This window comes from Drosophila elegans, unplaced genomic scaffold (assembly GCF_018152505.1).
Source record: "Drosophila elegans isolate 14027-0461.03 unplaced genomic scaffold, ASM1815250v1 contig_349, whole genome shotgun sequence".
In the NCBI taxonomy this organism is placed as follows: Eukaryota; Metazoa; Arthropoda; class Insecta; order Diptera; family Drosophilidae; genus Drosophila; species Drosophila elegans.
In genome coordinates this window covers 121,579-256,818 of record NW_024545729.1, presented here as the reverse complement: position 1 = coordinate 256,818, position 135,240 = coordinate 121,579, and the positions used below count along the sequence as shown (strand labels likewise).

Sequence of the window (135,240 nt, the reverse complement as noted above, 5' to 3'; positions counted from 1 at the left end):
GGAGGAGATGAAGCAGGCGGAGAAGGAGGATGAGCAGGCGGAGAAGGAGGAGAAGGAGGAGGAACCGGCGGAGAAGCGGCAGCAGGAAGAATCACCGGGCTACGTCCGAGTGGACATCCCGGTGGCTCATGTCAGCCATGCTGACATCACTCCGCGCCGGTCGCGGAGGCAAGGCCGGCATTTATGCCCCAGGCTTGAATGCAAGACGAGAGATGCTGGAGGGAGGTCATCCAGGGGCGGATAGGACCCGTGGGGATAGGGTGTTCACCCAATAAACACAAAAAACACATTTGCACTGTTTTACGGGGACAAAAAGAACACACACACAGCCACATAAATAAATAAAAACACACAAAAAAAGGCGTGTGTATTTGGTCAGATTCATGTGAAAAGTCTGGAAGAACAAAAAAAAGGGAAAGTTAGCATGAGTTATAAAAAGTTCGGTGGCTCGGCACTGTTCGTGACAGTCGTCGGGTCAAGTTCGTCCCAAGGGCATTATGCTGTAAGGGAGATAAGATCCGAGAGAAAGGAGAAAATTTCCTCGCACGTCCGATTGACACTGGACGATAGTGTCGATCGGTGGGCAGAAAATACTGGAAATATCGGCACATGGAGAGTCACACTGGGGAATATCGATAACACCGGGTGCCAATGCTACACTTGGTCACGGAACCTATAGCAGCTGGAGACCGATCGGCACGGCGTAGAGTGACCATACAACGGAGAGTCACACTGGAGAATATCGATAACACCGGGGCAACGCTACACTATGTCACGGATCCGATAGCAGCTGGAGATCGTTCGGCACGGCGTAGAGTGACCATACAACGGAGAGGACAAAACACCTTAATCGAGAAAGTCAACGGTGGAAACGTCTGGGGCGGGAAATTCAAATTCGGGAAGGAGGATCGGCGCTGTGGAACTCAAGAAGGAACTGGGAGCGTCGTGGGAACTATCCGGAAGAACGAGTCGCCTAGAGGGCTACAAGTTAACGAGAACAAGTACGAGGAGAAGACACGTCGAGGGAAGGATGTCAAAATGTGGAGTATACCAAGGCAGAGAGAAGAACAAGTCTCTTTTTCGTTTCCGAAGTAAGAGGAGAATTTGAGGAGTTGAATAAATCCCCACAAGTTAAAAAGCAAGCAGAATTAAGGCATGCAAGCAGTAGCCTACCAGTTACCAGTTACGCGGTGAATTCGCCCGTAGAAACGGTGGTGCGGCGAGAGAGAGTGGTGCCCTGAGCACCAAACAAGGACAGGGAGAGTTAGAGAAGGACGACAATGTAAGGGAGCAGCAAAGGGCCGTGAGCAGAAGGAAGTAACGGGACGGCACCGGACTTCGGACCCTGATAGTGGTGCCGTGCGCAGAGGGCGAAAGGTCGAACGGTAAAACCGTGAAGTTGGACCTGTAGGCAAGGAGACACAGAAAATTAACAGTAAATAGAGGCCTATATAAGCAGGCCGGACGCTGGAAGCGGGATCAGTCTGTCATCAGTCAATCATCGAGCAGTTATCATCAGTGAAAGTTAATTCGAGTACCAACACGAGTAACCAACACATCGTCAGCCAGGAGCAGAGCCGTGCGGAGTCATCAAGGAGCAAGATCGCTACGTCGAGACGTTCGGGACTAATAGCTTAATTCTCCGAATTGCGACACAGGTATTTGAGGACCTTACGGCATCACACGGCTAAGTCCAGGAGCTTTGTCACAACTTGTGTCGCGGTTTGAGCTTGGCATCCCACTCGGCCTGTCCGACAGAGTTAAACAAATAGAGTCCTTCGACAAGGAACCGTGGGCTCAGAAGGAAAGTTGTCTAGAACTAGCTGCCTGCCTACAAGGACTGCATTGGCAAACTCCGGCGTATGCCTGGGCGTTCTGCAAGAATTGTATAAGGTCCAGGTGCGACTAGCCCAAAAGAACGCGAGTTTGTTCAGCTGGTGTCTCGAAAGGCGTATGCGTTGAGAGCACAGCTGTTCACCGCTAGAGCCCCAGAACGGCAGCTTACTAAATCGCGAGCGCTATGCCAACAAGGAGCGGAGTAGTCAACATATTCGGAGGCAGAGCAAGGACAAGGAGGACACCAAGGAAAACGAACTACATCGCCGTGCGAATAGCAGACACGTCGAATTGTAAAGTCTGTGGCAGAAAGGGTATGGTGGTATGGTCTACAAACTGGCGTTTGACCCAGGGACTTCGTTGGCGGCCTCCGGCGTACGCTTGATCCGTCAGGTAGAAACTGAGCCGACGTCCGGGGCGACCGGCCGACACAGGGGAAGGGATAGGAGGCTGCGGCTGCGAAAGACGTACGCCTTGAGAGCACAGTGCCTGTTTACCCTAATCTGACGCATCCCTAAGCCCTGTTATCCCGCCGAGCCAAAGGCAGCAGAAGGCATCACAAGAATAGCAGGCGACGGAGACATTACTCCGCAGCAGTCATAACCCAGCGAGCCGTTCAACGTGGGAAAGAGACGTCGGCGGAGCATATTTTTTACACTGTCAATAAAAAACCTAATCTGAGGGTCAAGTCGGCGAATAAAGATCCTGTGCGTTTTCACTGGTCACGTTTCAATAAATTTGGTGGGACGAACACATACATCTTTTGAGCTAGCCGCACGCTATTCGTAGCGAGTAGATATTCAAGAGAATCAGTTCGTTACAATGTCCCCCTTTAATAATCATGTTTTGGCCGAAAACTACTTGATATGGACTATTATTAATAGTAGAGTGCACGCTACCGCGAAGAGCGCAGGCTATATGACTAAGCTTCTCATCCCATTTGGCTTGGACTGTATCTATATACGAATTTATAGCGGCTAGAACGTATTTTTGACCCTCTCAGACGCATTGGCATGTGGTGAATACGAAGCCGTAAGTCAGCGATTGTTTGACTCGACATTTTTGTAGCAAGGATTTACAAAAATGTGACCTGAATTGTACGCCATTGTCCGACACGATCAGTTCTGGTACCCAAAAACAGGTTTTAGAAAAGGAAACACATAAAAATGATCTAAGACTATGCAAATACCAATGTTGCAGGTTTTACTCCGAGGATACGGGCCTAAGAAGTCCAAGTACAGTTTTTGGAAAAACCTACGTGTTACACTGACTTTACCGTTCGGAATGAATTCAAGTGCTCTGATTCTAGATCTATGAAGTCTGATGTTGTGGCAACTTTTCCTGGGATAAGTCTTGAAGTCACATCCTTGAAGTCTGAGAGCCCAACGTGCTACCCTAGAGCTTAAGTCCGATTGGGACATCAGCCACTTTGAGGATGCTTGATCAGTTATTCTAGAACATTATTTTCCTTCGATATATGCTCGAAATTTCATTACGCATATGACCGCAGCTAGGCATTCTTCTTCATTGACTGTGTACCGGCGCTGACATTGATTTAGCTTGCGAGGCACATATGTAATTGGTACGTCATTGCCCTCCAGATCTTGTTGCGCTTATACGCCACCAATACCTGTGTGACTGGCGTCGCAATGAAAAGCGAAAGTTATCGGGCTGTGCAATACTGTGCCTCAATCAATAACTGGGCTGTAGCACCCGCAAACGTATTGAAAGCGTATCCGAAACTACCAGCAGATCGTCCAGATAAATAAAAATTAAATTTTGAAGACCTAGTGTAATTTCCTTGTCCATGAGTTTGGTCTGCTGTGCATTTGATAAGCCAAAGGGCATGACAGTAAATTGATAGAGGGGCCTTCCGGGTACTGTAAATGCATTTTCGTTACGGGCGCTAGCTTTAAGAAAAATTTCCCAATAAGCATCTTTTAAGTCAATACTTGAAATGAATTCAACTTTAGGTTAGCGACTAGAAATTCCTTCTATTAAAGGCGGGGGTAAGCCTTTTTTACAGTAACCTCGTTGACTTTTCGGCTATCATTACAGAGTCGAATTTTTCCAGGTTTGCGCACAAGTTCGACTAGCACTCCCAGTGCTATCATTCTGCCTAACTCATTATACATCAGTTTTTCAACTGCAGGAGATACGGCGTAATGACGCTGTTTAATAGGCTAAGATTGTCCTACGTCAATATCGTGTGATAACCAATCCGTCTTCCCTAAGCCATTTTCAGCAAAGGAAAGAAAATGTTCTACTACCTTTTCCAGCTTCTGGATTTGATAGAATCAGATCTTTCAGAGCTTTCATCCCTTACAAGTGAAGATACACTTGGTCGATACAATTGATTAACAAAAAACACTGAATAAAGGTTATTGTTTTGACTCTCCTCGAAAACAAATATTGGTTGTGATTCGGCTTACAATAGCTTAACTTGTCCCATTAGCGGTACGGACTTTGGCTTGCGCCGATGTTACGTTTGCGTTACTAACCGCTTGATCTCGCGCAAAGCCCCCTTCGATGAAATTAATCGTTGACCCGGTGTCCATTAGTCCGTTTAATGTTTTTCTCAGCAAAGTCAATGATGCTTACTTTATTTTGGTGTTGCACTATCTAGTAGATTAGGAACGTCCGGTCGGGGCTTTTGTTTTCTTTTTGACATCACTGAACGAGTCTCGAGATCATTTCTGGCATCCTGAAACTGAGCCCGAAGCGCCGACTTTAAGCCTGACCAAGGCACTTCTTGAACAGAATTATGGTAACGCTAATACCACTCATTAGCGCTTCCCTCCAACACTTGTATAACGTGCGACTAATGTGAGATCTGCCAAAGATTGCATAGCAAAGACAACCAACACGCGACCGCGCCACACTCGGATGAGACGAAACTCTCTCTCGTTCTCAATCCTCGCTCTCAGCAATTATGCAAATAAAAGGAACCACAAATATCTCATCGCTTAGTTTCTTTTGTTCTATATTCTTTCTCTTTCTTAACGCTTTACAGTTTATTTTTCATTTTGCTTCTTATACATCTCTGACACGGCCTTCCTGACTTTCACACGTCCTCGTGTGCGTACTGTAACACTAGGTTTGTACCATTCTTGCTTCATTTCTCTTTTTATCTCTCAACATTATTCTTATCAAAACACATAGTCTTCACACACAACTTCATAAACCGCGATATCAAATGTCGGCTTCGCAGGCTATCTCGCTTCCTCACATCATACAGTTGTTCCACACTTGTGCTTTCGGCTTGACCTGGTATAACTCTCTCTCAGTAGCTCGTAATCACGCCCACTTGGCTATCCTCGTCATCAAGCCACAGTTACAGGCTCTTGCCGCCCCACACGACGCTTTGCACCTTTTTTGTATTTTTATTTGTATTTTATTATAACATTCCATCCTTACCTTTAGTGCCACGATCTACTCAGATTCAACCTGCACCACACAATATCATCCATACCATGCCTGACTATTGTTGATCAAGTCTAGCCCCTGTGTTTGATAACCCACGACGAGTGTCTTTTTCACCACCGTCACCTTCTGAACTTTCGTGTGAATACTTATACGTTCGCTTGCTGTTCAACGAGTTTAACAGGCATCGATCACCTTCCAACAACTCGGCAACCACAAAAGGTCCTTTGAACCTAGGATCCAGTTTGGTCTGATGCCGCTCTTCACTTCTCAGCAAGACATGATCCCCAACCGTGTGTTTTACAATCTTGGCCTTATCAACTCAATTTTTCTCATATTTCGCGTTAATTTTCTTTGGCCTGAGCCCTCGCTTGCTTACAATCTATTTTAGTTTCTTCATTTATTGGCAATAAACCCATTGGCCTGGCCTCTCTTCCAATCAATAATTCTAATGGGCTATACTTTGTCACCCTGTTCGTCGTATAATTCATGGCTAACTGCACCTCACTAAGTGCATCCTGCCAGGAACGTTCACCTATCTCTACCGCTGTCAACATACTTTTCATCGTGCTCATGGCCCTCTCCACTTGTCCATATCTGAGCAAGATAAGTATTTACCCCCACGCAGTCTGTTCACTTGATCTGATATTAGAGACAATGGATATTTGTCAGCCACTGTATTTAGCTCTCTACAGTCTATGCACAATCGATCACTGCCATATTCTTCTTTTCACCAACAAAATTTGACTCGCGAATGGAGAATTACTTGATCGAAATACATTTGCAGCTAACATTTCTTTGATTTTATCTCTAACTAGTTCTTTCTCATCTACGCCAAGTCGATATGGGCGTCTCTGCACAGTCTTGTTGGCATACAATAAACGAATTTCTAATTCTCCAGTTGTGACACGCCTGCTCGGTATTTCAATAATAAAATGTTCAGTGTATGGATCAATAATGTTCTTCAATTTCAACTTATCATTATCACTTAAATCATCATTTTTATCAAATAGCTCATCATAACTTATAATAGTTTCATCAGATTTTGAATCGACTTCTTTAGTTTTTTAAAATATTAATTTTATCAGCATCCATCGTTATAACAAAGCCTGGTGGTTCATACTGCTACTCGATGCTGCTGCAATGTGACCGACGATTCCACATTTAAAGCAAGTCACTCCAGTCCACTATGGGGCAAACGACTACCTTTTGTGACATTAATTAATAACTTAAAAACGAAGCCATTTTCTCGGGTTTTGTTTTTTAAATTAAGTCTATGATACGAAAAGCAAGGTTTTACAAAAAAAAAAGGGCGGGGTTACGCCCTTTTTTTAAGTTTTTTTTTTTATTTATTTTGCTAAATACTAATCAAAAAAATTTATTTTCTATTCAGAAGATTATGTTGAAAAAACACAAGTTTGGAAAAAAATGGGCGTGGTCTTACCCTTTTATTAGGATATCACATTTTTTTCTTTTGAAGTTATTTTTAAAGTAATCGCATTATTTGTATTGAAACAAGTTTTAAAAACCCTGTAATAAAGAAATTTATAATTTCGTTTTAATTAATATTGTTATGTTGCACACCTATTGTTCATTGTCCTCGTTTTCCTGCTGAACATTCCATGAACTTCCGAAAATATTGTCTTCCATCTCATCTTCCTCCAGATCGCCTATTTTATTAAGTTCGCAAGATAGTAACTTTACAACCTCATTTCGAATGCTCTGCTTCTTTTGAATACGTCTGTCTAGGTTTACACTGGATATTATTGGATCAGATGTATCCATCGCTCTTTGGAAAACGTCCGAAAAGTTTGCATTTCCTTGCATCGGTCTTATAGAATTTGTTTCTTGATTCGGCACCCTATTCTCCAAAGTAACCCACCGGAAGTACCATGTTCTCAATAATATCACCAGAATGCACAAGGATTTTATGGACTGTCGCAGTCATAGGCAGCCAAGGATACTCTTCGATTATAAGTTCAGCAGTTTTGAAGCAGAAGATTTGAAATTTGGTGACGTCTATTGGAAGCTGGCTTGAGAGATATATTAAAATAGTACTCAGATTTGTGATAAGCCTAAGGTCTATTCCAGTAATTTCTGAAAATTTGATTGGTTCACCAAAAGCCCAACGGATACCAATTGTTTTTGGTTTGCTCCCTGATTGCGCAATATTGTTGCTTGGTTAAGCCCTGGTCTAAAATGAGAGCTAAAGCCTCGTTAGCGGACACTTTAGTTGGCTTTGCAACTGGCAGGTTTAAACCTTTCGAAAGAATTTTGCTTTTTCGGGGCATAAAGCTAACATTTTCAATATATACGCAAGGTCGGGCTGAGCACGCTTTCGAGCAGCTGCACTTGCAGCTTGAATTAGTAACCTAACATTGCACGCCTGCATGGATGCTAGATCTGTCGCTTCTTTTCTTTGCGTTTTATATTTTTTTGATAGAAAGGACATTTTAGGCCGTCCAACCGCTCTTAATGTTTTATTAATTTTAACATTTGAATGTGAGCTTAACCAAGAAGAATGCCTTTTGCTGAAAAGATTTGAGTTTCTTTTGCACTTTGCCCACTTCTGTGTTACATTGTAACAAAGGCTTTGACTTTTTTAAACAAAATTGCCTCATCTTGCTTGGAGCAAGGTCCACGTATTAACGCTTTCAAAAATTCGAAGATGGCAATCTCCTCTGCACTTTTTGTCGCCTCTGCTTTCCATGTGTTAAACAACTCCGAGTTTGCAAATTTGAGGTTAGAACCTGAAAAATTTACTTTCAGTAAAAGTGCACTTTTGCGCAACTGCACTTTTATACTACAAGAATATAAATGTAATTGAATAATCTACAAAATGTAACAAGTTCAACTGTCAAACTGTCCCTTTTTTCCTTCTTCACTCTTTCCCTGGCACGCGCCATGCAGCATTGCCTCATCCAATTGATCATTCCTTTTTGATCTCTTTCTCTCAAAGACAACCAACATGCGACCGCGCCACACTCTGATGAGCCGACACTCTCTCTCGTTCTCAATCCTCGCTCTCAGCAATTATGGAAATATAAGGAACCACAAATATCTCATTGCTTAGTTTCTTTTGTTCTATATTCTTTATTTTTCTTAACGCCTTACAGTTTAATTTACATTTTGCTTCTTATACATCTCCGACAACTATAATATTTATTTGTTTTTTTTTATTATTATTAATTTGTATTTATTTATTATTTTTGTTTATTTATAAACACTTCTAATTTATTTAATTTCTCTTACACATTTTTTTTCTAGAGGAAACTATTTTTTATTAATTGCCAAAGATCAACTACTATCAATTAGCAAACAAACTGGAAGCCATTGCGTTTTTCATAACCCAAACGTTCCATAAGAAGATTAGAAGATGATATACAGGGTTAGAGATATATTAGAGACGTGACTTCTTAGAACATTGCATCATCAATACTTTAAGGCTCTTCTCTGAAATCAGTTCCTTTGCAACCTATGTTATTATTGCATCATACATTTTTTCATGTACACACCAATGCTAAAACACTCAAAGCATGTACAAAAAAATGTCCACTGCACAGAATAATATTCGTCCAACATTTAACCTTATGCCGATCGTGTTATTATTTCAATCGGAACACAACATTTTCTGGCGACGAGTGACAAAATAAATATCTAAATTTATGCCGCAAAATTTTTATTTTATGTATTCGAACGAAAAACTATAAAATAATGCCTGACAATCAAGTCAATTTTCAAGCGTTGTTGGCTCAGCAGCAAGAAGTTGCGCAGCAGTTAATGCAACAACAACCTTATACAATGCTTCAATTTTAGTGAAGTTTGAAGGAAACAAAACAGTGATTAAAATTGAGCTCTTTAATACTAGTGCTTGCTTCCAAATGGATTCTGGTGCAACAGTTTCAATGCTAAACGTAAATACTTACAAAGAATTTAACAGCCTAAAACTTGATAAAGTGTGATCGAATTATGCCAAAATTTGGCCAACAACAAATCCCTGACGGATCAGTGTATAAAGTACAAGGAAGTATTTGAGCAAGCTATCGGTACAATGAAAAACTTTCAGTCAAGCATTTACTTAAAATATCATAAACCAGGCAAATTCAAATTGGAAAAGTTCAAGGAGGAAGCGCAGCAAGAAGTTTAGCTACTGGGCATCGCCCAGTACTAGCACCCAATCCAGGTGGAGCACCACGAAATTTCGGGCAAGCTATCAATTCCCAATTGGACATCGAGCAATATCCACTGTCAACTCGTGAGTGATTGTTACATAAAATTCGTCAATGTGTGTCATTTTCCAAAATCGAACTTGACATAGGAAATAAGACATAGCAGCGAAAGAAATTATGGTTGTCAATACGCCGTTGGATCATCTTCAGTACTAACGATTGCCTTACGGAATAGCAAGAGCCCCAGCTATATTCCAGCGACATCATGAGCAACTTTAAAGGGGAATATAAGGTCGTAGAATTTATTTCGATTATTCGGATAAATGTCTTAAGACTAATTATCATGTTTGTTATCTGGACAAGTTTGAACCACTTTAAAGGCAAGATACCTTTTTTAATTTTTTTTTTTGTGGCAAGTCAGTCAGAACGACCATAACAACTAGTTTACAGAGAATTGAACAGATCGCCTAGATATTTTTGCCTTTGATTCGGGCCAGCCATAATATGTAGCATGTAACGTTGATAGGAAGTTGATGGTAAGTTAATAGAGAGAGCAGTGAGGCACGCGCTTGTTCCAGCTTAGCAGTTCGGTAGTGTGGGTGGGAAGAAATCATTTCATCTTTATTCTGATGCTCAACATTTTATAGTAATAATATCGCGTGCATTTATAAGGAATAGTAGAAATGAAAGTAAAAAAAAGGGCAACATTTTAGGCAAAGGAAGCTAAGCAAATAGACAATGGCACTAAAATTTTAGGACAATGGACGAACGGGGACACTGTGGTGGTATTCAGTGTCCGTGTCCCCACCCTACCATGATCATAGCCCACGGACGGCGATCCCTACAGTCCTTTTATCTTTTTGTTTCATGGGCTCCATTAAATTAAGATTTCATTTTCATATATTTATTTATATCACCCATTTCAAGACATAATCCTTAACAAAAAACCTTTTAAAAAGAATTTTGTCTTTATTTTATTTAATTAATATAAACTCTGTTTACTAGATTCAAGATTTTAATAAAAGCAACGGTCAACAAGGTAACAATTAACAATAATTTAATTACTTATTTATTTTAAGATTAAAAAAAAAAGACTAGCAAAACAATAAGAAAAGTCGTTACTAGGCAGGTTGATGCTTTTAATCTCTATAAGTTTGGTTTCTTGTTTTCTTCCGACCTGGTCTGCGTTGTATGTCATCATTATTAAAATTGTTTCTCCTTGAGGAAAAGAGAGATATGTTGTTTAATCATAGACATGGGCAGTTAAACATGATCAAAAACCAAAACCAAGCCTAGAGATTCAATGCCCCTTTATTTTTAAAAACAATGCAAAGAAAATTTCGCTCGAAGGAATTCAGTGCAGCAGAATCAAGTTTTTGGGAATTGGGTTTGGTTTCTTTTTTATATGTTATTTTGTACACACATATTCCTCGCTTCTCAACCATTTGACTTCAATAGGTTTTTGTACATATGTATTTATCTTTATACCCTTGCAGAAGGTATTATAATTTCAGTCAGAAGTTTGCAAGGCAGTGACCGACCCCATAAAGTGAATATATTCTTGATAAGCATGGCTAAGAGAGTCGATCTAGCCATGTCCGTCTGTCCGTCCGTCGGTTTCTACGCAAACTTGTCTCTCAGTTTTAAAGCTATCTGCATGAAAACTTCCCAAAAGTTGTCTTTCTATTGCAGGTAGTATATAAGTCGGAACGAGCCGAATTGAACGACTATAGCATATTGCTCCAATAGAAACAGTCGGAAAAATAAATGATCTGGCACCAAAATTCAACGAGCTTTTTCTGCGTATATTTTTTTCCAATACACAGCCCTAAAAATTCTTATTTTTGTTAAGCAGACGGATACGATGAACAGTTTAGGGGGAAATACAACTGGCAATGGCCTTCACCAGAACACGTCTGTATCGCTTGATGGTTGAATTGGAAAAAATGAGGACGGAATATGGCGGGTATAGTTAGCCTAGGTCCGGAAGTTTTAATCAAGTTTTCCTGACGTTTTAAAGCTTTGCAATATCGAGTGCGACTCTACACCTTCCCGATACATCGTGTACAACATGTGTCTTGACGTCCATTTGGACCTAAAAGAAAGAAACGAGATGTATTTTTGGTTGTTTCACCAAGTTTATATTGCATGAGTGCCTATGACCGAGGGATTTTAGGTGTTTCTTAGTCTCGTTGGCTGCTGCGGCGTTGCTCCTGACAGTCTGCTCAGTGGGGTCTGAGACTGCGATGGCTCCTTCGAGTTTTTGGATGCTATACGAGCCTCCCTACCGGGGCCGCCCAGCAACTATAACCAATTTCTGTCTTTTTGCCCAGCCACCAGGCTGGGTAACGGAACTCGGACTGCACATATGGCACTCAATTTCCTAGCTCTTGTATACTGTTTCATTTAAACGTTCAATGTAGTTGAGTCACTCCGACGGATTTTGCAAGATATTTTTGGGTTTAAATTGATGAAGAATAATCACAATAGGCAAGAAAGCAAAGAAGTAAGTAAGTAAACGCAAGTTGCGTTTTGTTGGTACACAATTGGACATATTCTGTGCTCAAAATCTCTGTCTTTTACACTTAAACGCAGAGACACATACTGAAATTGACAGACAAAATAAAAATACGAGGTGTTGTGACGTTCGATACAAATAATGCCATCCTGTGGAAATCCTTTCAAATTATTCTATAGTCCCAATAAAAAATAGGACATTCTTCCATCAGCTCTCATTTTCAAAATTTTCACTTTCTCCACTATTTCTTATAAACAAATTGATTTTTAATTGCTCCAAATTTAATCAATACCTTCATATTTAAATTAAATGAAATTTTTTACATTTATTGTTTAGTGTGCTGACAGTAAAAAATTTTCTAGTTAACTTTAAGCTCGGCAGGCAATTTCATTGTTTAATTTCCCATTTTATGAAAGCTGAAATCGGATGCGTACCATATTTCCCAATCCAGTACACCTGCTGTATTAAAAAATGTTTTTATACTTTCAACATTATTTCTTTTTAATATAGTGTATATGTACTTATTCTATATTTTTCTTATATTACTTATATATTAATTTAAGTAGTATTTACTTAAACAGTTATGCATGTGATTGCTATCAACTTATTGATAGTAATTTGTTTATATATCCACTTAGGTATAGTATAACATTCATTATAAATACACATTGCTAACCCTTGCCTCTATCTAGAGTTCAGCTAAGGCTAAGAACCTATCAGTCGACCGATAATATAATGAATATTGCGGACATTCATTCATTCATTATATTAGATTTATTAATTTTAACATAACCTTTATACAGCAAATAAAATCATTAATTAACCATTATAAAAGTAATTAAAATTCTTTTTTATTTATGTACATAAATATTATGTGTTTTAATATTCGTTTTGGGTCCACTTTAGTATGGATTTGGGATCAACGTATTTCGAAAGATGTTTAATGATAGTGCTCCTACCAGCTTTTGTTAGATATTAGTTCATAAATTTTTTTTTAATTTGTTATTTATGAATATAATTTTAAACTGCACTGAAATACACGTAAATACAAAAACATGCGAATTAAAACAAATAAACAGTATTCTTTAAATTTGCTCCTAGAAATTAAACAGTTGATATTGCAAAATCGTTTCAGGAAAAACAATAGTTTAAAACACAGAATATGGAAGCATGAAAGAAATACACATTGTATATTTCATTTATTAAAATTAAGTTTTAAACTAATTGCATATATAATACATGCATCATACGTTTTTTATTTAACATAAACATAAAACAGGGTTTATGAATTAAAGCTTAATATAGTTTTTTATTTATAGATAAATTATCAGTGTAAAACATATATAATATGTGTTCAACAGTCTTTTAAATTGGCAATGGCTTTATACATTGTTCTGATTATATTATTAATACATTGTTTCGTTTATACAATCAAGACCACCAAACTATTGTAACACAGAATCTTCATATTCTGAAAAAAGTTTGCGATTGAACTCTTATATATATATATATATATATATATATATATATAAATTTATATACATATACTTAACTAGAGCCTTATATAAAACGGCAATTTGTGTATCACAGCATTATATTTATTGAATTTCTGGGCTTGCTATATAAGTAAAATCCGTATACCTTTTCTTACAGTTTTTTTAATTTAACCATCTTACTGATGCACCGAAATAGTTTTCATTTTAAATTTGACTGCCATCCTTTTTCTCGATTAATGGAGATAGTGAGATATTCTATGGAGTTTGTAAATACATAAGGGACCAAATATAGATAAATAGTCAGGTAAGGATTGGGGGTTAGTTCTCCTAAACGCTTCTCGCAAATCGATCCTTCCTATGGCAGCTGTCTGGAATCTTTTTCCCATTTTAATAATAATTCTAAAATGTATATGCTAAAGTCGCCCGATTTTAAGGAAATTTAAATCGTAATTCTAAAGAATTAAACCTTGTATCTCGTGAACAAAATAAAAACAAATTCAATAATAGCAAAGTTATAATTTTTTTTATTTATTTTTCCGATTGTTCCTATGGTTGCTATATGTCATAGTCGTCTGATCCGACTTATATACTGTAGTAACAACAGGAAAGGCAACATTAATTTAGTTTATTGCAAATAGCTTTAAATCTGAGAGACAAGTTTGAGTAGAAACGGACGGATAGACGGACATGGATAGATGGACTCTTTAAGTGATGATGATCAAGAATTATAATACCTTCTGCAAGGGTATAAAAGGTCAGTAGTTGTTATAACGGCACAAATTTTAGATGTTTTTTAAATCGATTTTGAAATTACAATAGAAATATAGTTCTCTATTGGCATTGATTTTGTGCTTGTATTCTTTTAAAATCAAGATTGAAATCATTTAAATGGCCTTTTTAATTTCCCTTTTTTACAAAAATGTTAACAACTTAAAAATTCAGTATTTATGTTTTCTTGCAATAGGTATAATAATTTAGACTAGCGCAAATACAATTTTTCCTTTCCTGATATCATTTAAAAAAATTTCAGAATCGTTCATGTAATATTTGTATACACGTTAACCATAAAAGCCGGCGACTTGGGAATTAACGTGCAGATTCTAGAATTCTACTTATAAGTTAGTTATTTTAGATTTTGACGTCACTGCATATATGAAAAACAAAATACACATATTTCGAGAACGGATGAGAGCGAAAAAACTGATAGTGTTTGTTAAAGTTATTGCATGTTTAGAGAAAGAACTAAATTTTATGACATTGCATTTATTGCTTGCAAAAAAAAAATTATAAATTTTAATGAAACTTGGAGCAAGCTGTTACTCAGCTGTCTATCAGGAACGTTAAGGAATATGGTCATTGCTATTAAACTGGTCTCTTTGCAACCCTAAATAAGGTACACATTTTTTTAGTTCTGACCTGTTTTGAGTAGTGTATAGCATAAAAATCATTTTTTATTTTTCAATTTTCAAATTATTGTATGTAATGATTAAGGTATACAGAGTACAATGCCCGTGAAAATTAGACGTTTGAATTTACATTTATATATCAATATGTTTAATGTTTTTTCAAATATGTTTTGTATGCTATGGATTTATATAAGGCTCTAGCTCTAATTAATGTGTGTATTTATTTATTTCTACAAAAGCAATTTATTGGATTGTCTCGCAGACATTAAGTACAGATGTACAAATATAGGCTTACATGGGGGTGTTCAGCAAACTAAACATATGCATTTCTTTATTACTGACACACTTTTGTAGCCATTTTATGTATTATTATAAACGTTTACGACAAGCCCAATACTAACGTAAAACATGCATTTGCTCATACCTATATAATTGATTAAGAGTTTAATAACTGAATGAAGACTAGTATAAAAGTGCGTATAATTATGAGTTTTAAGACCAAAGTATCTATTTAAATGTTACCTCATATTTAATACCAGAAAATTAATATTTAAAAGTTGTATGTCAAGTTTTGCTTTACATGGAATAGTAGCTATCAGGTCTTAAAGTCAATAAATTCGTAAGCATTATCAGTAAATTCTATGTGAAAACCTATTACCTATTTACAAATCTTTCGTTTTATAAGTATGTTTATCTGTATTATTTCACTTTTTTTACAACACATGGATATAAACTTAAGTAACTTTATTTTTGTTTTACCAAAAAAACGGAAATATTACTTGAAAAATGTTGAGCCAATTTAATAGTTTATAAAATCAGATGATTTTTTTTTAATGGTACTACATTTATGAAGCCTAGGTTGCCAAGTTACGCTTTTTTTTTTGCTGTCGAAAAACGTTTTCAAGTTTGCCGAAATAGTCACACACCTATAAAATTATAACTACTTCAAGGACAAACCCCGATCCGATATTGGAACTGCAGTTAGTTTCGGTTTGATATAATTTTGAACCATATTCTCCAACATAAAGTTTGATGATTTTTTTGCTTACTCATGTGATATAAAGGGAATGGACAAATTTTTCAAGAAACGATTGTGCATAAATAAAAATGAATTGGGTCAATTTAAAAATTTGCACATTACGAGAAAAGTCTTATACAATGGGATGTTAGCCCTGCCATTAGCTAGATTTTTTATCCTTAAAACTGAACTGAAAATAGGGGTGAAAGCAGGTTGAATGTCGGGACGCTCTTAAAAGTGCTGCATATTTGGGGAAACTTTTTTTTATTGTACTTGCGCTAATTATGTATTTATTAGGGATTTTATTGTTTAAAGTTGACTTTAAAGCAGAATAAAATAAACTTTTATGGCGAAAAACAATGTCGACTGTTATAGATTTAAACTTGGCTTTAAACTTTTAAACTTTTTTTACTACACATATACAGTATTTTGAGGGAATACCATTTTAAATTTCAAATCTTGTAATGGCTCACATTCTTGGTTGACGTTCTTATGGTATAATTGTATAAGTTATTCCAAAGTTAAAGAAATAAGCCTTTTGTAAAAATAAATAGAAAAAAAATTATTTCGAAGAGTTTTGAAAAATGTTATGTGAATTTTCGTAGAGTTACGATGCAACACTTACAAACAAGTAAATACAAAATTAACGCACCATTACTTTAGGGCTTTTTAAATTTTTTTCTGGAAATAATAGTTTTTAAATATTGATTTTCTTGATCCAAACTAATAATAAAAGCAAACAATGAGTCATATAAAAACCGTATTTTTTGTATAGTAAAATGTTGTATATATAGGTTCGCTTTTGTTTAAATTTAATAAATGAAACATTAATCGACATGAAATTTAACCAAATTCGATATGTTGATAATCGATTGTTGGCTTCAGTGTATACTGTCTCTTTATTTTCTGATCTATTTGGCATTGTCTGTCTGTCTATTTCTGTTTTATCTTAAGAAATATTTATGGTTGGCCTCTATTGGAGTTGTTGTAAACGATTTGTGCACAAATTCTATGATCTATGTTATGATCGTTATGTTCATATTAATTATTTAAAAAGAAATATTGCAGGTTTTATCTTGGCACTAGTACATTAATGGCCTCTCGTTTGAGAAGATGGCGAAGGGACATCGAGAATAATAATTATTGCACGTTTAATTATTGGAATTATTTTCTCACACAACTATGAATATTTATATGTAAAGATCCAATGCGATCTGTTATGAAACGCTAATGACGCCAGTTTCTGAAGCGCCTGCGCCTGGGGTCTTGCTAGATGCTTTTGCTTGAGGATCAGATGCTTTATGACATTCACTGTTGTTTACAGCATGTGTACTTACTGACAGGATTGTCGGCTCACTTCTTTTGGCTGTTTCGATATGGTCAGTTAACTGCTGATGGAAATGTTGACTAAAATTGTTACTTAAAAGCGAATGGTTCGCGCGGTAGCCGTGGGCTGCCACATGATGAATAATGGACGTAGCGGCATGAGCAACAATTGTTTGTGAGTCAGTAGCTTTAACCGATTCAACATTTTGATATTCACGTCTTTTAGTTAACTGATTTATGCTTAGGGGATTATTAACATCCCGTGGGTTAGCACCTATGGGGTTTCGGGAAATGTTTGGCAATGGAGAATGGTTTAAACTACTATTACCAATCGACGGCAATGAAAATATTGCATTATTACAAACTGTTGAATGCGGCTGGAAAAATGGTTCAGGCTTACTGCTACCTGTGCTAACTACTGGAGGACTTAGCCCCATTCCCAAGTGACTAAATCGATTTCCAAGCATCATGGCTCGTTCATGAGCTGAGCTTGGAGGCGGAACCGTCGTAGCTGTGACTGGCGAAACTGTACTTGAGGTATTTGGAGTAGTGCTTATGCTACTAGTTGAACCACTACTCGATCCTGACGTAGATGTGGACCGTTGTTGTGTAGTAGGCTGATCTGCACTGACGATCAAAAGAGCATTAGAGGTGGCAGGGAACAAAACATTAGTTGCTGGGTTGGTATTCATATTAATTGGGCTTGCCAAGCTCATTGTCGTCGATGGACTCTGTAAACTGGACAATCCACTAAGACAGCCTGGGCTAGACATGGATTGGTTAAGGGATTCGGTGTCGTCATCTTCTATTTTATTAGTTTCGTCAGCGCTTCCACAACTTCCGCCCAGTTTATCATCATCGTAGTCATCATCGTCGTCATCACTGAGCTGGCTTCCGTGATCATCAATACCGCTCCCGTCTTCGGTGGGTCCATTTTCATTCATAGCTTCCATATAACGAATGCATTTCTTTTTGCGTCTATGTAAAATAAGAAACAAATAGATATAAGTTAAATAATAACAAATTTAAGTCCAAATAATTAAAAGTGCAAGTATTCAAACATTCCGAATAATATATACACAAAAAATTTGGGAATTCATGCAGTAAGGGTTTGTACCCTTACAAATCACAAACAGATAAACAACAAAAAAAATGATTATTATTTTTATTAATTGCATGCCTATACTGCTATTTTGATTTCAACATTAAATTTATTCTTAAAATTAATGTTCGCTCTTTAAAGTTACATATTTCAGATATTAATAATATACGCATGGTAAATATTTAAAATCTGCGAAACAAAAATGTTTAATGTAAAATAAAAAAAAATGTACTTAGTTCAACATTTAAAAATAATTTCCTTAAAAAACATTACAAATATTTACTACTAATACATTTTCTTTGCATTAATAACACATTTAAACGACAGAACATAATAATAACAATAACAACAACGAAGCTAATATTAAAATTCAAGCTTGCTTTGAATATAAATTTACCAATTTATATCAGATTTTAGACGTATTAAAACACTCCCGGGCTCTGGGGTTTTGAGCAACTGGCTTCAATGAGGCAAAAAAGCCGTACCTTAAGCCAACGCGCTTATTGATTTTTGTGACAAAGCGAAATTTATTAGATAATGAGTTAAAGTTATATATTTGAATTTTTTTATGAAAAAGAGGCATAACAATTGTGCAATAGGGTGCACGTTTATTTGGTTAAATTAAACAACCTAACTGTCATCATCTTTAAGGTTTTTTGTGTGCCAAATTTATTTAAAAATCAAAAATCATTTATAATCTTTTAAAGTTGTTAATCTCGTTTAAACAAATTATTCGAGTAAAAGCAACCTGGGAACAGTTGCAGTCACAGCAATAGCATTGAGGACACATAAAATGCTTAAAAAAAAAGTTTGAAAGCCCAAAAGGGTTTTCACAGCTTAAAATAAATATTTAATAAAATTTAGAAAATTTTGAGAAAGATACTATTAAATTTCGTTGATTTACTATAAAAATGTTTTAATGTTAACGTAAAATGGAGTAATATATATAAGTCTTAGCGAGTTTATAGTGTTACCTTTAAGAAAACAAAAAAAAATTCGCTTTCAAACAACTTTTTTGCTTTTGAAAAGAGGTATATAAAAAGTGTTATTATTTTGACCGCATCTGTCGACAAACGTGAAAGAATGCCATTAACGCATATATAACAATACAATTTTGTTATAAATTTAATCCAAATTACTATGTTTATTAAAACAGATAACAACATTATTTTTGTTTAACATCGTAAAAAGAATTTCTGTGAAAAAACCGAAAGTTGTTTTTGTTATTTTTTATACAGAATATGTACAACAACTTAACAGATTTTTGCAGCTGCCCGGTTGTTTTAATGATATTTTTATAACATTAAAAGTTAATTCTTCAAATTTTAAAAAAACCAGCAGAAATCGCAGTTTTCTATAATAATTTTGTATGATGAACAAATATAATTTTCGAAAAACAAGGCTGGGTTGAAAAATTCCATTTCTAGCATAAAAAAATTGGTTTAGCAAGTTTTCTTATGAGATTTATTTGATATAGTCGTCCGATCCGGACTGTTCCGACTTATATACCTATTACAGAGTGGCTCACAAAATGATATTAAAAAAGCGGCCCGCCAGTTCAATAGAAAGAAGACTTTTTAGAGAAAGTTTCAATCAGAGAGCTTTTAAATTGGGAGATTAGTTTACACAGAAACGGACGGACAGGCAGACGGTCGTATATCTGGTCTCCCAGCAATGCTGATCACGAGTACATATACATAGATTAAAATTATTTATACCCTGCAATAATAGGTTAAAATTTAAAATAGTAACTTGCAGCGAAAAACAAAATTAGACTTAATCCAGTAATGCGATTAACATGTTTGACAATTGGAATGTATGGAAAGTAAAAGTGATTATACAAAATTTTTCAACGTTTAAACTGCTTATTAAAAAACAAATAAATTATAATAATGCCTAGAAATGGAACTACATTATTTATTGCATTTATTAAATTATGTTGTAGATGTCGCATTTTTCAAGATCAACTCCACTATTTTTCGCGTTTGGAATGCCACAGCATTTCTACTAAAACTCAAAAGCGACAAGTGTGCAATATTTTTTTATAGGTAAATAGTGCTTAAAAAATGATTAATTATTGAAAATTAAAATTTTAGTCCTTATATTTTTCATTAAAGGACGAACGAATGTTGAGTTCTCGATCCTTATTTTAACTGATACATTCTGACTCTTCAAAGTATATACATATATTCCTGATCAGTATTTTCCCATTGAAAAATTAAAGTAAAAATTGTAACATCTCTATTTAAAAATTGTTTCATTTCTTTTGGATGTACTAATGGTTAAATAATTCAGAATAACACTTTTAATTTTATTCAAGTCGGACAACGATTTCATATAGCTGCCATAGGAACGATATGTTTTTAAGCATACACGCATACAATTCGAAGTTTAGATGTTTTAAAGAATATTTAATTTTCGCAAAGCTGCAAAGGTTCGGCTTGCCGAAGTTTGTCTCTTTTTTTGGTTAACCTTAGCGAAAAAGTGAAGATGCATGCATAGAGTATGCCCTCAAATCCATTAAGTTGTATAAAGTAAAACGTAGAAGACCCTCTTAAGGACAGAAGCCGTCAAAGTGTCAAAAAATATAATTTTCCTGTGATCGTTTTGTTATGAATATTATTCGATTATGTTTTCACCAACTCATATGACGAAGAGGTATAACAGATAAAGCCGTAATGCAACTTTAAAAAAATGTCCGGTTAATACCTATTTTATTAAAATTTCTAGTTTTAAAGTTTAGAGTTTTGTGCAGAGCTCGCAAATAAAATAAACTATCTTCTACGGACACTTTGAGAATGAATCGGGAGCAAAAACTTTCAAAAGTTTTTTCGCTCAATAGATGTTCCGCTCTGAGCAGACAGTTTTTTTTTGTGGTCTTTTTGGTTCAGTCGTTCAGGAACTACTTTGATCGGTCACTTTCGACAAAAGTGTTTCTGTTACGAGTTATTCTGTGTGTGTGCCAGCGAAATTTAGTTCCGATTCATATGCACTTAGCAGAACACCTATATTCTTTGCTAATGCTAGTTGCTTAAATGAGTTCTTAATAAAAAAAAATGTTTGTCTGTAAAATGTATTTTATTCCTTTCCTACATAAGGTCTTAATCAAGCCTCTTCCTTTTCCCTTTTCGCTCGCAATAAAAACAAACCTTTTTGGAGACGTTTATTTCGCAGTCGACTTTTGAAAACAATTTTGATATGAACGCTCAATGGAAAGTGTGTCTGGAGTTGTTGTTAGTTTATTCTGTTGAGTCGAGCACTTGGACAGAAAACCGCGAGAGTTTCGGTCAAGCAATGTCCGTGTAAAATGTTATTTTGTTTTGTCAGTATGCAGATTGCATTGGAAAAATCGGTTGACGGTTATATGCGAGCTCTGGTTTTGTGACAAATCCACATTTGCTTTTAAGTATCCTTAAGGGGGTATTCTGGTCTAGAAATTTAAAAAAAAAAACCTTTTTTTTTATTATTTTTTATATTGAATGCATAGAATTTTTAAAATATGTTCCTAAAAAGATTTTTCAAAATTTGAATTATATAAGGAGATACAGCCGATTTTGTGACGTGACTTTAACGCGTTTTTCTCGAAACTACTTTTTTTGAGGTGGTTTACATGACATTTCAAGTTCTACTGAACCCATTGAAATTTGGTATATATCTTGTTTATTTTTACCGCGTCTTCCTCGGACTTGAACAAAATTTGATTATTGGTACTTTAAAAATAGTTGAAAAGATCGAAGAATTGGTTAAAAAACATTTTTGGTTTTCAAATCGACGGCGTTTTGATATTTTTAATTTTTTGGAAAGTGGACAAACCGATAGCGACTTCTTTATCAATGAAGAATTAGTTTGGATTTTATTTTTTTCTGATCTTTACATGAAATCATGTCAACCAGGACGCAGCTTTTTTTTAAAGACCGCACTCCACAAGTATGTATGTCGGCAAATAGTGGGTTTTTTTTTAAATTAATATTTTTTTGTATTTATAAAATGTCAACAAAAACCATATAATACTCCCTTAAGGGGCTATACCAGTGTAACCCACGAATAATAGGGAGCGGTCACTCTTTAGAACGCTGCCATTCAAAATTTATTTTTGGTACGACCTTGTGAATTGTAAACTATATGAAAATATTGATTTTTGAAAGAGTTACACTGGTGTAGCCTTTTAAAAATTCAGGTATTCCTAGCAGGGAGCATAATGAATATAATCAAAAAAGGTAAATATAAGAACAAGTTATTAAATTTATACAATAAAAATTAATTAGTTTTTAAATCAAACTTTTTTAAATAAGTATAAAAATTAAAATTTTGTTCTAGAAAAAATAAAAGTTGTTTTTTTGTTATATATATATATTTTGGTTTCTTAAGACACTTAATGTGTATGCGATGTTTTGCATTACATTTTTATTTTCATTTTTATACCCTTGCAGAGGGTATTATAATTTCAGTCAGAAGTTTGCAACGCAGTGAAGGAGACGTTTCCGACCCTATAAAGTATATATATTCTTGATCAGCATCACTAGTAGAGTCGATCTAGCCATGTCCGTCTGTCCGTCCGTCTGTCCGTCCGTCTGTCCGTCCGTTTATATGCAAACTAGTCTCTCAGTTTTAAAGCTATCTGCATGAAACTTTCCCAAAAGTTGTCTTTCTATTGCAGGTAGTATATAAGTCGGAACGAGCCGGATCGGACGACTATAGCATATAGCTCCCATAGGAACAATCGGAAAAATAATTGAAAAAAAATTATAACTTTGCTGTTTTTTAATTTTTTGTTTAGTTCTTCGACATATAGCAATGGTTAAATAATTCAGAATTATGGTTTAAATTTCATCAAAATCGGACGACTATAGCATATAGCTCCCATAGGAACAATCGGAAAAATAATTGAAAAAAAATTATAACTTTGCTGTTTTTTAATTTTTTGTTTTGTTCTTCGACATAAAGCAATGGTTAAATATTTCAGAATTATGGTTAAAATTTTATCAAAATCGGACGACTATAGCATATAGCTCCCATAGGAACAATCGGAAAAATAATAGAAAAAAAATTATAACTTTGCTGTTTTTTAATTTTTTGTTTAGTTCTTCGACATATAGCAATGGTTAAATATTTCAGAATTATGGTTTAAATTTAATCAAAATCGGACGACTATATCATATAGCTCCCATACAAATAATAAAAATATATAAAAGAACAATCAAATAATTATGCTGCAAATCGTCATAGCTTCAATGTTTTTAAACATATACGCAAGTAAATCATAATTTTAATGTTTTCAAAAATATTTAATTCTTGCGATAGCTGCAAGGGTATATGAACTTCGGCTTGCCGAAGTTTGCTTTCTTTCTTGTTTATAATAAAAATGAAAAAACATTTTCTTTTATTTTATAATATGAAAATAAAGAAAAATAATTATTAAGCTTTAGATGAGCCCCATTTTTTTTTAAATTATAGTTTTTATTTACATTCCCTGCTTCTTGGCATACCCTTACAAATATTTTTAGCGATTGAAACTTTTAAAATCGTTTTTGTCTTCGCTTGTAGCCTTACAAAGAAGTGCTTTACAATAAATTATGAACTTTAACTTAGATATGGACGAAAACACCAGAAGACGAATTACTATCATTCTGAATATTTTCAAACTACAAATTTTTTTACTGCACTTACTGGCTCTAACAAAATAGTAACAAAACATTTATGTTCTCTTCTAAATATTATGATTATGAAATTTAAGTATGATAAATATGACATTAGGTTAGATAATACTGATTCGATTTAATAATACATGAACTAAAAATTCACAACTTCAAACAGATATCGTGCTTAAATTTGTTTTATGTTAAAAAGTAAATTGTGCTCAAGGCACAAAATTGCAGTTCTGCGTCACAAAAAAAATCAAATTTAACTTGAAGGTTAATTAAATTGTGTTCATAACATAAAGGTATCGCAGTTCATAGCACTAGGTAAGCACAATTATGCACATCACTAAAATTCAATAAAATAGCTTAGGATTAAAAAATAAATCGTATAAATGAAACGGTTTTTTATATAAATCACTTCGCACAACAAGAACAAACAACAATGAGATCTTGTTCAAAGCAGATATCAGGGTTTCACAAAGCTTAATTTTAAAAAATGTAGGAATTGATAAAAAAAAGTATTAAAATAATTTAAAACCTATATTATTTTATCACTTTTAAAGTATAATGTTTAATAAAAACGGTATACCTTGAATATAGGATTAATTTATCACCTAGAGCCTATTTCTTATTTCACATTAATTTGTCAACCTGGGTATCGTGGCCTTAACAACAAAATGGTACTCTTTATGTTTAAAACGGACCAAACAAAAAAGTACCTAAAAACAGCTTAGAACTATTGGATAAGAAAATACATCTTAACAAAAAATAAATATATATTATTGAAAACACATCTCATAGAGTTTAAAATAAATGAGGTCATCGGCGCTCTATTATTGTCAAATCAAGTGATAATTTGCCATAAGTGAACACGCTATTGCAGACTAAAACCTTAGTAAAAAATATAAACCAAGTCATTGCTTCATGCAAAATCGCGAGTACAACAATTTTATATATTGTAGTTGAAAAAATGTACCAGGTAGATTGAGGATTTTCCTACCCCATAAAGAATATATATTCTTGATCAGGAACATTATTCTTGATCAGGATCAATAGCCGAGTCACACTGTTCGTCCGTATGAACGTCGAGATCTCGAAGACTATTAAAGCTAGCGATTTCAGAGTTGACATGCAGACTTTAGTAATTCTTATGCAGTGCAAGTATATTTAAAAACGTGGCTACGTCCAATCTATAATCGCGAAAGGATTTAGCGATTAAAGTTTCCGAGATCTTGACAGACAGACAGAAGGACATTTTAGATCGACTCGGCTGTTGATCTCTATCAAGAAAATGTATCCTTAACAGGGTCGGAAACGCTTCATTCTCTCTGGAACATATTTTTCAACGAATACAGTTTTTCCTTTTAATTTACGAGTAACAGATAACTAGGGCGGGTAAAAGGTGAGTTAAAGTATTCGGCCCACCCCACAAAACCGATCATACAATTTTGTAAGAAAAAAAGAAGTGGTAAAAAGACAGGGTCATTTGACAAAAATATCTCAGCTTAAGATTTCCTTCTTCATTGTGTTTAAAATGTGCAAAAGGTGAGTCGATGTAACCCGATCGGAAAACGAATTAAAAAGAAGTCGAGTTCACGACTATTAAATACGCGTTTTATGTTGCGCCATATGCCAAAGTGCATTGACAACACTGAGCGAAACACACGCAATAACTAAGCACAACCATGTTTTAGAGTGACATGACAGTGGCCGTGGCCCTGTTTTAAAATAAACTTGTTCTGCATGGACAGACCCGATCAAGACTAAATATATTTTATACGATCGGAAGCCCCATCTTCTACCTGTTACACACTTTTCAACGAATACAATATACCCCTATACTCTATGAGTAATGGGTATTAAAAGGTCATACCATTTAGTTGCCATATTAGCAATTCCTCAGATTATATGAATATCGGAAAATGTTCTTTATCTTGCAGAAGGTATTATAAATTCAGTCAAAACGCAGTAGAGGAGACATTTCCAACCCTAAGAAGTACATTCTTGATCAGCATCACCAGGAATTCTCCTATTAGCCATGTCCGTCAGTCTGTGTGTTCTTCGGTCTGTCTGTCCTCCTATGCGTCTGTCTGTCCGTCGGTTTCTATGCAAAATACTCTCAGATTTAAAGCTTTCTAGATTAGCATAAAAGTCGGAACGAGCCTGATCGGCCGACTTTATTATATAGCTCCTTTTAAATTTATAGAGTAATGGATTATTATTCCAAAATTACGGTTTAAATTTTGTTAAAACGGACAACGATATCATTTAGCTGCCGGAGGAACGACCGAAGAACTTAGCGGAAAATCGACATATGTAGCTTTATTGTGTTTTGAAACATATACGCATATAGATAGATATATAGTCGTTAAATAGAATTTTATTTTATTTTTATAATAGCTGCAAGGGTATGTAAACTTCGACTTGCCAAAGTTCGCTTCTTTTTTGGTGTTTGAGTAGAAATGCTATTAATCAGGCATTATTGAACGTAATTATATTATAGTAATACGACTATAATATATATTAGCTGGATGACTATATCATATAGCTGTCATAAAACTTTCGTTAAATAAACAATAAAATTGTCAGTTCTTTATTCTTATACAGGCATATAGACATTTAATTTAAAATAAGCTTTAGATGGTTATTTTAATATGATGAAAAGCACAACAAACTCGTATCTAGTTCTAAGCTAGCATCCAAAAGAAAACACAAAGTACGTTTTATATTGCCGTGATACCCTGGCAGTACAAATTTGCAATACGTAAAAAATAATATAACTGGCTCTAAAATGTTTGCAACCAATAAATCAATAAATAATTTTTCATGCAATAAGTACATGTATATAGTGGCTGAAGTACTATATACATAAACAGGAGCTATTTTGTAAACCCTGATATGCTTTTGTTTTAATTCTTTGATTTGTTATTTACTCGTTTGGATGCTGAAGCAATTTTAAGATGTAAAAACTCGTCGTCAATTGTTCAGTATATTGATTCCTGGATCGTCCGATGTTTTTTTTTAGCCGCTGCATTCATTAATCTGGATCTACAAATTGACATATGTCGGTGGGGCCTGAGGCGACAGCTGTTGTGAACATGCGCTTGCTGCACCACCACCTCCTCCAGCTGTGACCGATATGCCATTTAAAGATGCTACTCCGTTTCCATTACTGGTAGACATCAATTGTACATGTGTATGAGAAGACGAGGTGGATGATGATGAGGAGGACGAAGATGACGAGTTGGGCAACATTACCGTACCCCCTATGCCACTTACAATAGGTGTCAGCATGCCAACACCAATGCTGTTGGCTGCTGTACTACTGGTGATGCCAACGCTGCTGCCATTGTTGCTTACAGATGAAATGACACCCAAGTTGGGACTTAATTATTGGCCAAAGAGAGTCAATAAAAAGTCAAAAATTAATGTGATTAACCATTAGTATTAAAAGTGTAAAAAAGATCAACAACATTTTTAGCTATTTTTTATACCATATATATGTGTGAATGTGTTTTGGTCACTTGAAAATAAATAAACGTAAGACCGTTATAGTCGAGTAGCCCGACAAAAAGATAACTGGTACTCAAGTCAAAAAATTAAAAACGTATGTAATTAACTGTTTTTAAAATGTAAATAACGAGGTTAATTTTTTATCAGCCCTTGGTACTGATCAACTCTAAGAACTTTTCGTTTTTTCTTAGGAGCACCCGCTCTTGCAAACTATGTCAAATATCGGTACTCGAATTATTGGGTTGGCACCTATTGTAGCTTTACAATTTCGTATAAAGTGTTTTTTTTCGTTTTGACGTTTAACTCTTGAGAAATACGTCTTTAAAATTTAAAATCAATCCGTTCAAATTTAACCGATATCTGAGCTCTGATAGAGATGCATCTGTTTCATATACAAACATATTTTTTGTATCGTTGAAAGGCAAGGACCAATTTTTGCTTTGCACGAAATAATTATTTGGGAAAGGTAAAACGGAAAACAATATATAAAAAAAATAAACTAAAAGTGGCTGCATAAACGGTAAGCAGTAAAAATAACTTACAAAATGATTTCATCTGGCGCCAGTTATAGAAAATCATATAAAACGGAAAGATTTAAAAAAAAATTATTTAATTATTAAAAAACGAATTAATTTTTTTAAATAATGTAAGAATTTATTGAAATGTTCAATTTTAGAATACTTTTTAACAAATTTTAAAAGGTTGTAAAGTTGCGTAACAATCAAAGCCCAATTTTGTCCAGACGCCTAAGCAGGACCCTTTTAAGGTCTTGTTTTAAACACTAACTCTAAAAAAAAGCGTATTGAGTTTTTTGACGATCTGAAAGGGCAGTCGGGATCTATCTAATGGTCGGATTCCATTACATTTTTCACTTTTCAGTCAGTTGAATTTTGGAACGCAGTCTGCAAATTTACAAAATAAAATATATTGCACACAATTTCTTCGTTTCGCTTGACCATGTGTTCAGCTCACAATTTCGTTCCTCAGTAACAACAAGGATGCGCTCACTGCAAAACTATTTTTAAAAAATTACTGCTTAAAATAGGTGTCCAAAATAGTTTTTTTGCATACATGCGAGAAATAGAAATAGATCGAAGATGTGAACCCAATTATTACGTAGTATAACCAGATAATAAAATCATTAAATTACACAATGTGTAATACACATACAATGATTTTTGTGTTCTGAATTAAATTTAAAGAAATTTTAAAAGGACACTATGTTAAGCAGAACTCTTATGAATGCGTTTGTTCCCAACTCAATTTTAAAGTGTCTGTAAATAGACGGATTTCTTTCGGACACTTCGCATTGGCTGATAAAAAATATTGTTATTTGCAAGCTCTTGTGATTTTAGGGCAAATGTGAATGGTAAACAAGCATTAAACCGAATAATCACACTCTTGAAAAAAATGCATTCCAAAGCACAAACTTTTAAACCAAACCATTTTCAATAAATATTTTCGAGGCGAATGAGTTTTTAAACCCTTTTTATACTTTTGCAGTAGAAACCTTTCAAAAGCTTGCGACTTACTATATCAGAAGACATCTATAATATATTGTTTATCAACATCAAAGTCGATCTAGCCATGTGCGTCTCTCCGTCCGTCCGTTTCTACGCAAACTTGTCTCTCAGTTTTTAAGCTATCGGAATAAAACTTTTTTAAAAGTCCTATTTCGTTTGCAGGTATTTAATTGGGCCACAACGTTCCGAATCAGAAAAACTCAGAATTATAGCATCTTTGTTTTAAAGTATATAGCGATTAACTTTTTTAAAATTTTAATTAATTTTGAATTTTGGTTAAATTTTAAAATTTTAATTTTATAAACAAACGATCGGAAAATGCATCGAAATATACACTTTTTTTTTTGAAAATTTGGCTTTTGTTAAAGCTGCAAGGGTATGTAAATTTCGACTTGCCGAAGTTTGCTTTGTTTTTTGTTCCGAAAACGTTTGACAGAATGTGAGAAATGTGCAAGTGGAATCCGCTATAAGTCCTAAGGGGATATTCTGATCTAGAAAATTAAAAAAATTTGCTTTTTATTTTTTAGCCTATTTTAAAAGTCTAAACTTTCAAAAAAATTTTTTTTAAATCGACAAACAGCTGATTTTATGACTAGGCGTCCGAGACATTATAAATATTTCCTAAGCTTAAAACGCGTTTTTCTCGAAACAATTTTTTTTTGAGATGGTTGACATGATATTTTAAGTTCTATTAAAACAATTTTTTTGTAACTTATTAAACTTATTAAATGAAAATTTTGCTTGATTTTTTTCCGATCTCTACAAGTGTTGAAATCATGTAAACGATGTCGCACTCCACCGGCCTGTATCTCGGAAAATTTTGTATTTCTTTTTATTTTTTTTTTGTATTCTTTAAATGACAATAAAAAACATAATTACTTTAAAAAATGCCCAAAACCCAAGCGTCTAGACCAGAATACCCCTTAGATAAGAATATATTTCTATGCGTCGTGCGAAAGCTTGTTTTACTAGTTTTTAGACTGCGTTTGTTTCCTGACAGCAAAATGAACATCTCCCAAGGCCTTACAGTGTTCATAAATATAATTGTTGCTTTTTGCAACTCATCCACTCGAATTCATATTTCTTCCCTGCGCTTTCATTTTGGCAAGTGGTTGGATATTGTCCTTGCTTCAAAAGTCACTTGAAGGCTAAACCCACCTTCGTTGTTATTTACATTTTATTTCTAAAGTGGTTTTCTTCTTATAGGTTGTGATATCATTATTTTTGTATCACTTATCGATATTAGTTTAAACTAAACAAAATATGTAAAAAATAAAAAAAGTTTTTATCTATTTACAGTCCTAGTTTTTGCGTCAAGTAAGGTCATATTACCCCAATTAAAAAACAGTTAAAAGGTATAAAGAAGAATGGCAAACAAAAAAGTCAAGTACGATGTGGCTCGAAAGGACATATGAGGTATTCTATATAGGGTTTCATTTCGTGCAATAAATAATATTTGTCGTCTTGCTTATACTGATACACTTTATAGTAAATATAACGGTGTAAACCTATGTTCTTGGGCTAAAATGTGGAGAATTTCGTAATTGTTCTAATAGGTGCATAACAATTTCTCAATAAGAATATCACTTAACATAAACAAAATTCACGCAAGACATCAAAACCTCGGAGTATATCTTTGTAAAAATGTATGTAACAGGCAAAAACAGATGTCATCCTTTTGCCTATGTTCAAGTTGTAAAATTTTATTTTTGCCAGAAACAAAAATATTTTCTTTTACTTACGAACTTTCTACATAATAATAAAAAATTTAGTTAAATCGAAGAGGTTAAGTGTCGTCTTATATTTCAAGTAAATTAAAGTCGCGACTTTAAGCCAACATAAACATGAACGGGACTTCAACGTACATACATGTACAAATTTTACTTTTGTAAATAGAGCAGTCTTTCACTCTTAATATTTCTCGTCATTAAATTGCAAACGCAAAATTCTCTTGCAGCTAGTTGCAATTCTGAGTCCACTGATAGAAAAAAAATAAATATCCGGCGCATTCAACAACGTAAGCACAGACGCGATAATGGACCGCTTAGAAGCGACCAACACGCACCCCGCCAACAACCTCTGGATAAGATACCTTCTAAGTTGCGGACGCGTACAATTAGAATGGGGCACCACCTTTCTGGTGAAGGGGACACACAGAGGCAAACTACAAGGAGGTGACCTCCCACCCCTACTATGGATTATGGTGGGTTATGACTTAGTCAAGAGCTTCAAGAGGAGAGCCCTGAAAATAACAGTTTGCGGCAAGCAATGCTCTGCATCACGGGGGCGCTGAGGTCAACCCCCACAAAAACACTCGGAACTATACTCGGAATCGACCCCCTATATATCCTGGTTACCTGATCGAAGGTAAGGAAGCTCAACGCCTTCATGCAACAGGCACTATGTCGCTGCAAGGATTTGGGCACAGTTCAATAGGCCGGGACTTGGTCAGTACAACCGACTAGATGATCCCTCAAACTCCCTCAGAAGTCGAAAGAGCAGCTTTTTTTATACACCGAACGCTCCAAAATGCAAGGAAGAGTAGGAGCGGGATTATACTGCACAGATCCAGAGATCAGGCTATCCTATAGGCTTCCAGGCAGAAATCTTTGCCATCAGGAAAGCAGTGGAGGTCGCACAGAAAACAGAACGTCCACATGACGTGGTCAACTTTTTTGTAGACAGCCATGCAGTGAAAATATCCAAAAATGTACTGGTAAACAAGGAAGCACTAGACAACCTTAGCACTACTAAGATAGTGCGTCACCAGGGCATTGATGGCAACGAGACCGAAGACGTACTAGCAAAGGATGGCTTAGGACTGACAAATGACAAAGGACGTGCCCAACTCCCTAAAGTTCTCTGAAGAAACGGGCAGAAGTGCTAGGCAAATATCTCAAAAATCATGTGCCAGGAACGCAATGAGAGAGTTAGGACTGGGAATTTTACCGGGTCAGTTAAACTTAGCATCACCAACAATGGCAGTTGCAGGAATACGATAATGCTGGGACGAAGAAGTTTTTGGAACATCTTTTCTGTAACTGCCCAGCTCCCAGAAGAAGACTGGTCTCCCCGGTTCTGGCATTGCTAGAAGATGCCTCTAGAAGGACGCCGGGAGAATTACTTGCACCTCGATCCTCAACGACTTCGACACACCTGTTACGCGGTGTGCGCTAGATTTATATTTAACCATCCGGAGAGCTAAGGACCATATTGGCCTTTGCGAGGAAAAGGCTTTAGGAAACCAGTGCACACAAAAGATGTTCACTCGCGATTTTCGTTTTATTTAATTGAATTTTTATATCATAAATTAAAAGGCACTTTAAAAACTCCCTAGTCGTGAATACAAAATTATTTTAATCTTGGTTATGTTGTATTAAATTCAATTAAAATTTCGACGTTTGTAGCCATCATTGGTAACACGCAGTCAATTATAGTTTTGGCCAATAAATCCCGCTTGCCTTAAGAAAATTCGTTGGAAATACATCACGATATCAATCAATTCATGAAAAGCAATTTGATAATAATTGTCCTATTCTACAGGCTCATATTAAGTGAAATATTTGGGTTCGAGCGAGTGAAATCTTCAACTGCGAGGTTGAGGGCTTACACGTCGTCATCAGTCTCGTTATCCGCTTCGTCATCCTCGCCTCGCCTCCTCGCCATCCGCTCCGTAAACCCATGTATCTCCATATTCGCATGAGTCGGTATTAGTCGTCAGTGCAGTTTGCGTACGCTTTTGGTCTCTGGATTTCAATTTCATTCCGGACAGCTCGCTTCGCCAACCAACTTTAACAAAAACCAATAAACCTTTTACGCATTTGTCATTGTCAATCCATCGAACATTCAATTCAGAAAGCTAATCCCTCATTTTTTGTGCCGCAGGCCATTGATTTGCTGATTCTTACACAGACCCATCTCGGTTTGATTGTTTTTGGTGGTGGCCAGCAGGTCCCAAAACATTCGGCGTTTATCGTAACTCTTCGATTATCGTAAGAGCTTGGTGGCTCTCCATTGGACGAGCTCGAAGCTCGATTCTGGGAAATACAATGCAAATTGCATGGATGTCAATGGAGAAGCTCCAGTGCGAAAAGCAGTTATTCGTTTCGTTACATGATATTATCTTGTTGGGTGATTCTTATTCAATAGTTTAAAAAGCCCTTATACCAATGTTAATATTTTAATAATTAAAAGAAGGGGGTTGTATTTTGGAATCTGCAACCACTTCATCTACAATTCATGCTGAGCTCTTCATAGCCCTCACTTGGTTTCGCGCCTTTGACGTGACTCCTACAGGCGACATTTGTAAAAAGTACCGTTGTGTACGCGTTGCTCCTCCTGATTCCATGTTAAAGTTTATCATTTGGCGGAATTCCCCAACCCAGTATGCTCAGGTTTTCAAATTGGGCACAGTAACATACGGAACAAAACCAGCATCATTTTTTATCTGTGCAAGTTAGCGGTGGGTAAATGTGCTTCTTGACCCCTGAGTTCAGCCATAATCTTACGTGATTTTTGTATGGACGTTATGATATTCGGAGTCTTAGAAATCATCCACCAGACTATTGGTCTTTTAAAGCTTGGAAATTTTCGAATTAGAAAGTGGTGCACTAATTCATCAGATGTTTTCCGTCGTATTCCCAACGGACACAACAAACACTCTTGGACTGGTATGGGAACCACATCGAGATAGGCTTTTATTCATATTTTCCCGTCATATTGAATATGGAAGCCACACAAGCACTCAGTGTTGCCATAGCAAGATTTTTCGAACCACTAGGGCTAGTCGGGCCCACTTTAGCAGTAAAGTAAAGTAAAAAAATAATATTGCAAAGAATGTAGAGGCACAAGTTGCAACAGGATGAAAGTTAACCACAATCGTTGGAAACAGCATGGTCGGAGTTTTGCAAGGCAGTTTCTGAGGGGAATTTCCGCGCCATGTTTTGCTGCCAGGAGCAAAGCAATACCCCTCAAACTTATGGATGCGTGGGCCATCTTTTCTACATCAGGAAAAGAGCAAGTGACCTAAGCCGTGTCTTCCAGAACAAAGTCTTCCTGTTCTGATATGTCTCTTGGATTCAGATACAATGTTCGGCACATAGTTCGTATTCATGCGAAAAGTTCAAAAGGCACAGTTAGTTCCAGGCGATAGAACCTTCGAGCAGCCTTCCTTCCTTTTTAAATGAACATTGATTAATTCGTTTAGGCTGTCGACTTCGGAACACCACTCTCAGTATTGAGGCTCGGCACGCAGGTCTACAATCAATGCCACCTCTTATTCGCTTGGCCGATTATTGGTCTAAATTGGCCTAAAATCAATAATTTGTTGTAGAGCAAGACCTCGTCTCGTCAAATATATTATGGCTGATCTGCAGAAAAATAGCGTTTGTGCAAAAGCAACAACAAAATGCTATAAAAGCGTCTTCATTTATTTTGCCACCAACGGATGGAGCTTGTCAAGGATCTTTTAACTGCTGAATTTCTAAGTGTCGCCACGCGCGGATCACCACGCTGCATTTGGTCTGACAATGTGTCCAATATTGTTGGGGCTAGGAACGAGTTGAAGGCATTACCGCAACTGTTTGGAAGCCAGTAGCACCAAGAGAAAGTACATGATTATTACCTGACAAGGAGTTTTGATTGGTGTTTTATACCTCCTCGCTCGCCTCATTTCGGAGCGTTATGGAAGGTTGCCGTATAAATGGCTAAGCACCATTTGTATCGCTCGTTGGGATCAGCTGTCCTGAGCTTCGCACCGTGATATGTCAAATCCAGGCAATAGCTAACTCCCGTACTCTTGCACCACTTTAAGATAATCCTGGCGATCTTGGTGTCCTTACTCCAGCACACTTTTCAATTGGGCGACCTCTCTTTATGTTTGCTGAGCCAGCTCTTGTTGTTGTTGACAGCTAAGTTCATCCGGCAAGCCTTTTGGAAAAGATGGAGTGAAGAGTACTTGAAAGTAATTCAACAGCGTGCCAAGTGGTGCTCAACGGGACCATCGGTCAAGAGAAACAGGATGAACGTCATGGATGAAGGCCTACCAGCGCTGAAATGGCCTATAGCAAGAGTCGCCGAAGTCATCCCAAGAGCATATGGCGTTGTTCGAGTCGCGACTAGAAAAATAAGAAGAGCGGCTACCAAGTTTTGCAACCTTTCCGTTGAGTCCCGTGTTAAAAGCCCAGATCTTTCAATAGGGGGAGGATGTTCGGAGCTACAGCTGATAAAAGCTGTTGTAAATAGAGCAGTATCTTACTCTCCCAATATTACTCGTTACTGTTAAGTTAGAACGCAGTCTGTTAAGTCACTCTCGCTCTATGCTCAAATACTCTTGTAGTTATTTGAATTTGGAATTCTAGCGATAGCAGAAGCTGACAAAAATATAATAAACAGAATAAAAAAGTACTTAAATTCGAACTTTACTGTAGTGTATGAGTTCTTAATTAATTTATGACGAAAAAGCTTGGCAGTTTATGACAGCCTCAAATAACTCAAAAGCAACTAATTTAATAATATACATACATGGAAGAACTAAGCAAAATTATGAATTAAAATTTGGAGACAACACTGTTCTGCCCTTTTCTAGATTGTTCTCTAAGAAGAAAATGTATGGTAATTTATCAATGTTTATTTTACAACTTAAAATTCCATACATTTTTCTTTTTTAAAATTGGAGAGATTTGGTTGGCTTTAATATTGGATCCAAAAACAAAGTCTTCTTAATCATATTACATACATTTAAACAAATTGAATATACCATTTATTTTTACACGAAGGGGACACGATATAGAAATAATATATATTATTCTAAAGCAAATATTTTCTCTGCATCGTAATTGTAGTGCGGTTCACACAAAGTAATTTGATAAAAATAATTTTTATTACGTACAACAGCATCTAATTCTATGGCTCAGTCGGTAATGCTCTCAATAATAAGCACACAATGCATATCAGTAAAAAAAATTTTAGAAAAATTAAAAATTAAATTGAATTTAAATTGAAGTTTTTAATGCCATCGGAGTGGAAAATGCTTGCGTGAATCTTGTAACACGTCCTTTGCAGCAACGTTTTTAAGTCAATTAAAGTACAAAACAACGTACTCCAAAAAAGCTAAAACATACCTGCATGGTTTGCACCATTGATTCTGTTGATCCAGTCCAAAACGGGCTCGACATTTTTTCATATTATTACCTAGGAAAACAAAGGCCAATTTAATATAATAATATAATCTCAATTATTTCTGTTAATAATGTTAATAAGCTATATATCGGTTACAAGTTGATGTGATTATGAACAATATCTAATATGGGTTATCTCTGCGTTAAATTATTTTTACAAAATCATGATTGATGATTGCGATTACAAAACAAAATTTTTGTTTTATAATTCTTTAAACTTATTTGACATACTTAACTTAAATAAACAAATAAAACTTATGCATACTTGAAAACACATGCAAAAGTTGTTATGCTACTTTAAACTGTTAATTATCGATTACTACACTAGTTTTTCAACATGCACTATAATAATTTTTTAGGATGCTAGGAAAATTCATGCCACTAAAAATTACTTTAATAAAATACTTTATATAGACAAATGTTTCCTAAAAGATTTAGAATCAGGTTTTTGTTGAATTTTGAATACCGACAAGTTTGTATGTACATACATATACTACCATATGTGGCTGCCAATCTATTTTTCCAATATATTTTTACTATTTTGACTCTGATTTCAAAGCGTATTTATGAATAACACATTTTTTAGTGAGTAAGTAGTATTTACATATATGAAAATTTCGAAATTAATTAAACAAGGAAAATATATGTGGACTCTATCAATTTTCTCATAAATAACTATGTTAATATTTAATTGATCTTTTCTGTCGTTATATATACTGATTTTAATTCGTAGAATAATTTAAGAAAATGTATCTAACCTCCGTCGTTGGTATCTTGCTTCCGCTTCCGTTTTTTGCCTCGAGAGGCATTTGTACGAGAGCTCCAATCGGGATACATTTGCATGTGCAGTTGTCGCTCCCTTCGCGCCAACTCGTAATACTTCGCCTGCTCCTCACGCCCCAAGGCATGCCACTGGGTGTGGGATAAACGCGAAGTTTCGCGAAAAACATATTATATAATAATAGTATGCAAGATGTACCGATATTATGAAATACATAATCAGCCAATTCAATGATATTGCTTATATATATGTGTTTTACCAGGGCTTTGAACACCGAAATTGTTTGGCTAGCACGTAAACTAGGATTCAACCCAAATTCGTGTTCACATTACGGATAGTTAGTTATACAGGAGTATGGTTTCAGGTTTGCAAACAAATCCTTGTGAGGATTTTTTACATAAGCTAGAGCATTGGGTTTGGATCGGTTCACAGCCCTGGTTTGAAGCATTTTGGTAATATTTTGTTCTGCATGGTCTTAATTTCAATTTTTTTAATTTGAAAACAATTATAAATTTCTATAGCTGGTCTTAAATTGTACCTAATAAAAGACTAGTCCGGAAACGGACTAACCAGATATAAGAGACAGAAACAAATAAAAAAATATTTGGTAAAATATTACATGCCTACATCAGTTATATTAATCATGTTACAGTTACAGTCTGTAATTTAGTGACTGCGGTATTGATCGGCTTACCACAGAATAATTCTAAATAGAATAACAATTTTTTATAAAAATATGTCCTGCCATAAAGAAAATTATAAAAAAGTTTTGTCTACAGAAAGTAGAGCACGAACTGAAGGTGATGATCGAATCATTCATCGAATCAATGGAACCCGTGAATTAAAGTCTTATTGGAAGGGGATTTAATGCAATTCTTGGTTTTTTCAATACTTAAAAAATTGTTTTTTGTCAAAATCGTAGTACTTATTTACTGAAACATTGCGGTAGAAAACAAATTAAATAAAAATAAAGTAATTTTTTTTTGGTCAAATAAACAATAGTAGTCACAAAATGTGAAATCAGAAGTTTTTGGAGTAGATGGTGCGATCGGCACGTTACTTTTACCTCGTCAAGAGGTTTTGTGTTTGATATAAGAAGTTTTTGTTTTTTTTTAATTCATTCAAAAGTTTCAAACGCAGTGGAAGAGACATTTCCGACTCTATAAAGTATATATATTTCCTCCTTGCCGTTTCTACCCAAACTAGTCTCTCAGATTTAAATCTGTCTGCAGAAAATTTTCCAAAAGTAAACTTTCTATTTCAGGTCAAATATAAGTCGAAACAAGACTGTTCGAACGACTATATCATATAGCTCCCATTGGAACAATCTTGAAAAAAGGAAAAAAAATTATAACTTGGCTGTTTTTAAATTTTTTTGTTAGTTTTATTTTTAAGTTTGATTAAAATTGGACGAATATATCAGAAAGATTCCATGGAAACAATCGGGGCTATAAAAAAAAAGATCGAAAAAATGAGCTGAAAATCATTATAGCTGCAATTTTTTAAAAAATCAAAAAAAAAAAAAATATTTTTTTCAAAAGCTGCAAGGGTATACAAACTTGGGCTTTTTGAAGTTGGCTTCCTTTTTTTGTTTTTAATTTGTATAGGACTACAATCCATTTTTTTATAAAAGTACGTCAGCACCATGTCTAGGAGTTGTTCCCAAATGACAAGTATATGAAAAAACCGAAGAACAAAGTTCTGTCCTCTAAGTATTAAGTCCAATAAGAATTTTACATAATCGAATTGGACTTGCACAGATTTCTGCTCATTCAAATAAGCATAAAACGCTAATTAAAAAACATGAAATGGTTTGCATTTTTAAACGCTGAATAAGTTTCAAAAGCGAATTTTTAGAGAAAAATGTGTTACACTATATCAAGAGTTGCCATTAAAAATACCTTCTAACCGATATATAGCACGTAACCGTAGCTTTAGACGTTTGGAAGTTGGGGGCATGTGAAATCTAAATCTAAATCCCGCTAAACGCACATACAAACCAAAAACGGAAAAACGTTCTCATTTCAAAAATGCTGTATTTGTCTAGTTTATTGTATATCTATTTAACGGAGTATCGCATTGAGATAATTGTGGTGTCGTTGGACGCGTATTTAATGCCAGAATACAACCACGTCATAAAAAAAACTTTGCTCCACCGGCTCCAAAAGCTTCAGTTTAAGATAAACATTTTTTATCACTTTCTCCGAAATGAAATTTTAAAACTCTTAGTATACACAAACTTTTATAAAAGTGATACCTTTTGATTTTTATATTATAACAAGATCGGACTATTCTTAGATGACTTCGAATACTGCGGCTATATATAGTAGGCTCCTTGCGCACGGTTACCGGTGCTCATCGTCACTACATGTACTGATACACATTTCAAAAATAAAATATACACAAAATTTCGATCGTTCCTTTGAAAGGTATGCGCTGATATAACTTTTCGATATTAATGCCCTTCCAAAGGTTATAATTTTATCGAAAATTTACAATGCAGTGACGGGGATATTTCCGACTCTATAGAGTATATATATTCTTGTTCGGCATTAGATCGATCCTGCCATGACTGTCTGTCCGTTCAATCAGAATAATAAATAAAATAAAATTATAACTTCGTTGAGAAATAATTTCGAATAACAGACAAATAACTTTATTTAACTCAATTTACAATAAACAAATTTAACTAAAACCAATATTTAACTAAAACAAATATAACCAAAATGTTTGGTGGCAGATTGTTTGAGCGTTTTGCATTTACATTATGTTATTTTATTTATTAAATTATTATTCTGATCAATTTAAATTTGCAACAGAGAAAGTCTTGTTTTGAACCTTTCACACAGAGGCAGCGGTTGCTAATGTATCAAAGAAGAAAAACTAGTATAGTACTCCCTGTAAATATAGAACTATACTGAAGATTTCGAAATAGTGAGTACAAAATAAAGTAAACAAATATATATGACAGAAAACTATATTAAATCTGAATACCAACTGCGTTTTGGGTGTTTGTAGGTTAATGTGTATCAATATAGGAAGTGTAACAGCAGAAGCGCATAACGGATAGATGTAGTCGTGACCCTTTTAAGTTAATAAATTAAAAAAAAATACCTTTATACTTTTTCTAAGCTGTTTCAACGGGAATATTAATTTAATATCTTTGACCAAACATAAACTTATATATCTTAGCAAAAAACTTTATATACACATTATGGTGGGTAAATTTGTAAGGACGGCAAAAAAACAAGTGCTTAATCGTAGGGGCGGAAAGTAATCTGTGGAAAAGTCTAGTCATTATTGCCATTATGTCTAAAATCACGTTTAGCTCTCCTCGTTTCAAAAAATGTCCGAAGTACTATACTTAAAAATAAAACAAGACAAATTGTATGGGTAAAAAATAGCATATAAACAATTTTATGCAGCATTGCAAATGAAATTATGTGTCCTCACTCTCCTTTTTTCGCAAAAGAAAATTACGGTTTTTATTTTGAAATATATATGGTTCCATATGGTTTTTCCGTTTTTATAACTCATAACGCCGTTCCCACTTGGAGGGGAAGTTATTGGCACCAAATTTTGTATACCCTTTGCTGGTAGAGTGAAGAGGTATTTGCATTCCTTGAAAGGTATGAAACATGTAAAAGGAATCGTTACCAACACTATAAGTATATGCTTTCTTTACCAGGATTCCTGTCCGTTAAAACGTGAAGACCTCGAAAACTACAAGAGCAGAGACCTGGTGTTTAACAGGCGGGTTCTAAATAGAGGCTATAGTCGACTATAAGATAACCGTTACTCTGCTAACAAATTTCTGACTAAATATATACCTACAAAACAATCGCAGTTTAGGTGGCGCCATCTGTCGAACTGCATAGTCAACTCTAGAAGCAAAGAGCGTGCAGCACCCCAACCTCCCGCTAACAGTTTTTTCGTTCTGTCACTCTACATCAGCGATCACCGGCAGAGCTGCAGCCAAGCGGAAGCAATGATCTAGAGATGTTATAGAATTTAATAAGAACCACGCGAACCCTTAATAACTTTATAACTTCTATAATAATACGTTTACCGATAGTATTACCGAAACACACACAAAGTGTCAAATAGCTAAGGTCCAACTTGTCTCAGAGTGACGGGACAGTCTTAAACGATTTGTGGGCGTTAAAGTTTGAAATAAACTCCAATCTGCATTTCAAACCCCAAATCTCCAGCTTTTAGCTACCTTTCGGTCATATCAATAGGTAGACACAAAATTCTAGATCAAACTATTATTTTAGAAGTTATAGGGTTATTAAGTAATCTGCATAACACTTTCCCATAAGTTTTCATCCTGTTGCATGTAGTATATTAGTCGGAACGAGCCGGATCGGACGACTGTAGCATAGACCTCACACAGGAAGAAACGGAAAAATAAATAAAACAAATTATAGCTTTGCTGTTTAAATTTCATCAAAATCGGACTTTATCTTATAGCTCCTTAGAAATAATCATATTATTAAAAGAAAAACCTTCGACAAACCGAAATATAAGTATGCTGCTCTTGAAAAAATTAAATACTCTTTAAAACATCTAAGTTTCGATTTATATGCGTATATGTTTTAAAACATTGAGGCTATGATGATTTTCAGCTTAATTTTTCGATCGTTCCTATGGCAGCTATATGATATCGTTTTCAAATTATTAATTTGTCAAAAAGAATTTTAAAAAACATTAAAAAAATGAGAAGTAACATATTTTGTTATATTTTTTTTATATTTTGGTTGTTTCCATGGGAGCTATATAAAATAGTCGACTTATTTTAAAGAAATTTAAACCGAAATTCTGGAATATTTAACAATTACTATACGTCGAAGAACTAAAAAAAAATTATTTTTTCCATTTATTTTTCCGATTATTCCAATGGGAGCTATATGCTATAGTCGACCGATATGGCTTCATCCGACTTAGATAGAACATAAAGACAGATTTTGGGGAAGTTTCATGCAGATAGCTTTAAAACTGAGAGACTAGACGGACGGACGGACGGTCAGACGGACATGACTAGATCGACTCTCTGCTGAATATATATCTTTATAGGTTTGCGTTGCAAACTTCTGACTGAAATAATAATACCGTCTGTAATAGTTTTGATCAAAAGGAATAAGTGCATTTTATATGTTTCCACCTATATTGTCAGCATAATTACCCTAGTCGATCTAGCAATGGCTGTCTTCTGAAAATGAACTTCTAGTGAATTGTATTTCCCAGAATGGTTTTTCGACGGAATAAGTTTTTTTATTTTTCTCCATGATCTATTTATACCCGTTACTCGTTGAGTTTTCGCCCATATAAAGTATATATATTCTTGATCATTATCAATAGCCGAGTCGATCTAGCCATGTCCGACCGTCTCTCTGTCTGTCCGTCTGCTAAAGATTTGGGAAATAGCATGCCATTTCTAGCTATGCCTACGCAGCGTAAGTTTATTTTAAAACGTGGGCCCGCCCACTCTAATTCCCACAAATCGCGAAAGTCTGTCACTTCCATCTGAGACATTGTAGAGGCTTGTTATTGACCTGTATATTTAACTAACTATATCTATCGGTAGACACAGACATTTTTCTAATCGAGCTTTTGTTTAGAAGCACTCTTGCCGCCGCTCTGCCAGCAAAACACTGTCCTTTTTCTTAGATAAAGGGCAGTGGTGGTCGCTGATGTAGAGACAGAGTAAAATATCTGTTAGCTTCTTGTGTTGGCGTCACCTAAGCCCCGATTGTTTTGTGGAGAAATTATTTAGTTTGAAGTTTGTTGTTTCCAATAGTCGTGGAACTAATATAGAAAAAATATTATCAAAACTTAGTTCGTGTTAAAAGATCCTACGTGAAAACAACCCAATTGAACTTCTACTAGTATTAATTAGTTATTTCAAAATGTGAAGATATAATTTTAAAGGCTGATGTTTTATGTTGAATTGCCTAAATCAACGATCCTGTGGACTGGGCACTAATACACCGACGGAACAAATGCGAGGTTTAAAAAGCTGGGACTGATCGATCTTCAATACGGTTTCGGGCGCATGCTTTCGCCAATTCTATTCCAGATGCCTAATTAAGATTCGGAAGGTAATCAACCATCGTTTGTTAGACTCTTAAGAAAAGAATCTATTAAAGTACAAATTATAAGAAAATATTATGTTTCAACTAAATTTTTCTTATGCTTTTTAGTATAACTCTTTTGCCAATATTTGTTCATTAATAGCACTATTTTACAGCCAATCGCGTAACGAGCCCTTATTTATAAATTCAAGCATTTCTATTATTTTACAAGTCAATAAAGATTTTTACAGATTTAAATACAAAAAATAACAAAATTTGGTAATACATTTACTTTTATAGCATAGGGGATAGAACAGGCATATTGGCTGTAATCTAGAGTAATATGTTAATTGTGTTTGTGTTTTGTGTTCTTATTTATTTTACTAGTCTTTATTGAACATTTTTATTTTATTCTTATTTTATAGTTCTTCCACGACTGCTGACTGATTTACAATAGACGTTCATAAATATCATAAGGTAATGTAAAATTTCTTACTGAAACATTTACACCCACAAAAAATACATGTTATGTCTATTGCGATCATAACATTATTGATTCAACCATTTGAATCACACCATTTTCCCTTGATTTGCAAATTTTTGTTTTTCAGCCAAAAGAATATTTTATATTTTAAATTAACGAATTATGTCTATAAGTAAATATATATAAATATGTATACTGCTTTTTTGTCTTTCTTATTTTACATTAAAAACAAAAAAGTTAGTTGACGGATCCCGATTTAAAGACATTTAAAAATTACTTTCTATTTTTACATTTAACTATGGTTAAACTCGTCTAAACTATCTTCAAATCTACGAAAGCTAGGTTATACATCTGTGTAGATTTTTTTGTGATTACTCATTTTTAGTTACGAAACTTTACACTATTCTAATTTAACTCAAGTATTTACACAAATTACGTAAAGATTTTTGTTTTGATTTGTACTGTTATTTCTAGATTTATTGGGTTAGTTTTTAATGTTAGATGTGTGCTTTAAGTTGTATGTGTGTAGTGATTAAATGAAATAATATAAAAGTGAAATGCAATAAAAAGAAAGTAGTGTAACATTTTGAGAATTTTGTGCAGTACCTCCCGAATCCGTTGTCGATCTGTCTTTTTTTCGCTTTTTCTTTTTTGACACGTAACCATAGTTATCTCGTGCGCTCCACCCTGGATACAACTCCATATGCAATTGACGCTCTTGTCGAGCTTTTTCGTAATATTTGCTTTGCTCTTCGCGGGAAAGTTCGTGCCACTACAAAAGTATTATTAATAAGGTAATCCATTAGAAGCTGTTTTTTATAATTTATAACGCATTATCGGAAAATTGAATAAATCTAATTTCTTGTTTTTCATATTTCATGGGTTAATTTAACGAAACTCGGTTCCGAAAACGGTAATAATAAAGACCCAAACATTTTTAATTGCATTTGAAATTGGATCAAACTTACTTCGTAAAAAATATATAAAATATATATGATGTAAATAAATGTCTTACCCGTCTCCCCAAAATTTGATTAATAGCAGCCGATTCTTTCAGTGTACACTCGGCAACAACTTTAGCACGCATTTCCTTCATATAGAGCATGAACGCATTCAGTGGTTTCTTAATATGGGGTTTTTTTTTGTCGTTTGAACTATCTTTAGAGTCGTTGGATTGTGTACTCGATGAGTTTTTTGTGTCCAAGTTTCTGTAAATCAAAACCATAAATATTTAGTGTTCGGTAGACCTTTTTGTAAAAATAAAAATACATTTTTAATGTAATAATTAATTTTTTATTATTAAATATTATATACAAAAAGAAAGAACGCAAACTTCAGCAAGCCGAATTTTTATACACATTTGCAGCTATTGCTAAATTTAAATATATTTTATAAGACCCTTGTTCCGTACTTTATGCCCATAGCAGTTCTTAATATAATTAAAATCGTAATTATAATATAATACTAAACCATTGCTATATATCGAAGTATATTCAAATCAGTTAAAAAACAGCAAAGGTTTAATTTTTGTTCGGAGCTATGGAAGCTATGTACATTTATTTGCTTACCAAAACAACCCTTTTTCGGTTCCAATAAAGTTTTTTTGTTTTAGAAAAAATCTTAAATTAAAATTATTGATACTTTTTAAAAAACTGAGGAACTCGAAAAAAATTATTTTTTTTTTTTAAGTAAGTTTCGAATTATTTTAAAAGCCATCTTTAGATCTGATATCTGGGAGGTTTACATTTTCCCAACGCAAGACCAATGTGACACCTTAGTCAGCTTAAGTTATTTTCGACATGTTTCACTTTTTTTTTGTACCAAAGATTACTAAGCGTCATAGAATGGCTCGCCTTAGTTGTTCTAAACGCAATTTAGATACTAATTGGGACTCGGTAAGTTCAATTAAGCATATATCTTTTATATTACCCTTATCATTTTTCTTCATAAAAGGTAATTTTTTCGGATGAAAAAAAATTTAATCTCCATGGACCAGATGGATTTAGACATTATTGGCGAGATTTGAGGACGGAGGCCCTTAATTTTTCAAGGAGAAATTTCGGGGGCGGATCAGTTATGCTTTGGCGCGCTTTTAATAAGCTTGGAACTCTTAATTTACAGTTCACAAGCTCCAGGATGGACAGCAGTGAGTACATACGGGTACTGAACAATAGCCTGCTTCCATATTTGATGGAACATCGGGAAAAGCCACATATATTTATGCAGGATAATGCGAGTCCATGCGTCCCTTCAAACTACACAGTTTTTGCAAGATTGTTCTGTCGAAGTTATGGACTGACCATCTGAACCGTATAGAAAATATATATATATATATATATATATATATATATAAACTATCAAAATGTTGTTTTCTTATAGCACTAATTTTTTTATAATTATAGTTTCTTATTTCCTACATCATAACCATCCTACATCATATAATTACGATAAGGTTAAAAGTTAGATTTTTTCATTTTTGTTAAGCAAAATGTATGAACGGTAAAATAATAAACTAAAACCAAATTCAACACACACATGTCTAATTTATCTTTAATTTTTCAGACGGTTTTTCTGCCATTGGGTTTGATATTATATAAAATATCTCAAAAAATTGTCTTATCATTTTGTCTTATCATTTTGATTCAGCTTAACACTATATAGATAATACGAAAAAAAAAGTCCAACCCGATTAAACCTTTTTTACAATTTTTACGCCCTATACCTTAGGTGTCAAAATTTCTTTGTGCGCTTATAGATTGTCATCATTAAGATATAAATAAAGATATATATTCTTGATCACGATCAATAGCCAGTCGACATAGCCATGCCCTTCAGTCTGTCTGGGAAGAATATATCCTAAAACGTTCGCAAACGGGCATTATTATTATTATTAATATCGGGGTGTCCAGTGTACCGCGACCTATAAGATCTATTGTACCCCCATTCAGAGCCTACAGCTCAGATATCAACCCACTTCCTCGAATAAAGTCGAGGAGTTTTAGTGGGTTGATTCTTACTAGGAGCTCAGGTGTAAGAGTTCTGGTTCCTAAGATTTTACATCTTATGCTTGCTAACGCCGGACAGTCTGCAATGATGTGTCTAGAGGTTTCGTCCTCTATGTCGCAGAATCTGCAAGTTCCACTGCTGGTTATTCCCATCTTACCTAGGTGACTTTTCAGTCTACAGTGCCCGGTTAGTAATCCGGTAACGATCCTAAGTGAGTTTTTCCCCAGTTGAATAAGTTCCTTGAACCTCTTCTTGTTATAGTTATTTATTTGAGTTTTGACTTGCCTTAGACCTGGGGTATTTCTCCAGTGTTCTTGTCTCATGGCGCCTTCCGCTTTCCTAAGGTATTCTTTTATAGTGTGCCTCCCTATGCCACAGTAGGGCTCTGGGCCTACCAGGGGCTGTTCGGCTCCTAGTTTTGCTATTTTATCGGCAAGTTCATTTCCGGATATGTCCTTATGTCCCGGAATCCATCTGAGGGCCAGCCTGTTTCGACTGCCCAGTATATTTAGCTTACTCTTCACCTCTAGGACTAGCTTCGAGGTGATTTTGTTGCTATGTAAAGCAGTAATTGCTGCTCGGCTGTCCGAAAGGATCGATATGTCCTTTTCCTTGTATCCACGCTGTATGTTGAGCTCTGCACAACGTCCAATGGCACATACCTCAGCCTGGAATATGCTGGTGTATTGGCCAAGGGATTCGTGGTATTTTATGCGAGGCCCTACCACTCCAAGGCCCGTGCCTTGTTGTGTCAGGGATCCATCTGTGTACCATGCAATGGTGTGTTTAACCATCGGATGCACTTCAGACAGTGTGGTCCAATCTTTCTTATTGCCTAGGTGTGCTGTGAAGTTCTGCTCGAAGATTAGTTCGGCTGTCATTTCATCCCTAGGTTGGAGTATTAGGGGCACCTCACCTAACAAATTAGTCGCATCCCTGTTATTTAGAATGCAACCACTACCTGTGCCCTCAGTGCTTATTCTCAGGAGTGTAGCTTTGCGTTGGATATCAATCACATAGTGGAGTGGTGTTAGCTCCATCAAAACTTCTAAGGCAGCTGTAGGACAGGTTCTCATTGCCCCTGTCATGCATACGCAGGCAAGTCTTTGTAGTTTTCCTAGCTGGTTTTGCATGCTGATGAGCTTAGCTCGTTTGCCCCATGCAAGTGCTCCGTAAGTGAGGATTGGTCTCACGATCATTAAGTATAGCCATCGTATTATCTGAGGCCTGGTTCCCCAGGATTTCCCAGCAATTTTCCGACAGGTATAGAGTGCATGTTTTTTGGACATGGGAAGCGAAAGTCAGTTTGCTATCTAACGTGATTCCTAGATATTTAACCTCTCGGCTAGTTTCTATAGGAGTTCCTAGCAGTGAGATTTGTCTCATTCTCTGTAGTTTGTACTTCTTTGTGAAAGGAACGATGACTGTTTTAGCAGGATTTAAGTTGAGTCCAACCTCCCTGCACCAGTCTAGCGTTGTCCTTAGTCCGAGTTGGACGATGTCGCAGAGTGTCGCTTCAAATTTGCCTCTGGCGATTATCACGATGTCATCGGCGTATCCTTGACATTGAATTCCTTTTCCAGCAAGCTTGCTGAGAAGGTCATCTACTAGCAGGCTCCATAGCAGAGGGGACAGTACTCCTCCTTGCGGGCAGCCTTTGCTGGTAGCAATTGTCACTCTTTCCGAACCCAGTGTACATGTTGCTTGCCTGGATTCAAGTAGGTTGCCAATCCATTTGCTCGTAGTAGTGTCTATGTTCCTTCTGGACAGGGCAGCTCGAACTGCATCATGTGATGTGTTGTCGAAGGCTCCCTCTATGTCTAGAAAGGCACAGATAGCTATTTCTTTGCTGTCAATTGCCCCTTCTAGGGTGCGACATAGTTGATAAAGTGCAGTGTCTGTTGAACGGCCTGCTCTATATGCATGCTGTGTGTTTTGCAGCGGACAGTCTCTGAGAGCTGTTCTTCTGATGTTGTAGTCTACCAGTTTTTCCAGCGTTTTGAGACAAAACGAAGTTAAGCTGATAGGTCTGAAGGACTTTGGGCTGGTGATGTCTTTCTTCCCGATTTTGGGGATGAAGACCACCCTAGCGCTGCACCATGCACTTGGGATATACCCAAGGGCTAGGCTGCTCACCATTAGTCTTCTTAGGCGGGTTAGGAGTAGTTCCTGCCCCTGCTGTAAGAAAGCTGGAGAGATCATGTCTAATCCCGGTGATTTAAATGGTTGGAAGGTTCCAATAGCCCATTTGAGTTTCTCGGGCGTAACTATAGATTTGGCTGTTGCCCAGTCACTGGCTACTGTCCTAGGGGTTCTATGTTGATCACGCCTTGCGTTTCCCATAGTGGGAGTATTCCCCGGGAAATGCGTGTCAAATAGCAATTCTAATTTCTCCCGATCCGTGGAGGTGAAGGTGTTATTCCCTTTCCTCAGGGCTAAATTACTATCCGCTGCACTTTTAGCCATTGCTTTTTGCAGTCTCGCGCCCTCGTTGACGTTACTTATTGCCTCACAGAAGTTCCTATAGTTATTCCGTTTGGCCTTCCTGATCTCTTTGTTGTAGAGCGTCAACGGGCATAGAAATTATACAAATCTGCGAACGTTGAATGCAGGTTCGCTAAATGTTCGCAGACGGACTTACTCACTTTCGAGCTCGTAAATGTCTTCAAATATCAAATACTGGGTAGCTATAGAGTTCTAGGTTCAAATCCCAGCATAGAAGAACAGTTTCATTTCCATTTTGTTTGTTTTTTGTTAATGTTATGTTTATACCCTTGCAGAGGGTGTTATAATTTCAGTCAGAAGTTTGCAAGCTACCTGCATGAAACTTTCCCAAAAGTTGTCTTTCTATTGCAGGTAATATATAAGTCGGAACGAGCCAGATCGGACGACTATAGCATAAGCTCCCATAGGAACAATCGATAAAATAAATAAAAAAAAAATTATAACTTTGCTGTTTCTTAATTTTTTTTTTAGTTCTTTGGCATGTAGTAATGGTTAAATATTTCAGAACTACGGTTTAAATTTCATCAAAATTGGACGACTATATCGTATAGCTCCCATAGAAATAATAAAAATATATAAAATAATAATAATATTTTATATATTTTTATCATCATAACTTCAATGTTTTTCAGCATATACTCAAGTAAATCATAATTTGAATGTTTTCAAAAGTGTTTAATTCATGCAGGCTAGACCCTTTCCCAAGTCAATGGAAATTTGCAGAAATCATTATGATCCTCAAGCCAAACAAGACAGAAACTGAACTATCATCTTACCGTCCCATTAGTCTGTTGACAATATTCTCGAAAGTATTTGAAAAAATACTACTGAAGAGGATGTTGCCAATTTTGGACGAACTTGCCTTCATTCCTGAATATCAATTCGGATTCAGAAAAAAACACGGGACCACTGAGCAATGTCATAGGGTTATCAATGAAATTGTATCTGCACTTGAGAATAAAAAATATTGTACTGCAACATTTATTGACGTTCAGCAAGCTTTTGATCGTGTTTGGCACAATGGATTGCTCTACAAGATAAAGAAATGGCTGCCTACTCCATTCTATTTATTAATGAGATCCTACTTGTCTAAGAGATGCTTCTACGTGCAGCAGAGAAATGATACGTGAACACTACTTCGCATAAACGCAGGCGTTCCTTAAGGGAGTGTATTGGGACCAGTCCTTTACACACTATACACGGCAGATATGCCAGTAACAAACAACTGCACCATTGCAACATATGCTGACGATACAGCCATTCTGTCAACAAGCTCATCTAGAGACGAAGCATCTCATCTCTTGCAATGTGAGCTCAGTCTGATTGAGACCTGGTTCCTTCGCTGCAAAATTAAAATCAACTCCCCGAAGTCTGTCCAAATAACTTTTGCACTAAGACCAGGAAACTGTCCAAATCTCACACCTAACGGCTCAGAAATTCCACAAGATACCTGTGTGAAGTATCTTGGCATGCACCTCGACCGCAGAGTAACATGGAAGCACCACATAAAAGCGAAAAGACAGCAACTCAGACTGAAAACACTGAAAATGTCCTGGTTACTAGGTAGTAAATCAGCAGCCACTTTGGAAAACAAAATTCTTCTCTACAAAGCCATTTTGAAGCCTGTTTGGACCTACGCTATCCAACTCTGGGGAACAGCTAGCAATTCAAATATTGAAATACTTCAGCGCTACCTATCAAAAATCTTGCGACAAATTGTTAACGCTCCATAATATGTAACCAATGCAAATATTCATATATATCTCAATATTCCAACTGTAAAAGAGGAGATAAAAAATATAGTAAGAAATATACAGACAGATTTCACAATCGTGTAAATAATTTAGCCCTAGGTCTAGTAGTCAAAAGCTTAACATTCAGAAGACTCAAAAGATTCCACATTCTTGATCTCCCTGATAGGCAAATTTAAGTAAACGACAAATTAAATTAATAGCAGGTTTCACTGGAAATCAGTAAACCTGTTATGTAAATATTAGACATACAATTTACTTATTGTCATTAGACGGATTGTAAATAAAAATTAAATTAAAAAAAAAAAATTTAATTCATGCAATAGCTGCAAGGGTATATGAACTTCGGCTTGCCGAAGTTTGCTCTCTTTCTTGTTTTATTTTAATTTATTATCAAGCTGACTGTAAAATATTAGCTAATAAACGCCATTTGATTTAAAATATTTTAATCCTTATATGGCTTTAGTGCATTGTCGAATGTGAAGCCAGTGTAGCGCAACTTGCTAAAGCGTCTACAAATCCAAAGGTCCTAGGTTCGAAACCAGTTTGGGTCGACTGGTCCGTAAGAAAAGTATAATTGTTGTTTAACTTTCCTTAAAATTTATTTATATTTAAATCTATTAGAAATGCATAAAGGGTGTTCTCCAAGATCGTGAAATTAACAATCAAAAAATATTACTTTTTAATTACTTTTAATATTAATATTATATTATATTATATTATATTATAATATTAATATTAATAATAATAATAATAATAATAATAATAATAATAATAATAATAATAATAATAATAATAATAATAATAATAATAATAATAATAATAATAATAATAATAGTAATAATAATAATAATAATAATAATAATAATAATAATAATAATAATAATAATAATAATAATAATAATAATAATAATAATAATAATAATAATAATAATAATAATAATAATAATAATAATAATAATTTCATTCAGAAGTTTGCAACGCAGTGAAGGAGACGTTTCCGACCCTAAAAAGAATATATATTCTTGATCAGCATCACTAGGAGAGTCGATCTAGCCATGTCCGTCTGTCCGTCCGTTTCTACGCAAAACTAGTCTCTCAGTTTTAAAGCTATCTGCATGAAACTTTCCCAAAAGTTGTTTTTTTATTGCAGGTAGTATATAAGTCGGAACGAGCCGGATCGGACGACTATAATATATAGCACCCATAGGAACAATCGAAAAAATAAATAAAAAAAAATTATAACTTTCCTGTTTTTTAATTTTTTTTTTAGTTCTTCGACATATAGCAATGGTTAAATATTTCAGAAATACGGTTTAAATTTCATCAAAAGCGGACTACTACATTATATAGCTCCCATAGAAATAATAAAAATAATAAAATAACTATCTAATAATTGAGCTGCAAATCATCATAGCTTCAATGTTTTTAAACTTATACGCAAGTTATATCATAATTTTAATGTTTTCAAAAATGTTTAATTCTTGCAATAACTGCAGGGGTATATGAACTTCGGTTTGCTGAAGCTTGCTTTCTCTCTTGTTATTGATAAATATTAACAAAACTATTTAAACTTTTGTGTTTTTTTCTTTGTTTTGATTTCTGTGCTTCTGGAGTCTTTCTTTTGAGCTTAGTCCGTCTACGCCGCGGTATTGTTTTTGGCGTCGGGTTTGCAAGCACATTAACTGGAGTACGCTCCTGCTCTCTCGCTTTCCCATTCTCTCCCGAATGCTCAAAGTGTTTGTGCGCTCTTGCGGTACTTTTGACTGCCCGCCTACATATTGCTGTTTTTTTGGTACAGTTTTACGTATAAAATTATTACTTAGTTACAGCCTTCTATTTATGGCTGATCAGTCTAAAATAACTTGCATTTCTGTTGTGACTCTTGTGTCGAAGCTGCGAACGAGATGAGATTAAGCTAGGGCTGATCAGCTATTTTGGTCTAGCCAGAGATAGTTTTCGTAGATCATAGCATACTATAATATATTGTATTCCCTTGCAGATACAAAAATAACATATTCTTTAAAACAACCCTTAATTAGGGGTTGCATATTTATATGTATAAAGACAATTAAGCTCTGTCGATTGGCCCCTGATTTTTTCGATCGTTCCTGTGGCAGCTATATTATTAAGTTCGCTAATTTTAATAAAACTAAAAAAGTAATTTTGAAATATTAAATTGCACAGGAACAAAAAATCGAATCGAACCGATCACTTGTGCATTACAGATATTTTATGTAAACATTAGATTTTGATAAAATCAAAACTAAAATTTAAAAAAGAAAACCCAAAATTATTAATTTAGAATTTTAGCTTGCGTAGAATCAGACGGAAAATGGCTATTACGACTCGCCTTATGATGTTTTTGTAAGTCTCTTCTCCTTTGCTTTGCTAACTTTTGACTGAAAAGCGAAAACAAAATAAAAAACAACGGTATGTAGATTTTAAGTTGAGAATAAATTGTATAAGTTGAATTCTTAAATGTAATTTAGAGAAAGGCATTTTAAATTACATGTCTTTTATCTTGGTTCCAATACTTAAGTCATATGGAGCATCAAGTATGGGTAAAATTTCAGTCTCAGTCTCGGTTGGTCCAGTATCTGCAGTTAAAGCACTAAGCCTTGCTTTGAACATATTGGCTATTGAACGCTCCTGCGTTGTGTTTACAGCAGCAACTTTATTTGAAGACGTGGTTTTATGAATGGGAGGTGACAAATTTTCTGACGTTTTAGCCAATGTTGTAATTGATGGCGATATTTTAACTTGGTAGGAGACTGCCGGATCGCAATTTCCCATAAAAATATTAGGTTTACAAGATTCTGAAGTCAGGGTTTCGATGCGCCGGGCGAACTTTGGTTTTCGTCGATTGTGACTTATTCCTAAAACTCCAGAAACCAGTCCAGTCGAGCAGCCACTATTACTACTTGTCGGGGTGGTAGAAGGTGCAGTGGAAATCTCGGAAAAAAATGCTGGGTCGGTAATGATTGACACAGCGGAACCTTCTCGGATGTTATTTAACAAAATCGGAGATTGTGTTATGGGATTAAAATTCTCAATAGTATCAGTGCAGTTTGACCCAGAGGTGGAAGTATCAGGCACGCGAGTTTTGTTTGCATTACATGATGAAGACAATGAAGCATATTCTAAAATTATTTCAGCTGCAGTTGTGCAATGCTCTTCCTCCTCTTTACGTCGAAAGCTCCCTTTTTTCGTATGCCATAAGCAGGTCGGTGATATAACGGGTTCTTCGGAATCGCTTTTAGCACTATCACTATAGGCATCAGGTGTGGTGCTATCTTTATATGATTGATGCATATTAATAGTTGAAGCTAGTTGTAATATAATATCCTCTATTTCGTTCAGGGTCTTAGGTTTTGTTAAAGGAGGTAACAAGTCAGAGTCGCCTTTAGTGTCCAAGTTTTTAGAGTTAATTTGAATGCAGGTAGTTTTCTTAGTTAAAAGCTCATTTTCATTAGATAATGCTATTGCAGCCAGAGCCATAATGTTATGAGTTTGCGTTGCACTAAATTCAGGCCCTTCTGCTGATGTGAGTCCTAAGCGTTGTAAGCTTCGAAGGTAATAGAGCTCAGCGCTGCTCCATTGATTATAAAGTCGTCTGACTTGATCCAAAACGCTTTCAATTGACTTGCAATTACCATCTAGTTGTCGTCCCACAGTCGCTTCAAGGGCTGATTCAGAACCATTACTCATATCGACGTGGCAAAGGCGCACGCTCAGACTCTTTCTAAATTTAGCTGATAATAGAGAAAGTTGTTCTAGTCTATTTTTGACGTCAAAAAGTACGTTCTTATGTTCCCGTATAAATTCACTAGCGTGTTGTAGGTCGTACCCTTCTGCAGACTTAGCGTCCTTACTGAGCTTAAAGTTAGGTGCATTATTAAAAACAGGATTACAATTTTCAAAATCTTGCATATTTTCCTGCCTTGTGCTTTGGCTTTGATTAGAAAATTCAAGTGAAGGTTGATCACCACATCTTAAGCAATCGTCGCCGTCATTAAGTAATTCAATGTTGTTATTATTATCTTGCGAAGATGGCGTTGGTGGGAGTTCATTTTGACGGATTATGGGCTTTTTTAACCCTGAAAAATTAACCATATTTATAGTTTTTTCAATTGATATTTCCGACCCGGAATCCCGTTCTGCTAACTGTGGTTGAAAAAGTCGAGCATAAAATAGTTGCGTGGCTAAAAGCTGTTGCTGAGAGCAATTCTGTTGGTTTAGCATACTATTAGTGTATATGCAAGAAAACAGTTCATTTCGATTGCGAAAAACCTGTTCTTGACATTTTTCTGAGGACAGTGATGTTTGCCAATATTGGGTAGTCGCTTTTGGCTGGCGCAAAAGCAGTTCCGATAATGATGGTGATATTCCGGACGAATTACTTGAAGGAACAGCAAAGAATTTTTCCAAGTCATTGCGATTATTTTGTTGGGTACTAATGTCTGGCAACGCCGAATAGTAATCATAGGTTTTATTAACAACATCCTGGTCTTGGGATTTTGAAGATTTTTTTAACTGATTAACTAGTAGTTCTCCATCGCGACAGATTTTCTTGTTGATTAATTCCTTTGAGTCCAAAGTCCTTTCACCATTAGAAGTCCCACAGTTTGGCATTATAGGTATTTTAATAGAACTTCTGTAAAGATCCGTTGGATACCGACCACTAGTTATACATTTACTATATTTTTTAAGACTAAGTCTAATAATTAATGGTGAAAATTAAGCTAAAAACTTTAATTCGAATGAGTTTTTGTTTAATTTGTTTGCAATTGTAGCGTATCCGTTAAGCTCCATAAGCTTCTTAAATGTTCAGATGAAGTTTTACTCCTTGAATAACATTGACATTACATTAAGTTTTTTTTCTGAAGTATTTATTTTGAATTTTAGCTGTTGCTATTTTTTTAGTTTCATACAAGTTTTAATAGTCATATACTTTATAAAGATACCGAAAAGTTTTGGAAAAAAACGATGCTTTTTTCTTGTGTGACTTTTATTGGGTCAACAACCTAGTAGTAATAGTTATTAATATTGGTAGATTTAATGTTAATTACTTTTCATAAATAAATATAATAACGTTCTCTATCACCAATTAGATATCGGAGTGTTAACCAAAGTTACCCTGTTGCCCGCCTGTTGCAATACAGGTCATGGAGGTTTTTGCTGTTTATGTGTATTTAATTTATTTTTTCTAAAATATATATATTTTTATGTCGAGAATGAAGCCTTTCTACGTCACCCGAGGGTTTACTCATTTTATCTTCCATCTTAGCCGAGCACTGTTAAGTGCTCTATCTCAATCTACTATCTTTTTTTGTGTTTAATATTAGTTTAAAACTTGTCTGAAGGCAATTATATTTTAAATTAATAAAATGATAAAACACTGTTTAATTATTGTTATAAGTTTATAAACAAGTTTTTGCGTTTTTTAATATTATTTATTTCCTCAATGAATTTTCACTGTTGATTTCTTCGCACTAGACTTTTTTATTTGTAGTAATATTTATATTGTTTTCCAAGGGTCCACTGATTACGGTATTATTTGTGAATTGACAATTCGGTGTTTTATTGTTCCCGAATATTTCTGAATTATTTAAAGCCAAAAATTGTTTGCTTATATAGATTTTCGCAAAATTGTATATACTGCCACAACAATTGCCGAATTACTCTCTTTCGGCCATTAAAAATAAAACTTAACGATGAAGGTTTACGAAGTCTATCCGAACAAGAGAGGCGAAGACAAACCAACGGTACGAATGAAAATAAATGCGTGAGAGCTATTGCGCAGACACTTTCCGACTCTCATAATTTTCTATCTTACCCGTATCGATAATATTTTAACATTAGATAAGTTACAAACGTTTTACATGAATAACATTTAAACATAATATATTAACAGATATTTTATTAAATTAGGATTAAAAAATCTGACTCACTACTTTTTATTCTACCTCTGCACTATTGTTTTATGTATACAAACATTGATGTGTAATACGAAGTATTTTTACATGTAAATTAGATGGAAATATCTTTACTGCACGAATGTTTTACGTACAATTGTACATTGTTTGGTCGTGCGAATGGGTGCTTGGTAAAGGTCGATATACAACATTGATTTTGTTTAAATTATGTACCCCATATATTTGGAGTAATTTTTTTTGGTGTCAAACACACTTAATACTCCAACGTATTATAAACAAGAAAGGAAGCAAACTTCCACAAGCCGAAGTTTATATAACCTTGAATCTAATGCAAAACTTAATATTCTTTTAACAATCTAAATTTCAAATTATATAGGGATATTTATAAAAAACAAGAAAGGAAGCAAACTTCGGTAAGTCGAAGTTCATATACCCTTGCAGCTATTGCAAAAATAACATATTTTTGAAAACGTTAATATTATGATTGACTTACGTATATGTTTAAAAACATTGAAGCTATGATGATTTGCAGCTCAATTATTTGATAGTTTCTATGGCAGCTATATGATATCGTTCTCTTCTATTGAAGTTTTATGTTATTAGTCGTCCGATTTTGATGAAATTTAAACCGTAATTCTGAAATATTTAACCGTTCCGACTTACGGTTTAAATTTTATCAAAATCGGACGACTATATCATATAGCTCCCATAGGAACAATCGGAAAAACAAGAAAGAAAGAAAACTTCGGCAAGCCGAATATTTATTTATACTTTATATGCTATATTCGTCTGATTTTGATGAAATTTAAACCGTAAATCGGAAATATTTAACCATTACTAAATGTCGAAGAACTAAACAAAAAAATTAAAAACCAGCAAAGTTATAATTTTTTTTTTCATTAATTTTTCCGATTGTTCCTATGTGAGCTATATGAGCTATATGCTATAGTCGTCCGATCCGGCTCGTTCCGACTTATATACTACCTGCAATAGAAAGACAACTTTTGGGAAAGTTTCATGCAGATAGCTTTAAAACTGAGAGACTAGTTTGCATATAAACGGACGGACAGTCGGACAGACGGACAGACGGACGGACATGGCTAGATCGACTCACCTAGTGATGCTGATCATGAATATATATACTTTATAGGGTCGGAGATGTCTCCTTCACTGCGTTACAAACTTCTGACTGAAATTATAATAATCTCTGCAAGGGTATAAAAATACAAAAAAGACTATAACTTTGCCGTTTTTCAATTTTTCTATTAGTTTTTCGACATATAGCAATGGTTAACTCCTTCAGAATTACGGTTTAAATTTCATCAAAATCGGATGACTATATCATATAGTTCCCATAGGATCAATCGGAAATGAATACAAAAAAATTATAACTTTGCTATTTTTTAATTTTTTTTATTAGTTCTTCGACATATAGTAATGGTTAAATATTTCAGAATTACGGTATAACGAACGACTATATCATAGAAATAATATAAATATATAAAATAAATATCTAAGAATTGAGCTGCAAATCATCATAGCTTCAATGTTTTTAAACATATACGCAAGTAAATTCTTGCAATAGCTGCGAGGGTATATGAACTTCGGCTTGCCGAAGTTTGCTTCCTTTCTTGTTTTCATTTATTTCTCTGATTGTTCCTATGGGAGCTATATATTATAGTCGTCCAAATCGTATCGTTCCGACTTATATACTACCTGCAATAGAAAGACAACTTTTGGGAAAGTTTCATGCAGATAGGTTTAAAACTGAATGACAAGTTTGCGTAGAAGCGGTCGGACGGCCTGCGGACAGATTAACAGACGGACAGACATGGTTGGATCGACTCTGATGTGATGCTGATCAAGAATATATATACTTTATAGGTTCGAAAATGTTTTCATCACTGCGTTTCAAACTTCTGACTGAAATTAAAATACCCTCTGCAAAGGTATATAGGTCCCCGGTACGAACCATTAACCATGTCTCTAGAATATGACTTCAAAAATTTAAATCTTTGATCTGAAACCATTTATTAAATCTTAAAGTGCCTTTAAAAGCTATACTTTTAATAGAATGGTGTTTAATTTCCTTTGGAATCTACAGTTCTCTGTGCGTTGTTATTTCGGTTTATAGAGTATTTATAAGTATATTTAATAGCATTTTAAGATACATTAAATATATTTTTATATTCCTGGAGAGGGTATTATAATTTCAGTTAGAAAATGCAACGCAGTGAATGAGACATTTCCAACTCAAAAAATATACATGTTTTTTTAACAAGAGAGTCACTAGGAAAGTTGATCTAGCCATTCCCGTCTGTCCGTCCGTCTGTTCGATTCTACCCAAACTAGTCTCTCAGTTTTAATGTATCTGCATGAAACTTTCCCAAAAGTTGTCTTTCTGTTGCACGCAGTATATAATTCGCAACGAGCCGAACTGGACGACACAAGATGTGCAGACAAACCGTTACAAAACTAATCCTCAAATTGAACAGCTTGTTTCGGAAAAAAGACGTTTGAGACGCACTTAGCAAATCAGATTACCAATCTCCAAGCAATATTTTAAGGCTACTCGCAGACTTAACAGGGCTCTTAAGCACGAAGAAGAACAAGCACAACGCCGGTACTCTGAAAAACTATCGCCAATGGGTACAAAGCATCCCTTTTGGAAAGACCACCCAAAGCTAAGCGCCCCGGCAAAAACAGTGACTCCTATTAGAATTTCTGGGCCCATAATGATACCAAGATCATACACAACCAGCTTTGTACAGAGCAATTAGTTTACTCTCTCTTTTATGGAACCATAGATCAAGTCAACATCAGAAATACGAACAGCATTCGAGAATCGGGAATACAGCAGTGCAAAATTCCTTGAAGTCACGCAGGCTTTCGACCCAGTCTGACTTGATGGTCTAATGTATAAAACTGAAATGATCTTGCCCGAATACACCCACAAGCTTCTTGAGCCGTACCTCTACAATAGAGTCTTCTCAGCAAGATGCAACGATACACTACACGATTACTTAATATATGCAACGATACAATGTCTGACGACTACGTAATAAAGTTGTAGTTCCTCAAGCGCCCTTGATCCAATTCTTTGCGTCTTATACACAGCGAATATTTCCACCAAAGAGCGTTTAACAACATCTACATTCGCAGACGATACCGCGGTCATTAGTCTGTTCAGATGGCCAACTCAAGCAGCAGCACTTCTAGCTGATCACCTCGTGGTATTGGAGCAGAGGTTGTCAGACTGCCATATAAAAATAACTGACCAAAGGTGCAAACATATAACGTTCACACTCTACAGACAAACGTGTCCTCCACTATTCCTGAATAATACGCAGCTCCCACGATGACGACGTAACGTATCTCGGTGTCCACCTTGACAGGCGACTTACTTGGCTGAGACTCATCGAATATAAGAAAATATATCTAAAACTAAAAGCCAATAGCCTTCAATTGAATTTAAACACCCGATCTCCCCTCTTCCTGGACTTCAAAGTCCTGCTCCACAACTATACGCTTAAGCCAGTCTGGACTTGCGGCTAAAAAGGCATGTAAATCAAAATTAAGATGTTTTAGAGAATATTTAATTTTTGCAGTACCTGCAATTTAAAGTCAATTTGAAAACTTGTAAAAAGTTTTAAAAGTGGAGAAATTGTGTTTAATAACCAAAAACTGTAATTCAGCTACTATAAAAATCCAATTAAATATTAACTGTATATAAAAGGTACTCTAAGATCGGAGAAATTGTGTAAAATCAAAGATTTTAACTTTGTCGGCATGTTCTTAAGAGGCTTTAATCCGTTAGAAGGCCTATTAAAGGATAATTTTTCAAATATTTTCGTCGTATCTTTTAACTGTATTTTAAGACATAGTATTGGTAAAAATATTTATTTGGAAATGAGCTATAGCTGATCTCTGGGAGCTGTCTCAAAAAAATGTTGTGCGCTGACTACTATATCTCTGATCTGGTTGCTGAGGAATTAAAAAACCAAATAGATTTCGTTAAAGTATTGTTAAATTTAGTAATTATTCGAAGGAATAGGCAAAATACAATTGTTCGACAAAATGCTGGTTTGTCAAAAATAAAATTGATTTTATACTAACATAACATTCGGTTTAGCCGTTCTCGAGTAATGTTGACTTTGAAAACACTATTTGAAAAAAACGAGTTCAACGCCTTAAGTCATGGTCAATGGTTTAAGCAGGGGCCTTTTTTAAATGTAGTAATGTTTTAAGTTATTCAGCGAAAAAAAAGGGGAATTTTTGATTATGTAGACTATAGGAGTTTAGATGGCGCCATCTGTTGAACTGCATAGCCAAAATAGAAGCTTAGAGCATGCACCACCCCTGCTAAGAGTTCTTTTGTTCTGTCTCAGCGGCAGAGCGGCGGCAGGGGACTTAATAACTCTATAACCACTAAAATATTAACTCGATTTTAAACAAGAAAGAAAGCAAACTTCGGCAAGCCGAAGTTCATATACCCTTAAAATTATGATTTACTTGCGTATATTTTTAAAAACATTGAAGCTATGATGATTTGCAGCTTAATTATTTGATAGTTATTTTGTATATTTTTATTATTTCTATGGGAGCTATATGATATAGTCGTCCGATTTTGATGAAATTTAAACCGTAAATCGGAAATACAAAATGTCGAAGAACTAAACAAAAAAATAAAAAACAAATAATTGAGCTGCAAATCATCATAGCTTCAATGTTTTTAAAAATATACGCAATTAAATCATAATTTTAATGATTTCATTTTATAATTTTTAATTTTATTTATTTAATTTTATTTATTTATTTATTTTTCCGATTGTTCCTATGGGAGCTATATGCTATAGTCGTCCGATCCGGCTCGTTCCGACTTATATACTACCTGCAATAGAAAGACAACTTTTGGGAAAGTTTCATGCAGATAGCTTTAAAACTGAGAGACTAGTTTGCCTATAAACGGACGGACAGGCGGACGGACAGACGGACATGGCTAGATCGACTCTGCTAGTGATGCCGATCAAGAATATATAAACTTTATAGAGTCGGAAACGTCTCCTTCACTGCGTTGCAAACTTCTGACTGAAATTATAATACCCTCTGCAAGGGTATAATAACTATCAAATAATTGAGCTGCAAATCATCATAGCTTCAATGTTTTTAAACATATATGCAAGTAAATCAAAATTTTAATGTTTTCAAAAATGTTTAATTCTTGCAATAGCTGCAAGGGTATATGAACTTCGGCTTGCCGAAGTTTGCTTTCTTTTTTGTTGTTTTATTATTTCTATGGGGGCTATATGATATAGTCGTCCGATTTTGATAAAATTTAAACCATAATTCTGAAATATTAAACCATTGCTATATGCCGAAGAACTAAACAAAACATTAAAAAACAGAAAAGTTATAAAAATTATAAAAATTATAAAAATTATAACTCTGTATATAAAAATTATAACTCTGCTGATTTTTGATTTTTTGTTTAGTTCTTCGATATATAGTAATGGTTAAATATTTCCGATTTACGGTTTAAATTTCATCAAAATCGGACGACTATAGCATATAGCTCCCATAGGAACAATCGGAAAAATAAATGAAAAAAAATTATAACTTTGCTGTTTTTTAATTTTTTGTTTAGTTCTTCGACATATAGCAATGGTTAAATATTTCAGAATTATGGTTTAAATTTCATCGAAATCGGACGACTATAGCATATAGCTCCCATAGGAACAATCGGAAAAATAAATGAAAAAAAATTATAACTTTTCTGTTTTTTAATGTTTTGTTTAGTTCTTCGACATTTAGTAATGGTTAAATATTTTCGATTTACGGTTTAAATTTCATCAAAGTCGGACGACTTTATCATATAGCTCCCATATAGCTCAATTATAATACCCTCTGCAAGGATATAAAAAATTATAACTTTTCTGTTTTTTAATTTTTTGTTTAGTTCTTCGGCTAGACGGCTAGATCGACTCGCCTAGTGATGCTGATCAAGAATATATATACTTTAGAGGGTCGGAGACGTCTCCTTTACTGCGTTGCAAACTTCTGACTGAAATTTTAATACCCTCTGCAAGGGTATAAATATTTAATTTTTGCATTAGTTGCAATGATACCCTTGCCGAAGATATCGATAGTAAAGGGTTCATCCTATGAAACTATGGCTCTGCTTTCTGTTTAATCGAGACTCTCTAATTGTACTGTGCAACAAAGCTCAATGTGCTTAACACGACATTATCCTTGGAATTTCTCCATCACCCTCAGTTTTCAGGAGAAAGGACGTCAAAGTGACAAAAAGGTCGATTTTACGAGTGCTTTGTCTATAAATAACGGCCGAACTGAATTGCACTGCCTGTCCTATGATCAATTTGGCGTACTGCCAATATTTGGATAAGGATTCTTATACACAAAACAATTGAGAGATTTTTAAAAACTTTGTATTTGAAAAAGAATGAAAACACATCATTTAATTTTACATGAGGCATTTCACAAAATGACAAAAGCACCTATTACCAAGTTAAAAAAGACGTCACGATCGCACCTTCAACATATAACATTTTTTTATCAAACGTGACCAAAAAATAAACATTTGACTAAATACATGCATCTTTTTGTAGCCAGGTATTTAAACTTTTGCCAAAACAGGAATTTTCTATTTATAAATTTTTTCGTCCCAAATGTTGATTTAAAAAAATTTTGTATGTTGAAGGTGCGATCGTCACCATTTTTTTTTACCTCGCTAATAGGTATTTTTGTTTGATATAAGTTTTTGTTTGAAACATAGTCAAAGTACCCCAATATTATTACCATGATAAAAAAAAACTTTGAGCTATACGCTGCTGGTCTTCGGTTAGACGCACCAACGTTTTTTTTTTAATGCTATATCTATAGTTATTTTTCTTCTTATTGTTCAAAATGCTTTTCTTATCGGAGTTTAAATCTTGTACGAAAAATATTTGCTCACAGCTGGTTTATTTGCGAAAAAATAACTGTACTTACGCGTGTTTTCGGTTCGTCATTGGAATAAACGCGCTTTATATTTCTTTGTCTTGCGCAAACAAGATAAATAAAATATAAAACTATTCTTAATTAAAGCAATTATATGAAGTCAGATACTACAAAACATAGAAAGAGCGCTAAATTTGAGGGTGGGCGTGGTCCCGTTTTGAAGCAGACTTGCGCTGCGTAAGAATTAAAGAATCTGCAGATTTCTAGTCAGACGAAAAGACTGACGGACTAGATCGACTTGCTGTAAATGCTGATAAAAAAAATATATATATTTATAGGGTCGGAAACGGACACTTTTACCTGTTACATACTTTTCAACGATTACAAAATACTCTTTAGTAACGGGTATAAAAATGAGCAAGATGTAAGCAAATATCTTAAAATCAGCGAAGTTTTGAACACAGAACATAGTCGTCCGACCGGCAAGACTTTTATACCCCGGCAGAGGGTATTATAATTTCAGTCAGAAGTTTGTAACGCAGTGAAGGAGATATTTCTGACCCTTTAAAGTATATTATATTCTTGATCAGCATCACTAGGAAAGTCGATCTAGCCATGTCCGTCTGTCAGTCTGTCCTTCCGTTTCTACGCAAACTACTCCATTCATTTTTGAAGCGATCTGCATGAAACTTTCCAAAAGTTGTCTTTCTATTGCATACATATTTAAGTCGGAACGAGCAGGATCTGACGACTAAAGCATGTAGTTCCAATAGAAACAATCGGAAAAATAAACAAAAAATATTATAACTTTGCTGTTTTTTAATTTTTGTTTCAGTTCTTCGACATATAGTAGTGGTTTAATATTTCAGAATTACGGTTTGAATTTGATCGGACGACTATATCATATAGCTCCCATGAAAACAATAAAAATATTAAAAAAAAAAAAAAAACATATTATTTTTAAATGTAACTTGTCTATTTTGTAATATTTTTAAAAGTTCTTTTTCTCTTATTAATAATTTGACACTTCTGAATTACGCATTAAATTCTATTAAAATCGGGAAACGAAATCGCATAGCTTTCATAGGAACTATCGAATAATTGAGTTGCAAATCATCATAGCTTCAATGCTCTTAAACATATACGCAAGTAAATCATAATTTTATAGTTTTCGAGAATATTTAATTTTTGAAATAGCTGCAAGGGTATATGAACTTCGGCTTTTCGAAGTTTGCTTCCTTTCTTTTTTTACATGATAAGTGTCCGCATAAAATATTCGATTTTGAAACCTATCTTTTACACTAACTATATGAAATAATCAACCGATTTTGAAAAAAACCTCAAGAAATGGGTTTAAAATAGTACATAACCATTTAACAAGAAAGAAAGCAAACTTCGGCAAGCCGAAGTTCATATACCCTTGCAGCTATTGCATGAATTAAATACTTTTGAAAACATTTAAATTATGATTTACTTGAGTATATGCTGAAAAACATTGAAACTATGATGATTTGCAGCTCAATTATTAGATAGTTATTTTCTATATTTTTATTATTTCTATGGGAGCTATATGCTATAGACGTCCGATTTTGATAAAATTGAAACCATAATTCTGAAATAATTAAACATTGCTATATGTCGAAGAACTAAACGAAAAATTAAAAAAGAGAAAAGTTATAATTTTTTTCCATTTATTTTTCCGATTGTTCCTATGGGAGCTATATGCTATAGTCGTCCGATTTTGATGAAATTTAAAACATAATTCTGAAATATTTAACCATTACTATATCTCGAAGAACTAAACAAAAAATTAAAAAACAGCAAAGTTATAATTTTTTTTCATTTATTTTTCCGATTGTTCCTATGGGAGCTATATGCTATAGTCGACCGATTTTGATGAAATTTAAACCGTAAATCGGAAATATTTAACCATTACTATATGTCGAAGAACTAAACAAAAAATTAAAAAACAGCAAAGTTATAATTTTTTTTCATTTATTTTTCCGATTGTTCCTATGGGAGCTATATGTTATAGTCGTCCGATCCGGCTTCGTTCCGACTTATATACTACCTGCAATAGAAAGACAACTTTTGGAAAAGTTTCATGCAGATAGCTTTAAAACTGAGAGACTAGTTTGCATATAAACGGACGGACAGACGGACAGACGGACAGACGGACGGACAGACGGACAGGCGGACGGACAGACGGACATGGCTAGATCGACTCTACTAGTGATGCTGATCAAGAATATATATACTTTATAGGGTCGGAAACGTCTCCTTCACTGCGTTGCAAACTTCTGACTGAAATTATAATACCCTCTGCAAGGGTATAAAAAGCGAAGCAAACTTTGGCAAACCCTTATTGATATTACAAAACGACTAATCTCTATGCCTATATATATATATTATATTTACCTCAACGTATATTAAAATTAAAAAGCCGAGACGCGACCTAAGACTAGGGACTTTGGTTTTTTCATATCATATATAAACAAGAAAGGAATCAAACTCTCTTATATACTCTTGCAGCTATTGCAAAAATTAAATATTCTTGAAAACATTAAAATTATGATTAACTTGCGTGTATGTTTACATTGAAGCTATTTGAAGCTTATTCGATATTTCCTATGGCAGCTTTATGATTTCGTTGTCATTCTAATATAAATGATAGAAACCTATCTTTATAAAATGCATATAAAAGTTAATGAACGTTCTGGAGATACAAAATAAATAATGCATGAAAGCAGGCCCAAAACGTTATTTAGACTTTAATATACGATGCAATATAAAAAATTCTGACTGTTTTTTCTGAATCAGGGAGTCCAATTCCTCAGGAAAATCCAGCTTTGATCAAACAGAGGATTTTTTCGATTTCAATTCAAAAAATTACTAAATTCTCGAAGTATATTAAAATAATTTAAGAATCAGAGAAGTTATAAATTTTTCGGTATAGCATAGTAGTAGTGTCGGAAAGGACTTCTTGACTGCTGTGTAAACCTTTGAATGAAATTTTTAATACCCTCTGTAAGAGTATAAAAATACAAATACAAAATTAAAAAAAAAAAAAAAAAAAAAAAAAAAAAAATCGAAAAATAAGCATAAACGCAATCAAATTTAAGCATAGTATTTTAAAAAATGTTATTTATTGTTTTAGCTGGTATTGCTAAAAGAAACAAAAAATAAATATGTTATTGTTTTAGAAACATAATTTTGGAATGAAGTTATCATTTCAAAATTATGATTTCCCAGTCATTTCTTATTATCAGTTCTTAACATTTGTTAAAAGTAGTTAAATTTATATTAATTTATATTAATATTTATATGTATAACTATATTAACATAGATTAACAGAATTGAGTAATTGTTATGTATGTGGTTTTTAAACCCATTAAAGAAAACGGCTACAGACTCTCTACTATTTGATTTAAGCTTTAAGTTACTTAAATACAGTTAATTATTATTCGGACAAAAATGTACAATACAATATTACATTGAGTGCTAAAAGTTTATGGTTGTTTTCGAGAATATATGAGTAAGGATTTCGAAGTTAGGGGAAATGAAATTCGAGTTTGACTCAATTTAGGGGTGGCTGTAAAATGCGCAGGCGCGTTATCAATGAGAGGACCAATGAGAGACTTTATATATAACCCCAAGTCTGCCTATTTGTTCCTTATAAGTGTATATGTGAATATGTGCATTGAAGAAAGCCATTGGTAAATTAAAGATGGCGGATGTAATTTGCCCACCCCCTAAACTAAAACGTCAAAAGCGCAGTACAAAATTTTAATAAATCAAAATTCGATACTTTCAATAAAACAATTTTTTATTTAATTAAGACCAGTCTTAAAAAGGTGTTTTTGGTTTTGGACTTACCTCGGATATCTATTATTCGTTGTTGTGTCATGAGCTCCACAATCCTGTTTGGAGCTGACGCCCACAATAGCAGAATGCGCGTTTAGAACATGATGCGATGCGGCGTGGACTGAAGGCAAAAGGCTAGGTGAAAATCGGAATGGGAAATCACTGCAAATAAAATATAAAAAATTGCTATTCTATGGAAATATTTGATTACAAATTGGACAAAACTGTCAACTCAGCCAGCACATGTACAAATGAACAAAAAAACATTAGGAATATTCTATTCTGAGAAAACGTTTTTTCATTACCAATGTAAAGTGAAATCAGTTATATGTAATTATTACTAGACCAGTAAATTTATTGAATATCTACCTGGACATTAAAAAATTATGCAGGCCATTATTAAGTAAACTATTTTATTTTAATTTCTTTTGTAACAATTTTGTTTTATTATGAAGTCGATGCAAACCCAGACCACGTTAAATTTGTTGGGCCATAGTTTTATCTACTCTTCCCTTCCCTTAACTAAAACTTCTTAAACTTAAAAAATATTGTTTCTCATATTAAAACTTGGTTCCATTTATGATTACAGCAGACAGCAGAGAAAACTAACCTATAAATCAAATTTGTTAAATAAGGTGTAAAGTTTTTAAATTTTTTGTTTTTAAATGATAACTCAAGAATATTGTTTCAAAATTTTAAGTAAAACGGAGAAGGTTTGTCTATTTTTTATTTGTTCAATAGTGCTACTTTACATTTGTCCAAAACTTTAAATGGATTTTCCCACAACTCACGTTTTTAAAGACGGTGCCCATCAGAACTTAAAACCTACTTCACCGAACGTTTTATTATATGTAATCGAATTTGTATATAATTTGGGTTTTTAGATTTCGGAGAAACCAGTACCAAGCTGTGATTAGCACCGCAGACGTTGCCGTACCGATAAATATTTTTCTTTCAAAATTTTAATAGAATAAAAAAAATTTGTTTGATAATTTTGTATATAAAAGTTTAACTTTTCAGGAATATTCTGTGAAAATTTCTAGTGTATTTTTCAATTTAATTTCGTTCATAATAAGACATATTAAACTAATATATTTAATAAATCAATTTAATTTTTTTTTGTAATATCATATCATCAATAATCAAAGAGACTCCGACAGACCGCCGCCACGAGATAAATAATAAAAATTACAAAAAAAAAATCCTAGATACTCTTCAAATATAGGCATTTACCGTGTAAAAAACTTGGATATTTATAATTACTCAGTGGCCCCTTAATATCGTACTATAACATACCATTATACAAAATAGATTTTAACTGTTTCCAAAAAAAAAAATTGGGTAGGCAAATAAATAAAACAATATTAATAAAAATATGTGTTTTTAACTTGTTATTTAAGTGAGACCGTTCAATGAAACCAAATTACTTCTTTTTTAAAATATTTCACTTAAATTTATTGAAGAATAACGCTACCCAAATTGTTAAATATATAAAGTAATTAAAGGCTACTTGAGCCCTGTGGTGCATTCTTTTAATTTTTGTAAGTAAATGTGTATAATCAAATGGAACACTTTTGTGAAATATGGGAGGTATTTTACATCAAATTACTCGCATTTAAAAATCTTAGTTACTGTACTACATGGGTGGCTAAGTCTACCTGCAATGTTCCGAAAGCTTATTATTACCTTGAAAGCGTAGTATTTATCGGTAAAGTCGAGGGATAAGGAGTTCTAAAGCTGGATGCGGAGTAAACAGAGGGTGTGTGCCTAAAAATATATGTATATATATTAACTAAATCCAAAAATTCATTAGAAAAGACATACCACGAAGCCACTTGAGACATATCAGAACTTAGCATTGGGTACGGATATTGACCTCCGGTAAATGGGTATAACGCCGGTCGAGTTAAACCTGAAAATTATATTATTTTTATTTTTATAAGACAATATCTTATTATTAAGCATTAATGAGAAATTATTTAAAAAAAATTTTTTTTTAAATATATACATTTTTTTTTGTGCGTTGTCTTTTGTGACATTTTTTTTATCCCCTTGCTTATAATTTCAACCAGAAGTTTAAAACGCAATGAAGAAGACATATCCGATCCTATAAAGTATATATATTCTTGATCAGGATCAGAGCCGATGTAGCCATTTACGTCTGTCCTTCCGTCTGTTTTTACGAAAACTAGTCTCTCAGCTTTTAAGCAATCTGCATGAAAGTTGTCTTCCTCTGACAGGTAGTATATAAGTTGGAACGAGCCGGATCCGACGGCTACATAGCTCTCATGGGAACAATAATAACTAAACTATAATTATTATAACTTAGCTGTCTCTCAATTTTATTCGTTAGTTCTTCGATATTAAGTGATAATTCATTACTTTAGAATTAGGGTTTAATCAAAATTGGACGACTATTTCATATAACTCCCAAGAAAACAAACGGAATATTAAAAAAAAATATATTTTTTAATACTTTTGAACATTATAATGGTTTACCAGAATAACGCATTTAATTTTATTCAAATCGGAAAACGGTATCATATAGCTGCCAAAGGAACGATCGAATAGTTGAACTGAAAATAATCGTTCAATGTTTTAAACAAATTATTTCAAAATTTTAATGTTTTTAAGAACATGTTGTAAAGAACATTTAATTTTTGAAATATCAAACGTATATAAACTTTGGCTTGTCGAAGTTTGCTCCTTTATTGTTTAAAGAATAACATAGTTGCTAAACGAGGTTCTATAGGTTTCTAAAAAATAAATTGTGATCTCCGAAAACTTTTTATTACTCACTGACATTAAAATAACCATTCTTCAAAACTTCGTTAAAAAAAAATATGGTTTAGGCAATCTATGGAGCTTTGGAAAAAAAAAATTAACAATGACTAAAATAATAAATCACATTAAATAATATTGGATATGCTGACGGAGTTAGCAAATTTATTAAAATTTGTTTTGGTTTCTATTTTGGAATTTTACTTGGAACAGGAGTAACTTTTTTATTCTGAGAATACAAAAATCAAACTTGTGTAAACTATTTCTCCTTCTTAATATCTTCAGAAATAATGCGATTAATGTAAGCTAATTGCCTAATAATATAATTACAAAATATAAGTATAATTCTTTCCTTGTGCCTCGATCTTACAAATCTGTAAGTTTTGCATTACTTTTAACACATTTTGACCATTCGTAATTGAGCTGTAAATGTATTTTTCCACGGCACAAAAAGAATACTTTAAACACAGTATATATGCAAATATATAAGTATAGCATGGAAAAAAAAGGGAACATTTGTCATGTTAGACATTGCGCTTGATTATCTGATAAAATGACCTACTTTTATGTACAAAGGGGAGGAAACGCATTTGCTTTCTTATCAACCGTAAAGTAGATGTGTAAATATAGGATTATTTAGCAATTTCAGATTCCCTTCCAATCCGTTTTTATTTTAATTGAAAATTTGTTGTAAGTTCTATTTCATGCTTCACTATTGTGTCTCTTGTTGTTGCCCTAAAAATGTGTTCTTTTGTTGTCGTTTTCAAGTTCAATTGTTATACGTTGCGGCAGGAAACCCAACTATGAAGGGTGAGGAGACGGTTACTGCAATCACCCGCGGGCTCTATTGCGTCCTATAGAAAACGATGGCATCCATGAATTAATCTAGCGACAGAAAGATGTCATTATTATGTGGTTGTGTGCAACATGTTTTTAAGCATTATTTTTTTTTTTGCCCTTAGTAGATCTCATTGAACGGGTCATGCCCTATTAGCAATGCCCTCCCTTGACAATTGTTCTCGTCCGTCGCGCAACCCTTAAAAATAATATTATGAACCAATATCAATTTCAAATAAGGGAAGAATTTTTCAAGTGTTAAGTGCCCACGTTTTTGTATCATGCCGCAAACTAAGTAAGGCTTATCTTTAAAAAAATGGCACTATACGAAATCTTAATACTAGATGTTTCAACTAAATAACAAAAAATATAATATTGGTTACACACAAAAAAAAAACAAATTTTCTAAAATTGTACTACAAAAATGGTGATTCTTAGACACGTGTCTTTCGAGCATTACGATAAAAATTTGGTCGTCGTGGACTTAAAGGCTTAAGCACACCATTGCTAATGTAGTGCCTAAAATTGAACAAACTGGGTCCATGAAATATATTATAAGTCCTGTGCACCATTGAAATGTGTAATCGTCCGAAATTATTGCTGCTGTTTCTGCCAGTGTGAGGGAGAACTCGAATTCGGGCAAAATTTTAACAGATTTTTTTGGGCCAGAAAAATAAAATATGGATACGGTTGACATGTGGTTTCAGCAGGACGGCACAATGGGCCACCACACAACCGAATATGGCCCAGATGCAACCAATGTTTAAAAGGGTCATAGGTTCACGTCTTGGTGATGTCAATTGAACGACTCTCCCAAAACTCTTGATCATTTAAAAGACAATATCCGCCAAGTTTTGGCCGTGATACTTCCCCTGATGTGTCGTCGAAAATTACCTATTCAGAATAAAAGTTCGTGAGAGGGCCCTAGGAGGTAATTTGAAAGATTTTGTTTTTTACACATAGCATATACCAAACTTTATTTTAAAATAAAATTTTAATCAAAATTCAAATTTTAAGTGTGTTTTTTAAACTTACTTTCGTTATTTGAAGTTGGATGACCCTGCACAGAAAAAAGACTCTTAAGACAGTTTCATCTATATAGCTTTAAAACTCAAAGACTAATTTGCTTAGAACCGGACAGGCGTATATACTTTAAAGGTACGCAAATGTCTCCTTCACAACTTTTGATTGATATGATAATACTCTCTAAAGTGTAAAAAGTGTGTTTACTCAAAGTTCCCTTGAAATGTGAATATGATAAAAACACATAATATGACATTTAATTATATTTAAAAATCGAAAAACTATTTTAATACATACTCTTTTCCTAATGTTTATTTACAAATAAGGGTTAATGATTAATGGACTCTCATTGTTTCCAAATAATACACTATTTTCCCTTTTTTATATATTTGTATTATTTTGTATTGAACTATTTTTTATTCAAATTATGACACGCGTATAAACTAGGGCAGTTAATTTTATAAGAATTATAAGCAATAATGAAAAAACTAACAACAACAACAACTTTTTCCAAAACAAAAATTTTGTTTAAGGTTCAAATTCTTGTTAAATATATACAAAATTTAATTACTGTTTATTTGTTTTATTTGTTTATCGAATTGTATGTCCCAAGATGCAGCATATACATTTCAGAACAGCTAGGATTCTGTATAACAAACATATATTAATTTAAAGATGTTTTTAATTTAATCAAAATCGGATGCCGACATTTTAATTAATTCAAAATATTAATATATAAAAAAAAATTATTTTGCCAAAGCTAGTTTCCTTGTTTTTTATTGCATTGAATATAACTAGAAATTTTAAAAACAACAAAATTAAGCAGATTATCCACATTTTTAAATTTCATTTGATAACATCAATATTTTTGAAGCATATATCATTGCTGGGAAAATCTTTGACAATGTGAATGAAACAATGCCTAACATGCTAGAAAACCCGATTTAAGGCTTGAGTTGCACGGTTCAAGGGGGTAGTTTTTGGTCATGTGCGAAGTTCTTTTAACCATTTCGCACAGAGGGCGGTCTCTCTGTATACCCTTAAAAAGGAAAACGCCCCTATTTGTGTTGTACTAATAGCTCAGCAATTAGCCGTTTTTGTAGCCAGCAATGCATTTGTCAGCTGTAAACCAGATACATAGATCGCTATAGTCCCCTTGTATAAACCCTACTCTCTGCCTCGTTGCAAATAACTTACCGCTATGCAACCGATAATTTAATAAAAACCAAGCATTTCGTTAATGTCTCAAGTCACAAAGAAAGCTTGTTAAAAATAAATTTACCGACAGCGGAATTCCTTGATTGTTGGTAACTTTCTATCCAGCAAGCATTCTCTTGAGATCCCAGAGACTAAAATAAGGCAACAAAAATGATAGCAACTTTTGTATTAATAATGTCTTCCTTGGTGGCAACTTTGCTGGATTCCGAAAAATAAAATTGAAAGTAATAAAAAAAACATAAATATTTTTTAAATTAAATATATTTTTGATATGTTTTCTTGATTCGATTTTTATGACCTTGTCTGTCAGTCCGTCCGACCTTACGTTTCTGGGTAAACTTGTCTCTCAACTTTAGAGCTAACTAGATGAAGCTTTCCCAAAAATTGTATTTCTATTAAAGGTATGAGCCGGATCGGACGACTATATCATATAGCTCCCACATTATTGAAAAAATTATAACTTCGGCTTGAATATACTTCGATATGTAGCACACCCAAAAACAATTGTCATTAAGACTAAACTGTTGATACATAAACTTTAAACTGTTGGGTATGAAAAATTTCTCAAAAGACGAGTGCTAAATTAATACCAAGAATGTATCGAAATAAAACTTTTGTCGTTTTAAAATAGAGCCTAGATTACAGTTTTAGACTCATTGCTATACAAAATAAACTGAACAGTATATTAATACTTATACTTTAACACTGTCTGTAGTTTATTTTCAAAATACACTTATAAAAAACAAACTTTACGTTTATTTTGGTATAATCGTTTTTTATTTTAGAAATACGGTTTTAATATTATAAACGATATCATATACCTATTTTATTTAAGTAAATGTCTGTAGATATGCGCCACCTTTTCGGTGTTTGTTTTAAAGTTTAGTCTAGTGTGCGTGGGTGTATTGTTAATGTAATGTGTATACGCAAGTAAATCATAATGTTTTCAAGTATATTTAATTTTTGCAGTAGCTGCAAGGGTATACTTAAATTTCTTTGCCAAATTTAATCTTATTAGATTTAAAGCTGAGGAACTAGTTTGTGTAGATACGGATTTTAAAAGCTCTGAATATTTTAAACGAATGGATTGTCATGTATACACTCATTTTACTTATTATTGCGTAATTATACTGTAACTTATATTCACACTTATATTCACATTCTAGAGAGAAAATCCGTAATATTAATTTGTAACTCCATATTTAAACAAAAACAAACGAAACCCAGTCAAGTACGTAATTATTTTAATCGTAACAGGGGTTTATGCCCTTCAGCCGTATCATCTAGCTGGCTCAAGTTTTATTGTATTATTCAATTATGAATACTTGATCATTGTTAAAGTTCATAACGCCGTGTAATCCATTGGACCTCTTAAGTGCAGGCCTTTTATTTACGCCGCTGGTTCTCATTTGATCGACAAAACCAACGTAGCCCTATAGCTGGGGTTCAATGTTAACCCACCACAATTTCTATTCATAGCGAACCAAAAAGGGAAATTTGGCAGAATCATTGCCACAGAATTTTTGATGTGTACAAATGAAATCGCATCATACGCAATTATTACTTCATAATTTTTATGAATTCTGTCGTTGAAGTGTAGGGTGAGAAAGTCAATAACTTGTGCCGGGTTACTTTATGGGAAAAAAACACCGACAAACCGCAAATACTCAAAACAACCCACATAGGTACGTATGTTTTGTTTTGTTGTGTTGTTATCCATAATAATACTTTAGTGACCGAATAGGGGTCTATGCATAAAATAACCTCTTCGATTTAATGAGGGTATTATAATTTTAGACAGAATTTAGCAACGCAGTGAAGAAGATATTTCCGACCCTCAATTTTTCTAGTTAGGTTTTCGATATTAATATTTTCTTTTTGAAGAATTACGGTTTAAATTTGATTCAGATCAAACGACTATGTCAAATAGCTCCTAGGAAAAAATAACGGAATATTAAAATATTAATTTTAGTTCAACAAAAATCTGACATCTATTTAGCATAGAAAGTTTAAAAGGTTGGAAAGGTTCGGTATCGACATATGTTGAAAGAATAAATATATACCAACCAAAAATTTATTCATATTTTATTATCTTGTGAGTATAAAAACAGTATAACTTTTATTTTGAGCGTAAAACAAGAAAGGAAGCTAACTTCGGCAAGCTGAAGTTCATATACCCTTGCAGCTATTGGAAACATTAAATACTCTTTCTAACAACAAAATTTCGATTTTGATGCCTATTTGTTTAAGAACAGTAAAAAGATTTTCTGCTAAATTATTCGATCGTTCCAATACCAGATGTATATCACGTCCGATTTTAAAAAAAAAATCAAACAAAAACACCTCTTAACGAGGTAAGAACAAAGTGACTTGCACCTTTCAAACTCCAAAAATTTTAAAATTACTCCTCGTCGAAAAGTATATACAGATCTTTGCTGTTACGTGAAATATAAAATATTGCGCTTGTATCTTTGTTATATATATATATATATATATATATATATATATATATATATATATATATAATATTATATATATTTATACATTTATATATAACAATTTATATATAAAATATATATAATATTACTATATTTATATATATTTATATATATATAAATTTTTTTTAAACACGGCTTCAGTATAAGGGTATAACTTCGGCTTGCCGTAGTTCTTTTCCTTTCTTTGTTTTTGCATTAGGTTATATATATATATATATAATATATTCATATCTATATTGGGTCTAGGTCGACTTGGTTCATGATCTTGTTACGCAGTCGCAACTAGTAAAATATACTTTATGAGTAACGTCACGTGACTTTTTTTAAAGATATTTTTATGTGTTTTCATTACCTTTATATTTTTTATTATTTTTTTTTTTTTTTCTTTTATATAAATAAGCTAATCTGTGAAACCCGCAAACAATTTATTAAGTGTAGAAGTTTTGGGCATCAGACTATACAATTTTTCTCTTAATTTACCAATTCAATTTTAAGCATTTTCGAAATTTATAATTTTAACGAAAATTGATGAAGTTTCGCTATTCTAATATTATGCAAACTGTTACACCCAGAAATTTTATTAAAAATATTAAAAGCTGAATAATATTGTAATGGAAGTATATTTTATTAATTAATATAGACTTACCCATAGTCTTGGGATCAAGCTGATATGGTGGAATTCCGCAATGGGCTGGAGGTGGTGTCGTTAATGGATCTGCATTATGGCAGAAAAACGGAGGCAATCCAATTTTGTTGGCCTAGTATAAAAAAACGTAATGTTACAAATATGTTTGTAAATAAGTGGGGAAGTCGAAGTTGCAGTCCGCCGACAGTTCTAAATATAATTAATATGAGTATTGGTAAATAATATAATTTATTTATTTATGTATTGTTATTCTTATCCTAGCGCTACAAGACAAGTCTTATAAATTAATGCACTAGTCACTCTACTCAGCTACATTCACAGAGATAACAAATTGATTTTAATTATTATCCTTAATAAGTTTGCTTATAAAAGTAAAATTATAATTAATTATGATTTTAACAAGATTAAAAGCGTAATTCTAATATTGTGAACCCTTACTATATCTCGAAGAATATTCGCATAAATTGAAAGATAGCTTTAAAAAAAAACTATTTTTTTTAGAAAAAGACATACGTACGGACGGGCGGACAATCGGTTCTCCTAGTGATGCGGATTAAGATTATATTTAATAAATATATAAAGTTAATATAGTCACTGCATTTCAAACGTTTGACCGAAACAATAATACCCTTTGCAAAGACATAGAGTTACAATATTTTGTTTAGCTTATTTATTTTGAACATTGTTTTCCTGTTCCCAGAAAAAAGCCAAATTATTTTGACAAGTTACGTAAATGAAAAGATTGAAAGAACTTGACACCCACTAAAAGACTGTGGGAAAAGTAATGACAAATCATAAAAAAATAATACTGGCTGTTTGCAGAATATAACGTTTAAATAAGTAATGATTCACGTCGAATTCTTATATATGTGGACTTTTAATTTAACACTGATAATAGTCATGCTTATTACGGCTTGACGAATAAAATAGAAACAAATAAGCAGCACACAAACAATAATAACAACAAGCTGCGTTGAGTACAGAAACTGAAAAATGCTTTGATGTCGCCGCTGCTTAACGAATATGAAACGTGCCGCCAGCCGCTACGTACCAACCCCATTGAAATAGAAGACGTGAACGGTGTATATTTGTTTTAATTCTTCTCATATTTGCAATCATCGTTCCTGTTTTCACATCAGACCACATAAAATAAGAGGTGCATAGTAAAAAAGTCACTTGTGTTTTAGGCATTGAATAAGACGAACTACTACCTTCAAGGAAAACTATAAATTGTGTTCAGTTCTGTAACGCTACAGACTGAAAGCTTTTCATCCCTTAAAATATTTATGTTGTCGATTTTAAAATCTTTAAAGCTTTAAGTATATCCGTAAATAAGATATGTAGGTGAAACGAATCGAAAAACTATTCAATATACTACAAAAATTAAAGCTCCAAAAATCCCCAGGGAGAGCACACTGGATACCTTAAAATTATTTAGATAAATCAGAAAATAGTTGCCATTGTCATTTTGTGATGAACTTAGTGCAGGCGTTATGAACGGGGATAAATATCTGCTTTTAGTTCATTTGTCGAATATTACTATTAATTTTAAAGCAAATTCATTTTTTACGGATATTTAGGACACAAGGTCAGTCCTTATTTTAAATCGATATCTTCGACTTTCACTAATTTACATACACACAAATTTTTGTCCTCTCGTTCAAAATCGTATTGTTTAAGGTCTGCGTCTCTATCTCAGGCTTGCATATAAACTTAAATTAAATTAGATATCCCATGCACACATAAAACACATATGTATACTCTGTGATGTTCCAATGTGTTATGTAATGAGAAACAAGCGGAATAAAAGAAAAACAATAAAAACAACCACCAAAGCTGATTGCAGGCGTTTTTATTATATACTCGAGAGCCACCCCCAAATTTAGGTTGACAACAATGGAGTAGTATTTCGAAATTCAAGCTTTGAGACTCCGAAAAAAATGCATCTTAAATCCGTAAAACCCATACGAACACAATCAAGTTTATTGAAAATAAAAGTTGAGTCTTTCTTTATCCGAGCGTTTTTCTGTTCTCGAAACTGGCTACCATCTGTCAAAATGTTTTTATACCCTTGCAGAGGGTATTATAATTTCAGTCAGAAGTTTGCAACGCAGTGAAGGTGACATCTCCGACCCTATAAAGTATATATATTCTTGATCAGCATCACTAAGAGAGTCGATCTAGCCACGTCTGTCCGTCCGTCTGTCCCTCTGTCCGTCAGTCCGTCCGTTTCTACGCAAACTAGTCGCTCAGTTTTAAAGCTATCTGTATGAAACTTTCCCAAAAGTTGTCTTACTATTGCAGGTAGTATATAAGTCGGAACGAGCCGGATCGGACGACTATAGCATATAGCTCCCATAGGAACAATCGAAAAAATAAATAAAAAACAAGAAAGAAAGCAAACTTCGGCAAGCCGAAGTTCATATACCCTTGCAGCTATTGCAAGAATTAAACATTTTTGAAAACATTAAAATTATGATTTACTTGCGTACATGTATAAAAACATTGAAGCTATGATGATTTGCAGCTCTATTATTAGATAGCTATATGATATAGACGTCCGATTTTGATAAAATTTAAATCATAATTCTGAAAGATTTAACCATTGCTATATGTCGAAGAACTAAACAAAAAATTAATAAACAGAAAAGTTATAGTTTTTTTTTCATTTATTTTTCCGATTGTTCCTATGGGAGCTATATGCTAAAGTCGTCCGATTTTGATGAAATTTAAACTGTAAATCGAAAATATTTAACCAATACTAAATGTCGAAGAACTAAACAAAAAATTAAAAAACAGCAAAGTTATAATTTTTTTTCATTTATTTTTCCGATTGTTCCTATGGGAGCTATATGCTATAGTCGTCCGATCCGGCTCGTTCCGAGCCTGCAATAGAAAGACAAATTTTGGGAAAGTTTCATGCAGATAGCTTTAAAACTGAGAGACTAGTTTGCCTATAAACGGACGGACAGGCGGACGGACAGACGGACATGGCTAGATCGACTCGCCTAGTGATGCTGATCAAGAATATATATACTTTATAGGGTCGGAGATGTCTCCTTTACTGCGTTGCAAACTTCTGACTGAAATTATAATACCCTCTGCAAGGGTATAACAAATTATAGCTTTGATGTTTTTTAATTTTTATACCCTTGCAGAGGGTATTATAATTTCAGTCAGAAGTTTGCAACGCAGTGAAGGAGACATCTCCGACCCTATAAAGTATATATATTCTTGATCAGCATCACTAGGCGAGTCGATTTAGCCATGTCCGTCTGTCCGTCTGTCCGTCCGTTTATATGCAAACTAGTCTCTCAGTTTTAAAGCTATCTGTATGAAACTTTCCCAAAAGTTGTCTTTCTATTGCAGGTAGTATATAAGTCGGAACGAGCCGGATCGGACGACTATAGCATATAGCTCCCATAGGAACAATCAGAAAAATAAATGAAAAAAATTATAACTTTGCTGTTTTTTAATTTTTTGTTTAGTTCTTCGACATATAGCAATGGTTAAATATTTCAGAATTATGGTTTAAATTTCATCAAAATCGGACGACTATAGCATATAGCTCCCATAGGAACAATCGGAAAAATAATTGAAAAAAAATTATAACTTTGCTGTTTTTTAATTTTTTGTTTTGTTCTTCGACATAAAGCAATGGTTAAATATTTCAGAATTATGGTAAAAATTTCATCAAAATCGGACGACTATAGCATATAGCTCCCATAGGAACAATCGGAAAAATAAATGAAAAAAAATTATAACTTTTCTGTTTTTTAATTTTTTGTTTAGTTCTTCGACATTTAGTAATGGTTAAATATTTCCAATTTACGGTTTAAGTTTCATCAAAGTCGGACGACTATATCATATAGCTCCCATAGGAACAATATAGGAACAAATATATAAAATAACTATCAAATAATTGAGCTGCAAATCATCATAGCTTCAATGTTTTTAAACTTATACGCAAGTAAATTATAATTTTAATGTTTTCAAAAATGTTTAATTCTTGCAATAGCTGCAAGGGTATATGAACTTCGGCTTGCCGAAGTTTGCTTTCTTTCTTGTTTTGTTAGTTCTTCGAGATATAGTAATGCTTAAATATTTCAGAATTACGGTTTAAATTTCATAAAAATCGGAAGACTATAGCATATAGCTCCCATAGGAACAATCGTATAGCCGCCATAGGAACTATCGAATAATTAAGCTGCAAATCATTATAGCTTTAATGTTTTTAAACATACACGCATGTAAATCATAATTTTAACGTATTCAAGAGTATTTAGTTTTTGAAATAGCTGCAAGGGTATATGAACTTCGGCTTGCCGAAGTTTGCTTGCTTTCTTGTTTATATAGTATTTATCAGAAGGTTTTTATATTAATTTCATTCAGTAGTACAGGTAGGAAGACATTTCCGACCATATTCAGTATATACATTCTTGATCAGCATTAATAAGCGAGTCAACCTAGTCAAGCCCGCCAGGCGGACAGCTGGCCCGCCCGTCTTTCCGAATTTACAAATTAACAAGAAGGCAAGCAGAAGTTGAAATACCCTTGCAGCTATTCCTTAAATTAAATATTCTTTAAAGCACCTAAATTTCGGTTTATATGCTATATGCATATATGTTTAAAAACATTGAAGCTATGATGATTTTTAACTCAATGATCGAATATTATTCTTAAGGCAGCTACTTGATATCGTTTTAATTAGAAAATGTTCCAAAGATTTTAATTAAAAAAATTTAAAAAAAATTAAAAATAGATTAAGTAACTTTTTTTTACCTCTCCATTTTTATTAATGGGAGCTATATGTTAAAGTCGTCCGATTTCAAACAAATTTGCAACTTAATTTTAAAGTTTTAAAACATTATTATATCTCGAAGAACTACAATAATTATTTTGAATATTGTTTTAAAATTTTGGTGAAGCTATAAACTAATTCAGGCAAATATAAAAATCTACAATTGTCATAATTTTTTGTAATTTTTAATTTGCGAAACAGGTCAGATATTTAAAAAATTTTCATTCATTCAAAGTGCAGATGAACCACAATTAATGGTTATTTCCTTAAATTGTTAAAAAAAAATCTTTTTAAAGGGTTTTAAGTCTGCTTTTGTTTATTGATTAGTTAGCATTATAATCAGGGTATCCAACCAGTTTCGTATGCGTTATTCTTAACCGGTAAAACCGAATTAAAACCGCAACAGTAACCGAAACCGATATAATATGTTTTCGTCTAGCCGGAACCATAATCAAAATATATAGCAACCAGAATTACCTCAGATCCTGCAAATGCTTTTCTTTTAGAGGATTGTTTTCACGATACATATCATTGAAAAATAAAGAAAAACGAAACAAATATGTATTAATGGTCATTGACACAAAATTGCTACGACCAAAAGGAAACCCCCACTGAAAATTTTATATGTTCGACAAAGTCAAAAATTTAAGTGTCGATGAGTATATAGTATTAACTTTAGTTATACGAATTTACTTAGATAGTTACAAGTAAAAAATTCAAAGCTTCTAAAAACTTTGCACGGACATGACTATATCGACTATCCTTTTGATGCTGTTCAAGAATAAATATACATATAAATGTATCCTTCACTACGTTGCAAACTTCTGATTAAAATCATAATACCCTCTGTAAGGATATAAAAATACGTTTTAATTAAAGCAAAAATATTTATAAAATAACTGTAAGGGTATAGGAACACCAGCTTCCGAAGCTAGCTTCTTCTCATGTTTCAATAAATTTACTGTTCATTTAAAATAATTTTTTAAAAATTTTTACATACAACATTTTTGATTCCAATACCATTAATCTACCCCACCAACGTCTATTTACATGTTTAACCTTGGCTTTAATCTTTCACAGGTTTCAAGCTGCTGACATTATACTAACGGACGGTCCGACAGTGATAATCCTGATCAGCATAAATATGTTATATATGTTAATAAATTCGGAAACACTACCCTCTACTTTTTGCATTTTATATTATTCGACATCTTTCAGTTGTAAAGCTATCTGCATGAAACTTTCCCAAAAGGTAGTATATAAGTCGGAACTAGCCGGATCGGACGATAATAGCATGTAGCTAGGGACATAACAGAAAATGTTTTTTTTAATTTTTTGTGATATAATAATAGTTTATTTATGTATTTCTTTAATTTGTATGTTGATGCAAGCAGCGTTTAATACGCGCGAGAGGTGAAAGAAAAGGACAATAAAGGAGCGGACGGACTAATTCAAAATGCATACAAAACAAAAATACAGTAGCGGACAAAGAAATCCGGACAGGCAATCCGTTTCGTTCATTATTTTAAATTGTGTTTATTGGTTTAAAATATTTTTATTAAACAAATTATACCAAAACAACTCTTTTTTCAATTTCAATAAGGTTTTTTAAAAAAAAAAAAAAAAAAAAAAACTTATACTAAAATTATTGATACTTAAAAAAAAAAACTAAAAACCTCTAACAAAATTATTTTTAATAATTTTTTATTTTTTTAAGTAATTTGAAAAGCAAACTTTAGCGCTAATATCGCGAAGACTTAAATTTTCCGATTGCAAAGCCAATATGGCACCCTTATCAGCTTTAGTCATTTTCGACATGTTTCACGATATACAATATAAAACTAAATACTTAATAGAACACGAAAAAAGATCCCAACCGATCAAAGTATATAAAGGCCATACCCTAGGTGTCCGGATTCCTTTGTCCGCTACTGTACTAAGTAAGATATGATTAATGCTTCAGATGTTAGAATTATCTATTAAATTGGATTGAAATCGGACGATTATATCCCACGGCCTCATGGAAAACAACAATAAATTAATTAACTAATAAATTTAAAAAAAAATAAACTTCTCTAGTTTTAAGTTTTTTTTAAATTCGTTTGGACATAGTAATGATTCATAATTACGCTTTGTTTTATTAAAATCGGAAAACGATAACATATAACTGCCATAATTGAGCTAAAAGCATCATCTTCATCATATGTAGATATGTAAAAGAATATTAAATTTTCGCAATAACTGCAAGCGTGGAAGCTTGCTTGTGGAAGCTTGCTACCTTTCTTGTTTTTTGATAAGTACTTTTGTTTAAGATATTTATAAAACCTGTAAATTTAATCTAAATTTGCCAAATAAAGAAAGCCTTTGAAGTTAGAAAAAAACCATATTGATAATTAAAATAAATTAATTAATTTAGTTTTCAAATGCCGGTGAGCAGCTCGTTCCTTAAAAGCTTGCCAAAAATCTAATAATTTTCTTATATCGTAATCGAAAATATAACAAAAAATCATAAGATAATCGAAAATAAAACAAGAAATCATAAGATAAATAAGTTCTTACCATTGTTACTGGTAGGCCACTTGGAGTACCGTTTGCATAAGAATAGGGCGAAACTAAGTATCCCATATTGAAGCTATGAGTGTGAGTATCCAGTTTATCTAAAAAGTAATAAAAATAAATTAAGTAATAGATTTTAATAGGGACCAGTTGGATTGTTGTCTGAAATTATTTAACTTGAAGTACCGTGTAATCGGTTTTCTTGACACCTATAATTTATCTAAACGGGAAACAATTACAGAGCGCTGGTTAAGACCAAAAACACTTTGCTAAGCTCAAAACCATGGTTGCCTTGATCGAATCAGACCAAAACAGCCGTAAAAGTTTTCTCGTCTTCTTGATCTGGGTTTTGAATTCAGCTTTCGCATTGAACATAAAAAGGCTTAACAGGATAATTGGATGTCTGGCAGTTAAGTTTTTAAATAAATGTTTGCAAAGACATGTTAAGGTTTAAATTTGATAATCTTTGTCCAAATTAGTTTTTATGATTGTGCCTCTGTTTCGAAAGTAGTCTTCTATAAATCGTGAACTATAAATATTTTACAATTCTTTGACCTTATTATGCTCTCTGACAGGAGTGAAAAAATCGATAGAACTCAATTATATTATTAAAAAAAAATTTTTAATTTTTAAAAGATTGTATTTCGATTAATACGCGTATGTGTTTAAAAACCATGAAGCTATGTCAGTATTTCGATACATTTTTCGATCGTTTCAAAAATATTGGTCGGAAATAATAAACTGTTCCATCTAGAAGTAAATAGTTAAATATATTAAAATTCAGAAAAGTTTTCAATTTGTTTATTATTTATTTTTGCCAATTGTTCCCATGGGAGCTATGGTAATGTTAATACAAATTGATATTAATACAAATTGAAACCGTATGTATAAGTAAATTAAAAAAAATCTACGTTTTAATTTTGTTGTCACTTATTTTTCAAATTGTTCCTATGTGAACTATATGATATAGTAGTCCGATCTGGCCTGTTGGGATTTAAATACCTATACTTTAAAGGGTCAGAAATGTATCCTTTACTACATTGCAAACTTTTGAGTGAAACTATAAAGCAAAGGAAGAACAAGAAAAAACGCTATAGTCGTGTTTCCCGACTATCAGACACCCGTTACTCAGCTAACTAACTTCAAACTAAACTAACTTACTTCTTCGAGTAACGGGTGTAAAAATCTTGAGTATACCATAGATTTGACCGAAACACACACACAGAGTCCAATAGCTAAAGTCAAAGTGACGTGACAGACTTTCGCGATTCGTTGACGTAAAAGGAATTAATATCTCTATAACTTCTAAAATAATACAAACAATTTTAAAAATGTTGAGTATTATCGTTAGATTTGACAGAAACACACACACAGAGTATAATAGCTATGGTCTAACATGTCCCAGAGTGACGTGACAGAATATATCAAGAATATATCTACTTTGGAGTGTGGAAAAAAATTCCTTCTTGTTTTCAACGATTACAAACTAACTCAAAATAACTTAAAATAAGCGAAAGTAAAAAATTTTATTTTTACCTATGTATTTCGTGTTCTCTGCGATAACTATAATAAATTTTAACACCTCTAATCTCAAGCAGAGTAATTAATAAACTGTACTTCTATGAATTCATACGCATAGCTCTGAAAAAAAATAATAATCAAAAACTAATTTCGAAAAACCCAATTTGGTATGAAACAAAAAATATATCGACCCCATAAAGAACATATATACTTAATTCGAATCATCAGTCAATTCGCTAGATAGTTCTGTATGTTGAAAACTAAACTGTAAACTAAATTTTTTGTAAATGTTGTTCCCTTTATAGCTGGGGAAGCTAGCGGATGAGCTATGTAATTAAAATAATAGCACCACCAATTGATCGTGTAGTTTTTCTAACTTGTTTAATGACAAACAATTACAACATTTAACATAACGGCTCTACATATTACTTATAGTTTTGTATGCAGTTAAAAAAGTAGAACCAATCATTTGCTAGCTTTAACTGTGATGGTAAAAACTATTTTTTCTTAAAATTTTTTAAATGTTCAGATAGAAACATTCCAGTGCAAAAAATAAATCAAAAATACATTTTCTTAATTTCTTAGACTATATAGAATCGAGCATTTTTATACCCTTGCAGAGGGTATTATAATTTCAGTCAGAAGTTTGCAACGCAGTGAAGGAGACATCTCCGACCCTATAAAGTATATATATTCTTGATCAGCATCACTAGGAGAGTCGATCTAGCCATGTCCGTCTGTCCGTCCGTCTGTCCGTCCGTCTGTCCGTCCGTCTGTCCGTCCGTCTGTCCGTCCGTCTGTCCGTCCGTTTCTACCCAAACTAGTCTCTCAGTTTTAAAGCTATCTGCATGAAACTTTCCTAAAAGTTGTCTTTCTATTGCAAGTAGTATATAAGTCGGAACGAGCCGGATCGGACGACTATAGCATATAGCTCCCATAGGAACAATCGGAACAATAAATTTAAAAAAATTATAACTTTGGTGTTTTTTAATTTTTTTGTAAGTTCTTTGAGATATAGTAATGGTTAAATATTTCAGAATTACGGATTAAATTTCATCAAAATCGGACGCATATAGCATATAGCTCCCATAGGAACAATCGTATAGCCGCCATAGGAACTATCGAATAACTAAGCTTGCAGCTCTATTATTAGATAGCTATATGATATAGACGTCCGATTTTGATAAAATTTAAACCATAATTCTGAAAGATTTAACCATTGCTATTGGTCGAAACAAAAAATTAAAAAACAGAAAAGTTATAGTTTTTTTTCATTTATTTTTCCGATTGTTCCTATGGGAGCTATATGCTATAGTCGTCCGATTTTGATGAAATTTAAACCGTAAATCGAAAATATTTAACCAATACTAATTATTGAAGAACTAAACAAAAAATTAAAAAACAGAAAAGTTATAGTTTTTTTCATTTATTTTTCCGATTGTTCCTATGGGAGCTATATGCTATAGTCGTCCGGTTTTGATGAAATTTAAACCATAATTCTGAAATATTTAACCATTGCTATATGTCGAAGAACTAAACAAAAAATTAAAAAACAGCAAAGTTATAATTTTTTTTCATTTATTTTTCTGATTGTTCCTATGGGAGCTATATGCTATAGTCGTCCGATCCGGCTCGTTCCGACTTATATACTACCTGCAATAGAAAGACAACTTTTGGGAAAGTTTCATACAGATAGCTTTAAAACTGAGAGACTAGTTTGCATATAAACGGACGGACAGACGGACAGACGGACATGGCTAAATCGACTCGCCTAGTGATGCTGATCAAGAATAGGGTCGGAAATGTCTTCTTCACTGCGTTGCAATCTTCTGACTGAAATTATAATACCCTCTGCAAAGGTATAAATAATGATACACAAAGTTCGTTATTTATGTTTTTAAACTGGGTTAAGATGAAAAAAAGTAGCAAAAAAGTTAACTTCATAATTCATATGTCCAATACTTAAAAAACTTTTGCGTCAATTTCTACCTGTCTAGTTCAAGCCATAGGCAATTTAATCACCTTCAAGTAATGCCAACGATTTTTGATTTCAATCCACTAGAATTGCTGTTCGGGGACCAAGTTTCGCTCTCAGAGGCTCACTAAAATCGGCAATTTACTTTTTCCGATTCTTGATTAATAAAAGAATTTTTACTCATGAAAACCGGCGACCGTACGCCTTTTTATTATTCTCCAAAATAAATATAAACTTTGCCTTATTTTTGCACAAATTCAGGGGAAGGTCCCCTTCGCTGCACAACTAATTTTATGAACGCAGTTGTATACTTTAAAGGAAGCGTCTACCCAACTGCAATATAAATTATAACATCCTATGGGTCTAAAAATCTTGAGTTTTTTTGGTAATTTAATAAATTTTAGACATGGGTTAACATACAGGTAAATTTGTTCCAATCGCCTTTATTTTTTAAAACCATTTTTTTTTTTTTTTTGCACCTGGGGAAAAAGTTTACTACGTGGTAACGGTTTTCTAAAAAATGTTACAGCTAAACTATCAAACTCGGTCTAGAACACTAATTATTTCACAAAGTTATAACAAAATGGCAGTGAAAAATCAAAAGGTGTCCCATCCTACAGACCTCTCCCCTACACCAAACGAAATAGGTAAACAGTGAACAATTCAATCGCTAACATAACAACCTTAACAGTTTTAAGTCAAAAAAGCTGAACGAGACAGTAAATTCCACAAAAACTCATTAATTTTCAAAAATACATTAAAAACGTGTGAATACGTACTCGTTATATATTTTCTTAGAAGGATACAAAAGACTTTAAGATAGCACTATTTCACAACTAACTTATAAGATGTACAATAATTTCTATACATTTTCTTAAGGCTGTCAGTATAAAAAACACTTTGTTTATACATGTATGGACAATGGGGGTTTTCGTTCATTTTTACGCATACACAAACAAAATATATCAACAGAAAACCAGAGAACTGAAGTAGCGTGTCGGTTAACGATCTTCATCACCTTGTTAGCAACATGAATCGGTGGATGCCAAACTTTAAGTCTACGTAGCCGGTTATTTATCCGACGCACCTTCGTACCTTACCTCTATCTCTCTACCGAAGTGCTCTATCTCTCTTACTCTAGTGAAAATACTCTCTTTTACGTTTAATTCCCTGCGCGGTCTACATCCCAACACAAGCACATGTCGACAGACTTTGTTAAAGCAATACAAGTAAAACACGCTTGCATACATTTATGTATATGGCATGTTTATATGCAAACCTTTTAAGCATTTTAGTTACAAAAAACTCCAAAGTATACTCTCATTTAATAAATATATTTTTTTAATATACAAGTATACATACATAGTTTGTAATTCGTCTCAATCAATAGTGTGAATAAGAATTTATAAAAATCCAAGAAAATTGCAAAAACATAACAAATTATAAAAATCATACATCAAAAGAAACGGTATATCAACCTTTTAGGTGCACAAATTAGATCAATTATTGTTTTTATATGTTAAAAAATTGTTCACTTCACATAACTTAAGAAGGAAAAAAACAAAACCGAACAAAAAGAGCATTTAATCTACTATATATTCTTAAAGATTTTATAAAATAAACTAATTATAAAAGTGATTCTTTTTAATTAATAATAACGTAAATATCAAAACTTATAAGGCCAACTCTGCTAAGCTTAATTAACAGAATTAAATTCTTTGGTTTACCAGTGTTATTAAATGTTATTTATATTAAAAATATACTTACTAAAAACGGGGCTGTGGTCCGGTCTGGCAATTTTTTGACCCTTTTCCTACGTGCAAAGAAAAAATAAATATTAAACCATATTAAGAATAATATTTCAAAGTTATATAATAAGAGTAATAATGCGCCAACAAGCTATACGTTCTTTCTCCTTTATATACCAGTTGGCAAATTGACAGCACCTTCTAAACTATATTTGATTGCATCTTATTGGAAACATTTAATAGTGTTATTCATTTGCACTTTTATAATAGGCGGGAAAGCCATACACGTATGTACTTAGATATAAACAATGGGGCAGGGCAAAATACGAAGTTATTATGCCATTTAAGCAATACAACTTTGAGCAGGACTGTTGACAGTGTTTAAAATCATGCAACTATATTCTTTAGTTGCAAGGACTGCCATAATGATAGAATGGTCTCTAAAAACTATGAAACCAGGTTTCGTAAACATATTAATTTACATTTGTCATTAATATGCTTAATATAAATAAAATAAGTAAAAAAAATGTATTGACCTGGCTGTCAGCGAAAGCGTTGTACATATGTATGTATACTAGAAACGTTTATTAAAAAACACACCTCGCTCTTTTTATTGTGAAAAACCGGCAAAAAACTTATTCCACCGGTTAAAGATTTATCACAATTTTATAGATAAGCAAAGGAAACTTTTGATAAAGTCTTAAATACTTTTCGAAACTAACAATAGCAATCACATATTTTCGACTACCTTTATTATTGTGCCCATAAAAATTGTATTAATAAAGACCGATAATTCTTCAGCACAGGAAAATGCATGATTTACCACTCTTTTGGTTTTGTGTATTTGTTAGTTTTAATCAATAAAAAACATAAGGTGATAAAGAAATAGGTTAATGTTATTGAAATGTAATTTTAATAACAGAAAATGGTTTTTAGTCGTGTGTTAATTAAGAGCTTTAGCATCTAAGCTGGGAAACCTTTCCTAACGAGATGTATAGGAAAGTTGAAGAAAAAAAATTATTAGCACTTTGTGATCACCTATAAAAAAGAAATTATAGGCAGTTAACCCAAAATTATTTTTAATTCAAATAACATTTGGCAAAAGTAGTTAAAAGCTGACTGAATTTAATTGTGAGAAATTTTCATACCGTTTGCCGACTTAATCTCAGAAATGGTTCAACACGAAAAAAAAGTAATTTTTCACACGCACAGTCAGTTATCTCGCAAATTAAATCGAACCAGTTTAACAAATTTTAACTTAGATTTATAGAGTTTATGGGGTTAAATATTACCTCACTTTCAGTTAAATCTATCAAGCTTGACTTCTCTTCAACCAATAAGTTTTCAGATGATATTTTATCATCTTCACGGTCTCCTTCGTCTTTAAATATCTTCACTTCGTCAGTACTGCATAAATCATCTCCAGATGATCCATGCCTGGTGTGTGTATGAGGCATGTTTTACTCCTTTCCAGGTTTTTGGCGGTTGAGTTAATTTTGACTAAATTATGTCAACTGCAAAAGTTACGTAGACTCTAAAGGCCTTCCTTACTGTAATGTATTGCATTTGGCTGCACCGTGTTTTGAAATAATCCATACTCTTCAAAAGCGATTCTGAAATAAAACAAAAGGTAATAAAGAAACAGGAAATTGATGATTTTAAGTGTACTTAATGACCTAGTGTACCCACTACTCGTAAAGTAAAAGGATTTATTGTATTCGTTGAAAGATATGTGTCATACAGATAAAAGACATGGTCGTCTGTCTGTCCGTTCGTATAAACGACAAGTTCTCCGAATTTATAAAAGCTAGATATTTGGTTATTGATATATATTCTTGATCAGCACCAACAGACGATTCGATTTCCATCCGTCCGTCTTTCCCGTTCCTACGCAGACTAGTCCCTCAATTTCAAATCTAACTACATGAAACTTTCCCAAAAGTTGTCTTTCTGTTGCAAGTAGTACATAAGTCGGAACGAGTCGATTCGAACGACTATATCATATATAGTCGTATATATATTCCCCCCAGAAACAATCGGATAAAATTAAAACAAAAAAATTATAACTTCGCTGTTTTTTAATAATAATAGACGTTATCCGTGGAGTTAAAGGGTATATTGTATTCGTTTAAAAGTATGTAACAGGTAGAAGGAAGCATTTCCAACCATATAGAATATATATATTCCTAATCAGGATTAATAGCTGAGTGGATCTAGCCATGTCCGTCTGTCTGTATGAGAGATTTGGGATTAACTGATTCTAGTTTTCCCTACGCAAACGGCCACTACGCCCACTCTAACCGCCCACAAATCGCAAAACACCAAACACGTCTGTCTCGCCACTCTGAGACATGTAAAATACTAGGTTTTGGACTCTGTGTGTGTTTCGGTCATACCTATCGGTAGACATAACTATTTTCAAAATCGAGCTAATATTAGAAGTTATGAAATCCTCTATTGCCGCTCTGCCGCGCCTCTGCCGAACCTCTGCCGCACCTCTGCAGCCGCTGCTTGCCGGTATTCGCTGCAGTAGAGATACAAAACGAAAGAACTATTAATTGTATTAACGATGTCAAATTGCTGCCATAGGAACGTTTGAAATTTTTAAAGGGATATCATCACGGCTTCACTGTTGTTTTATCATATAGGCATACAAATCTGAATATATTTGTTTTAAAGAATATTTAATTTGTAGTATATCTGTGTTTTAATTGTTTGCCTCCGTGCTTTTTTTTAATTTTATTTTTATATTTAATTTTTTTTTTTAATATTGAAAATTTTTTAGTTAAGCAAAGTAATTTTGTTAAAATTAAATAACAAAGCGGGCTTGATTTTATATAACAAAAATTATCAAAAAATTAAAATTAAAATGTTCCCATTTGGACCGCGTCGGCCAGGTATTTGAGCTTTTTGTCTACAAAGTCATTTTCTATCGAAGCGTGCCAAATGGGACCATTTAAAAAGTGACTAAATAGTCGAATGTTTTATAATTTTTTGCCACAAAATTTAATATCAGATATTCAAATTCGTCAAAACTTTTTAATTCGCTTAATATAGCCAAAGTTATCACTTTACTTATTTTAATTTAACCAACTACGTTAAGGATGACTTTAAAGCTTAATGTAAACTGTCTGGCTGCCTAAATTAAATATTTTTTAAAACATCTAAAACATTTTAAACATATGAGTATGATGTCGTTTTCCTGTTTAAATAAAATTAAATGCGTTAATCTAAACTATTAAGGCATTACTATGTCCAAAGAATTTAAAAAAAATTAATATTTTTAAAGTTACAATTTTTTTTAGTATTTCGATCGTCCGATTTTAATGAAATTACAACTACTATTTCACGAAGAACTACAAAAAAAAAACTTTAAAAAACATAAAAAAAAATGTTTTTATTTATTTTGATGATTATTCCTATGAGAGCTATGTAGCCGATTCGGCTCGTTCCGAATTATATACTTTGGATGTCAATTCTCCCTCATCTTTCATATTTTCGAATTTAATTACAATAACGGGCATGTTATTGCCTTTAAAATAGCTCCAAAACTCATATAAATTAAAAAAAAAAATCACAAAAAATTCCAGTACAAATTATAATACTAATTTCCGTAGGTATTCAAAACATGTTAACAGGTGTTCACAGACCTCCGGAGTTAGATTACTTAATATCAGAAATTTTGTATGTTACGACATTTTTCCTTGTTAATAAGTGTTTTTGGGGTTATAATAAATTCTACTTCTGCTACATTCATTTGACCAATTTCAAATTAATGATTTTATCATTTTTCAACTGACTTTCTAATACAGTATACTTATATTGGGGTATTTCCAGCAATGCAATGTCCGATTTTGTTCACGTAATGATAAAAAACCAGTTTTTAACATCTTTAAAACGTAACATAAAAGGCCACTTGTTTTAAATGATAAATTTACAAATACTTACAAAAACAATGAAAATAAAATTGGCTTTATTATTTAGTTTAAAAAAAAATTGTTGTTTAACGCTGGTTTGAACATGAACCCTGTGCCAGCATATAGAGAAAACGGTTCGCAAACTTATCAATCGTTTAGGTTCGAACACCGAAAAAAACGTATTAAAATTTTCCTATTATTTCCTAAATAAAAAAATCCCTCAAAATCTCACGAAACTCCACTTTACTCAGCTTTTGTCCAGTGACTAAAGTTTTAAGTTTTGGAGGATCATATTGGCCAAATGCATTATATTCAAGGGTGACAATGAAATCTTCGGTTAAAAATCGGTTGGAAATGTATAATTATAATTTTCCTACAAGTTTTAACTTCATTTTAATTGAAAATTCTTCTCCCCCTATTTATAAGGACTAAATATATTATGTTCCTCCGATTTGCAAATTAAAAATGTAATTGAATAAGCCCTTAGTTTTACTGAAAGTCGTGGTTTTGGTTCTTTTATGGTTTAGTGGTACATAGCTACTTCTGCAGTTGGAAATGTGGTAGGCTCCCTTACCACACTCTCGATGCCGTTTGTCACTACTTGGACTACATACCACAGTAAAAATAAGTAAATCGCTAGTAAGTGAATTATTAGTTCCTCACGTCAAACAAACAAAAACATTTCATTATCCGACAACAAAACTGCAACAGGGTTCTATTAAAATTGCATAAAATTGTTTCTATTTCATTTAAAATTAGTTATCGTCCTTGTTTATTAGGGGTTATAGTGATTGTACTTTGCGACGTAAGCAGTTAAAATCAGTCGGAATCAAACCGTAGATCTATTCCTATAGCACCCCGTTATAGTTTTGCAGCAAATTGTTAAGAACGAATGCTAAAGAGTGCGCGTTAATAATTTAGTCATTCTGCGAAATTATAAAATATACTATGTTCTTGCCTGCCTCTGCAAGGACAAATTCTCACTTACTCTTACTTTTCTGAGAAGCATATCATTTGATCAGGTAAAAGGGAAAGCAAAATACATTGTGTCCTTGTCAATTTTCGGATTTGCTAGCTACCTGACTGTCCTGTGGTCTGCCCGAGATTTTTAACTAAATATGTAGGTATGTATGCAGGTAGTACCCACGGACGGAAATAGCTAACTACATACTAGTTTAAGGTTAAAACTTTACCGACGATGCCAGCGGCAATAACGAAAACAGAATACGCATCGGCTCAAGACTAATGACACAACGAGTTTCTATTTAGAGACAAGATTGTGGTATATCAACAGGTAGAGACGAAAACGACGGAGTCTAAACAAAAAAATATGCGTAAAACAGAATACAGAAAACTGTATTTTCAGCAAATAAATAAACAAACATCAGGGTATGCGTGCTATGGTGTTATTGTGTGAGTACTGTCGCCTCTCTGGATTCGAAACAGAGGATCGGATCTTATGTCTACATATGAGTGTACGTATATGTGCAGATGAATGTGTATACACTTATATGTTTTAACACGCCAATGATCTGCACAAAGGTTTAGAATTTTTAGACTAAACTCGTACGTTATTGAATATATAAAAGATAAAGTGATACTTGCGAAAATAATAAAATTTGTTGGTAAAACTTATTCAACAGTAATAAAGTTATGCGAATAAATTGGTATGTTGTATAATACCGATGGTAGTAAAAATTAAGATTAGTAATCATGTAGGCATTTGTACTTACTCGTACTTGCTATTTGTTTATCATCAGAACGAAATAATATTTCTTTAAAACGCGTTTTCTCTTAAACTAAAAACTACCAACAAGCCGTCGGCATCGCAGAGTTCCAACGGACACTGTTCTGTTATGCGAGAGAAAAATAGCCCCTGAATGAGGTTTTACAATTAAAGGCATACACGCTTTAGCTTTAATTAATCAGACACCATTTTTGTATGTACATATTTTTTACACACTTGCACGAGTTTTCATTCTTTTCTTTGCCCAGTCAACGAGTACCGAACGCAGCTTTGATCGCACGTATGTCTGCAAGCACACAGATACCGATACACTCACATATTTCTTTGTGATTTACATACACTTATACTGACACAGCACGTTTGTACATATAAATATTTCTTCGTCAAAGCATTTGTCGTAACCACGACATTATCATTTATTTACACATTTTGTACTTAGTATCAGGCGCAAAACATTAATATTTAATCGAGCAGGCACAAAATAGGTATTTATCAAGTATTCCCGCTCCAATTAAGAGAACCGTACCTACGTCCGCGCTGATCAATTTTTCGCCGTTTGAGCAAGATAAAACAAGAAATGACGATGCTTATATCGATATACCGGTGATTTTAAAATATCGATTGACCACCGATTTTCCAAAGGTAATCTTAAAAGGCTACGTTATCTAACAGAAATTTTAACAGGCAACGTTGTTTAACAGAAATGTAAGAATACATCCTTTTTCTAACAGAAAGTTAAAGAGCAACGTTGTCTAACAGGAATGTTATAAATGAGCCTTGTCTAACAGGAATGTAAAAAAAGCAACGTTGTCTAACAGTAATTTTAAGAGGCAACGTTGACTAACAGAAAGTTAAAAAATAATCATGTCAAAATCCTTTTCACACAAGCGTCTATTAAATGTGCCTGATTCCATTGGTGCATTTAGCATTTATATACTGCTACTCCGCCATGTGTGTGGCACCAATAGCTGATCTGGTGTTGTTTACTTTTAAATTGTCGCAAATCAAAACGAAATGAATTGAAAATCATGAATATGAACGAGTTTACGGAAATCTTTAATGCTCAGCAGCACATTCATAATGTATCGAGGCGTTTGCCTACTTGGACGACAATAATAAGGACGGATTTGCCAATACAATTTCTAAAAAAGAGCAAAGATTCCCGTTTATGTGGGAGTTTATGCCGGCCAGAGATCCAGCAGTAATGCAAAATATCGTTTAGTATCAGTATTTTCCGGTATTTTTTTCTAAAAACGTTTGGGTCGAATGATTTTAAATCGCATTTACTTATCTCATTTATTTAAATGACGCTTTGTCTTATGGGAATTCCTGTGTAAATAAATGAGCATTGGGCTAAATGCTTTGTAATGCGCCAATGGAATCCGGCTATAAAATGAAATGTTGAGCATTTTAATAAAAAAAAAACACATGAAAAGCCCTTCAGGTATTACATATATAAAGTATAAAGTTTCGTGTACTTTATATATTTGAAAAAAGTATGTACAAAGAACACAAACACTCAATTACTTTAAAACGCATTTAGCCTAATGCGCATATATTAATACATTTTTTACAAGTCAAACAATTTATTTCTGAGACCTTGTTTGGTTTAATGGACCTGTAATAAATGTATAAATAGGTCAAAATTGGGTCCCTTCTAATGAGAATGCAATCATATTGGCACAACCTCTATGAAAGACATATTAACTATAATATAACTAAGCGTCGAAAGTTGTGCGTTTTTATAAGGTAAATGTCTCGGATCATGAAGGTCCCAGCAGGCGTAGCCAGTGTTACCATGTGGGAAAATGGCACGTTTGAAAACACTTGATTATCAAGAAATTAAACGGTTTGAATAGCATGTAATAAATATGCAAATTCATTTTTATAAAGTTGCCCTATCTAATGAAAATGCGTGCATGTTGGCACAACTTTTATTAAATAAACCAAAATTTAGCTTCGAAATTTTTTTTTTCATTTGGCTAATGATATGGATGGAATTTTACATTGAGGTTTGTGTCTTGGTTCAGTGGTTCGTTTGAGCGCCTTCCTTTTTAACTTTTTTGCACCCCCACTGTTAAGCAATTTTCTCAAAAACTAACTAACATTACCTTGAGATTTTGACAACACGTTTTTAGACGATCCCTAATCTGCCTATGTACCGTGAACATTGGCACAACCTCTGCAAGAGGAGCCCTTTGTAATTTAATTTTGGTCCGCCTGAGGCTGACTTACTGTTAGACGATTATTACAACAACTGTCGATTTCATTTTGATAAAACTTTCTGAAAAGAAGCTTGAATTAATATTGGCCCAACCTCTGTGAAGGAAATAGTTGGCAAAATTGTGGAGACCCGACTTTTCAAATGCATATTTTAAATACGGTTGGAATTTTCAACAAATGTGAAACTCAACAGGTCAGCCATGTTTGTATTGCATAAATTAGTTCGTCAAAGTCCGTCTAATTTTAACGGCTGACTAATGCCATAAGCTGATCTGAACAGCTGTGGCTCGTCAAAACGTAAACAATGTCAACAGGTCAACCATCTTTGTTTATGTTAAGATCAGCTGAAATAGGCTATTAAAGACCGCCCTGAAAAAGTGTTGCTAACGCGACTGTGATTTTAGACGGATGGTGGCTCTGTGTGAACACCAGTCCACCATCCATCAAAAATCTTAATACGGGTATGACATTACATTGGTGGCCTCATTCACTAACTAATTCATTAAAGCTCAGAGACAGAGACAACTACATGGATACTGCTTGAGATTTTTTGGTTATATAATCACGGTCACACTGCCTGTTTAACGTTAAATTTAAACTTTATGGTTTTATTTGTTATATTGTGTTTATTCCGCTACTTTTAACTTTTAAAAGTTTTCAGTTGTTACCTTTTAATGGTAAAAAATATTTGATATACATTTAAGTCTCGCTTTTTCATTTCGTTTTGTCGTCAAATCCAATAAATGAGCAAAATTGTAATTTTTAAATACAATTTTGCTCATTGATATGTCGGCCCCGGTGGTATTTCATCGAATGGTATTTTTATACGAAATGACGGTGAATATTTTTTACTATAGGGTATCGGTTCTGACAATTTTCCACATTCATTGCTCATTGGAATCGTCATAAGTTGTCTTGCTCGCACTTACGTAAAATCGTATAGTTAAAACAAAAAATGAGCAATGAATGAGGCCAAAAATGTAGTGTCATAAGCCCATAACAGCTTCGTTAGGATGGGCACTGTGGGACTCTGCTATAGAGCTGTAAAACAATCGATAATACTACCGATATTATCGATGGCGGTTGTGCTGCGGGTCAACGTAGATTATTTTCGCCACCATCAATGCGTCGAGCGGAACAACCAAGTCTGGAGCATTTAAGCATGCTATTAATGCTAAAAAATTACATACTATATTAAATACTAAATTTTTTTACCATATATTATGTTATAGCCTGATTCCATTGCCGCATTAGTGGACTTTTTAATTGTGTCTGATTCCATTAGCGCTTTAGCATTTAGCTAATGCTACTCCGACATTTAAGTGCAGCGTGCACTCATGGTTTCAGTAATTTTTATACAAAATAGAAATTATTTTCAAAAGACATCAAAAATTGCGCCAACCTGGCATATAGAAAATAGTTGTTGTAGTGATGGCACGAACAAAATATCGTTAAACTTCGGGGTTTTCCGGTATTTTTTCTAAAAACGTTCGGGGCGAATTTAAATGCGGCACTTAGCCTTATTGAATTCCCTGTATTAACAAATGCGTATTAGGCTAAGTGCCTTTTAATGCGCCAATGGAATCAGGCTATAACTTAATTTTCTAAGCAATAGATTTAATTTTTGTTTGGCTCAATGTCGACCGTAGAACGGATTTCATTGTTTTGGTCTGTATAAATTCTAATAATATTAATTTCAACAAATTGAAACTGTAGTACAAAGACCTATAGCAACAATAAAGCATTCAAAAAAAATGTTTCTAGGTCGACAGTATCGATATTATCGATTGCTTAAACTATCACTACCAAAAATAATAAGTGGGGTCACTATCGAGGTTTTTATAGCTCTCCTGTGCTATAACCACACGTTTCTAGTCAATATGTAACCGATTTTTTGCTTGCAATGTAACCGTAAAACAACTTGTTCTAGAAGGTGTTTATTCCCAACTGGAATGTTTCGACTTCTATTTTCTGGTTAAACCAAAAATCGAATTCCTTCGTATAGCCTCAATAATAGTTTATAGTTAAAAACCAATGTGGGAAATTAAAAATTTAATAAATAAATATCGAATTTTGAATGAAGATAACTAAAACGAGCGCAGGAACAACAAATATCACAATATATAGTTGTAAAAATTCTCTTGATCATTATTAAGTTACATAAATTTACCTAAAATCATGACTTTCAATACTTTTATTTGCATTTAATAGCCTGATTCCATTGCCGCATTAAAACGCATTTAGCCAAATGAGCATTTATTTACACAGGGAATCCCATAAGGCTAAATGCCGCACTTAAAATAAATGCGATTTTTAAATGCGATTAAAAACCATTCGCCCCGAAAGTTTTTAGAAAAAATACCGGATAATACCGATGTTTAACGATATTTTCTTCGTGCCACCACTACAATTTTTAATGTCTTTTGAATATAAAATCTATTTTGTATAAAAATGACTGAAACCTAAAGCGCACGCTGCAAATTCTGCTCGCAGTACCACAATGCATTACTGTTGGATTTTTGGCATTTAATAACTCTCACATATACGGGGATCCTTGCCCTTTTTAGAAACTGTGGTGGTCTCCATTGCAAACCCGTCATAACAACGCAATCAGTTTCTCTTCTTTGTCATCCAAGTTGGCAAATGTCTCGGTCGCAATATGGATGTCCTGCTGAGCATTACAGAGTTTAGTAAACTCACTCATGTTCAATAATTTTAATTATTTTCTTTTGGATTTGCCAAAATTCAGAAGTGTACAAGCCCAGATCAGCTGTTAGTGCCACTCACATGTCGGAGTAGCGTTTACTAAATGCTAATGCGCCAATGGAATCAGGCACATTTAAAAAGTCGACTAATGCGGCAATGGAATCAGGCTATAAAACAATTCAAAAGGAAAACGGATCGATCAAGTGTCGGTGTGGCATTTGCATTAGCTGAATGGCGCAAATGGAATCAGGCTATAATGCCCTCTTTTCACACAGTCCATCCGTTGGAAACGGTTGGATTTTCAACAAATGTGAAACTCCGATTTCCACAAAGCACATCAACCTTCACCCTTCCGATTTCAGCTGATCCGAACAGCTGTGCCTTGTCAAAACGTAAACAATGTCAACAGATAAACCATCTTTGGTTATGTTTTGATAAGCTACAGCTGTTATGAACAGCTGAAATCGGAAGGTGGATGTGCTCTGTAGGAACAACGGTTTTTTAGGGATGAACTGCGTGGGAAGAGTGTTGCACTGCAGAAACATCGGCTAACTATCGCATAAATTAGTCCGTCAAAGTCCGCTGTTGCAAACGTAGCTAATCGGCCTACAAGAAAAAAAAAAACCGCAAAGGAATAAAACGTAAAATTATCAAATTAACTGGATAACACCGCAGTACTAAATTCAATTTTTTTTTCGTTCCTCACAGGTTGCTCAGCTTTTCGTCTCACAAGTTAATGTACTTCACAGTAGTTGCACTATTTGAACGCTCCTAGATACTTTCCCTTGTTAGGTTTTACTTACTTGCTTGCGGTCCTCACCCCTAAAAACAGCAAACAAATAATTCTCAATTGACCACAATTTCTAAAGATTTATCATTAATAATTAAAGATGCGGACGAACATGGTTGGTGTGTTTTACTTTAAATAAATAAAAATACGTATTGGCTTTTCATTCGTTGTTACATAATAATAATTCTTAAGTTCAAGAAAACTTGGTAATTATATAATTATTATTGTCCGCGACTTAATTATAATCGATAGACATCGTTCTCTAAAAAATCGAGGTGACCAACATAAAATGTTTAAAGTGTTTGACCTGCTTTTGCTGACCATTTGGAGTCAGTGTGGAGACAGTGTGGATTACATACCTCAATTTAAAAAAATAAAGCCGTAATTAAAGAAAAAATTTACAAAAACCTGTACATTACTAGATAACACCCAATCGTCTTTGTATAGGTATTTTTATTCAAATACATTTAATCAGCATTTTTGAGCACCACCGTTTGTGTTGACTCAAACAAACAAACCCAAAACATAAACAAAAATCCCAACCGATTTCAATGGAGTCCGTAAAAGTCCGTGAAATTTTACGGCGGACTGATTGGAAAGTTTTTGGAACGGCAAATTCTTATGGACCATCTCTTCAAAGGATGGTTGAAGGTGGATGAATTTCTGTGGAAATACGCTATTACTGTCTTAAATCCCAACCAGCGGGTGCTGGTCGTAAGTCGATTAGTGCATATGGGTCTTAAATAATTGTATATCAATATTGGCATTACCCAACACTAATTTCCTCCTTTTGACAACTACAGTCAACGTGATTCGACCTTTTCCGGTTTATTCGTTGAACATGGCAGTCGGCAAAAATAAAGGTCTTTCCAAGGGTGGCAAGAAGGGCGGCAAAAAGAAGGTAGTCGACCCGTTTTCTCGCAAGGACTGGTACGATGTCAAGGCTCCAAATATGTTTCAAACCCGTCAAATCGGTAAAACGCTTGTCAACCGCACCCAGGGTCAGAGAATAGCATCCGATTATTTGAAGGGTCGCGTTTTTGAAGTCTCTTTGGCAGACTTGCAAAAGGATATTGATCCAGAACGTTCTTTCCGTAAGTTCCGTCTTATTGCCGAAGACGTTCAAGACCGCAACGTGCTGTGTAATTTCCACGGCATGGATCTTACTACTGACAAGTACAGGTTAGTGTCTAAATATTAGTATTTATTTGGCTTTTTTTTTTTTTTTTTGTATAAAGCGTAACTGGTTACTAGAAAATCTATATATTTGCTAGGTCCATGGTGAAAAAATGGCAAACACTTATTGAAGCTATTGTTGAAGCCAAGACTGTCGATGGGTACCTTTTGCGAGTGTTTTGCATTGGATTTACCGCCAAGGATCAGCAGTCTCAGCGCAAAACATGCTATGCTCAACAATCGCAAGTCCGCAAGATTCGCGCTAGAATGACTGACATAATAACTAACGAAGTCAGCGGTGCCGATCTGAAGCAACTGGTCAACAAACTGGCATTAGACTCGATCGCCAAAGATATTGAGAAAAGTTGTCAGCGTATATATCCTTTGCATGATGTTTACATCCGTAAAGTTAAGGTATTGAAGAAGCCGCGTTTCGATGTCTCAAAACTGTTGGAGTTGCATGGTGACGGCGGTGGAAAATCTGTCGAAGCCGTCGTGTCCACCGAGGGAGCTGTAATCGACCGCCCCGAAGGCTATGAGCCTCCAGTGCAGGAAGCTGTCTAAAATGGATATAACATGCATATTTTATAATGTATTGCATCCAGAGCTAAAATACATTACTCCACAAATTGCATAAACTTATTTTCAGGGTTTTTGTGTTAGTCTGTGGGCTTTTGGGATATATTGCATTTTTTAGGTACCGTGCTTGTGTCTGGCTTTTTTCTAACCCTAAATGTGGTATGTATATTGTATGTAATCAGAAGTTACTGGTTATAACTTTTAATTGTTCGATTATTCTAGGACTTGCTAAAAATAAAAGGGCAAATCTACGGACCCAAGGTATGTTCAGAAATATTAAATTTATTATAAACCGTGAAAATAATATATGCAGAAACAATTTCTCAAATATTTCCTGCGATTAATACGACAGGGCCTCTACCTGCATTTTATTTAAGGCATCCTTATGACTAGATTCTGTGTTTCAAAAAGTTTATACTAATAATTAATGTTTTGATAATTTATACCAAAACAATAATCTTCCCAACTTTGTTAAATCGTCTTAACAGTTAAACAATCTGTTTAAAATTTATTTTTAACTTTTTATTAATTAATCAATTTATTGCATTTATTATTTTATTTTTAATTTATTCATGGTGAACAACACAAATATATTATTTAGAAAAAATCAATTAATTAAATATTTAAAATGCATTTTATTTGATTTTGCATGTTATATTAACAAAAATATGTTGCATATATTATTTTAGCGAGATTAGTGTGATGATATGTTATTTTTCGTCTCTGTTATTATATGATGAAAATTCTAGTCCTGAAATCTTTTTCACAGATAAAAATGATTATGGATATTAAATATATTCAAACAACGCCGTCTTTTTTGTATTTGCAGGTTGCCGACTTCTCCACAGATTGTTTAAATAGGGATTTAAAATTTCTTTCACATTTCAAAAAATCGATTTTCGTAATTTGTTTTTACAAAGGGTCTTTGAAATATATTTATTAAGTTGCATTTTGCAGTTATCACTTTTATGGACTTTATAACTTTTTTTTTGGCTATTAGATTTCAAATTATAAAAAACAGGAACCTGTAATATGTTATCTTACTGATTCAAACCTTATATATAAACAGAATGTGAGACTTTTTTCACAGAAAACTGATCTATCGGTTAAAGCTTGCATTTGGATACCTTAAAAACCAGAGATTGCATATATGGGACCTTATACATTAGCATTAATGGTCAAGTCGATATAGTATGTTTATCCGTTTCTACGCAAATTAATATTAAACTATTTATATACTGTTGAAAGTATACATGAATAAATAAAAATAAATTTGTAAATTATAACTTCATTGTTATTCAAACGTTACGCACATTTCAAAAATATAACTAAACGATAAAAATCAGACGCCTATATCATACAACTGAGGGTTTTTAAGTTAGTCTGTTTAGGAAAGGTCTTGCTGCGTTTTAGGTATTGTACGTGTGTCCGGTAATTTTCAAACGTTAAATGTGGTATGTAGTAAATCAGAAATTACTGGCTAAAACCCCTAATATTTTAAATATTCTAGGATTTGCTAGAAATAGAGGAAAAAATCTACGGACCCAAGGTATGTTCAGAAATATTTAATTTATTATTCAGTGTGAAAACAAAATATGCGGCAAAATCAATCGTCACGACGGCCACTTCCTACATTTATTAATATATCTTCACATGATTAGATTCTGTGCTTTAAAATGTTCTTAATTATTTTGACAAAGCATAAAACTTATCTTTATATATATTAATAATTTTTTTTTTTTAATTTGTTAAAAGCTCTTTTTTTTTATTTATTTAAATTTGTTAAGCAATAGCAAAAATACCAAATGCATCTGATTCGCAAGGGACAACGCAAGCTAATTATTTAGAAACTCCTTTAAATATTTGAACCGCATATTATTTTGACAAAATTAGTGTGATGAAATTTTATTTTTCGTCTCTGTCATCATATGATGATAATTCTAGTCCTGAAATCAATTTTGGAAAATAATATTTATTGATTTAATATCATTGAAACAATGCAATCCTTCTTTGTCTTTGCAGGTCTGCTTATCTGTGCACAGAGTGTATTAAAAAGGGATTTCAATTTTGTTTAACATTTTCAGTTGCGGCTCGCAAAATATTCAGTTTTCTTAGTTTGGTTTTGCATTCATTACACTGTATTGGCGTTAGCGTTTGAGAAAATGCACTTCAAAATTGTACAAATTTATAATTTATGAATCTCAATAACAGGTGAGCGGATTCGAGTGATTGAAATTCTATATAAACATGGCCAAAAGCCACCATTTGGTTGCAAAATAATTTACCATTTTTTTAAGGAGCGAAAGAAAAATACTACCTCATTTCCCATACATATGTTGTTTAAAGAAAATGCAAGGATTAGTGCACATTTTATTCTAATAACTCGTTTTGAAAGATATTTTGAAAACGCAGAGCGTAGCTCTTGACCAAAATGTAAAAAAAAACAACAGAAAAGGAAGCAAGCTTCGGCAAGTCGGAGTTTGTATACCCTTCAGATATAAAACAAGATTTTTTTTGATTTTTATGAATATATTTTTAAGACAATTATGAAGTATAACTATTCGAATTAATTTAATAAACAGGAGTAAAGTTATAATTTGTCTTTGATTTAAGTATATCCTATCTGTAAGTAAGAAGGTAGGCGTTAGGTCAGCGCTTCTAAGGCCTTTGCCTGGCTATTTTTGATTATTATAAACTTTTTACTAAGTTTTTACATCAAATCTGCAATATAAATTCCAACATTTTTATAGAAAAGTTTCTACATCCACATATATGTTTATAGAATGCAATTGCAAAAATTTCTTAATATAAGAAGCTGGGTTGAGCGTGCTTTACACCCAAGCAAACGGGTCTTACTGAAATACCATTTTTTGACATTGCGGAATAGAAGATTTCAAGCAAACGGTTTGACAAAATGTCACGAATTTTGGCATTGTTGTGTATAAGGGTCTTGCTTATGGCCCGTATCAGAATTACCAGAAAATATTCTCAATTTTTCATATTACACAACAATTTGTGTCAAAAATATTTGAAAGTCGATGATGCTTGATTTTTTTCAGATCAGTTTGACCGACGGCATGCAGCCAAGAACGAGGTGTTTGGCGCGGCAATGCCCCCCTCCCCCCTTTGGATGGTCCGGCTCAACATTTTTCGTACATATTAATTAAAGATGTATCTACAATTAAAAAAAAGTCAGGTCAATAAACTCAACAAAAAAATCTTAGAAATTACGTTTTTTCGGCTGCACAAGGTAGAAATCCCCCTTAATTGTCGTTCCACATGCTTGTAAGACCCATACTAAGAGGTTACATGGGTTTCCTCGCGCAAAGAAACTGACCATTTTAAATATAATTTATTTCATATATAAAATGAAATATTGTATTTCAAATTTTTTTTGAAAAGATACATATTTAATAAAGATTTTGTGAAATTTGCAAAAATAAATATTCCAAATATTCCCTTGCAGCTATTGCAAAAATTAAATATTTTTGAAAACATTAAAATTATGATTGACTTGCGTTTATATTTAAAAACGTTGAAGTTATGATGATTTGCAGCTCATTTATTTTATAGTTCCTATGTCAGGTCGTCCGATTTTGATGAAATTTAAACCGTAATTCTGAAATATTTACCAATTACTAAATGTCGAAGAACTAAAAAGAAAATTAAAAAACAGTAAAGTTATAATTTTTTTCGTTTATTTTTCCGATTGTTCCTATGGGAGCTATATGCTATAGTCCAATCATGGCTAGATCGACTCTCCTAGTGGGACGCAAACGTCTCCTTCACTGCTTTGGAAACTTCTGACTGAAATTATAATACCTTCTGCAAGGGTATAAAATGCAGATTTTGGTGAAAATTAAACTTATTTTAAAGTATTTGTATCTGAAAAAAAACAAAGCCCTTGTTTATTATTTCTCGAAGATCGGTTGAGTAGTTCGCGAGAAATCTTGACAACCGACTTTAAAAACACAGTTTCGGGAAAAACCCATTTAATAAACAATAAGATAATAAAAGTCGGACAAGGCTTATTTTGTTATTGCTTTTAATTTTTTTTATTTTTACTTTTTTTTTTTGTTTTTGTTATTATACAGGGGGTATTATAATTTCAGTCAGAAGCTTGTAGCGCAGTGAAGGAGACATTTTAAAGTATATACATATATTCTTGATCAGCATCCCAAAGTTTTTCTTTGATAGCTCATGTGGCACCCATACATCGAGCTTTTTTGTGTATCCAGCCTTTGTTTAATGGTTCCAAACTGCAATGTTTAGCTCCTGGGCAATTAATTTACTGCTTGAATGACGTTCAGACTCAACGATTTCCATTATTTTGTCGGCATTTTTGACGATTGGCCTTCCGCAACATGCCTCATCTTTAACATCAAAATTTCCAGAACGAAATCGACGAAACCAGAATTTTGCATGGTTGGCAGTTACAGTATTAGGGCCATATATTCCATTTACATTTTCAGCTGCCTGGCTTGCGTTTTTGCCATTGTCAGGAGAAATTGTAAAATATAGCGAAGTTTTTCTTTGCCGGTCTCCATATTAATCGAACTCTCAAAGCGTATATGTAATCAATCACATAACTTTTCTAAGAAGCTTTTATAGTACAAAAGCTAAACTTTCTAAAGCCTTATACAACTCTAGATACAGATCACTAAAGTCATCTGTTGTTTAAATAATGGATTACTTTTTATTTGACCTTGTATAAAAAAAATTTTAAATTTAACTTTCTTTTTTTTAATTTATTTTTTAATTCTTTTGAACATAGTAATGGTTTTAGATTTCAGAATTACGTCAAAGCTTCAATATTTGTAAAACTACACGAATATAAATCAACATTTAGATATTTTAAAGACAATTTAATTTTGGCAATAGCTGCAAGTGTATAAAAACTTTGGCTTGCCGAAGAGACATCGTAAAATACGACCATCTGGTTCACCCCTCAACAACCCCGTTTGGGTCTTAGATAAAAAATGGCGAGTGCATTATTTTATCTCCAGTAATCAGAAGATAATAAATTGCAGCCTGGATTACTTTGGCAAAGGCATGGTCGACTTTTAATGCAGGGCGTATACAATCTGCATTACTAATAATGGAAAAAGTATGCGAGGGGCGATTCGCCTTCGGGTCCCATTGCAATTCAAAAAATGTATGCTGAATATACTGGCTTACAAAAAAACAAAAATATTCTTTTCCTGAAGTAAAAATCTTTTCTGCCTCTTATTTTCACTGGGTGCACTTTCTAACCACTGGGCCATATTTTTACAAGTAAGATAAAAAAAAATTGCAGTATACATTTTTTTATATGTTTTATTTTTTCAAATATTCTAAAAGTACTTACAATCAACATTTTTTTAATCCGAGGAAGACGCGATAGAGTGTAATAATATAAATAATATATAATATATACCAAATTCCAAGGAATCGGTTCAGTTGAGCTTGAAATATCATGTTAACCACCTTAAAAAAGTAGTTTCGAGAAAAATGTGCTTAAAGTTTAGCAAACATTTATAATGGCTCGGACGCCACGTCACAAAATCGGATGTATCTCCTTAAATAATTCGATTTTGAAAATTCTTTTAAGCTTTAAACTTTCAAAACATGCAACTAAAATCGAATTTTTAAAATTTTTGTACCTGAACACCCCTTTAAACTATACCGAATCACAAGTACGAGGAGAAACAAAATAACAATGTTAGTTTTTTGGATAATGTCGATGTTACTGCTGCTCGCGTTGCCCCACAATAGAGAGCCGTAAGTCCAGACTGGCTTAAGCGTTGAATTGTAGAGCAGGACCCAGAAGTCCAGGCAGAGGGGGGAGCGAGCGTTTATGAACAAATGGAGGCTATTTGATTTTAGTTTTAGATGAATTTTCTTAGCTTCGATATGTCTCCGCCATGTAAGTCTCCTGTCTGGGTGGACGCCAAGGTACGTTACATCGTCAGCTTGTGGAAGTGGCGGCTATTCAGAGTTAACGTTTGTTTACAATTTTGCGCATTTATTTTTATACGCCAGTCTGATAACCACCACATTTGGACCGACTTATGATCGCTGTATGTAGAAGTAGTTAGGCGCTCGTTGGTGGGAATATTTCCGGGTTAAAGGAGAAATAGAGTTGAACCAAGGGCGCTACCCTGAGGAACTCCAGCCTCTATCGTGTAATCGTCGGTGTTGTAGTGTTGCATCTCACGGCGAAGCCTCTGTTGTAAAAGTACGATTCAAGTATCCTGTGAGTAACGTTCTGATTTTATGCATAAGGCCATCGAGACTGCAGTATTCCCGAAACTCGAATGCAGTTCGTATTTCTGTTGTTAATCTATTGACTTGCTCTATTGTTTCATGGATTTCTCGAAAGCCAAATTGATGTGCCGGAATAACGTTTTTCTCTTTCAGATATGGGATTATGCGCGTCAATGGGCATTTTTCGAGCAGTTTAGACAGACACGAGAGTAGACTTATCGGTCTGTATGAAGCTGGTATTGTGTGATCTTTTCCTGGCTTTCGGATCATTATGATTACCGACTTTTCCATTTTGGGAAGTAGCCAAGTCGAGTAATCCCGTGAAAGAGTTTACAAATTACCTAAACTGCACAGTTTGGGTGTTCAATGAGCATCTTAGGAGCTATTAGATCACCTCCTGTGGCCTTTTTTCTATTTAATTGCTCGCTGATGACTTTTGCAACTTCGTTTGGTTGAAACAGAATTGGCGCCGTCTCAGTTCAAATTCGAATTGACGTCGACGGTAGTGTGAATGAATTATTATTTGCAGGGCTTGGCTGAAAACATTTCGAAGCTGCAAGCAAATGTACAGGCTCTGTCTTTGTCGCTTCTAGCCCAGTTGCCTGAAGAGTCTCTTATGAAAATTACTGTTTCGGTCGGCGCACTTAGGGATGGTTGGTGCTGGTGGGTGAAAGTTTCTCAATGTACTGGCGTTATCTTTTTCTTCTTCATGCCTTAGAGCCCTGGTAAGTCTGCGACCAGCTTCCTTAAGACTATGTTTTGAGGATGGCGATCTGCTGGTTTGCCAAGCACGTATCAAACGTCTTTTCTCCTAAACAAGCTTAGCGATTTCATGATTACTTTTGTGTTGGTGTGTGCCCTCCCTTGCGGTGTAGAGACTTTGGCTGCTGCGACGAGTACAGACTCCAGTGCATCGGCATAGCAGTCGATGTCCTCCTTGATATTGAGCTGTGGAGTTAGTTCAATGTGGGAACTTACGTCCTTTCATCCAGTTGGTTCGATACGACGTCAGCCTGCAAGGGCGCTCGATTAATTCCGGGCTTTGAAGAAAAGTTATTAGCACTGGTGAGTGGTCTAATGATAGATCCAAAAGAGATTTTGCAGATATTACGTTGCGAGAAATATTTTTTGTCCAGCAAAATCAATTAAATCAGGTAGTTTTCTAGGACTGGCCTACAGTATGTAGGACTGCCTGGTGAAATGTAGTCCAGTTTGTTGCATGTTTTTATGAGTGCATTATATAGTTGCCTTCCTTTGGGGGTCACAAGGCGGGATCCCCAGTGTGTGTGCTTGGCGTTGTAATCACCTGCTGCTATGAATCACTCTCCAAGTGAATTGTAGAAGTCCATGAATTGGTCTTCGGAGACTGTAAAGCGGGGTGGGCAGTAGACAGCGGCAATGGCAAGGTTGCAGCCCAACTGTAATTTTATCGAAGTAGCTTGTATATAATTTTTTGCAAACCGTTGGTGAAAGTGGTGTTTGATGCGTCGATGTGGTTTTCGTTCAGAAATGGAGTTATTTCAGGTATATGCCGTGAAACACCTTTGGCGTTCCACAGAGTTATTCGAAGGCTAGGCATCATTAATTTGGACTGCTGAGCTGCAAGCATTTGTTATAAGATATTTTGGTTTTGCATTAGAGTTTGCATGGTGAATAATGAAGGACATAAATTCCATCATATTTTGTTGCAAAGTTATTATCATAGTTTCCATATTACTTTGTGGCTGTCTCATGGCCTGCTGTATGTTATCAATTTTCGGCTGTATGTGAGCTGTGCCTGATCTTAGAGCACTGGCGTAGGAAATGCCGTTGGTGACCTGGCTGCTTTTGCGAAGAAAACTTCCGGTGTCGTTTGTGATTTCAAGTAAATGTTCTGGCGTGCCGTTGTCGCTCCTTGCATCCGACTTTTCATCTCCTTGTAGACTGGACAGTCTCTGCAGTTTTCTTTATGGTTTCCTTGGAAGTTTACACAGGGCAGGGTTCAGAGCCGTGGCAGTTTCCACAAGCTACACAAACTGACCTTAGGGTGCAGTAAGCTCTGGTGTGTCCGTATTCCTGGCAGTTTGCGCATTGCACTGGCCGTTCCGTTTGTGGGGCTCTTCTACTGTGATCCTACGGTGCAGCTTGTAGATCGGGTAAGTGCACTGTGTTTTTTTTTTCAAAGTTCTGCTGTCTGGCTCCAGCTCTACCTTGAAAAGTGGTTGCGGCTTCATGTTTGTGTTCATAATGTTTATAACATTTTTTGTGCAAAAACCGTTTTCTTTTAAAGGGGGCACAACTTGTAAGCTTTACAACTTTTCAGCTGGTAGTGTAGTAATTCTTTTTGACATCTTTTAAGTACTTCGACACTGCTCGGAAATCATCTTCGGTTTTGGTTTGAAGTTTGGTTTCGCTTATATTACCTTTTATAAGCGGAATAACATGAAAGTTATCTTTTCCGACAAGCTCAACTATTTTATTGACTAGGACGTTGGAGATCTTCTTCAGACTCTGTTTCAGGCTCCGCCAGAATGGAAAATCTGTTTTCATTTAATGGCCCGAGATTTTCTGGGCCTTTGATGGTACGGTTTATTTTGGGCATATTGCCGTCAGATCCATGCATGTCTTGATGGCCGAACCCGCTTGCGGAATTGTCATTTCTTCTACCGTTGCTTTGTTTTTGCCGTTTGACTCGATTTTTGCACTTGATTGTGTTGTTGCTTTACCCGCTGCAGAAGAAGAGAATGGAGTCGTTTTTGCATTGTTGAGGACAGATACCGTTGTAGTCGACGTAGAAGTTGCTGTTGTTGTTGCACTAGGTGGCAGAAGCTTGGTTGGAGTTTTGCATTGCTCACTCCATGGCGTTTGAGTGGTGAAAAGTAGGGCGGGAGAGCAATAACCAGCTCTCTGGTTTTCGGCGGCCAGTAAACTACACTTTCGGTTCTAGAGTATTACTCGTGAAAGAGAAATAAGCATTTTTACGGGCCAAAGAGAGACGACGTTTGTCTTGCTCTCTCTGAATTTTTTCACGGGCTTCGTCTTGTTGTTTTTGGCGTTGAGTGCGCTGATCCACGTTTTTATTCATTTGCTTATTGATAGAGTGTAAAGATTAATTAATTAATTAAATAAAACTTTAGTTTACGATATGCGAATTAGCATCGCGAATCTCAAAACCTCGCGTTTATAAATTTTTTCGAACGTTTTCGACTGAGTGACTAATTGTTTTTCCGGAGCGTTAAAAATACACGTCTACACGCGACCGGAGCTTATTTAACTTAATATTCTATAAAACGATTATATTTATGAGTATTTAAGAACAAAGAAGCGATGTCGATGTTGCGATAAATTATTTGCTCGTTTCTATGGCTGCTGTACAATATCATTGACCGATTTAAAATGTAAAAACAGCAAATTTATAATTTTCATTTCTTGGGTCACAATCTCCAGAAGCATTCACTCTGCATCTATTACACCTGTTCTGGTTGGCCTTATCTGAACTGCTAGTTTTTCTTTTATAAAGTAATATTTTTGATTTCTCAGTAAGAATCAATGAATTTGAGCGAATGAGTTAATAGCATGAATGTAGAAATTACGACGTTCTATAACAAAGCTATGAATTGCAATGAGAGAAAGTTCAATCTTTACTCAGTTTTACTCAAACACATTCGAAAATGTTCATCTTTTGTTTAATTTTTTTTTAATGCAAAATTGGATCTTATTTCTGGTTCTTTTTAGCGAATTTAATAACAACAAATTCCAATTGACTGGTACAAAATAAAGACCAATTTCAGCTAAAAACTAACAATTATCAGCATTAGAGATAAATAAATAAATGAAGAATACTTATCATGGTTGTAAAACTTAGTTTTATATTTTATGAAAACATTATTTTGTTTATGTTATCTGCATTTGTAGCAATTCAGCATATTTTTCTGTTATTAGGTTTCTCCACCATTACTTCAAAACTAATGCACTGATCGTTTAGAAATTTTAAAAACTATTTCTGTAAATTTGTTTCAAAATTACAAGTTTGGTGATACAAGACCGGTAAAATTAATTGCACGTTCATTTTAAAAAGACTGTTGGAAGGCAACAGTTTTCTGAATCTTTTTCCCAAACTATCAGCTTTACGCAAAGAAGTCACTAAACATGTGTATTTCAACTAGATCTCAAAAGCTTAAAGGTATATTTGAAAAAGTTTGTGTTATTGGATTTATTGACAAAAAACAAAAAAGGGTCTATATATTCGTAATCAGGACCCCAAAATACATCGACCCTGAAATTTTGAAATTAAAATGCCAAAATGCATTCCCGTGGAAAAATTAATTACATTTTCAATGATCAATTTCAGCTCAATTGTTCGATTTTACCTATGGCAGCTATATGATATCGTTTTCCGATTTGAATGAAATTTAAAGAGTAATTCTAAATTAAACAGCTATAATAAGGAGTGAGATTTTTCCAAAAAAGCCCCGAACCCCAAATTTGACTGCATACAGGATAAATTTCTCTTTCTGTGTACTGCTGGGGAGCGGCGACGCCAGACTAAACAATCACTGGTCTGGGCTCTCCTCGGAATCGACTCGCAAGCACCGTTCAACATTAATGAGTATCTCTTTGTAGAAAACCACCTTTTAAAAGAGACTATGACTACTAAAAACTCTTAGAGCCGTGTTTACTCGGCTTTCTCTTGACCATCTCGCATGCGAAAAATATTTTATAGTTTACTATTTATTTTATTATAATTATTATTATAGTTTAAGCTTCTTTAATTCTTGTTATTTTTCATATAGGGTGTGCAAAATATTTTATGTCGTTTGATACGGTTTACTTTGACATTTTTTGCACTAAATTGCTCAAAATGTAAAAATTTTCGACTCTTGCTGTTGTGGCTTGTAAATCGTCTACAACCAGTTGTTTCTGCAACTACTATTTTGTCCTTTTTAAAATCTCGTCGTGGGGTCCCTCAAGGTTCAGTTATTGGGCCTTTGTTATTTTCTATTCTCTGTGTTGTCTAACTGCGATGTACATATGTATGCAGATGACAAAAAAGTAAGTTAGTTGTCTGTTTTATCAAATAGTTGAATGTGTTAATGTGTGTAACGATAAGCTGTCAAATATATGTTAATGGTCCCACAGAAATGGTTTGGTCCTTAATCCCGACAAAATAAAATCCTTAGCAATTTGTAGGAAAAAAAGCGAGACTTGCATATTTTGCCAAGCCTTTGAATTGATAAATCCAATACAACCCAATCCAACCAAATGTTCAAACCTAGGCTTTGTAATAAATAGCACTCTCTCGTGGAAATCACATAAATGGCACAATACGCAAAAAGTATGGAATGCTCTGACAACTTAACTTAACAAAATCTTTAGTGCCTAGTATCAATCGTCTCCTAATAGCCAAAACCTTTCTGACCTCCTCTTTGTTTTATGTATTCAAAGTATGTGAAAAATATAATTAAATTAAAGTCATTTTTAATAACATCGTCAGATATATTTCCAATATTTGAACAAAAAATAATATTACTGAGCATGCCGAAAAATTTTTAACATGGATTTGAAATCGTTCGATCGTTTCTCTCAAAATTTGCACCTTGCTGCAAAAAGCCACTTAACTTGCACAAGAACCCGGTTAGCCAGTAAAGGCACTGCCCAATTCAAAACCAAATTTCTATCTTAATGCACACCACCGAATAACACGGTTTCGGAATTAGGCAATACTGCTAGCTTGGTGATAGGTCTAGTCATCTCTCAGGTGGATGTCTTAAGTTTCACGGCGCGTACAAATCCATCTGGTCCAGGATGAGCTTCTAACACACGGGCTATTTGCCAAGCTGCTGGTGGAATATTTGAGTCCTTTACAAGCACGACGTTGTCCACTGAAATGTTGCGTTCCTTGCAGTTCCACTTGTGACGTTGCTGTAGCGATGTTAAGTATTCCAGGTGCCAGCGTTTCCAAAATCCTTGATACATGGATTGCAAATGTTGCCAATAGTCCTTGCAATTGATTGGAAAATGAGTTAGTTCACCCTCGGAACAGTTGTAATTTGGCGTCCAATAAGAAAGTGGGCTGGCGATAAGTATGTGAGGTCAGTGTCAGGTGTATAGCACAACGGTCTTGAGTTCACAACCGCGCTTATCTGGGCGATTAGAGTTTGCATTTGCTTAAAAGTCAAGATCGTCTTTCCCACGACGCGTCGAAGGTGCACTTTCACAGTACGTACCGCTGACTCCCATTTTCCGCCCCAGTGTGGCGAGTGTGGAGGTATGAAATTCCATTTTATGCCATCGGTGGCCAAAGTTCGCTGCTCCTGTGAAGATAAAAGTTGCTGCATTTCATCTAAAGCCCGCTTGGCACCAACAAAATTCGTCCCGTTGTCGCTAAAGATTTGAGAACATTTCCCACGCAGGGACATGAAACGACGAAGACATGCTATGAAGGTGTCTGTGCTGAGATCGATGGCCAGTTCCAAGTGAATGGCTGATGTCACGAGGCAGACAAACAGACATATGTAGCCCTTAGTTTTCCGTGGATTTCACCCTCTTCCTTCCTTAAAAATAAATGATCCAGCGTAATCGCAGCCTGAGTGCTGGAAGGGAAGTGCTTCTGTATTGCGAATCCCCGGTAGATCGGCCATGAATTGTTGTGCTGTTTGATTTTGTTGCCGAAAACATTTGATGCATTGTGCAACAGATTCCTTTGAGGTTGCGTGCGCCAAAGACCCAATATTTTTGGCGGATAATGACAAAAAGTGCTGAAACTCCAGGGTGCAGATTTGACGCATGTTCGTGTTTCAAAATCCTCCTTGTTATGCTGTGCGATTTGGGAAGCAAAATTGGGTGTTTGACATCAGCTGGTAATTGTGAATTATCCAGTCGTCCACCGACTCGAAGAAGGCCATCCTTGCTAATGATCGGTGAAAGCTTGATGAGCTGGGAGCGGCTCTGAAGTGGCTTGTTCTCCATCAGTAGATTGTAGTCGTTCTTGAAGCATTTCTGAGCCTCTTGAAGGCAAAGAATGCGAGCAGCCTGCATCTCCTCAAAAATTAGCCCCTTGCAATTTGTCAGCGTGCCTGACTTAATAGCCTTGATCCTTTGGATGAAGCGTAGGGAGTAAGCTACAATGCGAACCATTTTTGTCCAGGATAAGACCCGCTGAGCCATTGCTTCGGTCGGTGACAACAAGATGTCCTCCTGAGTAGTCAGTGCGGTGGTCTTCACCTCTTCTTTACCATGGTTTTCTGAAATAGAAGAACAGAACTTTTGGCAGCTCAACTTTACCTCGAGTTTTTCTTGATCTTGCAGCCATGGAGGACCCATCCACCACAGGTCGAAATGATTGAGTTCTGCAGCCAGCCTCGCGTGGCGCAATCAGCAGGATTTTCCTTAGTATTTACATGATGCCAGCCATTGCGAGGTATAGTATCGAGTTTTTCTGTCGTTCGGTTTGCTACAAATGTTTTGAGCTTCGATGGTGGGTGGGAAAGCCATGCCAAAACGATGGTTGAGTCGCACCACGCATGTATGACGATGTCCTTGTGTTGTAGAGCATTTTTGATTGAAGAAATGAGTCGACTAAGTAGCAGAGCTCCACACAGCTTGAGGCGCGGTAGTGATTGCTGCTTCAGCAGAGCAACTCTGGTTTTTCCTGCTATGAGTGACACAGAAACAGTACCATTCGCGCGTACTAATCTGCTGTAGACAACTGCCGAATACGCCTTGATAGAAGCATCCGAAAATCCGTGCAGTTGGATGTGATTTTCCTTGTTGTCAATAAATCTTGGCATACGTAGCTCTTGTAGTACATTCAAGTCGTTACGGCATTTGTTAAACCATTCAGCGATTTTTGGAAGAAGTTCCGTATCCCAGCCGAGATCAAGAAGCCACAATTCTTGAAACAAAATTTTGAATTGTACCACCACTGGCGATAGGACACCCAGCTGGTCTAAGATGCGTGCCACGTCAGACAGCACTTGTCGCTTAGAGTTCTTCGGATTTGATGAAAGGCAAACTTTGAATGAGAGCGTATCTTGCTTTGGATCCCAATGATGCCAAGAACCTTCGCTGTTGAATGGAATCCTTTTCCTTCAGAAGTGAACGTTGCTTCAGAAATGCGTGGCGAGTTTGAGACCCATTTTCCAAGCTTCATGCCTGCACATTTCATAAGTTTGATTAACTCATTTTGATTGCGAACGAGCTCTTCCTCTGTGTATGCTCCAGTGGGTACGTCGTCCACATAAAACTCCTCCTTTACGACTTTCGCAGCATTGGGAAATTCGTGTTGAATGTCGTGAGCTAACTGATCCAAAACTCTTACTACCAAAAATGGTGCGCTAGACATGTTACCGTGGACAGTTCATAGTGTTTGATAGGCGAACATTCATCATCTCTCCATACAATTCGCTGGTAGCTACAATGCTTGGCAGCCACCAAGATTTGTCTGCACATTTTGAAGATATCTGCGGAGAAGACGAACTTAAAAATTCTAAATCGGATACAAATTGAGAATAAGTTTCGCAGGATACTGGGACCAATGTGTAGCGCGTCATTCAAGGAATTTCCGTTAGTATCCTTAAATGATCCGTCAAAAACTACCCTTAACTTTTGTGTTTAATACTGGATGATGTGGCAAGTAGAAATTTGGTTTCTTGTCAATGTCTTCTGGCGATAGTTCTCGCATGTGACCTAAGTTGAGATACTCATGCATAAGCTTTACATACGGTGAGCGCAAATTGGGATCTTGCATTAGACGGCGTTCTACTCCGTTGAATCTTGCGAGTGCTCCCTGAAGAGTATCCGAAAACTGTTTATTGGGGTCTTTAAACGGAAGTTCGACGTTGTAACGCCGCTTGGGGTCCCTTGTGTGTGTCTTCAAAAAGTGCTGCTCAACTTCGTCGTTGTCTGGTTTGCGATGAAGTTCTTGGTTGACATCCTCCAGCTCCCAAAAGCGTCGAAGTGATGCATCAATGTCAATAGCCGTGTGCATAGTTGTTGTACATGAAGAGCATGAAGAGAGAGAGATCGAAGTAATGACCCATCCAAATATGGTCGAAATGGCGATGATCTTCCCCTAGCTGTCGAACAGCTTTTTACCATTGAACACGGTCCAAACGCAATCGCTGCCCAAGAAAATATCTACTGGCGCCAACGATTGGTAGTCAGAATCTGCAAGCTCCAAGCCATCGAACGCCTTAAGTGCTGAGGCGTTGATATTGTGTCTTGCCAACGTGGAGGTAATTTTGCTGAGTACGTGGGCACGCACCTCCATTGTGTGTTCTGATATTCTTGACTGAATATCCAGTGCACTGCAGCCTCTATTTGTCTCAGCCTTAAACGAAGAAATTCCCGACACCAAAATTCGTGATGGCAAGCGCGCCAGGCCGAGCGCCTGCAAGCATCGCTCGGAGATGTATGACAGTTCCGAACCACTGTCCAAAAGCACCCGACAGGAAGTGCGTGATCCTTTGGCGTTGCGAACGAGTACTAGAGCTGTGGGCAATGCACTTTTCCGTAACCCTTGTGGCTGTGTAGTAGTAGCTGATCTGTTGTACGAAGATTCAGCGCATGGAGTGTCTTGTACACGAGCAATGTTGCTGATGGTCACCGTTGTATCCTCTGGAGCGCCGCGGTCGCGCTGCTCCTCATCCCTTGAATGTGTCTTGGTTACAGCGGCGTGTGCAGTAGAATCTTCTACGTGTAGTAGAGAGTGGTGACGATTGTGACAAGGTCTGCATGTGCATGACACATGCCCGAACTTCAAGCAATTAAAGCATAAGGATTTAGCTTAAACAAAAGTGCGTCTCTGCTCGACTGATAAGTCCATAAACTTTGGGCAGATAAAGATCTTGTGCTCCTTGGAGTTACATTTAACACAAGCACCTTCCTCCGTTGATTCCAAGGCGTGTGACGATCGCTTGGCTTTGTTTTGCTGTGAGCCAACTTGGAAGACTTTGTCAGGCTTACTTTTGCTGAGCTCAAATTCCTCTGTAGCTCCGTCTGTTACTTTGCGCAGTATTGATACATCTGCTATGGATGTCGAAGGTAAGTTAACAAAAGTATCCAGCAGAGTGTTATAGCGCTTAATCAAGCAATTCCAAGCAGACTCGTAAGCTGCATCCGTAATTGGTATATGACGTATCAAGTCGGCTGCTTCTCCCGTAATGTATGTCTTTAAGTAGTGAAACTTTTGTATCGCTGTCAAATGCTGCTTGCTGTGAATCGTGCTCTTGAAGATGTTCTTGAATGCTGGCCACCCCTTGTAGTCACCAGTAAAAGACTTTATGTGAATTGTTGGCAACTCGTTCTGCATTACGTTTGCTGTCGAGTTTGCCCGCAAAAACGTAGTTTGTTGCTCAGCCAAACGTTCATTAAGCTCCTGTTGTTTTTGTAGGAAACGAACCAGATTTTCGTTTCCCAACCCTGATGCAATAAATGAGGCTTCATCAAGGTTGCCAGACTGTCTTCCGTTGTTGCTTTCCCCCCCGCTCTCCCTTGCTTGTTCGCAAGCCCGTTTTATCGAGTGAAATAAGGTGTTTGCTTGCAAGTACTTGTCTTCGTACCGCTCTTTGTCGATGGCTGGATCGACATACCCCTCCCCCTCGTCGAAAAGGGCCATTTTGTCGCTGAGTGTCTCAAATTCCTTCCAAACGGTATTGAGTCTATCAAATGACACTGTTATTTCGTCCAGTTCCCAGGGTGATCCCGCACGTGGATCTTGTGACGCAGTTAGCAAACGCGTGATGCTTGCCTTCGCATGGCTCCTTGCTGCCTTCAGTAGTTTTAATTGATCCATGATAATCAATTACTTTATTTGGCGAAAAGAACCAAAGATATGATGATGAATTAAAACGTTTAATTCCCGAGTTTGAGCGGACTATAATATTTTTATTTTAAACAGACGGTTTCTGCGTGTCCGACATGTTTGGATGTAGTCTTATCAGTAAAAAATTTCAAGAGTGTGGCGCAGCACAATTGGTGTATGACACAAAAAATACCAAAACATAAGTTGAATACAAATATATGAATTCAAAATAACGCCTGCAAAGCGTTCATCAATAAGCTTTAAAACCAAGAGCCTAGTTTGCGTAGAAACGGACGGGCTGACGGACGGACGGACAGACGGACATCGCAAATAAAGAAATTAAATACTATGTCCAAAAGAATTAAAAAAATATGTACTATTAGAATAGTCACATTTTTTTTTAAATGTGTTTTTTAACTATTTCTATTGCTGTTTTATAATCGTCTTATTTTGATGAAATTCAAACCGTAATTCTGGAATAGTAAACCATTACTAAATATCGAAAGAAATTTAAAACATCTAAACTTATATACTACCTGCAATAGGAAGATAACTTTTGGGAAAGTTTCATGAAAATAACTTCGAATAGCTTCAAAATAGCTTGCGTAGAAACGGACGGACAGACGGACGGACGGAAGGACGGACCTGACTACATCGACTATCCTAGTGATGCTGATCAAGAATATGTATTCTTTATAGGGTTGGAAATGTATCCTTCACTGTGTTGCAAACTTCTGACCGAAATTATAACACCATATGCAAGGGTAAAACAATAACATATAACTTCTTAGTGCTCTGAAAAAGGGCAGAACTTCAATTTCGAAAACCGGCGTTATTAATTATTTGGATTTTAAGGTTTTGGATGTTCCAGTAGCGAGTTGTGCGCAATTCAACTTTTTCCCGTAACGCTTCAAAGTAATTGCCGTCGTCGCCGCATTTCTACTATTGGAGTATTGGTAACATTGGTATTTAAGAACAGATTTAAGCTGTTTCTTCAAATGTGCTATTTTTACACGAATTAACCCTACTCCCCCTTGACTTTAAAGGTAATTTAGTTTTATTGAAGCGTTGTAAGCGTTCTGTTTAATTTTGAATTTTGGCTTAAACAATTGAGCTAGGGGTGATAGTATCAGAACATTGCATACCGATAGGCCAGAAACGTCCGAAATATTCGCTTATAGCGTCTGCAAACATCCACTTTAAAGAAGTGAGCACCCAAAAAAAAAATGTATGTGGTGTGTGTTAAAAAAATATTTGGTTTAAAAATAAGGCCATATAAAATTAAACTAAAAAGTATAGGGGTCGTTGGAGCAGGTACCTGATCAAGGAGTTCGCCAAGTTACTTATGGGGCTCAAATGACCGATTTTTGGTCATAACGAAATATTAGTATGTCGTTTTTTGAACATATTTGTCCCAGTTTTCAAGACTTTGTGCGCTTGTCGACTGGCTTGTCCAATAGCTTGACAAAATGTAAAGAAATTTTTAAGAAGTGGCAACCTTCTCATAACTTTCTCACAACACTTTCGATAAAATTCCTCCTCCCAAGTATTGGAGACGTAAATAACTTGAACAGAGTCCGCGGGTATACTTAGAATTCACAATATGTTGGGTTTTACATAGACCTTAATTAATTTTACAGTAGGCTCTTATAAATATTGTTTTTATTCTTAGAGTTGTTGAAAAATCGTACACGCCCATCTTTTGATGTTTATATTTTAACAATACCTTTTCGCCATACATTTCTAGGCTAATCAGATTTCATCAACAAGACCACACTCATTACCTTCTTTTAAAACATTACTGTCTTTTGTCCACTTACGACTACAAATAAGAAATTGTGTGTGTTCCTTTTTACACTATAACCAAAATGATGTCCGCTAGTCCTTGCGACAATTTCCTCATATTTAAAAGTCTCAAAGTATAATAGTATACAACGAGTCTCGCTAGTTAGGACCAATTAACAGAAAGAGAGTCAGAAGGCACAAATTAAAGTTGTCTTCTGTTCATCATAAACTCAATTTCACAAAACAGAGTTTTTAAAAACTACTCTTTAAGAAACCTTTCATTTAGTTATTCTAAATATTTTTTGACAGTTTGTATGAGTCTTTCTCAAGCTCCTCTCATGTGAGGGGACAAGGGTGGATTAAAATACCATGTGCAACCTGTTGTCGTTAGAAACTGTGTTATTTTGTCATCTGGCCATGTCTTTGTCGGCTCGCCCTAATTTGGTGCTATTGTCTGAACATAATTTCTTTGAAAATCGACGCCTTAAATCAAATTGACAAAATACATGTATAAACGCATTGCAGGATAAGTCTTTAGCTATCTTAAGATGCACCGCCCGTGTTCCCATGCATGTAAATATAACCCCATACCGCTTAATATGGCTTCTGTTCTGGGTCTTTTTCATTGGGCCGAAATATTTAATTTAAAATTTCAAAACAATGTCCATTTCTTCGTCACATAAGTTATTTAGCCTACCTCTGAGTCTCAAAAAATTGTCGCTAGATAAAAGCAAGGGTTGTCCATTTAAACTTATTATCGGTGCCAACTTACACCGATTCATTGCGCTTAAGTTTAACTGTTTTCTGATGGTACCAATCTTGTCGTATATTTAGAAAAATAAAGATTTTGTTGACGCAGGTTTATATTATTTATTTCAATTCTTGAGTTTTTATTTTATTTAATTTCTGTTCAGCTTAGCTTTTTCACGTCTGCTTCCAATTGTCTCTCTTAATTCAAGTGTTACCCTATTCTGATCTTCACATAGTCCTTACTACTTATTCTACATTATTGGAACATCGGAATGGAACACAAGTATTATTATTATTAAATTATTAAATAGTCACATCTTATATCCACTTGATCTATACAGCTTCCAATATACTGCTAACTCGGCCATCCTGACAATTAGATCGTCCTCGATCGTGGGTTTCTAATATTATAAAAGTTTTCTTAATATTATATGTTTTAGTTAGTAATAATTTTGACTAGTTATGATATATAATTAAATTAATTTAGCATATATTAGGAGTCAATTTCACACTGATTACGCCAATCTGCCCATTTTCGTATCCGACATGCTTCTACAATTCCTTCATAGGGAATTTGACTAATTTGACAATTTTCAATATCACTTATGACATATCTATCGTTTGGCAATATCTTTTTAATGATATATGTTCCTTTGTACTTTGGTACAAACTTTTTGTTTGTACCAATTGTAGTGTCAATGTTTCGCATTACAACAAAATCGCCTTCCTCAAATTCTATATGATCTTTATGATTTTTCTGAAAATATTCTTTGCTCCTTTTCTGGCACTGTTCTATTTTATCTGAAGAATTCTTACGCACATTTTCTAAATCACTCTGTGGTATATCATTTCTATCATCTAAGTATTCTGTTAATGCGTCAATATTGCAACCTCTCTGCTGAACTCCAAATAATAATACTGAGGGTAATTCATTTGTAGTTGAATGCATTGAATTATTAATGGCATATTCGGCCCTATCTAAAAGTTTGCTCCAGTCTTCATGCTTAATTGGTTCAGTTATCTTGGCCAGCATCGCTTTTATTGTCCTATTTACTCTCTCCACCTGTCCGTTCGCTTGAGGTGACGCAGTTGCTACCTTAACGTGTTCGATATTATTTTCTAATAAAAATTTGGCAAATTCTAATGACGTAAAACATGTACCTCTATCACTTACAACTCTACGTGGTTGACTATAGTATTGAAAATATTTCGAAAAGCACATGTTGACTTCTTTTGTACTCGTTGAATTCACTGGATACAACTTAACAAATTTGGTAAATCCATCAATAATTACTAGCAAATGTTTCTTTTTCGATATAACTGAAGGTAAAGGTCCAAAATGGTCTATGTGTAATGTATCAAACGGAATTGGTCGCTTAGGTATATTATGAAGTGTTCGATTATTCGCATGTGTGGGTACCGTAAACATGATACACTTTAAGCAATTTCCAATAAATGCATCTATTTTAGCTTTCATGTTCGGAAACCAATAGTGTCTCATTATTTCTTTTAAGCACTTCTCGGAACCTAAATGACATAAATTTTCATGAACCCTCCTAATTATATGAGATTCCATTTCAGCTGGTACATATAGCAATTCAATATCATTCTCACCTAATCTATAAACAATTCCATCGCTTAATATAAAGTTCTTCACACTTCCTTGTTCTAATTGTTCTTTCAATTTCACTATAACACTATCTCTATTTTGCGTTATCTGAAGCTGAAGGTTGATGTCGTCACTGTCAATTACTGAAACTATTTGATCTTTGTTGTCACTATTTTGGATATTCACTACTGGTTCATATTCAAAACTCTCATTTAAGGCTGAAGGGTATCTACTTAATGAATCAACATGAGTCATATATTTTCCACTACGATGCTTAAGGGTATAATTGTAATTAACCAATTCTAAAGCCCATCTGGCAATGCTCGAGTTAAGGCGTCCTTTCCCTAGGCACAAAACTACTGCATTACAATCTGTTACTATGTTAAACGGAATTCCTTCTAAATATATTCTGAATTTTCGTAATGAATAAACTACAGCTAATGTTTCCAATTTAAAGCTTTCATATCTAGCTTCTAGTTTTGTAGCTCTTTGTGAAAAATAGGCTATTGGGTGAAACTTATTATCATCCTGCTTTTGCAACAAAATTCCTCCAAATCCCTCGCTACTTGCATCGCAATGCAATTCAGTCTCTCGATTTGGGTTGTACAAGGATAATATGGGAGATGAAATTAATTTGTCACGAAGATATTCAAAAGTTTTTATACAATCCTCACTAAGTTCATACTTAACACCTGCTTTTGTGAGCTCTTGCAATGGCTTTGCTATTTTTGAGTATGCCGGAATAAACCTCCTAAAGTAAGAAAATAGTCCTAAACATTTCTGCATTCCATGGCGATCTTTTGGTATCGGAAGATGTTTAATAGTTGATGTGTGCTCATAATTCGGACTTATTCCTTTTTCACTCAGTGTATACCCCAAAAATTCAATGCTTTTGTAAGCGAACTGACACTTATTTATTTTAATTTCCAATCGGTACTCTGCTAAAATTCGTAATACTCTTCCTACAATCTTAAAATGTTCGTTCAATGTTTTCGAGCCTATAGCTATATCGTCTATATAAACTACTACATTTCCTTCGCGAACCAAAGGTTGCAGAATAAAGTTAATAAATCTCATAAATACTGCGGGTGCATTCATGAGTCCGAAAGGCATTCTTGTATATTCATATTGACCGGAAGGTGTTACAAATGCTGTATACTGCACGGAACTTTCTGCTACTTTCACTTGATGGTATCCATTTTTCAAATCTAACAATGTAAAATACTTATTTCCTTCTAATCTCTCTAAGCAGTCATCTATGAGGGGAAGGGGGTATCCGCCTCGAACGGTTATCTTATTAAGTTGTCTATAATCTACACACATACGCTTTTCTCCAGATCTTTTCTTAACAAGAACGATAGCGGAACTATAGGGTGAATTGCTTTCTCTTATGAATCCTTTTTTCAATAACTCATCAATTTTTGAATCTACTTCTTTCTTCTCCTGATACGAAAGTCTTCTTGGTACAGTGCGTACCGGTTCTTCAGACTTAAGTCTTAGCCTCATTTCATAACTATGTTGAATCTCTGGGATGTTAGATAAACATAAGTAATTCAATCTTATTATTTCACTGAGTTCGCTTCGATCTTCATCACTTAACTTCGGGTCAATGTCAAAACTTTCATCATCCTGAAATACATCAATACTATATATATACGGAATGCTGTCGTCACTAACTATTTCTTTTTCTATACACAACTCTTCAAAATCTCTACTGCTTTCTAAATGGTCACTGTCTCTATATATTTCACTATTCTGAAGTCTATTTATTGGTTCAATACTCACTATTTTCAATGATTCACTATCCTTAAATAAATTCACTTCTACAATTTCTTTTACCTTATCCTTAGAAATCAATTTTATTCCAAATTTCTCAAAAAACTTACGGCCTAACAGAACATTACTTGAAACATAATTATTCGGTACAACAAAAAATGAAATTTCTTCTTCTATGTTTTGAAAAACGAGCCTGACAAAAATTTTTCCGAATGTTTTAATTCTAAATCCATTAACTCCATAGTATTTCGTCGGGACCAGTATATCGCTAAAGTTTTTATAAGGAATCGCAGAGTGCTGAATTAAATTAATGGCGCTTCCCGTATCGAACATGGCAGACAGAAGAGTTACGTTAGGCTTATGTTGGCAATCAGTGTAAAAATATACTCCTACCTGGTTAAAAATCGGAATAAACATATTAGGCTCCTCTTCGTCATCTCGTATCGGCTGGTTGTTGGCTGCTCCCACCACTCTCGGATCACTTGCTGGCTTCTGCTGACAATCCTTTAGCATATGTTGGAGGGATCCACAACGGAAACAAGATCCCTTCTCGCGTTTCGGCGCAGTGCACGACGAAGCGTAGTGCCCATAAGCAGAGCAATTGTAGCACCGGACTGTTTTCCGATCTCCTCCAGTATTTTCCATGCGCTGAGGAAAATTGTGTGACTTCTTCCTTAGATTGCCATACTTCCAAGCCAATTCCTTCAATTGTGCGATTGTTGTTGCTGTGTACAATATAGCGATATTGGCTGAACGATCGCGAAAACCGTCAATGACGAACTGCACTGTCAATTTTTCGTTAATATTTGCACGCATAGCAATTTCCTCCATCAGAAGTATGTATCCCATAACGGTGTTCTTCGCGGGGTTGAACATGGTTTCCTTAAGTAGCAATACAATATCAGCAGTTGAGCTTCCACGACCGAATGTTTTTATGAAATTTGTCTTAAATTCGTCGTAAGTGTTCGATCGATCAACACTCACAAACAAGTCGGCATCTGTACCCGATTTCATCAACATTCGTACGCAGCGCAGTTGAAAATTTGTACATGTGTTGATATCTCTGCAGACTCTCTCAAAATTCAAAATCCACTTAAGGGCTTCCTCATTTTCAGTGGCAGAAAACGGGCTCACGAGGTGCTTCACCATTTGGAGGTCATCTGTCGTTTTGTCGACGTTTTTCATCAATCCGGCCAATATTTTTTTCTTCTCAGCAACCCTTATGGCGGCGTCAAGCAGTGTTTCTTCTTCTTCCAATGTCTGGATGCCTTCGGTAGCGGCTCCTTGGCTTAATACTTCCATTTTGGAGTTCTCCTCCTCCAATATGCTTTCTGGGATTTCAGCCACTTCTTGGTATCCAACATCCAAAGCGAGCTTGCGCAATTGCCTTAAAGTTGCACTTGCAGGGAACTCGATTTCGTTGGCTTGTAGCCACTCACCAATTTGTGTCTTGTCCATTTCAGAATGGCGTCGTAATTATAAAAGCGGAAAAAAAATGTGTGCTCTCAGGTATGGTTATGTAGGCGAATGTATTAATGGGACTATCCCACTTCTGAAGTTGTTGACGCAGGTTTATATTATTTATTTCAATTCTTGAGTTTTTATTTTATTTAATTTCTGTTCAGCTTAGCTTTTTCACGTCTGCTTCCTATTGTCTCTCTTAATTCAAGTGTTACCCTATTCTGATCTTCACATAGTCCTTACTACTTATTCTACATTATTGGAACATCGGAATGGAACACAAGTGTTATTATTATTAAATTATTAAATAGTCACATATTATATCCACTTGATCTATACAGCTTCCAATATACTGCTAACAATTTCTAATTGGAAAATTTCTTCTACTTGGCTAAAGCTTGCCGAATACCTTATAACCCAAGCTTTAGTTCTTAAAAATCTCATCCAATTAGAGAACCTTGTGACGTCTGGCAAAATAAATACCTGCCCTTAGACGGTATTTACAAATTGACTGTCATTTCTATCGGACCGTTCTCGACCAAAATTCATTTGATGAAAATTCAAAGGTTGAAATCTTTGCTACTTTGTCAGCGGGGCCCAATTTTGCGGGTACTTGCCTCCACTCACTCAAATTTGTAAGTTCTTAGATTTTTTCCTGGCACTAAGCTACAAACGTTTTGAACATTTTGCTGTTGGCTTTCAGCCAATACAAAACAATTTCTGAGTCTGTCCACAAAAAAGTTTAGTCTGTTCTGAAACTCAGTGTTTCCTTAACAGCTTTGCTTAGCCTAGCTCCTAGCCAGGATCCTTATAGTTCCAGTCTTGTAATCGTCATAGGCTTGAGTGGTGCTCCACGCGACTTGTGTCTGCTGCTCCGTTGCAGCTGATTTAGCAAAGATCCCATGCGGTTGCTTTTATTAACGTTATTATTCCTGTTAGGCTTGTGTTAGCAAGTTCTGAGAGATTTATCATGAAGGAATCTCCTTGGTGATTTAATTTCAATCTGCATTGGGTCGGACAGGAACAGAACTGGTGTTCCACCGTTTCCTCTTCCTCCTCGTCAGCTGCTGCAGAAATCATTTTGGGGAGCGCCCAGTCTGCTGGCATATAAACCCACTAACCAGTGATCTGTGATAATCATATCGCACTCGGTACGGTTGAGTCTTAGTAATTTCGTCGTTCTTTTCGATTCTATAATGGGCCATGTTTGGCGAGAAATGCAGCTAGCATGGCAGAATGTAAGATCTACTAAGACAGATTGGCTCGTCGTTTATATGGGTTTTTTATATTTTGCTTACAGGTAGTCATCGATATACCAATGTTTTCCTTATCCGGAAGGAGAGGTATAGTAGTGCCTGCGATGTTCCGATGTCCAGGAACCCATATCAGGTTGATGTTACCCTGCGGAGCCATCTCGTGCAGAGATCTGCGACAGTTTGATATTGTATGAGAGTTTGTGTTGGTCTCATATATAGACCTAATAGCAGCTTATTTTCATGCACAAGTGCTTCTCTTTTGGCTTGGAAGACGCTGCAGTGATCAGGAAGTCTTGAAGGATTTCCTAATCTTAAGTTGATCAGAGTATATACCTCCACCGACGTGGTTATCTAGATTTAAGCCTTCACTGTAGATGCTATATGCTTTTGTGGGCTCCGGCTGACCGTGCTCCCAGTCTTCCCTACTTGGGAGCAGGATTTCAAAAGGGGTGTTGTCAAATTCTATTGGTTTACATAGGTCCGTTGGATAGGTCGTATTGATTTGTCTGCTTCAGAATTCTGACATGACCATATGTATGGTATTTCCATTGTCCAGTGTCTCTCAACCAAACCGCTGCTATTTTAGCCCGTTCCAAGCCGGCTAAGTCCAGACTAGGAAGGCTCAACATAGCGTTCAGCGCGTTGTATGGGATACTGCGAAGGGCACGACTTATGCATAGGGATGCCATCACCAGAGCCTTGTGTAGGTTTGCCGTGGTTGTTTGCCTATTTAGCGAAGGCCACCAGATAGATACTTCGTAGAGTACAATAGACTTGACTATTGCTATGAATATCCAGTTGACGATTTTTGGGGTCATGACCCATTTTATAAGGATGGCTTTCTTGCAAGTGTAGAGGGCAATTGTTGCTTTCATTGTTCTCTCTTGGTTTAGGTTTGCTGTGGTTGTCTGCGTATTTAGCGCAGGCCACCAGATAGATACTCCGTAAAGTAGAATAGGCTTGACTATTGCTATGTATTTCCAGTTGACGATTTTTGGGGACACGACCCATTTTGTCCAGATGGCCTTCTTGCAGGTATAGAGGGCAATTGTTCTCTCTTGGTTTAGGTTTGCTTAGCGCAGGCCGCCAGATAGATACTCCGTAGAGAAGAATAAGCTTGACTTTTTCTATGTGCACTCTCCATTTCAGACGCTTTTCTAGTACTAACCCCAGGTGTCTAACGTTGTTACTAAAGAAGAGAATGGGGATCTTAATTGTGGAACCTTATATTTACTAAAAAACAGCATTAGTTCAGTTTTTGAGTGATTTACTCCCAGTCCTTTCTCCGCTGTCCAGTCAGAGCATACTTTTAGCTTCGCGGTTATCAGATTTCATAGAGTTTGTGGGATTTTGCCTGTAAAGATGATGGCTACATTTTCTGCATATGCCACAACCTTGCATCCGCCTTCTTCTAATTTACAAAGCAGTTACTGCGATGTTCCATAGTAGGGACACTGTACCACTCCCTGAGGTGTTTTTGTTGAGATTCCCAATGTGAATGTTACCATTCTGCTTATCAGCAATTTATGGATTAGTTCCGCAATTGGGGTCCGAGGGATTCGGTCATGGCTGCGGGAAGTACATTGTGCAGGCTTCTATGTCTAGGAATGCAACTAGTGCAATTTCCTTGAAACGGAGAGCCTTAGCGATTTGGCTGACTACCGCTGACTCTGTGGATTTTCCTTTTGAGAATGCATGCTGTGCTGCCGATATTTATTTTGGGTAAATGTTTGTCCTTATGTGCAGTCCAATCAACCGCTCAAAACTTTTAAGAAAAAAGGAGGTCATATTTATCGGTCTGAAAGATATGAAGACCACTTTTTTATTCCCTCTATGTTGACGGTAGGGTTCCTATCGCTAGAATATTTTGAACAATTTTTCCTAGCCAATTAATGGCCGGCTGTCCTGCATGTTGTATATGTGCAGGTGATAGTTGATCAATTCCTGGTGAAGCTGTTAATGGCCCATTTTATGTTTCGTTCGGATAGAAGCATTTCCAGATTGATGCCTGAGCCTCTGGGAGAGGTTCCACCGGTACTCTTTCTGGGAATTGAATGTCTAGAAGTAGGACTCTTGGCTTGAGCCAGACCATGAGCCGTCTACTTTCTGTAGGTATCCCAGAGATGGGGATGATTTGTAGAGTATTTTCCTGAGCCTGGCGGCCTTAGTTGTTTCTTCTATATTTGAGCAGAAAATCTGCCAAGCAGATTTTTTTGCTTTTCTGATTGCCTTCTTATGTAAAGCTAATTTAAGTTTGTATTGCTGCCATTTCGCACCCTCGCATCCAGCCTTTGCCCTATTGATGTGGGTTATGCAGCTAGATCTGAGTTCCGAGATGTTTTGGGTCCACCAAGGAGGTTTTTTACCTCCTATAGGAGGTAGGCTATTTTACAAGCTTCAGTAAATTTTCCTACTAGATTTTTTAGGCTAGATAGATTGTTTTGTTCATTTGGGGGCTCCATGGAAAGATCCTCCATGTTCGTCTGAGGTAAACTAACTCAACTGGAATGGGAGCGTCTAGTGATAGCGTGGTTTCTATGAATCTATGGTCAGAGAAGGAGTGCTCATTCGAGACTTCCCATTCTCTCAATGTGTCGAGTAGAGGACCCGATACTAAGGTAAGGTCAATGACCGCTTGTCTAGTTCTTGTGATAAAAGTGCGGTTGTTATCCCTGTTACATGGGAATAAAATTGAGCCAAGGATGAAATTAAAAAGACACTCTTCCCTGTTGTTGCTTGAAGGGCTTCCTCACTGATTGTGTGGTGAGCGTTTGCGTCGCAGCCGATTACCAGGCCTATTTTGAACACCTCGCTCTCTTCAACCAGTTCTCTGACTAGCTTGTCTGGAGGATCATCCTTTTCGAAGGTCATGTTGGCCAATGTTAGCCCGATCGTGGCTGCTTGCCACGGTGTTGTCTCCATTAGTGAATTTATGAAGCAAAAAAATTGGTGTAAATTGGTGTACGGATCGAGCTGAAACCGAAGTTCAGCTCCCCGTAAGCAGCTTCCATTTGGGAAACCTACTCTTTGTTCAGAACGACTATGGCCTCTGGCTGTCGCAGCCCACTACCCTGCCGAATGGCGAATTTAGTGGGAAGCCCCGAAACAGTGCCACACAAATGACGGCCAGCTACCCCTCCACTTCCCTCCACTTGTTCCTTGGGATCCGGCCTCCTGGGTCTCCCGCCTAATGTCCGTATATGGAACCTTCGATCTTTTCGCCGCAGGTCCAGGCAATTCTATGGATCGCTGCCTCTTTGGCTGTGCGGTCTCATTATTCAGTCGTTCTTGGCCATATTTCGGGAACACCTTCTCTGCCCATTCCACCTTCTTCAACTGGGCTGTATCTACTGCGGGTGCTGTCGCCGACGCGCTCTTACCAGAAGTACTGTCCGCCAGCTTTCATGCCTAGTTTGGGATGGGTCCCTTTCGGGAAAGCCCCAAGGCTGGTGCCAACGCAGGTGGAGCCAACACTCGCTGTGTCTGCAGCAGTTACAGCACCCTTCTTCGTCTTTGTATCGGGTTTTTTGGGGAGTACCAGATTCCACGAGTTGCGGAGAAAGGGAAACCCCAAGCAGAGATCCGTGATGCCCGGGTAAGGTGAAAGATAGAACAGAGGGTTACCGTTTCCCTGAGCCCACCGTTAGAGACTGAGCTAGTTTTCAACCCAGACCCTCAACCTGGCTGACTCTCGCCACGGACCGGCTTACACCTTAGTCCGGCCCGGGACTGCTAATCACAACTGACCTTGTAGGGCCATTTGCTATCCGAAACCTGGGCGACCCGCTCGCACTAGTTCTTTGGACCAAGTTTTGCTGCTTTGTCAGCGGGGTTTAAGTTTGTGGGTACGTGTGTCAGGAATGGGGACTTTCTGAAGCGGCGGTCGGGAACGGTGGTCAGGAGCGGTGGTCAGGAGCGGCGGTTAGCTAAGACACCACGAACCCGTGGTGCTTGTCTAGGATAGGCCGGATACGCTACTCCCGCAAGCCCCCAATACTACCCAAGAACAAAGGAAAATCGAAAATTAAAAATTGTTCTTTTTGATCAAAACTATCAAAGTTATAATTTCACACGTTCGCGCACAAGCAGTCGTGGGGACGCACAAATGGGTGGGGGTTAGGATTAGAGTTCGTGGATATGAGGGTATGATTACAGCCCTGAAGACGGACCCGAATGAGTTTAAAATATATTGGTGAAAAGAGAAGAAAATGTTATTTGAACAAAGAAATTAGGCACTATAAATACCCAGACCTTGAGCCAGTTAAAGCACACCATAATTTTATTATTATTATACAACTTTTAAGGAATGTAAGAAAAATCAAAGGAAAACAAGAAAGGAAGCCAACTTAGGCAAGTTAATATACCCTTGCAGCTATTGCAAAAACTAAATATTCTTGAAGACATAAAAATTATGATTTACTTGCGTGTATGTTAAAAAGCATTGAAGCTATTATGATTTGCAGCACAATTATTTGGGTGGCAGCTATATGATATCGTTTTCCGATTTTAATAGAATTAAAAGCGTAATTCTGAACTTTCAAATAAATAAATAATCAAAAAGAATTTCTAAAAAAAATTACAAAATAAAAAAGTTAATTAAAAAAAAATTTTTTTTAATATTTTTATTGTTTCCATGGGAACTTTATGTTATAGTCGTCCGATTTTGATGAAACTTCGATATGTCGAAGAAATAAAAAAAAATTAAAAACAGCAAAGTTATAATATTTTTCATTTATTTTTCCGATTGTTGTAAAAAAAAAATTTTTTGTTTAATATTTTTATTGTTCCTATGGAAGCTATATTCTATTGTCGTCCGATCCGGCTCGTTCCGACTTATATAATACCTGAAAAAGAAAGACTATTTTTTGGAATGTTTCATGCTGATCAAGAATATATATACTTTATAGGGTCGGAAACGTCTCCTTCACTGCGTTGCAAACTTCTGACTGAAATTATAATACCCTCTGCAAGGGTATATTGCAGCTATTTCAAGAATTAAACATTTTTGAAAACATTAAAATTATGATTTACTTGCGTATATGTTTAAAAAGATATGATGATTTGCAGCTCAATTATTAGATAGGTTTTTTACATATTTATATTATTTCTAAAGGAAGCTATATGCTATAGTCGTCCGATTTTGATATAATTTAATTTAATTCTAAAATATTTAACCTAGAAGAAATACAAAAAAAATTAAAAAACAGCTAAGTTATAATTTTTTTTTCATTTTTTTTCCGATTGTTCCTATGGGAGCTATATGATATAGTCGTCCGATTTTGATGAAATTTAAACCGTATTTCTGAAATATTTAACCATTACTATATGTCGAAGATCTAAAAAAAACTAAAAAAACAGCAAAGTTATAATTTTGTTTGTATTTTTTTTTATTGTTCCTATGGGAGCTATATGATATAGTCGTCCGATTTTGATGAAGTTTAAATCGTAATTCTGAAATATTTAACCATTACTATATAGTAATGGTAATATGTCGAAGAACAAAAAAAAATAAATAACAGCAAAGTTATAATTTTTTAAGTTTAGAAGTTTAGTTTAGAAAGACAACTTTTGGGAAAGTTTCATGCAGATAGCTTTAACCCTAAGGGACTAGTTTGCGTAGAAACGGACAAACATGGCTAGATCGACTCTCCTAGTGATGCTGATCAAGAATATATATACTTTATAGGGTCGAAAATGTCTCCTTCACTGCGTTTCAAGCTTCTGACTGAAATTATTATTCCCTCTGCAAGGGTATAAAAATAGAAGAAAACAAATTGTCTTTATTACATGCTTATTAGAGTGAAGAAGTAATGTTAAAATTTTCAAAAGGATCAGTTCAGTTGAATTTCAGCTTTGAACATTCTGGTAGCACGGCCGGTCGTTTGAATCGACCGTTAGTTTTTCTCGGATTTGTGCAGAATGTTCTGTACATATTGTTGATTCAGAAAAAAAAATTTTAAGTGTGACAGCCTATTCTGCTTCATTACTCCTATTCCGATATCGATAGGTGACGTGCGTGAGTATAACTAGGCTGGATTTGGATTTTTGGATTTTTTCAAATGCCTGAAATATGATTGAGGATATTACTCCTACAAACTCTTCAAAACAGCCTTTGTAAAAACACAGCGTATTGGATACATTTCGGTTTACTGTTTGGAAATATGTTTTTCATCATTGTCTTCCTATCCTTCCTATAAACTATAGGTTTGTTAGCATTACTGTTGCTGTCCCAAATTCGTTTAATTTTCATGTACAAATTAAAACAAATATTTTTTTCCGCAAAGCACATATACTCGAGTTAAATAAGTGTATACGATAGTTCTGCGTGATAAGGCTAACTGCGATAACAAAACTCACGTAAGTGTATTTATAATGCGAATTATTGAAAACATCGATAGTATCGAGCTAAAATCGATTTTTGTTCCAGCTCGATAGAGGTGGAGAAACAGATGTTCGCGGACATCGATTTTTCAGTGTTTTTGAAGAAACATCGATAAGACATCGATGTTTCCAAAAAAAATTGTGTTTTGGCCTAAGGGTCTCCCCTTAGTGTTATAGCCGGATTCCATAGCCGCATTAGTGGACTTTTTAAATGTGCCTGATTCCATTGGCGCATTAGCTTTTAGCTAGTGCTACTCCGACATTTGAGTGGCACGAACAGCTGATCTGGCTTTGCTTACTCTTGAAATTTCGCAAATCAAAACGAAATGAATTAAATATCATGAATATGGGCGAGTTTAGGGAAACCTTTAATGCTTAGCAGGACATCCATAATGCGAACGAGGCTAATGCCAACTTTAACGACAAGAAAGGGGAGCTGTTGGTGTTGTTTGACGGGTTTGCTACAATTCCTAAAAAAAGAGCAAAGATTCTCGTACAAGTGGGGTTTTTTTTCCTGCCAGAGGTCTAGCAGAAATTTATTGTGGACCTGCCAGCAGGATTTGCCTTATGGGAAGCCCTGAGAATTTAAATGCCGCAATTCGGCTATTACATTTTTGAATTCTTATAATTTTTCCATGACTAAAGATCCACCGCCGTATCCTACATAAATAAATAAATGTCTAAAAATATATCAATAAACATAATAATTTAGTTTAAAACTTTTTATTTACCCTAATACCTTTGAGTTTCCTTTACATTAGTGATGTGGTTAAAACATCGATGGTCACCAAAAAACACCGATGTCCCCAAAATTTTAAAAAAAAAATCGGTGCATCAATGTTTTCATCTGTGTTCTCCATCTCTACAACTCGACCCAGCCACTTAACCACCCGTTTTAAAATTTTTAAACGTATTCTACGTACAAAATATTTTTTGATAAAGG

General features: G+C 34.7%; 3 protein-coding genes and 1 long non-coding RNA gene across 9 annotated transcripts; 2 read left to right on the top strand and 2 right to left on the bottom strand.

The window, feature by feature from the left end:
* Positions 1-16,618: 16,618 nt before the first annotated feature.
* LOC108135313 (protein pangolin, isoforms A/H/I/S) lies at positions 16,619-95,360 on the bottom strand. 6 transcript variants are annotated; one of them, XM_041708660.1, is made up of 13 exons: positions 94,763-95,360; positions 90,405-90,725; positions 89,132-89,177; positions 83,872-83,969; positions 76,512-76,623; positions 69,333-69,420; positions 69,195-69,275; positions 67,521-67,670; positions 44,502-44,694; positions 36,906-37,059; positions 36,091-36,160; positions 26,867-27,318; positions 18,080-18,170 (listed from the first exon to the last, which is right to left on the bottom strand). In XM_041708660.1, exons 2-12 carry the CDS (start codon positions 90,567-90,569, stop codon positions 26,982-26,984), a joined length of 1,494 nt encoding a protein of 497 aa, XP_041564594.1. In that variant the 5' UTR covers positions 90,570-90,725; positions 94,763-95,360; the 3' UTR covers positions 18,080-18,170; positions 26,867-26,981. The 6 variants fall into 6 exon arrangements, with proteins under 6 accessions (XP_041564592.1, XP_017110970.1, XP_017110969.1 ...); XM_041708658.1 differs by lacking the exons at positions 26,867-27,318; positions 36,906-37,059 and adding an exon at positions 44,093-44,258 and having other exon boundaries at positions 16,619-18,170; positions 94,763-95,357; XM_017255481.1 differs by lacking the exons at positions 26,867-27,318; positions 36,906-37,059; positions 67,521-67,670; ... (5 more) ...; positions 90,405-90,725; positions 94,763-95,360 and adding exons at positions 44,093-44,258; positions 53,261-55,405; positions 56,411-56,421 and having other exon boundaries at positions 16,619-18,170.
* Positions 95,361-100,282: 4,922 nt separating this feature from the next.
* LOC121467297 lies at positions 100,283-100,608 on the top strand. The gene is made up of 2 exons (XR_005977433.1): positions 100,283-100,346; positions 100,414-100,608. It is a non-coding gene; the product is annotated as an uncharacterized LOC121467297 (long non-coding RNA).
* A 686-nt stretch (positions 100,609-101,294) lies between these two features.
* Positions 101,295-102,313, top strand: LOC108135339 (40S ribosomal protein S3a). The gene is made up of 2 exons (XM_017256030.2): positions 101,295-101,677; positions 101,770-102,313. Exons 1-2 carry the CDS (start codon positions 101,337-101,339, stop codon positions 102,233-102,235), a joined length of 807 nt encoding a protein of 268 aa, XP_017111519.1. The 5' UTR covers positions 101,295-101,336; the 3' UTR covers positions 102,236-102,313.
* Positions 102,314-125,363: 23,050 nt separating this feature from the next.
* On the bottom strand, positions 125,364-126,836 carry LOC108135321. The gene is made up of 2 exons (XM_017256009.2): positions 125,593-126,836; positions 125,364-125,515 (listed from the first exon to the last, which is right to left on the bottom strand). Exons 1-2 carry the CDS (start codon positions 126,655-126,657, stop codon positions 125,507-125,509), a joined length of 1,074 nt encoding a protein of 357 aa, XP_017111498.2. The 5' UTR covers positions 126,658-126,836; the 3' UTR covers positions 125,364-125,506.
* Between the last annotated feature and the right edge of the window lie 8,404 nt (positions 126,837-135,240).

Coding starts and splice junctions, on each gene's coding strand:
- LOC108135313 (XM_017255481.1), bottom strand. CDS start 55,383: ATGCCAAACTGTGGGACTTCTAATGGTGAAAGGACTTTGGACTCAAAG. Junction 36,161..44,092: donor ATCGACAACGGATTCGGGAG/GTACTGCACAAA, acceptor TTGTTTTCCTAG/GTAATAATATGAAAAAATGT. Junction 18,171..36,090: donor CAATGGTGCAAACCATGCAG/GTATGTTTTAGC, acceptor TATTTTACATAG/ACGCAAAAAGAAATGCATTC.
- LOC108135339 (XM_017256030.2), top strand. CDS start 101,337: ATGGCAGTCGGCAAAAATAAAGGTCTTTCCAAGGGTGGCAAGAAGGGC. Junction 101,678..101,769: donor CTTACTACTGACAAGTACAG/GTTAGTGTCTAA, acceptor TATATTTGCTAG/GTCCATGGTGAAAAAATGGC.
- LOC108135321 (XM_017256009.2), bottom strand. CDS start 126,657: ATGGACAAGACACAAATTGGTGAGTGGCTACAAGCCAACGAAATCGAG.